This window comes from Zonotrichia leucophrys, chromosome 11, assembly GCF_028769735.1.
Source record: "Zonotrichia leucophrys gambelii isolate GWCS_2022_RI chromosome 11, RI_Zleu_2.0, whole genome shotgun sequence".
Lineage (NCBI taxonomy): Eukaryota > Metazoa > Chordata > Aves > Passeriformes > Passerellidae > Zonotrichia > Zonotrichia leucophrys.
Genome location: NC_088181.1, coordinates 9209147 through 9330060, shown reverse-complemented (window position 1 = coordinate 9330060; position 120914 = coordinate 9209147). Strand labels below are relative to the sequence as shown.

The following is a 120914-nucleotide window of genomic DNA, read 5'->3' as shown; positions in this document are numbered from 1 at the left end:
AACTTAATTTGGGAGATTTTGATGATGAAATGGTATCTGGTATGAGATATGTCTGACTAGAGAGAAACACACCTTCTTACCTTGATGTGATTGCCTCGCCCTTTTTAATTTTCTGTATAAAAAGGCAGACTGGCTGTATCTTGACTTAAATGTAGCATTTTGGGTTGCACGGATAAGTGAGTGACCCGTTAGGTCAATTAAATGCAAACACAAATGCAATTTCAAGTTCAATACTTTGTTTCCTCTGGCAACAGAAAGAGAACACTAGGCATGTAAACAGTTACATCATGTTGCCTAAAATGCTTTGCGCTAGGAGAGAAGCAGGCATCATACAGATTTCTGGCTTACTAGAACATGCAAAAAGACAAAATGAAAAAAAAAAAAATAACCCACAAAACCAAAACCACAAAAAAACCACCACAATCCCCCAAAAAACAGAGATGTCACAAAGTAAAAATGCTCATCTAAATCTAGGAGAAAAGTGTGTAAGGCTATTTATCAAAGCCTGATGCTCTGTGAAAATACATTAAAGCAAAGCATAAGTTACTTTCAAAAGGCAATGCACATTGTAAGCATCTCTTTTATTGTAGTATAAAGAAGCATACATCATTCAGTTCTTTAAAGTACAACTCAAATTGTACACTAACAAAAAAAGATCAATTCAGACATCCATGAACATGTCAACAACAGAATTCATTACATTTTGCTCTGCTGGTATTGCACTTGGAATGATTTAGAAGTAAGGCACAGTAAAAACAAAGTCATTTAGTGCTTCTACAGCAGATGTCTTTTTTTAAACACATGCTACATGACGTAAAAGTACTTCTAGCTTATGTATATACACATAAGGGAAAAAGAAAAAAGCATGCACTAGAGAATTCAGATTTCAACATATCTTGCTGTTTCATAATATACAAATAAAGTAGTTTAAAGATGTAAACAAATTGCATGCACATAAACTAGAGCAGAATCTTTAATACAGTATCTGAAAGCTATTATGCTTAAATAAAAAAATATAACTTATTAGTACTCAGGTTTATGTGCCATTTTTGGTCCTGTAGAGATTAAGAATATGGGGTTAGGGGCAGGGTGGGAAGAGTGGATTTTTCTGGTTTTGCTGTTGGTTTTATTTTTTTGCTTTACACATTGCAGCAGTACACTGGTAAGGTCAAATATGGCTTTTGCAAAACAATGTCTAATGAAAACATGAAAAAGCACAATTGGTTCAGGATCCAGCACCCTGATATTTTTCCAGTCAAGAACAAAACAAAACAAAAATCAATATGATCTACGCTTTGAACTGGGTAAGACATGCATTCCAAAAGACCTTTCTAAAGACATTTAAACTCTACAAGAACGAGACACTTTGTCAAGTGTAAACTCTTAAAAACTAAACACAGAAGGATCTGAATGACTCAAGCATAGTTTTCCACTTCAAATGCTACTGAGTAAGTTTCGCCCGTGGTCCCGGTAGCTGAAGTGACACTGGACTGTCTTCAGAATTAACTGCATGCCAGGAGCAGCTTTGCTTCTTTTTACACAGGTACATCAGAAATTAAGTAAATTAACTGCACAATTTTTGGCTTCACTTTAGCATGGGAGACGCCATTTTTCAAATTAAAAAGGGCATGCACCATGCTGCATTCCAGCAGGTTATGCTGAAAAGGCACATTTGTTGCTGCCTGGGTGGCAAGGGAAGACTTCTTATTTTGCAGAGGGCAGGGTGTTGAGTGCAGCATCCTTTCCTCATCCTCCAGAGTGTTCAGTTAGACCAGGTACAGTTGCACACAGTGGCTGCCCAGGAGCTGTCCATTTCTCTCAGCCACTGCTTGCTTAGCTAGATCCAGGCTTGGAAAAGTCACCAACGCCTCGCCACTGGGCTGCCCACTAAAGTTGTAAAGCATGAGGATGGAATCTGCTTGGAGCTGCAATGGTACAAGAAGAAAAAATAAAAATAAAAAAAAACTATTAAGACCAGCAACAACACCTGGAAATGTAGTTTTTAATGCTGGTGCATTTTTTAGTGCTTCTGGCTCACCCCGCTCCTGTGTCCATGGTGAAAACATTCTGGAAGTTAAGAATAGGAAGGAGAAGGAATCAAAGATCAAAAGAAATTTTAGCTTGGCAAGCAGCAGCAGCTCTGACTCTGCTGGAGTGCTGAATATAGTGATGTAGACATAATTCTGTGCAAAAATTTTTCTAGAGAAGCAATTGAGATTAAAGGAGAGAGTTAGATGTTAATAGGAGGTAAATGGAGCAAGAAATCCAGGCACTAATAATTTTTGTACTATGGGGACTACTGGCCAAGGGACAAAGGCTTTTAAGGTATGTCAATACTCACACACAAAGTTAAAAAAAGAAAAACAACACAGATGCCAAAAATAAAAGAGCTGTATGAGTTCTGTGTTGGGAGAATGAGCTGAACTCAACACAGGTGTACAGCACAAAGAAGATTTTCCAGAACAATGAAGTAAAATTTGGTGCAAAACTAAATTAAATAAATATTTATTGTAATTTTAACAAGGCTGTGGAAAAGCAGGTTAGCAGACAAGATTATTTAGTATTTGGAGTTGATTTACTTTTGAGGGCATTTGCTCTCATAAAGTCTCAAAAGGCAGTTCCAAATTGCTGAGTTCAAAGCAGACATTACAGTCAGCCCTATTGTACCCCACCCGTTTTCCATAAGATGCAGGAAATTCTTCCAAGCTAAGTTTGAGCTCCTGGTTGCTGGACAGAAATGAATCTCAGTGAAGTTTCACAATGAAAGACTGAAGGATCAAAAGCTCAGCATACAAAGTTAATTTTTTTGAAAAACAGCGTCAGACAAAGCAATGCTGGAAAACCAACCAGTTTTATGAATATTAATTCAAGTTATGTTCATGTGACATATGTTCTCTTAAGTTTATAAAAGATTTAAATATTTAAGTGTTTCATTTCTGTAGAACTTGTGTCTGTCTGGTACTACAAGAAACAGCAGACTTCTCAGTTATTACCAATAGCAATTCATTCATGTATCATACCATATATCAGCTTTACATTCAAACATATGAAAATAAATCAAGTGCATGCCAGAGCTTCACTTACCCAAACATTGAGCAGGCAGTAAAAATATTCTTAAAATATAAGCAACAGCACACTTTAAAAACCAAAACCATGCATAAGGCAGTTAGTACCAACTTTCTATCATTTCTTCTCAGAAAACTAAAGTTAGTCAAGAAATAACATGCGAAAGAAATAAAAAAAGATAAAATACGTAACCTCTAAAGCCCACTTCTAGTTTGGAATAAAACAATCTTGTTCTATTTCAGAGTAACCCTCTCTCAAAGAGAAAGCTGTACAGAACTTGGATTGAGCTGCAAACCTGACCTAAAAGATGCTCTGCTCTAAACCAGCTCTTTGCTGTTAATCCATATGGGATCAACTCATTTACCATCAGTCCAGAACAGAATTTTAATATTTCAGCCCAGAGTCAGCTGAAAACCATATGGAACACAGTTAGACCTCTGAGCACAGAGGAGAGCTCTAAGAACATAGTTTAAATGGCAATATTGGTGTAATACCAATGTAGGGATCTAGAAATTCATGTTATGAGAGCTGCACAAAAAGTTAGCAAAGAAGTCTACACATTCTGCAAGCAACTTAATTAAAAGAACAAAGTGAACCTCTTCCGTTTCATTTTAAGATATATTGGGTTTAAGTACTTATTTACAGATAATTCTAGAGAAATAGATTTTCTGTATGTACACATGTGTTTTAAAATTAGCTTCAGATTAATACAAATATTTTTCCTGGATTTTTTTTAAACTCTCTAACAGTGGTACCTATATAATACTACCTTGTACCACTCACAATTCAGACTGAGCTACTCCATGAATTAGCCAAAGACTGTTCCCATGACATACTTAGTAGAAACCAGCTGCTGATCTGGTTTTCCAGTTAATTACCAGACCATGCAGTCCATCTGCTCCTTACAGATCCAACACAAGAAAACAACTAATTTGAAAACAACTGAGTTGGTGGTTGTTAGTGAAAGTACATTTGTCTGTGAAAGTAATTCTCTCAAGGCACAATATGTGACTGCCATTTTTAAACTGAGAGGTTGTTCTGGTTTTTTCTTAAGGAAAAAGAAAATGTACTAACTAATCAGTAGACTTTTGAATGGAATACAGTAGTACTGTGGCATCGTGTAGTTCACATGGGCCATAATAAAGTTTCTCTGAGAACTATGTGTAATGCCAAAAATGCAGGAAAATCTACTGTTAGCAAACCTAGAGAGTTGCATTAGAAAGTCACTATAACCAAAAAGCCTCTTCTGGAAAAACTAATGCAATAGTTCATATTGCTTTAGGGAGAACAAGAAGGAGATATTAATCTCTAGCCAGTTATATGGCACAGAAATACACAGCCAGAGGTCTGGGGGTTTTAACACACATATTTCTGTGTTCTTCCTAGCAATATCAGGGAGAAAAAAATAAACTTCTATGACTTTATTAAGAGAAGAATATTGGACTGAAAGGTTCACATGAGATACATGCATCACCAAACCCTTCTGGAAGCTGAACACCATCTGAGCAGAACCAGGCAATCACTGCCTCCACCACTGCTGCCCCAGCAGCCGCAGATCACAGCCAGCCCATTTCCTTGGGTTAGTTGATTTTTGAAGCAGGAAGACTAAAACCAGGATCCCAATGCAAGCTACTAAGAGGGAGAGCCACAAGCAAAGGTCTCTGTAGCACCAAGCCCTTCTTTCCCTTCCCATTCACCTCTGGAGAGCCAGGCTCTGGCAGTCACAGCTTACCTTCTTCAGAAGTTACAAAGTTACAAACAGACCCACTCTTTCGGTGCTTGTAACACACTCCTGGCTTGATCGCTCAGCTGAATTAGGCCATTGTAGTCATCAGGCGCATACTACAGTACAAGTGTGACATGGGACAATCAGCAAGAGAAGGAACAGTCTGGCACAGCAAGCCACACAGACCATCATTTGCAACCACAATTAAGAGCATTGGCTATAACAACTGGCAGGAGACACTGAACTGGACAGAAACAACTTTTATGTAAGATAAAACATACATTAATTGCATTACTGGTTGTAGAAATAAAGTAAATGCTTGTGGGGAATGTTCTAAACTGTGTATTTGAACTGCTCCTCATCAAGGAAGGGAAATAGCTCAGACCATGAAGTGCTCCTTTCTTCCTTCTACTCATGAGATGGCAGCACCAGGTAACCAAACTCTTACATTTTCATAAGCACAATCACAAACCCAATAATGGCTGTCACTGGGACAGATGAGCATCTTCCAGCCTGCACACTGAGGTGGGGGATCAGAATAATTGAATGGATCTCACTCAGATCTTTTATGCACTCATGGAAATGAAGTGCAGCTTGTCTAGGGAAGAGTGAAAAACACTCCATAGGCTACACCAATGTAATGAAAGAAAATAATGCCCTAGCATGAATGCATTCACAAGGTAAAATAGCATTTATGCTAGTGTAGTGTATTTCTACATCAGAAAATGAAATAAACTACATAGTGTAACTGCATCATGACAGATTTGTAGAAGTAATATATTAAAATAAATATAATGACTGCACAGAACAGTCACACTATGAAATTAGAACAAAACCCTCATATATGAATCAGATCTAAGAATTCTTTGAGATGCTGAATATGAACAGTAATCATTCATACTACTGGTCTGGTACAAATATATATAGTCAGGAAATACATCAATATGAAATATTGTTCTTAGCACATAATATTTCCAAATCACATATCCTGGGAAGGGACTGAGCATTCTTACACATGCTGCAAAGATTACTTGAGTGGTTCCTGTAATCCAGAAGACAATAATGTTTAGCATAACCTGAGTTGTAGAATATCTTTTCAGTGGCAAGAAGAGTTTCCTGTCTCCCCCTAGACAGACTAATGCTTTAGATGATTGCCAAATGCACACAATGTAGATGCACTGTGCTGCCTTTCCTTTAATATTTCTATCATGCAAAAAGTCTCCTGCCAGCTTAGGGAGAAAAGGAGTATATTTGGGCATACAAAGGGAAGTTGGAAAGAAAAACACCAACCATCTTGTACACACCTTTCACAGAAAACAATAACCAAGAGCCCAGAGAATACAAAAGAAAAGAACACCCCAAAATTTTACTATTGAATTCTAGCCATATCTAAACCCATGCCATTAAGTAAAAGACAAATATAAGAAGTATTTTCTAGATAGTCTCTGCCAGGGCAACCAGACCGTGCAAATATTAGATATATGATTCCCAGACCTGCCCTTGAAACAAATCTACAAAATGTAAGTTTACTCTTTGGAAGGAATGTCTCAAGATAGTACATACTTTAGATTATCAGTAGATGTACAGTAGGCAAAGTTCTACAGTTTTACTCTTGTAAGGGACAGTATTTCATAAGTTACACTTGAAATGGAATAAACAATGTAGAAAATATGAAAGTTGTAAAGATATCCTGTACAGATATGTCAGAGCTTAGGCAAAAACCTAAAGAAAATGAGAAAGAAAGAAGAAAAATAAATTAATCAAAAGACCTAGAAATAGAAGTAGCATCTAATCACAAGGATAGGTGAGAGACTGCAGTCAATTAAAACAGAAGCTGTAGAACAGTAAATTCTTCAAATAAAATTAAAACTACCCTAACTTGCCTAAGCAAGCACATGTTTGTAAATCTTTCTGATTCTGTCTGCATTTCAAAACCCATAAGAGCAAAACAAGAACATCCAACCACACAGGACCAGACCAAGTGTAAACTGGTTAATAAAGATGCAATACACTAAACTTCCTCCTTGAATTTTCTTTTTCTTCAACCTATTTTATTTCTTTGTTCTTCTCTTGCTGAGAGAAATATGGGACTGTCTTCCCCTCACAGACTGTGCACAGATTTAACCAGGTCACTAACCAGTAAGTCATTGATTTCCATTTCATTTTTGCAGTTCCTACAGTGAATATTCAAACTCAGTCTAAAAACAGCACATACAAAGCAATCTAGAGAAAATAACCCACTGCTAAAAAAAAAAAAACAAACCAGAATTGAAACTGGAAAGTATATTTAGACACACTCCAACTGGGAAAAACAGGAGCAAATGATAGAAAAGGAAAACATCATAGACAGAATGGCCACTTCAGGAAGATAGCTGCAATTCTTGCCCAAACTGCCCATAAACTTTATCAGAGAACAGCTCCCAAAGAGAACTCTTGGACTCTGGAAAAAAGCGTAGCTAGACTCAGCCTGGAATACAGAATCAGGTTTGATGGCAGATAACTGCAACCTTGTGCACAAGAGTCAGGAGAAATACCCTACACTGGCTTTGCCCCTAGAAGCACATCAATTGTACCATTAGACTGCCAATACAAACACCCACAAATACCTGAACTCTGTGTGGGAGAGATACCACCTGAACCTTCTGTTTATCAGAGACTGAAACAGGTAATGCCTGTTCCAAAAATACAGAGGGTGCCACTTCAGTCTCTTGCTTCAAGCGTGGGAGGCAACAGACAGAAACTGTAACCTCTAATTTACTGGTCCCAGTCTCACAATGCTTTCTCCACATTTCCAGGCAGGAGATAAATTTAGGAATAAAGCAAAACAAGCAGTGTGCTCTATTGTGAGAGTGTGGGGGTGAGCATGGAATAGTGTCTGTGTTGCCAGATGAGTTCCAGCCTCAGTAAGTGGGAATTAATTCTTCCTCTACCACTTCCCCTTTCCCTTCCCTAGTCAGAGGGTGCCATGCCCAGGACTGGCACACAGATGATGGGGTATCCCCCTCTCAGACTGCAGAGAATCAGATTTCAAAAAGATCTTAAAGGAAATAGAGAATACTTTGTTTAAGCACAGATTTCAGAGAAAGAAACTCCTAATCCCTAAAAAGTCAGCAACAATGAAGTCTGTTGTCCTGACAGAGCAGAGCAATGTCATTAGTGCCCTTGGAATTTAGCCATCCATCCACTTCCCTTCACTTCCTTATTACTGTTTTAACCACAACTCATCCTCCTCCCCTCTACCAGCAAGCCTTAAATTCTGTGTCTCTGAAGCCTTGGAGGATTAATATACTGCAAAAGCTCTTTATAGCTGTAGACAAAAGACACTTAAGCCCAGTAGGGCTTTAAAGAACACTATTTATTTTATGCTTTTCTTATGTAGAAACATGTACACAAAGAAGTCCTTACTTTTCCATCCCAGACTTTTTCAGCAAATTCAGGGGGCTTTTAAAAAGTTCAGGTGGTGACCCTGGCCCCTAAATCTTAGTCATCTTCTAGTCTCTTTGTTGGGGTTTTTTTTAACAGCTATTCTTACACACAACTTACCTAAATAGCAAGTCTGCTTTCTAAGAACTAATCCACAGGGCCTTTTCCAGGCAGGCATGAGTTCACTTCACATTCATGCCAACCTCCAAGAAACTGAGCAAGTACTACCAAAAGGAGGCTGAATCCTGGCCAAGACAACAGCTGAGAACTGGTTTTTGGTCAGCTAAGACCACAGGCACAGCTAAGCTGTCTCTGCTTTTATATTAACCTAACAGTTCTTGTTATGATTCCAACCCTGCCACTATTTGCATTCCCAGAAAAAAAATTATTGAGAAACTGCACACCAACAAAAACCCACACAAACACACACAAAATCCAAACCAAACAAACAACAAAACCAAGCCAAACAACAATAAAAAAAGAAAACTGAATGAGAACCCCTACCCCAAAAGAGTCTCCAGTATTTGGAGACTAAAATATTTTGCATTAATTCCTTTAGTGGCTAAATAGTAAAACCTATTAAGTATTTAGACACTAAATAAAGAAAAATAAAAATTCTTCAGCAAAAAATTTTGTCCTACTATGTGTCAACTTCATATATATTCATCACAATTACTATCCCTGTTCAATAATTATTTACTGGAGTTCTCTCACTGCTTCTGCAGCTGTACAGATTGATGGCCTGAAGTAACACTGAGGAGTTTTTGTATGTTATTACTACATTTGCACCACCTCTTCCACAGACTTCACCCCATGATATGAAATACGAGTTACTTTTCTGAATTCCTGAAGAGTCTCCTCACAATCCCATCATGGGTCACTCACTTCAACATAAAGCCCAGAGACCAGGATATGCTGAGCAGCTGGGGAATGGCATGGTGAGGGTTTTGTTGTTGTTTTGGTTATTTTGGGGTTTGTTGTTTTCTCAATGTGGTTTTAGTTGGCTTGGATTATGTGGTTGCTTTTAGCTATCCTTTAGCTATGTATCCAGCACATAATTGGACTCAAATCAATGGCCCTATTGCTTTACACTACAACTAAAAACAATTTAATGTGAATTACTGAATCAGAGAGTACCAATATTAGCTCTTTTGAGGATTACAGTATACTACAATATTATACAGAAAGGTGATGGGGAAAATTGCCATCTCCCTGACTTGCTATTAAAATTCTTCCCAAGTTTTTCAATTGCTTAATCCAAGTTACAATAAATACATGCGAGCTGGAAGGAATTTTCACCAAAAAAAATCCAAGAAAACAGAGCTACAGGAAGAAATTGAGCTGCTGAAATACTAAACAAGAGGCTAATAATAATAAAATTAAAAGAAAATTAAAATGCTGATCTGCAGACTTTTAGATTATTTCTTTTTAGAAGCATGTACTGATGTTGAGACCAGCTTGTTGAAGCCCATGATATCTCTTAAGAGGCAGGTCTGGTATGAAAAGTGCCTTCACTTAAGTAGCAACATGTGCACACATGCAGTATACAGAGCCCATGAAGCCTGAAGGAAAAATTCAGAGGAGAATAAAGCAAGAACTAAAACTTAAACCCTGTTCCTTCCAGACAAGGACACACAAAGACAAAAATCACCCTTCCATTTCAGCATCTCCGATCTGTTCCCAGAATACCAACACAGAACACCATTGAATACCAACATCAATTAGCTGTACACAGATTAAAACCATGCCCAAACCACTGATGATTATTAAGGGCTCACTTTATGAACGAGCAGAAGCATCGTGCAATAAATCCTTGGGCAGCAGCAGAAAATGAAAAAACAATGTGAAGAAAGGGGAGGAAAAAAGAAAAAAAAGATTAGTTGTTGCTCCAGAGATGTAATATTGTCCCATTACAGTAAGTCACCATCTCTTTTTGCCCTGAAGGAATGAATGACTATAAAATTAGCATTACCACATGCGGGATTCCAAGAACAATTCAAAAGAATTCCTAGTTCCTTTATAAGATCTTGAGCCTGATCTCATTTGGACAACATCTTCTAAAGAAGTCAAAGAGGTGACCAATTTAATAACAGTAACTGATGATCACAGGAGGTTGCAGCAACAGAATATAGGTTTCATGTTGTGGCAAAATTTCTGTTCTTATAACCATTTAATTGTGCAATACAAACACCAGGAATTGCTCTCCAAATGCAGAAATGAGGAGAAGGGCAAACTGAGCATGAGACACAAAGTCCAGGTTCACTAAACTGAAGATTTAACAAAAGGCAGAGGTGCTAGAAGTGGCCACTGATCTGTTCCATGCATGGACAGGTTCAGGCCACATTTTTCAAAGGAACTGTTACACTTCTAGCTGAATTTCAATTTAGCAAATAAGTTTCCATACTTAAGGTTTTAATACATCCACCATCTATCCACCAAAACCCCCAGGCAGTAGAAAACAACTAAAAGGCAAAATATCGATGGCTAAACAATGGGATGAATGTTTATTACTTCTCTGGGTATCATGAAAGCCACAAATAACTGAACTCGGTTTGAACTCTGGAAATATCTGTGGAACAAAAAGCCCTAAAATACAATATGCAGTTTCTTTTTACTGTTTGTCAAAATTCACTACACTTTTTATGTGATAATCGTTTTCCACTGAAAAACTGAGTATGCAGAACTGCTTTCAAAGAGAAGACACAACAGGTAGAGCACTGCATCTTCCAAATACTCAAAACTTGGAACATACACATTTAAGCATCTGTTCTCAGTCTACAATTATTTGCATACCAGATAGGTGGCTCAACAAATTAAAGCTCATTGTCTTCTAAGAATCTAAAGGTTAAAAAAAAAAAGAAATAAAGAAAGAAAACATACCATGCCTGAGTGTTTCCTATTACCTCTTGCAATATCACTGTTATCCCAGAATGTTGAAGGACAAATATGCAAATATTATTGCCTTTTGCCACAAATCACTTGTTCACTTGCAGTGGTTTGAGAGCCATAAAGAGGATTTTAGGTCAGAGCTTCCAAGTAGTACCCAAAAGGGCAGAGTTGGAACTGTGTAAGTGCTGTTACCCACAGGGGTTAAATACTCACCAGAACATATTCAATTACCTTTCCTTTTAGCAAATATGTCATGACAAACCATCATATAAATACAGTATCCTCTGAGACAAAAGGCAGAAGACATCAAATCAGGGCTGCTGGAAAACAGTGTTTGTAGCTGGTGCCTTTTTTTTTAAAGACTTAACAAGAAGATAAATTTCTGTTTGTTCACCTGAGAGCATTCCATCAGTCCATACAGACTGACATTACCTGTAGTATATTTGCTATCAAAATGGACAGCATGTATAATACAGATTTTCTTTAGTTTGCAATGTAATATAGCTTTAATGAAAGATGCTCCTGCCTGTAACCAAAATTATTAGCGACTGAAACAATGTTTGACCAAGACATCTGTGTCTCCTTTTGCAAGTCACCACACCCAGCTCACAGCTCTCTGTATTACAAATCAGCAAACTTTCAGTGTTGATGGTCAAACACTGACCCTACCAAAAGGCTCCCACCACCAAGTGGCCAGGGCTGAAAACTTCTGGCAGCCCACACTTTCCTGTGGCAGCCCCAATCCCACTGGGGCTCTGAGCTCTTCAAACTCAAACCCCAAACCCAGACACCAAATCGCTGCTTCCAGATCAGGATTTGTTTATTTAATGAGAAGGAAGGCAAATTGTGTGTCACTCTTCAGTCTGCCAGTTAAATATACCACAAGCATCTTGCAGTTTCCAAAAGTTCTTGCTTGGTCAGTTTGGCCTCCACTGATCAATACTCAGAGGTCCAAAGGAGAAGGTCTCAAGGAGAAGGCTGCATACTAACCTGGTACCCCTGGAAGAAACTGAGTATCTCCTTCATTCCTGTGTTGTATGGCAAGCCCTGCATCCGGACCAAGGCTCCAGGCTGGGGCAGGATGGGAGTGTGGGTGGCAGTGGCAGCAGCTGCCACAGCTCCTGGGGGAGCTGCAATGTACCCCACCGTGGTAGGAGATACTGGAGGGCTGAAAGAGAAAGGGAGCAAAATTGTTACAAAACCCAGTCACTGGTTCTACTAAGAAACCAAAAACTTAGATTCGAAAAATAATCCAAATACTACAGAAAAACAGAGAGTCCCGATGTGGATTGTTTTGAGGACTTTCTTAATTTCTCTTCAGCGTCTCATGATCTATTTTTAGAGAAGGGAGGGAAGGGAAAATGGCTAACATTTGTAGTTAAAGACAAAAGGAGTGGCATTTGTTATTTCACAGGGGAGTAGGAAAAGTAGCTGCAGATGACTTGTTTTAAGATCGTTAATGAAAACACAAAGAAATCAAGGGGAGGGGTGTTGCCATAGTATGAAAAGGAGGAAAACACCCTAATCTGGCATTTCTGAGCCACAAAATAGTGAGTAATTAGCATCTCCATCACTGGTCAGGGCTCATTAGGAAATTCCTAGATACTCAAGCTAGCAAGTGTCATATAAGCCTAGGAGCTATCAGTGAACAAGCTATTTCCCCACAACCCCTATACCAGACTTCAGTGACTCATGCTGATACCATCTGTGGAAGGGAAAAGGTGGAGATTTGCTTTGCTTTCACATGTAAAAATGTTCTTTGGTCTCACGGATGTACAAAATCAAACCGAGTACACGGAGTCCACACCTATGATGAGTCTTTCAGCATGAAAACAGTTTTGTAAGTAAAAGAACAAACTAAGAGGTGAGGGTGGAGGTGTGAATTGACACAGTTTCTCTTCTGGCCAAGAAATAGAACTGCCTTGATGACATTGCCTCAGTACCAAAAAACCCTTTTTGGCCAACATTATCACGAGATTGAAGCAGAACCTGCAGAGATGAACCCCCTTAAAAGGTCACAGAGAAACAGTTAAAATGGTTTCTGCCTCTGTTGCTGAACATTAAGTTCCCAGGACTACCTACACTAGAAGTGCAAATTTAAGAGCTGTTCACAGGTGACCACAGAGTCACCTACCACACTGGGATGGAAGGTCAAGAGGAGCAGTGAAATCTCGGCGTTACCTGGGATAGTAAGCTGTGTAGTTCATGTAGAGCTGAGCAGCCTGTGCAGGGTAGTAGGTAACAGTTGGAGGAGCAGCTGCAGAGGCCTGGGGCGTCCTGGTGGATGGCAGGAGGGCTTGTGGCTGGTAAAGGGCTGCTGCCTCTGCTGGGATCACAGCTGCTGTTTGGAAAGCAGCATAAGCTGCTGGTGGAGAAAGACCTAAAACCAAAGCAGAACAAAGCACCAAAAAGCAATCAGAATGGAGAAGTCTCAGATGAGTAACTCCTACAGCAATGTGATTGAAACCATCTGGGCATGATTGATGAACCCATGAACCCTTGAGCAGAGACTGCTCTCTAGCCTCTCCCCTGGAGACCTTTGCTACATTGCCACGAAAAACAACTCGGGCATTGGGAATGAGTAATTCCTAAAAGTTCACAGCTTCTCGATGTGAGCAGCCTTGTCTAAATGTAAATGGAAAGTAGGGAACTTCAGAGTTAATAAAAGAAAGCATAAAGCCATGTGCATAGAGAAAGCAGGCGTGCACACCAACACACCCTGGTGTTTTCTAACAGAAGTTGTACTCTGTGGGACAAAAGCACCATAATAGTGCTTGGGCATCCACATGGGTGCACACATGGGCATCCATAACTACTGACCATGACACTTCATGTATAAGCTTCCTGAGACTTCAAAAAGTATTTTTAGGATACAGCAAATGGAAGGGAGAATTCCCCACTAGATCACCAGTCTGATGGTTTTTGATGAATAAATACCTAATTTGTCCAGGAACAATAAGCTTGGCTTGGTGTGCAGTCAAATTGGTTTTATATACTATATTTGGCAGCTTTTTACTATTTTGCAAATACATCAGTATCTGCTTTGTGATTTGGTAGTGAGACTAATTAGAACAATACAGTAAAATTCCATTATAGCTCCTCAGTAAGGTTCACTGTAATCTTAAAAATAAAAAAATTAAAATCCATCCAACTTCAGCACTCTATGGTTGGTTAGTATATCATCCCAGTAGGTGTTTTCCTTCAAAAATAAGCCCAAAGAGTACCTTCTGAATGCTCTGAGGCAAGATAGCAAGAGCACTCACTGGCAGCTGGAATACAGAACTTCTCCCCATTTTAAAAATCCCTCTCATTCCAAGTAGGTTTCACTACAGGCAAGTCTACTGCAGAGCTCAGAAGAACAGTACACCCATAAAAAGCAAAGTGTGCAACAATTTCACTGGCAAGGCCTTGCTGCCCTCTACTCACCACCGAAAATACAATAAAAATGCCTCTGATCAGTCCCATTATTGCCCAAAGGGAACAATTCCAATCTTAGCATGTACACAGATGGATGATTATTGATCATGGCAAAACCCGAGTCAAAAGGTGAAAGGCCACAAAGCTTCAGCACCTACCACATATCAGCCTTTAGCAGCAGAGAGCAGAAGAATTGGAGACTTACATGGTAACTTACATGGCGGTGGGGATAAGCCACTACGATTTAAAGTGCCACCCATTAAAACAAAGTTCATCTCCTCTCCAGAACACTGGAATACTTCCACATAACGGTCCTTCATCATTTTTTTGTGACATTTTTGAGCCACCATAAAGGCTTTGTCAGCAGATTTCATTTGGATAAAAGCATCACCTGACGGTCGTCCCTAGGGGAGGCGGGGAAGTAATTGTAGGTCAATCTGTTATGAAATCACCCAGATCACAAGAAATGCAGAAAGGACCAAGATCAAACATTTACTGAAAGCCTGTATCCAAAATTCCTTTTCTGGCACAAATGACTCACAACTCCACAGTTCTATTTAGGAGCAGAAAAACCAAGACTCATGCAACAAGTGCCCAGTGAACACAATGCTGCTTCAGTCCTCTGCAGAAAGAAACAGAATCTTGTAGCATGGAAAACAATTTGGAGGTCTCTCATCCAAAAGCTGTTCAAAGCAAGACTAACTTTCAATTTACGTCAGGCCACTCATGGCCTTCTCCACTTGAAATCTGAGCATCTCCAGGGGTGAAGGTTCCATATCACCTCTGGGAATCTGTTCAGGTGCTTAGCTAATTTCTCATTGTGGTTTTATTTTTTCCCTTTTCCATCAACTGGAATGGGGGTTTTTGGATGTAGTTTATTTTTTGCTGTGAAGCTCTAGGAAGAACCTGGCTTTGCCTTCCCTACAACTGCTTTGAAGGTAATAATACAACAGCATAAAGTTCCAGATCCTTTCGTAAAGTCCATAGCTGCATTGGAAGTTGATTTCCAGGCCTGATTTTTCTGCAATCTGACAGATATACCTGTCTGTATAAAATACAAAAACTTTCTTAACCAAAAAAATATACACACACAAAAGAAACTCCTAAACAAATATAGTAGATCACTCATGTGTTTTCTTTAATACCTCAGTATTTCTCTCAATAAGAGCTTACTTTTAACACAAGACAGCAGGGAAAATATATCTCTATGATCACATCATTAAAATACACCCAAACCAAAATTTTTAATTATCAACTCTCTTTAAAGCCTGAGCAACTGCTCATCAAGTTAGAAAAACCTCATTTTGACACAAAGAGCACTCAACACAGCAGGAACCCTGAAGCTGACAGAGCAGCTATGCCATCTAAAGGAGAGATTTCTGTAATGTATCTCCAGCCTCTAGCTGCAAACAGCCTTCAGGATCAAGCTATCATTCAAAGAACAAGCTTCATCTTTCCCAGGCTGATGCATATATACATACAGAGAGAGAAAAGCAAGGGTGTATGTAAAAGGGGAAGAGAAATGAGGCAAAGACAGATGAAGAGAACATTACATTTTCCCAAGGCTGGAGAAGACTAAAGCCAAGATCAGGTAAGCTGCCCTGACTCCTAACCTGTTCAGTCAATGCAAAGTTACTCCTCCCATGCAAAATGCCTTACCTGCTGATTAAGGACCATGTGAACTCCATGGGGCTTGATATCCCCCGTGGCATCTCCCATAAATTCCAGGATGTCATCAATGCCAGCAGTGTAGGGGAGGCCCCTGAGCCGCACGCAGTCGCGGACGCTGCCCGTGGCGATGGTGTACGGCGGGGGGATGACCGGGATGATGGGAGTTGGAAGGGTTGGAATAAGAGGTGTTGACATGTATCTATTGAGTACCTGTTGGCAGAAAACCCACAGCAATGCAGATTTACAATCATCTGTCTGAGCACAGGGCAGTTCTCACAATACTATTTCCAACACACCCTTCTTATACTAAGTCACTGCGGTTACTTTTCTGTTGGGCATTTGAAAGTTTTAAACTCAGAAAAGGAGAGAGGAAGGCTAATAAATTCAATTTGCCAGACCCCAATAACAGACTTTTCTCATGTCAATATAAAAAAAAGTCTATTACTGTTTATGGTATCTCAAAAAGGAATATCTGAAATCATATCTGTGCAAATAAACCAGTATTGCCACATACAGTTCTTAGTTAAATCAGGGTAAATTAAAACAAGTCATTTTAAAAGGACTGAGACCTGAAATAGCCAGTAACTGAAAGTATTAATTCTAATTTATTTTTAAAACTGATTGGTTAAGTGAGAGTGCTTATTTGTTTAACCCCAGTGCTCATCTCCAAGTACAGATTTTCTGAGGAAAAAATAAAAGTTAGAGATAAGAATATAGGAGACTTTGATCTCAACATTTTCTCTTGATTCATTTCCAAATGACAAAGGGAACATACGACACATGTAGGGGCTTACTGCCGAAAACCATTTTTACTGATGATTATCACAAATAAACACTTTCTTCCAAAAGAGGTATTAAAAATCAGATCACAAAGCTTTAGTTTTGTTAAAAGTGATTCAGCTTAGGTAGTTCGTTTCAAGAATGTCCTTGTAATGCATTTCAGGACAGTAATCTCTCTCAGTTGTGTGGAGAATATTGCAATTACTTTGTACTAACACTAAATAGATGAGAGCTGGCTTTGATTCTTGTAATTACTCAAAGAAGTAGCCCATAATTTCCTGAGAAATAATCTCTTGCCCAAGCAGCAAAAAAGTTTGGGTGTCAGCCTAGACAGCTGTCATAGAGGAAGAAGTTATGGAGGACAGGGAAATGCCACTTCCCAATCCTCACAGCACACAGATTCTTGGCTGTTGTAATATCCATATCACAGTAGTGGCAATGATCTACAAGTGTGGATATCCTTTCCCTTGCCCCATCCCTTCTACAGAAAGGTTTCACCTGTCACATAAATTGCACAGTAACTGTATTACACTTTTATAGCCAGTGGTTATGCAAACACCAGACCAAATCTAATACTGGTTCCCTCTGGAGCCACCAATCTAGAAGTATTCTGTGTCAGGAAGAAAAATACTATATGTGATATTTTTCATAGGGACAAGCTGCTGGTGACAAAATAAAATGGTTTTACCAGTTTAAGAAGGTAATGATAGGAACTGGTGAAGGACAGGGGAAAAAGGAAATATATCACCTCAGGGAAAAAAAATCACTTCCTTTCACCAATAAAAACCAGATATATCCTCTTAATTCTTAGTTTCCAAGAAAGCGGTTGCTCATTTCATGCATCCAGATTTAGATTTAATATTAGAAATTCTGTACATGGAGACTAGCATTTAAAGACCATACTGCAGATTTTCAAGAAGTATTACTACAATACTATCAATCAATTATATTTTTAGAATTACTTTTGTGATTTCAGTCAGCCTTTAAGGAGAAGAAAAACATGATTTTCACTTTATAGACTGAAGGTAAAAATAAAACCACCCAAGCAGTGGCAGCTTAAAAAAAACCCCAAAACAAACACCCCCTCCCCGATCAAAGCAAAACCAATGCTGCACAATTTTCCATACCCATTAGGAAATATGTATTGACCTTTCTTGACATTTTTCATATAATAAATGTTCATGATTCTCTACAACATATTTGTGTGTAAGCATAAGAAGAAATATTTCAACTGTTCTGTTTTGAGTCTCACAACCAATAGTTACAACCTGTTGGACCTCTGCCGCTGTGCTCCTGAAGAGTTCAATGTAACGTTTTCCAAGTATTTCTTTGTGCTTTTTAAGTGCATTCTGTGCATATTCTTCACAGGAAAACAACACAAATGCATCTCCTGTGGGCCTGCCATCTGGGTACTTGACAAAGAGAAGTCCCTCTTTCCCTCCTGTGACTGGGCACTCTGGCCCCAGGAAGCCCAAGACATCTTCCTGGGTAGCAGTGAATGGAAGGCCTCTCATCCTGATGATAACTTGATTTTCCTTGGATAAGAACTGGGCCACTTCATTGGAGGTGCCTGGCAGAGAGATAACAGCACGTGGTCAGCTAAGAACCTGTGGTCAGGGCTGGGCACCCAGTTCCAGGGGATGCAGCAGCAGCAGCAGGGGAGCACTAAGGAAGAATGCAGTAGGTAAGCAGCCACAACAAACCCAGACAAGACCCAAAACACTACTAACTCTCAGCAATCTGTTTTGAGGGGAAAACCTCTTCATCTGCAAGTGCTTCATATTTTAATAAAATTGAAGCAAAGATAAGATTCGTGTGAATTAATACAAGATACATGGATGCTTCCACTGCAAAGGCTGGTCTTCCTCCAAGAAGGAGGAAAGTCTGTGAACATCACAGCTCAAATGCTCACAGCTCAGTTTCACAACTTGACAGGGTCAAACATTCTTGGAAGACAAAACAGGAAAAGCTACTTCATTATCCATTTGCATCCTCAGTCAAGGAAAAAAAAAAGAACTTGAACAACATTCCTATGAACTGAAGTAATCACACTGAACTCCAGCATCACTTACCTCCTGCAATTTTTAAGAATTCTTCTCCAGTTGCTTTGTAAACCTTGAAAGAAAGAACAAAAAAAAACCACATTAAAATCACAATGTTCAGTTTTAAACGACATATATACTTTCAAGAGAATTGTGTTTTGGTACTTTGAGCAAAACAGAAGTGCAGTTTGGTTTTGAATGAGAACATAGCTTAAAATATTCAGGTTTCTCTCCAAAGATTTGTTTCAAGTCACAACTTTTTACCTCAATGTATCTGCTACCCATGTGATGCTTGTGCCTTTCCAGGGCAAGGTCTCTCTGCTCAGAATTGACAAACCGAACCAAAGCCTCCCCATTTCTTCTTCCTTGGGAATTCAGACAAAGAGCCACACCACCTCTGGAAGGTAAAGCCAACAAATAAAAGTTTAGTCTGAATCTTTAATACATTTAATAAATAACTGTGTAAGAATAGTAAAGGAATCAGACTTAAACATGAAGATTACATATTGTAAAAAGAAATTGCTACTATCCAAAATTTAATTTTTGTTGTAACAGAATTATACTTTAAAATCTGCTTAATTGAGATCATGGATCTCATGTTGTTCATCACTTTCTCAACTCCCATAAAGTTGAAAATTTGTCCCTCCTGTTATCTCAGATGTACATTTGAAATTCCTCATCATTCTAAATTTAAAAAATATATTTTTTCAGTGTTGGAGATCTGGAATATATATTAAGTGACAGGTATGCTAAATAACCTCAGTCTCCTCATATATATGTATACAAATAAATCTATACATAGGTATAGACATGAATAATATGAAAATTTATTCCAAACAGTACTTAGAAGTTTCTGAATGTGACCTGTTTAGGAGGTATAGAAGAATAATAAGTTGGCACAAAATTAAAGCTTTTTTCATGTCTTGGTCTCTGCTTTGATTAATGCAGTAGGAGTTTCTCCCTTTTGATACTAGCAATAAATGAATGTATATTGGTTTTCAATAGATAAGTCTCTTTTCTTCTTCACACATTTCTAAACGTTTTCTTGCACCCCTAAGGCTGGTAAACCTGTTCAGCTGTCATGGCCACAGCATGGGAAGGGTCAAGTGGGCAAAGACTGAAGGACTCCAGTGGGGAGAGTGGAGGATGTATGTAAAAGAAATATTAAAGGGACTTGCTATTAAAGGCAAAGTGATAAAGTGATAAAGCAAGGTAATTTTTCCTTATCTTACTTGGCAATGTTGAGTCCTTTGAAAAATCGAGCGATGTCCTGGTCTGAAGACTGCCATGGCAAACCTCTGGCACGTATTACTGTCTCACTGTCCACAGTTTCAGATTTACTACTGCACAGAAAGAAAAAAGAAGACAAAGTAAGCTTTCATCCAGGTTTTCCAATATTTTACCAAACTTCAGATTGCAACTAATTGAATTATTAATTGGGAGCATATTTTCTGTTGAGACCCTCCTATCTCCATTATTCTTTTCAATAAAGAAAGGGAAGATAACTTGGATAATTCCTTTATATCTACAACAGTGTAGATGCACAATGTTGTCACCACATTGCAGTTCCTTAAACAAAAAAAAATAGGACAACTGCCTCAATGTAAAGTAATGAGGAACTGAATTAATTTTATTTGAAAGATCTAGCAATCCTGGCAACACAAATTACTTATGCCTAAGAGATTTCAGTCTGGTCACTGAAATACATTTGTAAAGAATGAGCCATCCTGTCCCTCATCCCTGAACCCAACACCCAAATCAGCATGTAAAAGCACTTTGGGAAGCACCACACGGCTCAGCTCATGCAGGGTGCACTGGCCATCAGCCCTGTTGACTTAGGGAAAGTTCACAAATATTTCTTCACCCTGGGTAAGATAAAACAGCCTCGCTGCCATGCAAAACACAGGCAAGAGAACAAAGAGCATTTAACTTGCAGTGACTTTAAAGAGGTGGACTAAAGTACAGCATTTATCATGCCAGCCACAGTCTGGCTGCACTGCAGTGACTGCTGAGTGCACTGGGCTGTTCTCAGGAGCCAGCCTGCTTTCACATGACCATGGGGAAATATTCACAAGCTTTCCTTGCCGTACACAAGACTCATCTTTGTTTGTAAACAACTGTGACAAGGGCACTTACCAAGGACCTGTTTCATACTTGTGTTTCACAGTTTCAGGCTCAGCAAATATGTGATCTGTGACAAAACAAGAAGTTTAAATATAACCAGAGTCAGAGATTACTTAAGAATGACAGCATCACTGCCAATTCTTTCAGAAAAGAAGGATTTCAGCATTCAGGATAAATAGTTAACTTACTACAACCTTCTGAAAGCATGCTGAAAATGATAGCCACCATGGTCTTCACTTGCCACACGCCAAAGTCCTCCTCTGCTTCATCTGTCCCTAAGCCTAGATCTAAACAGGTGATTATAGAAAATAACAGACCTGCACAATCCTTTGTAAACAAGTCATAAGGCTTTCCTGAAATTAGCACAGAACTAATAATCAAATGTACTGGTCTTAGCAGGGACATGTGGCTATTAGACATGTTACTCTGCTCATAAACTGCCTTATATTCACTGCAACAGACAACAGTTTGAAAACTATTGAGAGCTTACATAATCTCAGTGTTAATAGTCCAGAAAAGGAAAAGCTGACTAAGTTCCTATCACTTTAAACATAACTGAACTTCAATCCCATTCAGATGGGCCCCAACAATCTCTCTAATTTGAACTGAGATATAGAGTATTGTTTGGGTCTTGTTTTTGCTTTATTTTAAACTCATTTTAGTCAGGATCATGCAAGATAACTATTATCTGCAAACAGTGGAAACCTGCAGGCCAGCAGGTGCTGAAAAAGCCCACTGACAGCTCAGCTTTTCCTTTAAGATCAAGTACCAATGCAAGTGATGCTTTTCTTTGGCAGATTTACTAAATATGGTTTAGAAATCAATTAGATTCAGTTTGGGGGGGGGCAATGCAAGCAGAGCCACTCCCCTGACACACACTTAAGTAGACACTCCTTCCACCTTCCCTGTGAGTTTATAAAACCCACATTTAGTTTTATTCTTCTAAACTTTGTAACAATCACAGAGATAAAACTCAAGGAACTGAACTGCTTGTGGGATATAAGCTGCAGCAAAAGGATACATTCTGCCATGGTCTTGATAGTCTGGTCTTTCACGGCGGCTGAACTAGGGTAGCAAGTGTGGAATTCTTTGCGCAGATCGTAAAAGGAATAGAAGCAGTCTGACAACAAGTAGTTCTACAAGAAAGGCAAAAATATTTGGTTTATACATGCTAATCCTTTAAATTTCAAGTAATACTTTAGAACTGAATGAGGCACTCTCAGAAATGATGTAGTTCCACATCACCAGCTTGTAGGTGATGGAGCAGTTTCGTTCCTTTGTAACACAGTTCAAATTCCATAACTCTACAGAACTGGATGTCTACATGAACAAAGTCAAATAGCCTCTGGGAGTCAGACCCATGCCAAACAGCTGGAGAGGATGGCTGGGAAAAAAATATTTTAAAATATCTATATTTTAGTGTTAATTCCTATTTTTGACACTATTTTATCTTTTGCAGCTACACTGAAAAGCAGATTTGTACCAAACCACAATGACAAATTTTACATAAATATTGTCACAGAATACAAAGTCTCTTTCAGCAACTTTCAGAAAAAGACCCAATAACTGGCCAGCTCCTTCTATGTCAGCCGATCTCATTCTTGTGGGGATCCTGCAGACCCGGCTAAGCCAGCAAACTCAAGAGTCACCACCTTGCACAAAGGCAAGATTCTCCTCCCTATGCATGACAGGGTGCTCTAAACCCTCCAGGAACTTGGAGCAGAAACTGCTGCTTCATGTGGGAGTAGCAAACAAGATGCAGCTCTGCTTCCCACTGAATAAATGCAGATGGGGAACCACTGCCAGGCCACACCACCACCTGTGTGCTTACCCTCCACAGGACACTGGTTTAACACAAGCCTAAGCAAAGCAATAGTTCTCCATCACTTCTGCTGAGGTTTGATCTGTACCTTTCTTTATACTCCACACACAGAATTCAAAGTACTTGTATTGCCTCTGTGTCTATCCTGTTTTTCCTAATTTTCCTCTTCCTTATGCTCATCTGGGAGTCCAAGCAGTGTGGCTGACTTTCAAGAGCAAGTGCCTAAAATAACTACTCATGGCTCAGGCAGGGAAGGGATCATCTTCAATAGTCTTGGGACACTCCAGCTCCCAGGTGGAACTGTATCACTCCCCTCCCAGTGCTGCCTCTCTGCACCAGTTCTGGTCTTGTACCTTCTTGGATGTTTCTGGGTGGAGAACTTGTCGGATGAGTAGCTGGCCATCACTGCAGAGTGTGTAAGAGCTCCTTCCAAGTACTTTCAAATCACTGGATACCAGTTGACTAAACTGGAAAATGAAGAGAAATTTTTATTGTAGTGACTGATAATTTCATGCACCTGCCATTACTTCAGCACTTTTTAAAAAGGAGATAAAGTAATTCAACATTTTGTAAAAGTTTTTGAAAAAACATGATGGAGAACAGAAATGGGCTCCTGATTAAAGAAGGCAAATAAACTGCATGCATTTGTGGAATAGCAAACAAGAACACCCAGAATATAGTAAAAAAAAAGACTAATTAGGAAGATACAGCAGAATTATGAGTTCATATGAAAAGTGATAATACTATACTGGTAATGTACAGAATCTGGACTAACTATAATTTAAGTTATTAAATACTTGAAAGAACTTTGAAGATAAATCACAACATTGATTTTGCAATACCCTTTCTTCACCTATAGCACCTCTGATTATATCCTTAATAATTTTTTTTTAGTTCAAAAGCAAAAAACCTACTCATTAGGTTTTAATTATGTTTCAAAAGTCATATATTAAGAAAAGCCAAACAAATAGTGATCTAATACCTTCAAAAGTAAAATGATAATCAAGTCACGTCCAAGCTAAAAAAGTTCTTGGTATAGATAAAATGTTATGAATACTAGATTTAAAAAAAATTATTCCCAGCTCTAGGGTGGCTAACCCCCAGCAGATTAATTCTCAAGAGGAAAGAGCTCCAGCTGTCTTATTCTACTTTATTTTCCATCCTTAGATAACAGTTTCCAGCCTTTTATTACTCTAGACCAGTGTTAAATTCCTAGCTCCTAATAAGTCAGCTAGCATATTATAGTACCTACATGTATCAGTAAGGAGTAGCTTGTTAACTAATTTTCAAGGGGACAAATGTAATTATTCTAAGCTTCCCTCTTGATGCTACTCCCTCCCAGGAAAGCATCACCTCACAAACAAGCAATAATTACAATCACAATGCAATAGCCACCCACTGCTCTCAGCAACAGGCTATAACTCCAAAACAACCACCCCCAAAAGCAAATTAAAAGTTGACTTGAGACTTAGACAATATCTTTGTGCTGTCTTTTAGCCTGTGTATGGGGAGAAAAGAGAGTTGGTTTGTTTTATCACAACACATGTGGCACTACATCATTTCAGTCTCTGCTCGGGAAAGGTGATGTCCTAATGACCTGATCCCACCACTACACAGAGCCCACAGTGTGAACAAGAGTGGCAGCACCTGCAGCCCAAAGGTAAGGCTCCACAAGGGAAAACACGTGTATTGAACATGATTTAGAAGGAGCAGAGACATGATCATCCAAGCTTTATTTCAAAATAACTGCTCAAACCAATCCAGGGGCTGGGGCAGCTGACCAGAGTTCCACTACCATTCTGAGTTCAGAGTTCTGTAGTAGTGGGTATTACACATCAAAAAATGGAACTGAGGGGCAGAGCTGGGTAAGGGGGGCATCCAGCTCCCCACCTTTTGTTAAGTTGCTTCATTTGCAGATATATTTACAGATATAGATATGAAAATATCTATGAAGTGAAGTTACTTAATAGTAGAGAACATATTTGAAACTATAAGAAGGATTAATATCACCACAAAACAAAAACTTTTATAATGCAATTGTCTGCACACTACCAAAACACACAAAAAGAACAAATACACTATAAACAGATGGTGTATAACTAACTAAAATAACTAACTAAAAATCAACCATCCCAAACTTGCAGATTCCCAAAGCCTGTTTCCTCCCAATTGCTAGTACAGGTTGTGGTCCTGCCACAAGCTGAAGTCTTGAAGAACCTGAGGCTTTAAAACCAGTTATTGTTCAAAGATGATTTAAAGTCAGAAAATTGAGATCTGAGAGTGCTCAAAATACCTCAGATGATGTGTAAACATCAGAAAGAGAAGAAAATTCCAGTGGACTCCAGAGGAACCACTTCAGAAAAGTAGTTCTGTGGACAGCCACAGTCACAGACCAACAACAAATATTCTCACCACAATAACACACATGAGAACTGCTTTCTTACTAAATGCAGCAAATTATTAGGTTTTTTTTGTTTAACTAATGCACACAGTAAAGAGCAAATATTTGTAAAAAGGGGTTGGAAATGGTGATAGGAATCAGCCTCCAGAGGGGGTGCACAGGGATTCTTGCTGAAAGGAAGCAGAGTCTTACTGATGAACAGCAATAAAACACTCCCCAAACCTTCAACTTTGTACCCTGTGTTACTGGAGATGCTCAAGAGCCAATACAGGCAGTGCAGTTAGGGAGCTATTTTGATCAGGTACAAGAAGAAATCTAACCCACACCATCTGAAGAAAGCAACAAATGCAAGCAGCCTCCCGCTGTACACATAAAATGTAAGAACTGTAGATCAAAAAGACGTCATCAAGTTAGAAAACAAAAGGAGAAAAATGTTTGCACAAGGGAGGAAATGCTCAGGTCAAATGGTGTAAGTCAAGTTAGTAAAAATCAAGACTGTTGCACTGAAATATTCACATTTTTTCCACATGGTATTTCCCACACAACCTACAGCTGAAAAGAAAACACAGATATTTTCAGAAGCCCGTACTGAGAAGATGCCAGAGTAGTAAAATATTGCATAAGGACACTGATAAGCCCAGAATTCCAACTGCACTAAGGTTTAAAGAACTCCCAAGAATCAGGATTTGTTTTTATTTGTACCAAGCGTTAGTATTTGCACTGCATATTTATTAAATGTCAGTGATAACATTCAACATTGCAAACTCCTTTCCAGTGGAACAATCAACATGTCAAAACAATACTCTACTTTTCTTACCAAATGCCTGCAGCTTAAAGTGCCTTAGATAAACTGCCATAAGGTTGGCAGGACTTGCTGGAAGCTTATTTAGAAACTCCTATTTTAAAACCAGCCTGTTTCAAACTTTGGGGTGTAATGCTCTGGAAGAGGGCAAGAAGACTGTGGGAAGAATAGTCAGGAGACATAAGCAACCTTTGTTACCCAAACCAGCTCAGCCATGGCATGGGTTAACTGAGGAGAGGAGGGGGTAGCAGAGTGAATGGGAAGATTCACTCAGGATCAGAGCATGGGGCAAAATAGCCCCAGAGGAATGATAGATATTTGAGATTAGCCTGAAGTAGCTTTTTCACTCACAGGAGATGTCTCCTAATTCTGCAGAGGTTGAGTATGAGAGGCATAGCTGTGGACCAGCTCTTGCTGCTATAGATGACACTGGACCCTCAAGACTTTCAGGCAATAGACCCATGCAACACATGTGTCAAACTTGTTAAAGCAGCTAGGGCAGATGTGTTTGTAAAGCCACATTGTTCAGCACAACAAGCCACACCAGTTAAGCAATTCAGCACTGCCCAGGAAAAGCCATCTTCAGCCTCCTTTCTTGCACCACAGATTTCGGGTAGCATTTCAAAAGCCAGCCTTGAACCAGCATCCACCCAAATGGAGCAAGCACAGGACAAGTTAAGACCAGCACCAGATTTACATTACGTTTTTCTGTCTCACATGTTGAACAACCTGTCCACAACTCTGTCATTTCATAAATTCCATCCCCATCTCCTTCACTCCACTAATAAAATCCATCTCAGCTATTTACCTGCTGTCATTCACCTTCGTGCTGCCGTCCAAGCACGCCCCCAGTGCGGCAGGCAAAGCTGCCCCACCTCAGCACTGCCCCCACCAAGCTCACACGCCCTGTCTGCCCTGCTCCTCTGCTCCTTCCACAGCTCTCACACACTGCTAATTACCTCTTGCATCTTGCAACCAGCCCTCATTCTGACTGCAAGAACCAGTCTATTAGCATCATCCTCCACCTCTCTTGCTTATTCCACCAGATCAGTCTCTCCAGCAAAGCTCTGATGAGTCATTCCTTATTTAAAGGAATTTGTTCAATAATTCCACACCAAGATTAAAAACTGAACAGAGGGAAGAGGAAGAATCAAACAAGCTGCTCTGTATACTTGCCTCCTCGAAACCTAAAACAGTTCTTAGAGAAAAGGTGGTGAGAGGGAAGGACAGACTTTGAACAGCAGTTTGAAAAACTGGCTAAACAGGATTTTGGTCATGTAGCTGAGAGTACAAAGAGATTGAAGAGACATGTTTTGCCAGCAGCAAAGCTGGATGAAAGCCAGCACAAGCTGCTGTGTTTTTTACTGATGAATCCCAAGGGACTAAAATAACAGCCCACTTCGTGTTGCCTTAAATATAGCAGAGCTAAGATGTAGATCTTGGAGAAACAAGAAGATTCTCTAAGCTTTTTCTATAGTTATGATGCACAAAACCCTAAAATAAACATCTGTCTATTTGGATAGTCTCATTTTCCTTACTAAAAATAGCTGTCATCCTTGAGAAAGGCCACTGCATCTGTGCTGTATCTGTGCCTGGCATGGTAATTAAACACTGAGATAATTCAGGCACAGAATGCATCCATGCTGTCAAATAGAACCATTTCTAAAACACCATGGCACTCTGGGGGATTCTTTCTTCAAATCACCTCTGAGAAGTAACAGAAAATTCAGCTGCCCCTTACGCATCAGATTTCCAGCAGCTCCTAGTGAGTCTTTAAAGCAGCATCCTTTCCTTTAGTCGTGCACAGAATTTCTCTGTTTTGCTTCTTTTGGCCCTACTGACCCATCACAGCTAACACTGTGATCATCCACAGAGCTTCAGAATTAAAGGCATCCTTGCAGTTTAAGCAGGTCTGGAATTCCATGCAAGTATAACATAAAAATCAAAAAACCAGCTTAGATTGTAGCTTACACTGAAGCCAGACTTGAATCTATTTTCAAGTAGGAAGATGAGTTATATTTATCAACATTCTTTGCACAAAGAATGGTCCTCACAGTGTAGGGATCTGGTTTCAAATCAGTAGTATCAACAGGATGTTACTAAACTGCCCCGAGTTTACAATTTGGTGATTGCAGATGAATACATGGCCCACTTCCTGCCAGATCAGCATATCAAAAAGTGCTCATTTTTTCATCCATGCCATCTTTAAACTTGGGAGGGTGAACAGATCATATCTGGTCCAGTCAAAATTGGAGACATGAGACAGAGAGATGATAATTGATTTGGCTTAAAGCCTGTCGAAAGACTTTGAACAGGTTTAGCATTCTAGATTAGTGTTTTGCAAAAAAAACCCAAGCAAACAAAACAAAAACCACCAAAACAAACAAAAACCCTGAAAATAAAACTTTTTCAGGAATGACAGTTTCTTGTCATTATTAAGAAGAAAACTTTCAGGAATAACTTAGAAGAAAAGTTATTTTGGTTCACTTCGGACTTACATTCTGATATATTCCCTTGAGCTTAAAAACCCCTCATATTACTAAAATGAAACTGTTCTAGAGAAAGTGAAAATAAGATTCCACAGATCTGTAAAGTACCCTGAGAAGAAAAAGGTTTTATCTGAGGCACATAAATGTGCACTGCTTACACCTCCTTTGTGCAAACCTATGACTAAAGCCATACCGTTTATAACCATGGATGTTTTCCAGTCTAACTTGTATTTAAAAAAAATCATCATCACTTATTAGATATTACTGCAATTCACAACATTAGAGCTTTAGACTCTTTCAGGCTTTTGGTGTGAGTCATTCTTTGCTTGTAGCATTGAGCATATAACAATGATCAGTCTTCTTGGAAAACAAAGGATAATCTTCAAAAAGGTTTCACTGAAGATTTTCTATTCCCAGTTCTGTTTCAACAGGCAAAAGGTACTGCAGTTGTTGCCTCAAAGCCTGATTTTATGCTAAGTCCTCTACAATTTATTCCAGAGAACACCCAAACCCAATTATACATTTGCAGGTGTGGCTCCTGAAAGAAGATCTCCAGCAGATGAACAGTGAAAGAGGCTGCTGAGAGAAGTTGCAGATTCTTCATCATTGAAGATACTAAAGATCCAAGAGGTCATTGTCTTTGGCAGCCTGCTCAAGTGTCCCTGCTTTCAGTGCTTGGGCTGGACAACATCTACAGGTGCCTTCCAGCCTCAGCTGTTGTGTGACTCCCCCCACTCTGGGCTCTCTTTGCCCACTCTGCAGCTTCACCAAAGATCAGGGCACCAATGGCACCACGGTGTGTACCTGAGGGGCTGGGGGTTTTTGGGAAGGGACATGTTTTCCAGGATGGGGGGAAGTGAAGGAGATCAAGAGTTGAGATGCAGCCAAATCTCATTAACAGAACCTGTCTGCCACTGAAACATAAGCAAGATTGGAGCACCACTGAATTCCGAAGTTTGTCTAAAGACTTAAAGGGTCTAATACAGCATGAGAAAAGTCAGGAGTAACAAGCCATGGCTAAGGCTTGCTTGCACGCAACATACCATGACATGACAGCCTAGGGAAATATTTTCACTTGGTCATTGTGCCTCAGTTCCTACACCCATGAGGGTTTGACATTTATTTACAAAACTCTCCATGAGCAGTCTTCTGCTCCTTCAGTCTTCCACTCCTGGTGATAATGCCAGCCTTATCCATGCAATGGAGGAATTTAAAGCATGTCAATACTACTGGGAGGTGCACAGACTGCATTTCAGCACTATTTACAAGTATGATAACCCTTTATTGTGCTGGGTAACTTTTTAAACAGAGAATCCTATAGTAAGCCCTTGCCTTTGTTCATCTGTTAACTGATATTCCACATGGCTGATAATGGATACATGGTGACCTTGTACTGAAATTGCTGTATGGAAAGAAAAGAAAAAAGCATAACCCCCAGTGTAGCCATAAGCTACAAATCACTTCTTTTCCCTTCTAGCTAAATAGGGGTAAAAATACAATATTTAGATACCATTCAGACATAAACATGAAAAAGAAATTGCCCCTTAGTTTGAATTCATTGCTGGGCAAACATGCAGGAGATGACAGAGGCAGCCCAGGTTCATTCACTAGAAATGTTCAAAAATAATATTGCCAGTTGATTTCTCCTATTAGGAGGAAGGCAATTATTTGCTCTACTGAACACTAATGCCTGAGATTATTTAGTGACTGCAGACTAGCTTGGACAAAAGCATGGGGCTCATTTCCAGCTTGCCAGAGAATCTAATTTTGCCCAGTTACATATCACCTTATACCTCTGGATGGCCTAGAAACTACATTAAATAACAGAAGGACCAATCAGTCACAAAGGCCATCATAAATGTACTCAAGAGAGAGATTACATATCCAAAAACAGTTAGAGTTTTTTTTTATTTTTCCATCTTGGAATTTGCAAGTGTAAGAGCAAATTTACACTTTGGATGAGGAGAGGCAGGATGTGGCACTGAGCTTCAAGCACTGGAGACTGCCTTCTCCTCGAGCACATTTTGCTGCTTCTTACACCTGATAATCTGCTGTCACTTTGTCTTCTTTCCTGAACAGAGGTCCAGACCAGGTGCTGCACACCCTGCTGCTTCTCTAGCTGTTCCAAAGCAGTTTCCTCCACAGCAGCTGCTTATTTAGACAAACTCCTGTTGTTGCCTCTCACAGAAAGAAATGAATTATTTTCCACTCATGCTGTGAGCAAAAGGTGACAAGAGGGTCTCAGCTATCCTAGGCTTGGGGCTCTGCCATGAAATTCCAATCACAAATCTTAAAAAGAAGCAGTAGTTGAAAAACACAGAATTATGCTTTTAAGTGTATTTATGATAGTCACTTTTATTTTTTACTTTGTTGGGAGGCTGAAGTTACAGGAAATAATACCACCTTATTCTCCTTGTTGTCATGTCACAGGTCTCTCAAGAAAAAAAGGTCTACAGACACCTCTTATAATTACTGCAAGACTTCAAGGGGGAAAATGGAAAGTATTCTTCAAATTTCTTGCATCCTTTCACTCCATAAAACAGAGAAAATTCATTATACTCCTTCAGAATTAATAGAGGGACTGGCAACTTTAAACTTAGCTGGTGAGAGTAGCCTACACCTAATTTCCTGCATAAAAATAAGTTTGTTCAACGTTGTTCAGCAACAGGTGGAACATGAAATACAGAAACAGAGCAACAATTGTCATGGTTTGTCTGCCAGTGATACTCTGTGGAGCATAGAAAACAGCCCATCGTTACTCAGGGCTGTGGTAAACTGTTTTAAAGATGAAACTTCCACACTATTTCTTTCTGTGGTTCATTTTAATTGGACCTGGGTCTTTGTGCAGCAAAGTAAACAATAGCTAACTAAATGCTTTAATTCTTCCTAGGAAAGAATGCAAACATCTAACCTTCTGCCATGACAAAGATCTGTCCAAGCCATGCCACTTGAGCACTTTATGACCATTTTTGATTAATTATTTCTTAGATGGAAGTTTGAAACACCAGACTATTTGCATGCTTTCCAGCTATGGTATCTACAGCATCTAGTTCGGGTAATGCATTAAGCATAAAAGGCAAGACCATGGCTCAGGCCATCTGAATGTCACAGCAATCAGGTCACAGGCTTTTATCTTCAAAAGCACAATCTGTTTTAATAAGAGAGTGTTGAAATATGCAGAGTACTCCACAAATAAGCTACTTGAAGTTAGCCTTGTGTAAGATAAAGCACCCCAGTCCAGCAACATAAGAATTTCAGAGTTGGTGGACTTACTTTACTACTACATTATGTGTCAGGAAACTGCTAAATAAAGAAACACTTACTGAGATAAACTATGTTTTCACTTCAAATGAATCTGTGTGAAAGAGGCCTTAGCTATCAAAACCAACAAAATAACACAACAATATAAATATCTTGCAAAATATGAATAATCTGTGCTAACAAATGATTACCTAAGTCTGATTTTAAGCAAAAAGAAAATTTTGAATACTACTTATACAAAAAAATCCCTACGCTGTCAACCTTTTACCTACATTTCAAGCAGGTTTACAATGGTGCCTCACAGTCCTCACAGGCTGCTTGCTATCAGCTCAACTCACAGAGCAAGTCATTACAGCCTGAAAGACAAGGTTGAACATACTTTCCAAACTCTAGGTTTTAATTAATGCCATGACTGCAACATTTCCCAAAGTCTTGATGTAAGCACAAGCTCTCTCTCAGTGTTCTATACCTCCCCCACTCCCACTCACCTCTGTTTCAAGGACAAACTTTCATTAGCAATGTGATCTTTAGCACTGGCTCTATTGACTGTAATGCTTGGTACTGCTCTATTTACTCAACACTACCTCATTGTTTGTAGTGCAAGCTTAACCAGTTGTAGGAGAATAGCCAATGCCTGCAAAATTAAAACATTTTTTTCTAGTAGGTTGTTTCTCAAGTTTTTTTTGGGTTTTTTTTTTTTTTTTTGTAGTAGTAGTACTCAGGGAAAGTAAAAAGATGAGGCAACAGCAAAAGAATGAAGAGACACTTATCATCCACAACCCAGTTTCCTGCATGATTTTCTCATACTCCTGCCTCTCCATTAAACTTGTACTGTAAAAATATCATAAGCATGGACTTTTCTCAATAACAGTCTTGAAATTTATGAAGTATCTTTGCTTATGTAAGAATCCAAGTGATTCTTGATCAAACCCTTAGAAATATCAGAAAAAGAAAGTCAAACTTTCTTGAATTGACTCTGCTTTGCTTTGTAAATGGGGGAGTGTTCCCTTTCTTGTACAAACATGCTTTCACAAATACATAAAGGACTAGTGGAATTAGATCCCTAAATCAGTTTGCCTTCAATCTCTCAAACTTTCAAATCACAGATTAGAGCAAGCATCAAAAATTGGTAATGACTCATAAGGAAAAATGAGAGTGAGAAACTATTAGATATGATTTTAGCAGTTCACAACTGAGTAATATCAAAATTTACACTTGGCCTTCCACAGGATTCAAACCTGGCCAACACAGAAGGACATTAATGGTTACACTATTTGGACGTTGCTTCCTCTTACAGAACTACATCCTCCCTTTCAGGTAACTATCTGCTTCCAAAGCAAGTTCCTTATGACTGGAAAGGCTTGACATGAGTTTCTCTGGATGTCAAGCAAGTCACAGCTTCTTGTGATCAAATCTTAGCATCTGAGACTTATAGAGAAAGGGTGTTGATTTCTATTTTCTTTTGTTTCTTTAAGCATAACCACAAGAACTGCAGTTTTCTTCTGCACTTCATATTTACAAGGTGCTATCTCACATGCTTTACAATAATCTGAAGTCCTGTATAACTTGAATTCTGTTGTAAAAAATAACACTGAGACACTCAGGTTGCCAATCAAACAAACTGCAAAACTCTGTCACAGTCCTATTCTTGTGACAATTATGTATTTCCAACTCTGTATCTCTCATGATCTCACTCCCATCCAATGGTATTTGATAAGAGGGTTGGTGTGTTATACAATGTTAATAAAATATCCATTTCTCAATCTTTTTTTGCCACACTCTGCCCACTGCAGCTCTACAAAGAAAGGCAGCAGGAGGAAAGAGAAACCAAAATATTTTGAAATAGAAGTTTGGGGGAAGTGAGAGAGTTGGTTTTAATTGTTTTGTTTTGTCTCTCATCAAAAAGGGTGATCATGTGAATTTCAATTCCCAATATCTTTTGCTTAATATTTATCCCATAACTCACATCTACCTTCACAGCATGTGGATTTAATGAATGGGGGGCAAATAAGCAAAGCAGCTGTTTGTGAACAAAGCAAAACCAGAGGCTATTATATAGAAGAACACTGGAGCAAGTTGTGAACAGTTCAAAGAACATCACCACAGATTATCACTGAAACATGGTTTGTAGAACAAACATGACTTCTGACTCAAGACACTCCTAGAACACATGTCAAGGTGTCTTTCAGAGCATCAGCATTTCCTCCTTTTTTTTGGAATAAGGTTGTAGCTAACAGAAAACAGCATGAGATCTCTACAGGAAAGAAAAAACACTTTTCCAGAGCAGAGGAGATGGCAAAGACATGAACATGAGGGAGAATTACTGGTTTTGTTTCTAATTAAGAGATATAAAATTTCCTCTTTTAATGACAGAAATTAAAAAATGAGAGAGGGTTGACATTATGTTGCTAAAAAATTAATCTTTAATCAGCATTTTTAGTTCTGGCCATAGCACTGCTTTGCTAGCAGTATCAATTCCAGTAACTGTGCATCAGTCTGAAACCCAACTGCTCTGCAAAGAAGTGCTGCAAGAGATTGACAGAGACATTGCCCTCATTTGGCAGCACTCAGCTACCCAAGAACTTCATATATAACTGAAGAGTATTGTTTTATTAAAAGGGGGGGAAAAATCAAGTAACCAACATACAGATTGAGGAAGAGTGCAACCTTTTCCAAAAACTACCAGAGGAAGAGAGAAAGAGCACAGACTTGCAGACAAATCCACACAGAGTTTTCTAAGCTGCTTCCATGTTAACAGCAAGAACAGATAGAAGCACTGCACACATAATTACTGCCAAAATAATAGAATGCAAATCATAGAATCATTTAGGTTGGACAAGATCTTCAAGAGCACTGAGTCTTACCATTAACCTGACAGCACCAAGTTGAACACTAAACCATGTCGCTAAATGCCCCATCAACATGTTAAAATCCTTTATGCTTCATTTATTCCTCAGCCCCTTTTGAAACCCCTGACAATAATTCATTAACACATTTCCAGTGACTTTTTCAGTAGCTATTTAGAGCAAGTTAGAGGAAAGAAGTTCAAAGTCCCTGAGGACCATGCAATCCAGCAATCTTTGTATTAAAATGGTTCTACCCTCTATTTTGCTGTCTTTCAATGATGTAAAAAAAATCCCATAAGAACAATTTCAAGAGAAATTCAAGTGTTCAGACATATTATAGGTGTGGAAACATCCAAATGTATTAGTAACACAGTTTACAAACATGGCACAACATCACTCCCTGTGAAGACAGGCACCTCAAGCTGTTCTGCAAGCTCATAGTAAAGTTTATTTGTCCATATATGCTAATCTCAGACTTGATAATTAATTGTTACTGTTCCACTTCACCAGAAAATGTAGCAACATCTGCTATCACAAAAAAGTCTACTCATATCTTCAAATCACTGGGCCAAATTATTCACTTCTCATTAATATTGTCACTTCTAGTTTTAAGAGAAGATAGCCCAGCTTGCCAAGGCTCCCACACTTTTATGCCTATAAGGAAAAGAATTTGCAGCTTTAGACAAATTCTTTTACTAATTCTTTGCTCATTCAGAAGTGAAACACCTAAATGCAGGAACAAAGCAAGGGAGCCTTCCTACTTCCTACAGGGAATACTTGAGGAATTCAGATAAAAGTAATGCAGTATTTGGAGAAGCTAATGTCACTGATTTTCCACACAACATAACAGAACATAAGTGCTACCAATAACAAATAGATTCCCATGATCTACATATGCATATTTCTGTATACACATATATATATATATTTAATATACATAACAGAAGAACTGTTTATGCTATCAAGTCTTTTCTGGGCTTTTTGAGGGACCAGATTTGAGTGTTTCAAGAACAATGTAATGGGCTACAGAGCTGGGTAGCACTGAGAATTCGTAAAGACAAAAATAGTTTATCTAGGCCATTATCAATAGAATTGCAACTAAGGTTCTGAAAAAAAAAGTTAGCCATAGCTAAAACAACAATAAAAATCCACACTGCAACATCCTACAGCTACAGGAAGCATTAGCACATAAGACATATGCAACATAATTTAACCAATCCTCATCTACATTTATCCATAAAAATAGGGAGCTATTGGATGTTAATAAATGTGAAAACTCTACATAAGGCTACCTGCATACAGGACACTCAGCCCTCCTGTAAGAGCAGGAATCTATCACTTACCTACCCTGGGAACCTGAAGGCCCTTGTGTCTGTCAGGAAATCCTCATCACTCACTGCTGATGCCAAACCAAGGCCACAGTTTCACATTAATTGCTCAGTGCCCTACCTGTATTAAAATGTTACCCTCCTTTCACCCACACCTTAGTGCTATGGCTGCCCTTGAGAAAACTTCCTAATCTGCCACACGAGCATCAGACAGAACCACTCCAATCCAGAGCTGCCTTCAGCTCAGAACAGTGCCCTGCTCCAGCTCCATCTGCAGCCCCAAAGGCTTTTGCACAGGCAGAATGCAGGAGGGAGGGCCGTGTAGCAGCACCTGCCTAAGCGAAAGGTGCCACCGAAGTGCTCAGGAGCAGAAACAGCTTAAGCTGGTATCGCCATCAAACGTGTTGGATCATGAAAACACAACCAAAGGGTGTAGTTTCACAGGATGTGAGCTTGGATAGCAAAGCAGTTTTAAGTTCCCACCCCATCTGCTCATTTCAGTGATCCTGTTTACAGCACGGCTTCACAAAGGGTTTTACTGACACAACAAAAAGATGGCAAAGTCTGGTGCAGGGCCAGGGGAGAAGCTGGCTTCACTGCTGAAGCCAAATCTTGTGAAATGACACCCTAACTGTTTGTTGTGGAAAGAACAGCCTGTCTGGTAACACTTGCCAAAGATTCACCAAACACCTGCTCCAAACCATCAGAACCCAGACTCAGCAAATACTCCAAACTCTGTTAGAAGTTTTATTGAGGTGATGCAGTCAACAAATAATCTGAAGTTGGAACATCAACTGTAAGACTCAAAAGAAAAAAAAAAGTCACCCTGCATTTTCAGATTTTTCTGCAGTTTGAAGACTGAGAGGTGTATTAAAAATAAATTTTAAAAAATTATTTAACCAAAATGAAGATGTGGCAGCTGGCAAGGGAGCCAAGAAAACTTTCTGCTAGCACTTTGTGAAGAAGAAGCTGCAGAACAAGTTTCTCTTACAAAAAGGGTTGTAACCGGTTTATCTGGTTAGAGGAATTCATGAGTTCTTTTACCTCTCCCCCCATCCCATTTGTTTCCAAAAACTCATTTAACCAGCTTGTTTCTTGCTGAATTTGCTGAAAACAAATTGCACCTGCAGCTCAGCTGGGTGATCAATAGGCATCCAAACATGCTTGAGGGAACTGGCCATTTGCTATCACCTGATAAAGTGGCAACCACTCAGTATTTTCAATTTGAGCATTATTTAGGGGAGTAGTGGGGGGCAAAGGCCCAGCTTTGTCTCTCTCTATATAAGAATATGAATCAAAATATTCACTGGTGTATTTGATTCAGTATATTCAATCACCAAGACAAGGAGAGTCTTTTAAACAAATTTTTAATATTTTAATATCAATCCATAGATTAAAAATGAATGTTTTTAGTAGGTCCAAAAGCAAAGCCAGGTCTCACATGAGAATGTCTCCCTTTTTATGTATATTGTTCAAAGAAAGATGGTAATTACAGCTAAATACTGCAGACAGTTCTCCAGCATTATTAGCTCTTCTTAGACATCTTTTTTCAGGAAGACATGCAAATATTGCCTTGCAAAAGGAAAGTAAGATGTCTTGAGGCAAGCCATGCTGATTCAGCCAGGTTTTCTATATGGGAGGGATTAAGAAATCCACAACACTTTCAACTTCATATGGGATCTTTAACTTAGAGCCCCCGTGGCTACAATCAGAGAAGCACATGAGGATGGCAGCTTTTTGATGACAGAGTAATGGGGCTGAGAGAAAGGCAAAGTTCATTTTGGTTTTGCTCTTTAAAAGCAAGGTTCCATTCCTACAAGGTTTCAGAGAGCAGCCTGAGAATAACTGCTCTCCCTTAAAAGTTTGCAAAGTGGGGAACTATAAAGTTACAGCAATTAACTAGAAAAATATAAATAACATGCTAAATAAGCCAGTCCTGTGATTTGAGGATCTGAACAGTGAAACTGGCAAGTGTGTCCCAGTCATGCAGGAAGAGAACTATTCCCTTTGCTAAGTAGTGTAGTTGATACATGTTTAGAGGCTTAGATCACAGGCTCAAGAGAGTTTCAAATACACACTTGAACAAGAGATCTCCCACTTTGTTAAATAAAAATCCTCAGTTTTCTACTCAGTAGCATTTTACAACATCTCAGCAGCTGTGATTTCACCATTACTGGTCTCACATCAGAGGTAAGTTATTAATGCCATTTTGAACTAAATACATCAAGCAAGGGGCTCCCAAAGGGCACGCATTTTATAATTTCAGGTAACTATTTCCCTGACATTTGTACATTCTCCGCCCCCACAAAGGAAAGCTATCACAACCCTGCACATCACCTATGAGAAAATACAGATGGATGCCACAGCTGCAGTAGTACCACTGGAATCAAATGCTTGTTACCCTGGACAAGTACAGTATTAAACACCTTGCAACAAAACATACAGAGCATATGCTGCAGCAAGCAGCTTGGTTATTTGGGGGCAGTGTGCTTCAGGACTTTACCTTGTACAATTACAACAGCCAAAATTTATTGAGAAGGAACCCTATTTCAGAATATTTCAAGACAAACTCAAGTAGTAAGTATGCAAGAATATGAAGTAAAATTAAGAAGATGCATTATTTGATGAAGTGCCTGGCTAAAAGCAAGACTTGACCACAGACTACAGGCCTTTGGTAGACCCCATCATTGCTGGAAAGTGAAGTATACAGCAATAGAAGGAGACTTTCTGTGGTCAGGGGAATAACTCCAGACCCACAGAAGCTGATCTGCTGTTTACCAGCTACAAATCACTGATTCAGAACCACAGAATGTTTGAAGTTGAAAGAGGCCTCTGAAGCGTGGATAAAAGTTACAATGGATTTGTGCTCAGTGGTTCTCACTTCCCTCTATGTGTGGAGATTGGAAACCCAAGGCAAAAAACCAGAAGCAGACACAAAACTTTCATTTACATGATTGAGATATGTGCTAAGGTACACAATTTTCAGCTGCATCATCAATTTTCTACCACAGTCCAGGCAGGGTGTGGAAAGCTAATTTCACGTACTCTATAACATTATCTCAAATCAAGGTACAAGTCTACTTCCTTTTCCTCCTCCATTTGAAATAACCACTTCAACTACCTGCTGCTTTTGCTAGTCCAAATGCTTAACTGAGAAAGAAAAAAAACAACTATATGTGTTGTCACCTGATTCATCTTTAAAATACATGATGCAATTAAAATATCCTGTGGACTTGTCTTCAAAAATGCAGAAAAGGATTTACTAATAAAGAATATGGGGTTTTGCTTTTTGCCACCACTGTAAGTGGGAAGTTGAATTAATTCTCTCCTAATTCCCACAGGAGTCAGGACACAGAGGGCAAGGGAGAAGAGTTTAGGTAAGGTGTGTTCCAGAAGACTTATGATGGAACTGGCCACATCACAACTGGCATCCAACAATTAACAGCAAAATCATTATTTAGTTGCATAGATATGCAAACAAAAAGGAAAAAAATTGTTGTTTTTCAAGAGTCTCTACCCACCTACACACAAAGGTAGTATTTCCTTTTATTTGCTAAAGCAGACCCACCTACAGTGCAATTTACAGCAATAAGATACAATCTCTCATAAAGTATTGGGTATAATTAAAGTGTGTCTGTTATAAAGGTAAACAGAGTGTACTAGGCTAAGCTGTTCCAGATGTCTTTAGTGCAAGATCTGGGACAAGATCAAACCTGCAGCTGCACATTTTCTCAGGGGTTATTATGGAGCTTTAAAAAAAACCCAACCAAAAAAAAAAAAAGAAAAAAAAAGAAAAAAGAAAGAAAGTCACCTCTTGGTCCTGGACTCTAACAAAGCAAATACAAGCAGAACAAATGCCACTGCAGCCAATGCTGACAGATGTTAAGCCACATAGAAGTTACGTGTTCAGAGACACTCCAGAGTTTAGCGTTAACCATGCAGTATCAAAGAGGGTTAGGACCAAGTCTGCCAAGTTATCTGTGTCACCAGAAATTACAGCAACATGAACCTGTTCTACTGCCTAAGCAAGTTTCTGCTGAAACACACCTACGAATGATTCAGACAAGGTGTGGAAAGGCAGGTTTATATGTTACACAAAAATGCACTATTGTATTTTTCCATTCAAGCACATTTCATGCATAGAAAAGACAGTCAAAGTAAGCAAACTTTTGGGAACTGCATTATGTGTACACTATTTGCACTAAATTTTTTCAAGTAGCTTAAGTCCTCTTGAGCTGTAAGTATCATACAAATTTTAGATTTACTGCCTCAATGTGATATTAAATGAGACAAAGAGCAAAACTACAGACATCAGAAAATAATCAAACCAAATCACTTTATAATCCACTCATTAATTTCATCTGGAAAAGAATGATACACAACAAGCATATCTGATGCTACATTAAGGATTTTGAAGATTTCAGCTGATTTTAAGAATAACAAATGAGAAAAAGGTTTTCAATACACATTAGAGCAGTGAACCTGTAGATCAGAATGTACCATGTGAAGTTTGAAATTTTGATTAGCACTGCTTTATTAGGCAGTACTCTTACTGGCCTACTCTTTCAAAGCTTAAAAGAAACTTGGAATAAAAGTAGACCCATCAAAAAAAACAGAAGTCAGATCTTCCAAGGACTCATAACATCAACTCAAATACCCTGGTATCATACACAACTGTTTCAGAATTATAGAGTTCCCATTTCAAATGGTTCAGGTCTCTTTTGGGTTAGCTTAAAAACAAGCATGAAAACTTCCTAGTGATTTCAAAGTGAAAGACAAAATTAAAACGTGTTTCCTTTTTCAAATCCTTTAAATCTCATTCACAGCCTTCACTCTGAAGAGCCCCTGCTCCCAAAAGCAGCACCTCACCTGCTGAAGAACCCGGTCCAGTGGTTCAGCTTTGCCCAGTCCCTCTGGTGTTAAGCCGCTGACTTCGCGACACTGGTCACTTAAGTCCAAGTTGTCTGCTTTCACCAGGGATTTGTGTAGTGTCCCTACCTAAAAACATTCAAGAAATTATGGACAAAAGTGAGGAACAATCGAAATAGTTCTTTCTAGCATTGTGTTGAGACTGCAGAAAAATCAGAAAGGTGCAGTATCACCTCCCGATAAACGCCAGGAGAAAACGCATTTGTCTATTTCACAAATCGAAACCTTTGGCCGCGGTTTCTCTCCCTCCCACCCCGGAGAGCCACGCTCTCTGCTTCGCAGTATCCAAGCCCATTTCATGGGAGGCCTTTTGCAGTTAGCACCGACTTTTGCGGGAGTTGTAAAATACAAAGGGAAGATCACTTAATATTAAGGCAGTTTCGTGAATCCACTAATGAAACTGGTAGTCTTGTTTGTTTTATCAAAGCCCTTCATCTCTAGGGGGTTATTTATGATAGGGCTTTTGAGGAGGAAAAAATACTAGAGATGACTTTTAGGTTGGCCTAAGAATTAAAAGAAGTCAATATTCTCTTAAATGTTATCCAAACATTGGTTAAACAAACAAAAAGCAGGCCCAAAGGGTCCAACGGTGACCGTGAGCCGGCTCCCAGGGAAGCGAGCACGCTCGGAGCCACCCGGGGGAACTTTTTGTTTTAAAGCTTCAAAAGTCCGTAGACATCCTCGAAGCTGCACATGATTTAAGGCGGACAGGGCAGTGGGGTGTGGAAGCGGCCAAACTTTCTTGAAAAGTTACTCCTTCCCTGAAGACGGAACAAAAAGGAGCTTCCCGAGCGAGCGGCCCGGGCAGGGAATGAGCCCCGGGCTCGGGCCCCGCGCCCTCCCTCCCCTCGGTGCATTTGTGAAATGAACAAACGGCTCCGGGCGGGCGGCGATGCCCGGCACAGCCCGCTCGCCCCGCGCCGGGGAACGCGCCCTCGCCCCGGATATCGAAGCCATACCTTCTTGTTCTGTAGATCCACAACTTGCCACACCAAGAGAATTAGTTCCCTCTCATCCGAACCCAGTTTAGCCCCATATGCACCAGCTGTTGCCCCAAACAACACCACCAAAGAGTCACTGTGCGAAGCCGTCATGACCACAGGGGGAAACAACTACAATCAAAAGCAGAGGTCAAAAAAAAAAAAAAAAAGAGAGGGAAAAAAAAAAAAGCAAAAGAAAGACACACTAACAAACAAGGGAAAAAAAATTAAACCAAAAATTTCCCACAAGGCTCACCCCCTACCTCCAAGTAATCAAAGGGAAAAAGAGCGAACGAGAAGTCGCGATATAAAGAGGAGAGAAAGAGCTATTTAGGATGTTGGGTGTTTGAGGAAAAAAAAACATGGAGAAAGAAAGCTTCCATCTCTACCTGTTCCCGGTGATCTCCTTCCCGGGGCCGATTAGGAGATGAAATTAGCAAGCTGTGGGTTTCTCTACCTCTGACATCATGGCAGCTCAGTCTGGGCTTGGGCTTTTTTTTTTTTCTCTGTCTTTTTTTTTTTTTCCTTCCCTCTTCCCCTTCCCCTCTCCTGAGTTACCTGCCCTTGGTGCAGCTCATGTGACTCTAGTCAATCTCCCAAAGGGACAAGGCCATTGGGCCTCTGGAAAAGGTGTAGGAGGGACGGAGGGAGAATCAACGCCTGGCTGATCCGGCCTGATTGGTTTTTGAAGGAGATCAGAGGCAAACTCCCTTTCTCTGTTGAATTCTGCCTGCAGGAAGTGCCTCTACCTGCTTTCAGCGCGGCGGTGCCGCCCGGCGCTGGGTGCGGGCTGTGCGCGCCCGGCGTGCGGGGCACTCGGGGCTCGGTGCGCTCCGACCCGCGCCCCGCTCGGGGCAAATCTGAACAATTTACGTGGCTAAAACACAATTTATGACTTAGCACTGAATTCCACGAAAGAAAAGTCTTTACCTGCTTCTAAGTAATTGCCCTTTGTGCACGTTGCTGTGTGTGTATCCAGCTACAGACACCAACGCTAATGTGTAATGAAAATGTAACATTCCACAGGGATTTTTAAGAGATATTCCAGGCAGAGAGTACTTTGCAACTTGGGCCCTGTCTTTAATATAATTTGTAAAGATGGGTCTGAGTAGAACAATTCTTTTTGTTTTGAGAAAGGATGTATCTAGGAAGTTTTGCAAAAACACAGTGTAAAACCTGCATTTTCTCCCCTACAAATGCTCTATAAGGAGCTGTCTCCCGGGCATTAACTGCAGTCCAAGGTGGGCAGCTTTTCTCCACTCGTCTCTCCTCTCTCACTGGTGAGACTACAACGGGATATACCACCTAGTTCAGCTGCTATGAAAACACTCCTGCTCAACAGCAGCGGCAATATTTGTAACACTGGGGACTGAGAAAAATTTCAGAGATATTTTCAATTTGAAATTTTAAAGCAGAAAAAAAAAGATCAAAAGGCTTCTAAACTCTTTTGAAAGTTATTTTTTTCTACTGCTACCGCTGATGAGTTACTAATGATTTTTAAAGGCCAAATGCTGCAAGTTAGACTAATCATAATTTTTCTTTTGTTTCATTAAGTCTTCAGTTTATATTTCAATATTAGTGTTGTGTTGAAACAGAGTTTTTACTGAACAAAAATTGGTTCTGCTATTTAGCTACTGATGTATATCCTGGGAAAATGAAGATCTGGGCATTTAACTATGAATATCTGATGGCTTAAATTATTAAATCACATTTTCTCATCTTCTTTCAACATTCCAATTTTATAATTGATTAATTATAGCAGTTATTATGTACCTCCTTCTAGCAAGCACTGATTCCCCATGCTAACACCACCAGCAAGACTAATTCCCTTTATTTTAATGAAAACAAATTACAGTTCAATGATGCTGTCCAATGTGATGTATCTTAGAATTCATGTTTTACAAGTATTTACCTGACAGAGGCCATGCAGGAAACCTTGCACAGGTGCATCTCACTGGACATCACAGAACAGTTAAACACCTCTCAGCTGTTGTCTCTGCAGCTCACACAGCTGTCTGAGGAGCAATCCTGGAAATACTTTGTTACAGAAAGGGCAAATTCTTGAACAAAGTTGAAAACTTTGGGCTGTATATTTATTCAAAATATTCAAAAATTTTGAATATTTATATATTCAAAATATTTTCAGTATTGTATTTTCTAGCATTGCTGAATTCATGCCACAGCTATATTTTCCTCTATCAATGCATTTCCACAAGTCCTTGGTAGGATAAAACCCCGTTCATTTTCCTTCTGTTATATCCTCTGGATACAGTGGTAATGAAACAGTGTAACAGACTGTTATGTTATGTGGGATGATGTATCCCTGAAGTCTGTAATAAGGACCATAAAAATGACTGCAAGTGTGAGAACCTATCCTCTTTTCTCAACCTGTTCCCTGCCTCCCAAACTCACACATATATATTGGAGTGTTTGCAGAGAGGCAGTGTTTGCACAAATAAGTGTAAACACGGATTAAGTGTAAAAACAGATTTTAACTGTAGCTATGTTCACAGAAAAAAAAAATTCCAGGCTGTGGCAATTTAGCTGTCTTCATGAGGATGTCATTTTGTAGCCCTAATATGTGAGTGCTTCACACATAATGGGATTTTAATTAGCAGATTTCTATAGAAGATCATACACATGATAAACTCTTGGCCAGGTTGACACATATGCTCACAGACTCCAGTGAACCGGCTCAGAGAATGCCAATACATATGTAGTTGTCTTTAGGATCTAATGTGAAAGAAAAATGGTTGTAATTCACTCAGAGCAACATCTCAGATTAAAGAAATCCTCCTCAAATCAATGCCAAACACCCTTGAAAATTGATTTGAAATCTACACATGGTATTGAAAGCTGGTGAGCCCAAAAGCTTCAATGCTTTTTACAATTATATTGGCTCCTCTCATAAAATGTAGCCTCTCTTCATAGAAAGCCTATCTGGTTTTAGATGTTTTTTAGACTCTTGACTCATATAATTCTACTGTTACTAATTTATCTGAACTATTCTAGCTAAATGAACTTAAAACATATTCTAAAGTGTTTAAAAACAACCCTTAACTGCTGGCCTTCCTGCAATATTACATATTTGAAAGGATCAGATGATGCAACTGGCTTTTCATTCATCTTCTATCCACAACCCTCCCATTCTCAGCTCTGAACTACACTAGCAATTTATTGAACTAAATAAAGGAATGACATCGTACGTCTCAACAGAACAGCAACAGGATCCAGTTCCTGAAAAACATATGGGACAAGCCCCTGTACACTGAGCATAGAAAAGTTAATTTGTAACCAAGATCTTGCTGAAATAAAGAGTTATTGCTCACCTTTAGCTTTAATCCTGGCAGGCATATTTAGAGAGGTCCTTGTTTGTAGGCTCCATATGAGGATTATGTCTCATAACTGAAACTGGGTGGAGAAGAAAAGTTTTAAAGCTGGACACTCATTGTTATGCAAGCTCAGTACTGTGATTATTTTCTTATTAATCAAGCAATTAAAACTGTAAAATAGATCAGTTTTACAGTTAGATCACATGAGAGCATTGAAGAGACTCATTAAAAGCATTGTGCTTGAATGGATAAATTTGTAGTGGCATTTTCATTCAGGGAAGGGAAGGGAAGGGAAGGGAAGGGAAGGGAAGGGAAGGGAAGGGAAGGGAAGGGAAGGGAAGGGAAGGGAAGGGAAGGGAAGGGAAGGGAAGGGAGGGAAGGGAAGGGAAGGGAAGGGAAGGGAAGGGAAGGGAAGGGAAGGGAAGGGAAGGGAAGGGAAGGGATCTCTTTTCCTACATTATTAAAAATTCCTGTGAACTGAATGTCCTGATGACTGAAGTCCTTTTGTTAAAGCCTAATAAAAGGAATATGAAATTTTGAGACATGAGATCTGGAGTAGTATCCTGGCTGCATTTAGATCTACAGAAATACCTCAATAACCTTTCAGGGAATATGGAAGTTGATAATTTGTTCCAAACTATATGATATTGAGAAGTTATTTGTCCTCGTGAATATTTTACTCATCAGTTAAGAGGAGGAAAATAATAATGATATTTATCCCTGTAAAATCGTTTGAAATACCCTGAAAAAAGTGAATTAACTTTGAAGTTGGGTCTAATTTCAAAATTGGCTATGGTGGCAGGGCAAGGATTTGCACCAAAAGATATCCAGAGGTCTCTTCTAGCTGATTTTTTTCCTATGATTTTGAGAAACAGAGATATTAAATTGAATAAGTATGGAGCCATAGAGATAGTAGTAAATTCTCTGCATGCCTCAGCTTCTCCAAACTGAACTGGCACTGGAAGTAAAATATCTGTAAGTGATGTGTAAGCAAATGTGAGAAGACATTTAGATTTCATATCCATTCAATCCTTGGCTCCTGGATTGGATTATAATATACTGCAGCAATATTTGCTGAAGGAGGAGCTTACTGTAACTCCTGAAACATAAACCCATAGGTAAAGAATTTTCTAGCATTCTTTCTTTAACAGAAAATGAGTGGGAAAAGGCATGGGAACAAGTGCTTAGTAGTGTTCTTTGATTGCTGTCCAGATGTTTGGAGAGATCTGATATTTTGGTCTGTCAGGTAGTTGTGCCATGATTACAATGCACTGTAGAAGCCTCGAAATAATTTCCATTGAGATAGCCACAAATGCTCAGCAATGTGCAGAAGAGCTTCAGAACTGTGGTTCTGATGGATTGTTACCCTGCAGATACCAGCACCACCAGGCCACACTGGAAGCATTCACTTAGAATCCTGTGTCAATTGGAATTTATTTCTATTGACTTAAAGGTAAGTTAAAACATAAAATTGGTGACTAGACAAGACAAATAAAAACTAAATTACTTCCCCTATTATTTTACATGGCTTCTTCATGGGATGACAATCAATGCAGTGGTTTAATCCTACAAAGATTTTATGTGTGCTCAGTTCCCATTGGAGTATGTTGTGAGTTGTTTAGCCAAGTTTCTCCAAATTACACTTACCAGGCTTTTGAAAATCTAAGCATTTACTTTTCCACCAAACTTGTGGACATATCAAACATGCATGCATAGTAGTGTCCTTCATAAATATTATCATAGATTTAGATTAAAGTTAACAGTTTGTAACAAATAAAACTGAATTTCCTTTCTTTTTAAAATTGGAAATAATGCTGTCTGTCAAATAATTTACTGAACAGCTCTCTGGATTTAGAATCACTAAAATGATTGCTGACCCTCTGCAAGCCCCCTTGTCCAACACTGGCTTACTGCCAGCACTGCCAGCACATTGAACCAGCCAGAATTTTGTCCAGCTGTGACTTGGAAACCTCCAGGGATGACCCATTCCAGTGCGTTGCTGCACTGCTTTCCTGATGAGAAACTTTCTCCTGGTTGCCAATCTGATATCATTGCTAAGTTTTTAAATAACTCACTGCAACTAGTTGAGACAGGATCTTTAAGCTATGGTAAATTCTACAAGCCATGTGCTACAATTCCTGTTACCTAATGAGATGAATATGCAAGTACTTCCTGACCCTCTCAATCTGCCTTACCTGGGATTCAAAATTGACTTTGTGTGAAGCTTTATTGCCTTTACAACCTGCCTAAATACATTTCATTGCAATTGCTTCTTTTTTTACTAGTCTCAGGTATAGTATAATATGAGAAAGAAAATTCAAAGGAAAATATCCTTTTTGTGGCAGGGTTTTTGTTTATAGATCAGAACACTTCTATATACTAACCCATTCTCTCTTTGCCCACTGAAAGGATATAGCATTTTACAAGGCTGTCAGTGTAAATATCCAACAGTAAAGAATTTGCTTTTTAATGATGAAGTTAATCTAGTGAGGTATTTGTTACATAAGCTATAAAGGAAAGAAATTCCATTACCAATATTCTTGCTACCATCACTATTGCCCTAGTGAAAGGAGTAAAACATAAATTGATAACACTATCCACTGCAATTGCTAAAAGCCAAAATGCTCTCTGTTATTTCCTAGTATTTACATGCAATTAAACAGAATAATCTTCTGAATTTATAAATAATAAAATTTAAAATTACACATTTATGGTTCAACAGGATAGAGTTATATCCTCTTGGGAAAAGATCAAGAGTTTAACTCCTCATAATAGTAAATGAGAATGACCTAACATCTACATAAAGCATTTAATTTGGGCCATTTTGTACTTTATATTTTAACAGACCAACTCAGAGACTTCCAGTCACAGGAGTAGCAAGACAGGAAATTCACTAGTGCTTTACTCTTACAGAAACCTTCTGTAACACTCCTTCAATGAATGAATGATATTCAGCCTGTCATATTCCCACACAGTGTACATTCACACAGTACTGCCAGAAAGCTCTCAGAAGTTCACTGAACCACAAAATCACTGATGTTTCAGGGTGAGAAGTGGCCACAGGCATCTGGAACATTGGATTCCAGTCACCCATTTCCAGTCACCTCTGCATGCAAACACAAAAACCAAATAGAAAACATAAGACCTGTAAAGGCTGTTATCTACATGCAAAGATCTGCATGCTCCACACTGCTCTCACTTACTGAGAGCTGATAATCAGGGCTGCAATGCTGCAGTGGTGAAAGAACTGATCATCAAATACAAAGGACTGTACACTGGAACTCCAAGCTGTTCAATGAAAAACAATTGTAAGGTTTACACAATTAATGATGAATTTATGCAGGTTACATCTCCTCAAGCTTTACTGAAAACTGGCTGATACTGGTCTCTCTCATGAGATTATCTTGGCAGAAATTACTAATCTCTGTTCATTCAGATTGTACCACAAGCTCTCAGCTGACATAAAAACCTTGATAAAAAAGGAAGGTGTGTTCCAATAATGTTTAACTGCTCTGATATTTAACCTGTTTCTTCATTAGAATTTAATTAAACTTACTCCACATACAGATATGCTAATGCACTTCTTTTTCTCACCACAGTATAAACAGAAGTAAAATATAAATGCAAAACATAAGCAAAACACAACCACCTGTTGAAGTACTTGGGCTTTGAGAATACTTCATTGAAGCATTTTATAAAATAAATTGATGAATGCAATTATGTGCAACCAAAATAGACATGATAGGACCTATCATTCAAAGATTTCCTGATCTTTCACCTTGATTATGTTTATTTTGCTTCACTTCACTTCTACCAGCAATTGTTACATACCTAAGATCTGACAAGGGGATTTCAAACACACCCTGTGTCCTATTCTATCCAATCCAAGGGTGGCATAATTTCCCCAAACAAGCAAATCTCTTGATTTTTTTTTGTACTTTTGTTTTCATCACCCTGTCTTGAAAGTACAAGGTCTTTAAAAAGTCTTGTCTGACTCATGACTACCAGGCTCTAGCAGAACTAATGCCAATTTCTAGGAAGATTAGATGAGTTTATTTTCTACTCTACCATTTGCAGCTTGATAAGACAACTACAGCTTTTGCAAAATAATCTGATTTTTTTTCTATAGCACCTCTAAATGCATGGAAGACTCTACTTCTCATTGAACTGTATTATATAGTTACAGTCATATCAGTAGAGTCATCAGATCCTCACTCAAATAAATTTCCTTGTTCTATTCAACAAATGCTCTTTCACTTTAACCTCTGAGCATGATTAAACAAGTACCTCTTGCTTTGGCCTGATGCTGGATCCTACACACTGTGGAAGGGAGACAGAAGTAGTGTCCTCACAGATATATCTGGCGGATGCACGAGAGTGATGTGGTTTCCTGAGAAGAAATATTCTCAGAGAAACATATTGCACAGTCAGTAAATCTACTCAGACAGAGAGAAAACAGGTATACCTAGATTATTCCTTTTGGCACACTGTAGAAATTTTAAATTGAAGACGCCATATGATGCAATTCAGTGCATTTTATCACTTAACAGCTATAGAATTGCTTTATAAGCACAGATAATAACTAAGCACATGCAAGCAGGTGCAATTCCCTTCCCAGCAAGTTGGAGTTGTGATAATATACCCTGACAGGGCTGTTTCATAAGTGCCAGTACTAACTCACCTCCTTTTCACAACCGTCTGCTAACGCGGCACACCCTTGTTTGACAGGAAATGTCACCTTGTGTTCAGTCATTCCTTGTTTTCCTCAAATAATTATTTCAGCCATGGTGTCACACGGTTAACATACATTAAGATTTTGCCTTTTCTACACTGAAATTCCTGGTGGTGAGGAAAAAGAGAGCCCTGGGGCACAGGAGAGGAGGTTACCTGGCACATTCTGGGAGTGGCTCTGCACTGACTTGGGTGAATGCAGCCATGAAAACGATGATAACGCTCTGGCTCTGGGTGAGGGAGATGTCTAGGACATAACTAACTTTTAACTACTCTTTTCCAGACTCAAGTGCTCTGCTTTGTGTGAGGAGGGAGTTTGAGGAGTCCATCCTCTATTCTCTAAAGTGGAGTCATTCCCTCATTCAGTTCAGTTATCCTGGAAAAAACAGGACTGGTGGGAATGGGCACCCAAGGGGGCACTTCTGCCTGCTGGGTCACAAATCCATGGCTTTAGGGCACATCCAGCTTTCCTCGGGCCAGGTACTGCTGAACACCTGCAGCCTCACTGAGGGCAGTCAGGCCAGCTGTCACTGTCACACTGAGTCACCATGGGCAGCATTTTACACCTACTTTATATAGACATAAGATGTAAGATTGTGAAATCAGGTCTTGCTGTCTCTTCAAAACTCTGGATTACATTTTATCTATGCAGGAATCTCTATCAGAGGATGTATAAAACATCAAATTTTTGATAAATTAATGTGCAAAATTCTCCTTTTCTCACAGCACATCTAGCAAAACTGACTGTAAAACACATTTTATATTTTTCACATTTGTCAAAAGACCAGGATCTATCTATCCAAACCTTGTGAATCTGTTTGGTTTAGGGGAACAAGGTGGAGCCCATCACGTTCAATCAAGGATTGGCTGCTTTAATCAAAGAGATGTGAATAGCTTGCATTCTCAACTTTTGATTTCCACAAAGCCTGTTTGTTTTACTTAAGGCTAGCAGTCTCTGTTGCCAAGGAATTGCTAGGGAGCTAAGCCACACCTTTATGAATATACTTAGCACTTCCTGCTCTCTGCAGCCTTAAAAGCAGTCTCCTCTACTCCACAGAGATAATTGGAGGTTAAAAAAACATAAACATCTACATCTTAAGATCTTGCCTGGCTGGCAAAGCCACCTGTCTTTGTGCTCTTGTTAAATAGTTCACACAAGGTCTTGGGGAAGTGTTTACTATAACATGTATTTTTCAGAAGAATTCCATGTTTGGGATGGCAATAATATGTTTCTTTCCCTTTCATCTGTTTGAATTCAGAGCTTCCATTGGTGGCTGCTTTGTGACAGAAGGAAATGAATTGGTGTGTTCCTCTGAAATCCCTCTGGGCTGGTGCAGATGCTGTAGGCTGACTGGTAGCTCCAGCACACAGGGTAAGGGTTCATTATTTGTAATACATGTAAACAACCCTCTCAGTGCTCTGAGGCAGCTCCACGGTGTAATTGCTAGATCACTTGCATCCTCCTTTTTCTGCTTCATCTGTAATTTAAATTATTATATAGAAGGATTTGTCAGTCCTGTTGATGCTCAGTAATTACATCAATCTCAGGAAGCTGTTTGCTGTTTGTTTGGGGTTTTTAACATAGTTTACTTAAAGAAACAACTTCTAAACACACATATATTTAGTGCTATAAAACAAATCTAAGCATAGAGCTCATTGCTGAAACTTATGCTATCTAAAAATGCCTAAAGCAGGCAGAACATTCATATCAGGAGCATTCTTACTGAAGAATCAGTCCCACAGTTTCATAGATTTCTCTCTTTGTCCTTTCCTCTGATGCAAAGTATAAAACTATCTTTTGTTTTATTGTCACTAGTTACTGCAAATGGCAACTGTGGGAGCCTTCAGGCTCCCACTAAAGATTTCTTACAGTTTTCATGACAGGTTATAAATGATAGCAGCTTCTAAGGCTTGGGTGGGTAGTGGGGATGATTAATAAGATATGGTTACTGGCACAGCAGTGAGGTGGAGTAGGTGTGAGTAATTGTGTTCTGTGGGAACTTAATCAGAATCCTCTCGTTCATGGGCATGAAAGCATTTTGTATTCCCAGCACTTCTAAGGAAGGACAGAAAACCAACAGCATCTTAGTGCAAGTTTCCTTATGATTTCTATACAGAGGAAGATACAGGCAACAATAGAAAACAAACAAAAAATTGGAATCAGTTACTTTATTGCTACTTTTTTTTTTTTTTCGATTATGAAATCTGCAGTGCACATTAGAATGATGTAGACTCAAAAGCAGTGGGAAAGGATTCTAACTTGAGGACCTAGAACTTGTTGTACAGGCCTAAAAGCACTACAGGGAACAGACAATGCATTTGAGGATGGAGCTTCATTGCTTCAAAGGGATAGCAGTCTCCACAATAGCCACAACATATTGTTGGGGGGCAGAGAAGGAGGTTGTGTGCATACACATAATGAAACTAAACTAGTGGGTGTAAAGTAACAGCCAGTTCCATTTATTTGCACAGTTTATCTATAGTAGCAACCAAAGCCCCACTAGGCAAACAGCCTGGACAGCTGCTGTGGAAGAATGGATTCCACAGCTCTGCAAGGATTTCATGTGAAGCAACACCCTCTTACTGGGATTTGCTGCCTTACTCAAGGCCAGCCTCAAAGGGATTTACAAATGCACTATATACCCTTATTCAGAGTCATAGTAATGTCTTCATTGTTTGTGGACAATATGCTGCATCAGAGACATTTGTTTTCTTCTCCTAATGTAGAAGAGAAAACACCCCTTCCTTAGAAAAATCATAAGGGATTGGTAATATGGGGATTAAGCAGGCAGGATTATACAGTCTCAGCTGAAAAAAATAGTGTATGACAACTGTTAAATAGTGTATAAAAACTGCTAAGTGCCTTTCAGGAAAAGGGATTATTAAGCCAACAGTTATGCAAGTTAGACCCACAGTTCCTGGCTCTTGGGCAACAAGTATTCATTATCAAATGCTGCTATTTAATATAAAATGTGCTCTCTTCGGTCTTCATGTGCCCTTCCACAACACAATCAAGGACAGAGGACAAAAACACATTTGTCACATTTCAACAGGGAACTTGGTTTGGCATTGGGCATGATGGGTTGTACAGTGGGTTAGGAATACTGAGGGAAAGGATGGGCACTGCAATGCTCTTAAATTCATAAAGCCACAGTTCCTACCTTTATTTTTAATATGAAACAAGCAAATGTATGCATCAAGATGTTGTAATGTATAAAGAAAAATTAGTATGGGCAGGAAACACTGAGGAGTTTATTTGATCTACTCTCCTTGACTGAGACAAAAGACAGTAATTTCAAGAGCATTGTTTATACATGAAGGAAAATCAGAGTTCAGGGATCTATTTGTTTCTTTAGCCCTTTAGAAAATACAGATATAGACTGCTTGAACTGCTTCAATATCAAATTTCAAAGAATCAAAATATTAAAGTTCAGTTTCCTAATCTATTTCCTGAATGAAAATACATCTTTCAAACAAGGCAACATTAACATTTGGATAACAAGCTCCTCAAAACACATGATCCCACATTACAGACGAATATGTATCTGTATGAACATATACATAGTTCCTTTGTTACATATTCATTTTCATTCCTCGCCTTTCCGTTCCCTCAGAGTTCTCAAGTTTGGGCCAAAGGCATATACTTGATCTGTTCTCATTTAGCATTTCTGACTTCTTTAATCTTCTTTTAATTGATATTTTTCTATCCTTTCTCTCAAGTATCTGAAAATACACAACATTAGATGAGTACATAGCAATGCAGAATAATCAAATGTCTGTAGAGATCACAGCTTTCCCACAATAGCATTACAAGTATAAATTGAATACATATTTGACACATCATTCACAAATTGCTGCCTCCCCCTGCTCCCCAGTGAAAGGAAGCAACACTTCAAAGAAAAACTGCCTTAGTAGTGTGACATTTACACCTGCTATAAGACCATTTATGCTTAATTTCACATTTGATTTTAAGTGTGACTCTATCATTTTCCTACCAGCAGTAGATATGACCTTTTCAAGGAATGACTGCATAGGAGAAACATGCTCCTTTCATATAAGTGATTCTCTATGATACCTTTCCTCCACCCCTCCCAGCAGTGCCTTCATGTTTAAGCAGCTTCACTCTGAAGTTACTATAGCTATGTAACTCTTGCTCATTGTAGCCCTTAATAATTGCTTTCAATCTGGATAATGCTGTTGCCATATACTCTGTGTAAGGCTACACCTTAAACAGCTAATAAAATGAAGTTCATGTCAGAACAGCAAGGATTACTTCTGAACTGCTTGACTCAACACAATTTTCTCATGGGTGGTTATGAATAACAAGTGCTCACAGGAGGGTGGTAGAAGCCCTTCTCTTTTTCTCCTCATTACTCTTCCTCTGTGTAACACACACCGACACATGGCCACAGCTGCAGTCCATGTGCTTCGCTGATATCCTTGACATAGCAAAAGGCATGACTGGCAGAAGACTCTCTGAGATTTCGGGACTCAGGATATCTGCTCCCACTTGACAATAGCATGAGATTATATTTTAGCCATAATTCTGAAGACATCCTCTCAGCAAGGGTTTTGGAAAGGGATGAGGATATACTACCATTGATAAAGAACACACAAAGCAGTTCTGGGCATATCAAACCAACTCCAGCATCAGGCTTTAGTCCAAAGTTGGATCATGACTGAATTTTTGCAAAAAATCCAAATGGATGTAAACTGCATTTCTGCAAAAGATTTGGTATTTCTTAGCATTTGCACAGTTCCTCAAGAAGTTTCACTGGGACATGACAGGTACCAGCAGTGAAGGCAGAATTCAGCACACAGCTAACTTTTTGCATTCAAGTTCAACAATGCTTCCTGTTAACCAGAGTCAATAGAAATCAGCAAATAAAGACTCCCCTGGGCCTTGTAAAAAATTCATTTACTAGTCATGAGTAGATCATGGGTGAATTCCTGTTGAAAGTTAAAGCAAAATCTTTATTGTCATTACTTTTTATATAAATTAGCCATATTATACTTCCTGGACTCTGGATCCATTCTGAATAAAGAATGCATTGCTAGAGTCATGTTCAATGTAACCTATTCCTTTGCAACATTTAGATGTATTTTATTTCACCACAGAAAGCTATGCAGTGATTGCAGGTTTTAAGGACATCTGTTATATTTGTCTTCATTTTCATTTTGAACTTTCCAAAACTGTGTCCTTTGCCCACTGCTAAAGGGTGGAATTATATTAATGGAACATGACTATCATTTAGTCTCTGCAAGGCCACACACTACTTAGGTATGCAGTCAAATATGGTCTAGAGAGCTGCATTTCTGTTCAGCTGTGTAACTATGTACCTCTTCCATGAGATGCTCTAGGAGAGGGGAGTGAGAGTGAGCAGTGCTCTGCAGTTACTGCCTTACCTTCAAATCTAATGGTGTTAGCAACTGAATCAACATCTCATACTGAATGTTCTCCTCTGAACTCCTTCAAAAAATAATCCTAATTTGTATGTTGTTCAAGAAATAGTAGAAGTAGCATTAAGCTGTACTTTGACTACTTTGATGATTGGACCACTGAGCTGATCTAACATTATTCAGACTTGCAAATCTTATATGATGAATTTTGTGTGAAGAGATTCTAGCTTTTGTTTGTTTTACAAAGTATTATAAAAGAAATCTCTGCTCAGAGTTGTGCAACATCTGCCTCCTCTTTCTCTTTGCTTCTTTCAACTTAATTCTCATAATTCTGCTTAATGTCCTGGGAAGACTTGACAGTCAAATTTTACCCAATGATTAGACTTTTCCCTTTCCTTCCAGATTTGTGTGTTCTCTGGTCCAATTTGAATTTTTTACCCTGGAGAGGAATATCAAAACAAGTAGATGTACCTGAAACTCACAGTAGGCATGTTCAAACAGTAATAAGTCTCACACTTTTGCACTACAAAGAAAACCACAGGATAATAAACTCATCCAATTTTAAGTATAAAATATGTATGTTTATATACATATAATAATGACATGTGGGAATCTGATACAAGACTTTCATAATATAGAGGTGATAGACAAAAGCCTCAAAGAGCCCTTGGATATTCTTCCCCTTTCCCTTTCCCTTTTTAAATGGGCATTTTTCTTTATAGCCCACCCAGAACTAGGTCACCTTTGAAAATGTTCTTGGGCAGTGACTGCACAATAAACCCAAGGCAAGAAGACAAACATACTCCTGCACCACTGTACAGTTTGTCTCAGTGAGGCAGGTGGAACAAAAGAATATTTTGATTTGCTAGAAAAGAAAAAAAAAAAATTGAGTATTTTACAGGAACTACAGCTCAAAAAAGACAAAAATAGAGGAATATTTACAGTCCATAAGAACATTCAGCAGTAGCAGTATCTACGTCCTGTATGTTGAATGGTAAATGTCCATTTATTTGTTCAGTGTAGCTTACATCTTTACTTTTAACCCTCAAAGCTGAGTAGTAGATCATCCTCTGTTGAAGATGAACATTAGAGCTTGAACATTTTCTATTATGCAGATCATGTAGTCAAGCTATGATCCAGAAGGAAAACACAATTCAGCTCTCATGTGGCCTAGAGCTAACAATTTTTCATATTTTGTGTCACTTGTAGCTTGCTAACACAGAATCATGTTTGAATAGCTGGCCTGGCAAAGCCCTATTCAGCCTCAGAGTACAGTAAACATTTCCAGACTGGTGTAGAACAACAGCCATGTGCGACAACAGCCATGTGTGACAACAGCCATGTGTGACAGTATTCAATACTGTCACATTGCTGAGAGAATGCTGGACTAACACTTATGAAACTGCCAAATTCATGGTGGACTGATGCACTGCTCTATCACTTTTCCTCGGAGTGGGCAGGATTACTGCAAAACTGGTTGAGGGTGTTTAAGTCTCTTTGTGCTTTGTTTCATTGCATCATAGAACAAAGGGAAATTTCTAAAACTTTCATATTGAGATAATACCTAAGTCTAAAACTTTATTGGTTTGAATAGCTAACAGACAGCAGGCTCACATGACCACCTGCAAATTTGAGTTGAATTCTGAACTTAAACTCTGTTCAGAAAAATCTGAAATTTGACACGTCTTTTCAAGTAAAGCTCCTGAGCACAACTTTTGAAGTTAAATACTGCAGCTAAGCTGGTTTAACAGCTTGGCATTACCAGAAGTGGGAAGCCTTTGCTGTTTCCCCACACTTCTTTTTCCCAGCCTCATGTATCCCATCTCTTTGTACCTGCTGTAGTTGTGGTCAGACTCTGGCTGAGCCAAAACCACTTGTTAATTCACCAGTAAAACCTCTTTTGATCACCAACCAGACTGACTGAGTTCTGCTACTGCCAGAGCACACGTAAACAGAGGGGCCACAGTCAGGAGGCAGAAAAGAGTCTCTTTTTAGCAAACCATAAGACTGGCCAAAGCCTCCCTTTCATTACTAACACAATGTAAAAAGCTGATTTTGTGTTTTTAACCAGGGGTTTAGGACTTGTTTTGGCAAGTAAATTTTTGGAGGAATTTTTCAAAGCCTTGACTCTCTAACTACTCTTTAGCTGAACTAAGTCACAGTTTCACAACTTTTTTTTTTGACAGTTGGCTGGGGCCAAAAATGCCATTTTCACTCTAAGCTGCTTTCACAAGTACTGCTGTGAAGAGGAATCACCATGATATCATGCCCTTACAGGGTCCTTCAAACAAATACTTTAGTGTGACAATAATGTAATCACAGACTTCCTTAAGGAAATTCCTTGGCTGAAGTGCTGTGGCATTCAGTTTAGTCAGTTTAGTACAGACCATATTGATCTAAAGACAAAAAAATAATGTACTTCAGATGTAGGTATATAAGGAGACAAAGCAATAAAGTGACAGTAAGCACCAGATTCTTCATCAGTTAATGGGTCATAGTTACTCATAGCTACTTAGCATATTTTGAAATACTCACAGCAACTACTTCAGCCTCTGGGTTGTTGGAATTTTACATTTTCAAATACTTTGAGAGTGACAGCTAGAGCACAGAAGAAGGAAAATGCTGAGGAAAAAAAGCTGTACAGCACTGTACTTAAACATTTTATACTATCAGTGTCTGAGACAGAAATTGATCTTGAATAAAAATGTCAGTGTTTGTTTCCCAGAACATCACAAAAACCTGATGGTGTGAAGGGCAGATCTTTTCAATGTATTAGCTGCACAACCATATGGATTTTGAGTATTCCTTTCAGATAGTTCTGCACATGCATCTACAGCAGTATGTACTCTTTAAACAGTTCCTTTTAAAAGTACAACTTTAGTCAGCTACGAAGTGGTTCAGGTTTTCAAGAAAAGACTCCAACCTGATGGCTGGAATAGTAATTTTATAAACACCCTGTCCCCATTTGTTAACCAGCTTTGCTCATGAATAAATACCATGCTGCATTTTTCCTCCCCATCCCCACCTTTTAAGAACAAAAGCAGCCTCAGGCCATCGACTCTTCCCCATCACCCTTTTAATCTCTGAGAAACAGCTTCTTTCTCAATTGTTCTTGCTTAACGAATGCAACATTTAACACCCCAGATGAATCAGCACTGAGCTACAAGTAACCTTCTGATCCTTCAGCTCCACAGCACTCAATTTACTGATGAGAGCGCCTGGACTGTGAGCTCCATTTTGGGAGGTCATTTTAGAGCCCACATTTGCCTGTGATACTTTCTCACCTCTCGTTCTTTTGAATCTGTCTCTAGAATTCCAGTACATGCGATTCATTTCTGTGATGGTGATTTCTGATTGTCAGAACTTATGTCATCTGTGTAATTTTTGTTCTTATCTGGGCAGATCGTAGATGATGTTTAAAGTTTAGGGGTTCAGAGTTTAGTACCATACTTCCAGAAATTCCCTGCATGACCTCACCAAAGATCACAAGGAAGCATTTGAAAAGACAGCAGTTCCAGTCAGCAGAAAGCTTCTTGTTCTCATAGGAACTAAACAAGAAACTCAAACAGATGATGGAAACAAGAGAACAGGTTTGTTACAAAATCTTTCCTCAACATCATGAATATGTATTTATTGGTACATATATACATATTTAAAATGTAAATTATGGAAATGTATACACACACACACACACACACCCCTTTTTTCCCCAGCAATTATTGCTTAGAGTGGACAAGGATGAAATCCTTTCATATTTTTGCTGGAGTTCTAACTTATTCCTGTGTGCAGATTTTCTTTTTTTCCACTCCTAAGTTTCATCCAACAGAATGGTCTCTGTGTAATAGATTAGCGTCTGTCAGCAAGATTGTGTCTTCAAGCACTAACAATTTCTACCAGCAAATAAAATGACCCAGAAATCAGAAAAAGAAAAAAATTTATATATTTTTTAATTTCTATTCTTGTGTCTCCCCACTATCCCATCCAGGAAGAACATGCTGTCTTTAGGTAAGTGCTCTGTGAATGTTTTCCTTCAGTCGAACACATGATCCCATCCACCCTCAAGAGGCGAAGGTGGGGCTGTGTTTGTTGTTTATTGAGCAGCCTCTAGTGGTTCCCCAAGGAGCCACCCAAGGCTGTAACTGCTGCAGAGGCAGCAGGTACCTGCTCACACCTTGCACTCGGAGAAATGCTCTGAAATTTTCATCTTGCCTAGAACGCTGAGAGAACTGTTGGGCCTTTCTTTAGCCACCTCCATTTAACAGAGAAATTCTCCCAGCAACGAAAAATCTTTGTTAGGCACCAATAATTTGAATAAAACTTCCTATTACTGAGAGATTCCTGCTTAGGCTGATAAAATCTTCATTCCTAAAACAGGTGGTCCTTGGGCAGCAGCTGTGTGAGCCGTTAATATAATAAAAAATATCCAGCATATGAAAGACTGAATATATCTTAATAATGAAAAAAATAATTATAAAATTAATTATAAAGGATTTAAAAATGTTTCCATTGTTTATAAAATTAATTGTCCATTAATCATAAAATTAATTATAATGGCTTTCTAACTGTTGCCACTGTTTATGTTTAAACACATAAACTTGGTGCTCTAATATTCTATTACCTTGAAACTGTAAAGAATTTCAAGCTTAGAAATTTTGGGCTAGGAAATTTACAAACCTATATCTAACTATTTTGTGATGATAGATTGATATTAATAAATTTTTTTCAACTTTTAGTACCAGATCTTTTCCACTAAATATCAAGAAGATTTAGCAGCATATGTGTTAGTTCACGTGTAAAAACTAGTGATCATCACAGCAAAGAACAAAAGCTATATTTGAACTATCTACTAAATAATTCCTCTGACTACCTAAAACTAAACTCCAAAGTGCTCCAACCATTTTTTTCAGCCTGGTTAGGATTCTGAGAAAAGATTTTTCAGCTGATTCTCTACATTTGCATCCTAAAACTACTGTTGAAGCTCTTCCCACCAGTAATTAATTACTCAGTGCACCAGGCATGTTTTCACTACAGCCGAGATCCAGCAGCCCTGCCCCGAGGGGAGCACAGCTGCCCCACCTGTCAGCATGCAAATATGTTTGGTATGCCCAGTCACATTCACAGCAAAGCCTGCAGCCCACTAACAGAAAGATTAAGGTTTCCTATTACTGTGAGGCACGTTCCCAGCAGATCAAAACAATGGACTAAAGGGATACTCTGAAACTAGGAAGCCGAATTTGCAAGATTTTACACTTCTACTAAAGATACCTTGAACCCCTAAAAGAAAAAAAAAATCTTTTTTTTTGAGTTTCTGAAACCCAGTACAGCCTGGGGTTTGATTTTTTTCTTTTTTATTCTAAAAATTTTTTTCCTAAAATGCTTTTCCAATTGCTTTTAGGTGAAAAAAGCTTCACGATTTTAGATCATTGAATAATGTTCTGAAATAATATCTCATAAATCCAGGACCATTAAATAATTTCAGAAATCTTATTTGTACTAGGTTAAAGAATATTTCTGTAGTCATTGCTTTGTACTTACTTCTTTGTATCCCAGGCTGGTAGTCCAGGAGAGCCTCACAAGGTGGGAAGTGCTAGGAAAGTTTGTCATCAAAGTTTCTCTGAGATCTGAGAAACAAAATTATTAAATATCTGGACTCTAATCTTTCATTTTTGCCCCCATCTCATCCTTACATTTACAGGCCTCAATGAGGTTGGTCCTCCACAGTCATTTTCACCTGCTATCCAATACTCCCAGCTCGATGCCAGTTTTTGGTGTCTGCTTATTTATGCCCAAACCTGTCTTTCACACTATCCCTTAAATCTAGAAAACCTTGCTCAAATTAATTAGTATTCAACTTACCAACCTCAAGACATGTTTATACTCTGATGTTTACAGTAAACTGCCAGTTGCAGTGGAGAGGAAGGTTGCATGCAGGGAATTTTGATACCATAAACACTGTTACTTCCAGCTTCAGGAAGTCTACTAAGTATGCAAATAACTGGACTCATTTTGCTTTATGGTTTATTATTTCTTCCACTAAATTAGCTGCTGCAGCTATTGCAATATGGCTGAAATAAATCTCAATGGATTGCTTGAAGATATTGGGACAGAAAGCTGACTATGGCTGTGCCTCTTCTGTTTGATACTGTACTTGTATTAAGTAATTTCCATGTGTCAGGAGCAACGCTGCCTAATCAACATTTATACTCAGGTAGCACTGTGCTTAATTAACCTTTAAAAATTTTTTTAGACACAAACTGATTTTAACTGTTTTTAGAAGCAAAGATGTTTTTTCCTTAAAGCTATTCATAGGATATAGTAAAATTTACATTTATCTGCCTTACTTTGGCAAATGACTTGAAGGACTAAACTTGCTCTTTTACTTCAATTCTCACTCCATATCCCAAGGGGAAAATTCAGTCATCTGTAAAAAAGAGAAAGGGAAATGTAATAGACTGAGCTTCATCAGATCAAATCAGCTTCACCACAATAAACTGGTCTGATTCTATATTATATTATGCAAGAAAGAAAATAATGAATCCCTGAAGTCTATATGCAGAAACTCAGTTTATCCCTGATTTGTAATGTATTTTTTGTGCATAGACACACACACACAGAGGAAAAGGGCTGTTCCTAGTAGCAGTGAGTCTTTGACATTCCTGCTCGACCCAGCAAGGGCTAAGAGATTGTGTACAAATAACAAATTTCATTATTGGAATAGTAGCCCTCACAATGTTAAAGGACCATTCACAGATAATCACAAAATGAATTAATCATGTGTTTAGAAAGACTATTCGATTTGTGCATGATGTCATGCCTCTATGAAGATAAGTTGAGAAAATAGACATATAAAATACTGAACGGAATAATCAGGCCTCTCATGGTGTGGCCTCTGTTGTCAAAGGCCAGTGAGGCTGTTCTCATTTACAAGTTCAAGTCATGACAGAAGGAAAATTCATGGGATGATTTTGCAAGACTCAGGATTAGCAGGACTTGTGTTAAGGCCTCACTGCCGTAGTACCTCAAACCCATTTTTCTTTCAATGCACCACTTTTACTTATGCACCAATATGACAAAAGTGCTGTAAAACCTCTCAAAGAAAGGACTTGAATGACTGAAAGATGTGGCTAAGGAAACAAGGGAAAAGGGAAATAAGAGGGTGAATGTAGGAGAAAAAATGTCAAACTCAATATGAATGTTAATGTAATATAAATGCCACAACTGTCAGGAGAGAGTTACAAAGAGAAAAAGAACAAGTACACCAAAAACATCTGAGAAAGACAATCTAATTTGGAAAGGACTGCCATGAAATCAGAAAGTATTGACTCTTTTTCCAAATTGCCTCCTATGTTTCCAAAAAATTGAACACAGTTTACTTAACCTACTACATTTTCTGTCTGTAAAATCAGAAGGAATGCTTATCTGATAGGCATTTTGGGTACAGAAAAATCTGTAAGTAATCTTCAGGCCTATCAAATTTCATGCACTAAAATGAGATTCCACAACTGCTTCCAAAGTCACATTCCCATAGAGCCAGCCCTCCATAGCTCTGCTGGGCAGTGCCACAGCTCCCCTTTTCTTCCACCCACCAGGCACAGCCCCAGCTCCCTCCAGCCTCTGCTCCCAGCACTTTTCCCACACATCTGTTCCAAGGCACCTGTGTGGACACTGCTTGTTTCAGGGGGTCTCCTCTTTGTGCAGCTACAGATCTAAGATGCTGCAGAACTGGAGAGAGTCAAGTCCTTGGGGTGGCAGAAGCATCTTCTGAAACAAATATTTGGCTAGATCTATAACACCAGGAAAATCAAATCTCTGATTCAGCTTATGTGACAGGGGTTAAAAAAATGAGTGAACAAGTTTGATGTGATAAAAAGTGTTGTCTCTTACTTTTCCTGAGGCTTTTTTCCTATTTGTTAGTGAAGTCTTGCTCCTTTGCAACCACCTGTGGTTGATTTTGTTGTGTTTTGTTTTCTGGGAAAAAAAACCCCCTGAAATAGAAAAATATATGTAATTGGAAAAATACCACAAATAAAAAGTTACACAGAAGGCAAGCAATTGTAAAGAGAACAGTGTTGTCCAACAGCAAACAGCATTCACAGAAGAAAATTCAGGCAGACACAGCCAAAGCAACTACAGAAGAATGCAAACACGATTCTGTAGCTAGAGGAATACTAATAATGAAAACAGAAGATATACTGTTAATACAAATGATGGAATGAGAAGAATTGTAAACAAAGTCATTCACTGAAAAAACCATCAAATTGAACATTCAGTGAATAAGTTAAAAAAAAAATTTAAAGGTCCCACACCTGGAAATGTAAACAAAAGGAATATTGAGAGAGAGATGCCACACAGAAAAGATTAACAATTAAAAAAAGTCATTGAAAGACACAGAATATTTTCCAGCTTGCTGTGAAGGTTGGATTTACAGTAAGGAAGATGAAGGCAGGATATTTATACCATGATAAGTTAAGCCTCTAGTTTAAGCAAACAAATTGTGAAAGTACTCTCCTTATTTTTAAGTATAGTTGATAGTCAAATAAGAGCTTCCCTAAATTGCTTCATGACCTACTTACTTCTCTCTACAGGTTAAATGGGGAGTCCAGAGAGTGAGAAGTGGCTCAGCCAAATCAACAGTTCCTGGAGGGAGGGCACTGAGTCCTGTCCCCACCTTTCCAGCTCCTATTTCTTTTCTCCCACATCTTTCTTGTGCTGCCTCTGAAGTTTATCAGATTAATTCCAAGGTCAGACAACAAAATTCACTAACTTGGCAAAAAATGTACACTTTGGAAGGTGGGCAAAGGTAACTCCTGTTGTTTTATCAGGCTGGACAGCCTGCAGCCAGATGAGCTGGAGGTCAGCAGGGAATCCCAGAGCCAAGAGCAGAGTGGGGTACAGGAGAAGGGCAGAGGGCAGAGGGAAGTGATTTCTGACAACAATCAGCTTTTAGCTGAAGTCAGCCAGTTCTGTAACTTAAGCACCTTAGTTAAATACATGAAGTTATGTGGAGGGAACTGTTCCACTGCCATCCCTTATGTGCACAGAGGAGGTGCCATTACTGCTCTTGCACTTGTACCTTCCCATCCCTGTGGTTCTTATTCATGTTAACCAAATCATCTCCCCAGCAGTTTACTAAAGCTGAATTAGGAATATTTTCCACTGCCAACCTCTCCTGTGCTATTCTGCTCCACAGCACTGCTTTTTTATTATAGCATTGAAAGTATGACACAAGAGGAAGGCAGTGTTAGATTTACACACTTCTAGGTTTTATTGCAAATCTCATTATGCTTGTTGGGTTTTATTTTTAGACTCAAACCCTTATATTGTGCAAATAGATGACAATCCACATTTTCACATTTTCATTTCTCAGTGGTGTTCTCTGTTTTCTTGTTTATAGAGCCATTTGTTATATATTTAAAAAACCCCTGATTCTTTAACATACCTTATATATATTTCAATATGCCTTCCTTAGTCAGGAAGGTTTTGTATAGTATTCAGATTAAATTTAGCCAATTTACAACTTTTTTTTTCTATTTCTAATAGCCAGGCTGCTTGCCCCTATTCATCCAAGTTTAAGCAAAAGGTGTAACAAGGATTCTACTGCCTGTAGGAACAGATGAACAAACAAGCTGCTCCAGGGCATGCCAGGGTGTGAACACAGCGCATCACATGCTCTGCAGAAGCTCTGCAACCTGTTCCTTCTCCAGCTTGTTATGACCTCTTACTGCACAAATCTGCACTTTATGGTACCTTGTTAGCCAGCAGGAATTTGTGTACAATATATATTTATTCAGGCTACGTGACCGTGCTGGGCCCTTTGTTCTTAATATACAACATTATTTTATTCTGGGAGTTACAACTTTCCAATATTTTTAGATAGCAGATGGATCTCATATTTCAACCACACATGCACATTACCTACAAGTAAAAAGAAACTTGTAGACATCAGGAATCTCATCATGAAGAGTAAATACACTTTAGGAAACCCTTCCAAAAGAAAAAAAATCCTTGAAACCAGCTCTGTTTTTGGGCAAATTTTTATACTTTGGTTCATTTGAAAATCTAAGCATTCAGCACGTACTTAATTTTAAGCTTGGGAGTGGTCATATCAAAGTCAATGGGGGGAAATAATGCATGAAACAGTTTTGCAGAAACAAACTCCTTGCACCATTAGGGATTTCCCTTGCTTTTATAAAAAATTTATTTGATTGACTATAGTAAATCAATCTATTTATACTGTGAAAACATGACACCCTCTGTACACCAATCTCTCCCTATGTCTCCCAGAGTCTGCCCCTGCACACAGATGTGTGCACACAAACACAAACTGTTCCTGTGTGCTGACTGGCTCCTCATGTTGCTTGAGCAAAAGGTAAAATGATGATTTTTGTTAGCTCATCAAATCTTTTCTGAACAGGTATCATTTTTCTCTGTGTTCTGGTGGATATGTGAATATTGTAGATTCTAAAAGAAAAAAATGCCAGAGGCACCGAGGTAGGTGTGTTACACAAAACTAAAGCTCAGAGAAAAGCTGGGTGGCATCTGCAGCACCTGCCCAGCCCAGCTGGCTGAGGTGAGAGGGTGAGAAATGGAGAGCTGAGGGCACAATAACACATCAGCACTGCCAGGGGATTGAGCTTTCTAAATACACTGGTGCATAATGGGCAGCCCAAGTTGGAGACATGTTTAAATTCCTGAAGGAAGCTGTCCATGATAAATAACTGAAACTAAGACAGTACCTGGGATAAATATGTTTTAGACTGAGAAGGAAATCCGTTTTGAATTAATGTATAGATGTAGCCTTCACTTTGGCTTCTCTGAAGTATAATTTGCCCAAAACGAAACTAATCTGCAAAAATTCTCTCTTGTGCTACTGTGCTCATTACATCTACATGGAAAATACATAATCATTTCAAAACATAATTTTAGAGGTCTGATGTTAAAATCACTAATCATGACACAGCATACCAGAAAATACATCAGGGGTCTTAAATATATTAATAATTCTAAAAATAAATTTTCATGCTTCTAAGATATCTTACAGTAGCTTCTGAGCTCATTTCTAAAAGAAGTGATGAACACAAACCAACTATTTGTGTAGGATCTTCCATATAAGTGTAAGATATAACCTGAGATTTCAGTCTGACCTCTGAGACATGTTGAAATCAAATGCCTAAAATGCAGGGGTTCACTCTGGAAACTTATTTTTTAGTTTCTGCAAAATGATTTTTCCAGATTAAAATTACTGTTTCAGATTGCTTTGTGGCTACACATTCCTTGCTTTTGTTTAAAACATCTTTAGAGGCTTTTGTAACCAAAATATAAAACTTTTACTTTAATTAAGTTGCAGAGAACTTAGTCTATAAAGGCAATTATTTATACCTTTAATATATACTTCAGTCATTCCAACTGTACCCCGAGGAAATGTTAATTTTTAAACTTTAATGTATTATTTTAATGTAAATTTCTCTGTTACTATTTCTGCCTTATTCTTAATTCAGGAAGCTACTTGGAAAACCCTGCTAAGATAAATTCCATACTAGTTTAGAATTCTACCTTCATTAAGAGCTCTATTGAAGTACCTACTTAAGTAGTGTAAATTCCTTTAGAATTTATATAAATTTGATTAAAAAAGCTAAGTGTTCTGATAAAAAAATTTTTTAAGTGTTTAGCCCACCTGTGCCATGTGATAATAATTTTGTTAGACTTATATTTAATTATGGTAATATATTATTACACTTATCTCACCCTTACAATGGCATTTACTGTGTAGCCTTGGGTATCTCCCTTCACCTTCTGTTTTCCTGACTGTAAAGCAGGAACAATAACAGCAGGAGTCACACACAGCCTCTCTGAGCTGTGCAAGGGGGGCTTTGATGGCAGTCAGGTCATCAAGGCATCCCCTCCAACCAATTCTTCCCTCTGGCTTTCCTTTCCAGGCATAATGAAATTTCTACAGGAATGTTTTATATTGAACACAAAACTGCACTCCTTGCCCAGTATCAACAACCATCTGAAGTCGCTATGAATGTGAATTCTACTCAGAAAAAAACACAAACAAAACTCCTCTTTAGAGATGCAGGTAATGTTGGGGCACTAAAGGGAGTGCCCTCCTGACCCCTGCTCATGTCCTGAGGCAGCAGATTGGGTTACTTGGTATCATTGCCTTGGCTTGGATAACTGCTCATAAAGTTACAGAGTTTTAAAATTCCTGCAACACCACTTATTTCCACAAACACCTGCAGCTCTGGTTTCCATAGGCCAGTTTTAAATTCAGTAGAGAAATATTTCTTGTCTTTTACTGCCTTTCTTACTAAGGATTCCCCTAATTTCTTGTGGACTGAATGGAGTCCTACCAATTTTGTTAATCACTGCAAAAAAGCAATTTTTCATTTCCTGAACTTCCTTTTGTACTGATTAAAATCCTTCTCCCTTATATAATAAAATAAAAAGAAATTAATGCTGTATTACTTATTTGCTGTCATTTTATCATTAATTACACACCCAGAGTTAGAGTTTAAACAACAGATTTCAAAGATAATTAACTGTTTCAAATTAGTTCATGATGTTATAGAAAAGGAGAAAAATCCTTCATTTTTTTCTAGCATTGGATATTTTAGTTATTACTGTTTATTTAATACTGCTCTTTGAAGAATTAAATGCACTATAATACTGAACAAAATATAGGAAGTTGCTAGCTCTAGAGGCTTATCTTTATCTTCTGATCAGAGAAATGAAATTGGATTTCCTGTGGTTCTTTTTTGCTTGTCTGTTCACTTTACAGCAAAGTACTGATCTAAGGCACATTTCTAAGGCACATTTCTAAGGCACATTTCACATTTCATCACAGTTCCAGCCTTTACCAGTGAACAGACATACATCATCCTTCTCCTTAAACAGGAATGGTGGTGAGCTACTTTTTGTGGAAAGGGGAACCAGCAGAAAGAAAAGGAAGTGGTTTTGCCTCAAGCAGCCAAGGTGAAATGCATGTTTTCACTTACCCTGAGAGCAGGAAACTTCACTTCCCAGGCTTAGCAATGCCACACTGTGTGTTTATTTTTGCCTATACACGTGAGAAACGAGAAGGGATTTCCCAGGCACGCAGACAGCAGTGGCAAGGTGGGATTTGGAGGGGTCTCTGTTCACTCCCTGTGCTACTCTGGCAGCTGAGGAGAGCTCAGTGAGCTCCCCTGCCATGGGACTGCCCCGGGCTGGCCTGGCTGCAGCCACCAGGGCCAGCAGCTCCTAAAGCACGGACCCAGCTCCTACAGAAATGATGTTTCCAGGCTGCCACATGCATTGGGGAACCCAGCAACTCTAGGAGCAGCTGAAGCACAAAAAGGGGTGTTATGTCCCCTGCTGTAAGGAGGAATGTGAGTGTGAGGAAAGTGTAGGACAGACCACACTGCCATAGGTCAGCCTAGAGCAGAGACCTGCTCACCTCCCACAGCTCCCTCACCCACAGGGGAAAAACACAGCAAAATATTCCCTGGGTTCTTAAACAGCTTCATTGCTTTTGGTACACTTTAGCACTTGTGGATAAACACCAGTAATTTAAAAGGTTAAATTACACCACTACCTCTCTGTGAAATTATCAGTGTGCCCAAAACTATTTACTAGAGTTAAATTATAGAGCAACAAGGAAACAAGTGTTCTATAACCAATGCAATATGAATTTGGTGCTTGGGAAATGCATAGCTATGTTTTCAAACACAAGCCAAGAATTTTTCTTTTCGTGCTCTTGTGCTCAGGATGCTAAATATTTAACTTTATTCAACCAATGGTATTATGAAATGAAATGAAAGATCCTATCACATGGCCAACCCAACAGTTACACCAGTTACACTGGGCTATTTAATTGTCTGGTTAACTCCAGCCAAAGTTCAGTGACCCATAGCAAGTGAAATTCTCAGTGCAGAGTGTGATAACATCTTTGTGATCAGAACAGCGTATGATTTCCTTGCTCTTGTGCTCAGAGAATTTCTATGTATTTCCAGTGGTTAAAAGATGTAATTTTCTGTATCTTGGAGAGAGCAAAGTATTTTTCTGTATATCAAACACAGAAAAACTCTGATGAGAATTGAAGAATCAAAGGAAGAAAAAGGGTGAGACGTAGGAAAACTATTCTGAAGTTTTTATATTATAATTCTTCATTTGTAATATTAAAGGAATGTGAATATAAGTGAAAAAATAACAACCTTGAAATGTTAAAGTGTAAAAACAACATCATTTTTTCTAGGAAGCTTCCCTGCTTTTTACAAAGTTTCCTAACTTAAGCCATTACATAAAACAGCAATTGTGGCTTATGGCCATTATTCCTTGAATAATTTGTATTTTCCTGTTCTTGTTCTTTGTATTTCCATTGCTACTGGAAATGCATCAGCTCCCTGGGTGCACTAACTCGTCTTGATGACCCTCCACTCTACAGACCCTGCCTCTAGGCCTGGAAATCCATACAAATTCAGGCCTGGAACTTCACCCCTACTTGACCTGCCTTGTTGGAGTGCCTGTTTGAGCTCTGCCCTGGCCATGCCTGTGCTTGGCCATGTATCTTGTTGATACAGGTCCTGACCTATGGTCTGACTTCCTGACATGACCCTGACTGACCACTGTGGTCCTGCTTGCTCATCACTGGCTGGTTCTGATTTTCATTTTACTTTAGCTGTCAAAGAACAAAATAAGGTGTGTAATGTAAAATAGCTGGGTTATATTGTAGCATACAATGCAAATCTTGGGGTAGAATGGATATTTAGGGAAATGGTTATTGGGTAGAAATCTTTCATTCAGGATGTCTTCTTCCTAGAAGTGCTAGGAGAAGTTCTTCAGCAAAATAAGTTTCTTCTGATCATTTTAAAAGTAGGATTAATCAATTAGTGTAATGCTATTCAACATTACAAATGTAAGAGGATTAAGCTAAACCTTGTTGAAAGACACCAAAACCACTACATACAGAAGCTGAACATAGCAATAGAGAAAAAAGGTATTTGAAACCAAATCTATTGATTCTGTTTTCTGCTTTACTCCCAACACTTCTCTTATTTTCTTAAAGGCAAAGCTTTTGCAACATTCTTATAATGGATATCTTCAAGATATTTGTCATCTGCAAGAACCATTTCTAATTTAGCCATAAGGAAGTCAAGTCTTTCTGAAACTTTTTGAGAGCATCTCAAAACTACCAAAATCCTAGAAATCAATAATATCACCTGGCAGGAGATGGGAGCTACTCAAATTCAAGTCAAGGTCCAGCTCTACATGCTTATTGATGGCTTGGCAGGGAGAAGTTGTTTCCAGCACAGACTTTTCACAGACTGGCCATGAGGCAACTGTCAGGCATTCTGTCAGGCATTCTCAGATTGCCTAATTTGTGCAATATTTGAAACAATGTGGGCTTAGGCTCCTGAAGAGCAAAAAAGAGATGAACTAGATCACTCTGAAATGAATGCTTAATATATTATTGTGGATTTTTGTGAACATTTCTGTCTCAATGACTTGAACCTTCAATAGGTTCACAACTGAAACAATGAACAAAGTATTTCACTGCTTGTTTCAGTGACTTCCAGAGTATTAAACTTAAGCTTAACTTTTTAAAATGGAAAAGCCACATGGTGGCAGGAGAGAACAAGGCATGTAAAAACCTGTGATGCTAAATGCTTCCCTCAGATTTAACTACCTAATGTTCCTTTCTACAGCACAGCTGAAGCTCTGTGGCTGTATTTTTAAATCTAACAGGCACTCATAGCTGCAATGTTTAAAAAGTGTCCATGACTTCTAAGTTTCTGATACTAATCACCAAGTTCACCAGTAAATATTAATATTATAGTGACTTTTGAAATTATGTAGTAGAGTTAAGGTATTGAACCTGCAACTTGTTTTCAGATTGTTTACACTGTAATACATTCCCACATCATCAGAGATGCAATGACTAGAAGTGATCTTCACACAGCTATTTTCCTATTGTGGCTCTTATGGTGACACCACCAATGACAGAACATAAACACTGCTTCAAATTCACAGTTCTATGAAAATGAAATATTTAGCCATTAATTTTTTGTGTAATGTGCTATACCATGAACAGGTCTGCTGTGCAAAAATGAGAAGTCTGATTTTTCAGTTTAAGATCCAGTAAGAGCAGGCTAAACTTCTAATCCTCCAATTTACTACCATCTGGACATACCCTTTGCTTTAATCACAATACATTGTTTGTAGGTGTCTCAGTGCAGTTCACACTGTTTCCTAGTTAATAGCCCATGGAAATAGTGATGCACTTACCTGCACACACTGTTGGTACCTATACAGGTGCAGCCAAAACTGAAGACTGACCATTAATTTTGCAATCAAGATTTAGTTCTGATAGCTGACTTCTAGTAGATAAATAATAAGTGGATTTTGCTGTTTAGCAGATATATAATTGATTCCTAATTCAAGAGCTGTGACTCTTTAACCTGTATTTGAAGACTTCATGGCATCTTTTTCAATAATGCCATCATTTAAATCACTGACTTGACACATTCCATAAAATAATTTTCTTCTAATCTGAATATTTCTTCAACTTCAATCTGTTTTAAAATGTTGAATCTTACTAAGAACCATCCACATGATTTTTAGCATATTTGATTTAATGGGAAAGAAGACACAAAGAAATTCAATAGTATACAACTCTATTATCTCTTATGGAGATAAGAGCACAAACTTTTACAGTCCTCAGAGCACGAACTTTCTGAGGACTGTAAACAGTGTTGTAAAGTTTCTGAAATCCTGGTGTCCCTCATCATAGCCCTGGTCACAGACAGCTCTTAATGCTAACAGGAGTAGCTTAGGCTACTCACCCTCTCAGAGGACAGGCTTATGTCTCTCTAAACTCTGGTTTATTGAATTTTTTTCTTAAATCTACTGAGCACCAGTGTGGATCACACTGAGAAGTTTTCTAATAAGGAACTGTTTCAGTGATTACCTGCTCTGACAAGAAATAATTCACAAAAATCTGAAAATGTCTTGCAACTGAATAGTTTTCACTTCCCGGTCTGGTCTCTTTCTATACTCAGTTCTCATGGCCGAACTTCTCAGTTCCAGTTTAAGTCTATATAATTCTTAATAATCTTGACTAACTTATTTCTCATGCTTTTCTACTCAAAAAAGCAATAGCTTTTCCTTTGCCTTCCCTTTTCCCAATATATGCAGAAAAGAGAATAATACAAGAGCTGTAGAGAAAACCTTCACGCTGTTAATATTTGCTACTTCTGCATCTTCTGAAATATTTATTCTTTATCAGACTCTTGCTTGAATGTGAAGAAATTGAATTCCTGTGTTGTTTCTGTGCCATCTGTTATCTTCTTTTATTCCTTTCACCCAGGCATTGCAGGCAAATCTTTCATTTAGTCCTGCTAATTGTAACCCTAAAAGTTCCATAACTGCAGCCTTAACTGTCTTTAAAATGTGTCTTTTGCTCTACTTCTTCCTAGAAAACGTTCTAGAGGTTTAAAAATTTTTTTTCTAATATAATGCAGTTGCCCTGTTTCTTCTTGTAAATAAGGATCTCTGATTTCCCTTGTGCTACTCCTTAAATTGTTAGTTGCCTGTAAATATTCACAAAGCTTCATTGTTTTAATCCAGGTATAACTCTTTTGCCTTGATGCTTACAGAAACATTTTGATGTCAACAGGCAACAAATAGTGTAAGGCTGATGCTTTATGTCCTTTTCTATCCTTCTTGTATATTGGCTGCATGAGCTAAAAATTCCTCAGGCTTTCCTTCAATCCATTTAATATTACAGGAATTCACTTTAGGCAGCATAATCCTACTATAGTAAATGTGAAAAAATCCTGATGTAAACCCATGGAATGTTGACAGCAAGTTTCAGGCTGGGAAATATTGAAATGTTAAGAGATAATTGTTAGAAGATGATTAATTTTTACAAATGTGAGAAATTCAAAGTATCTGATCACCTCCTAGTACTCAGTGTTCTAAGGAGAGTTGCACTGACTCCACATGATGTTCCCTGCACTTCAGTGTAGTCTGAGGTGATTTCACTCAGGTGACTGAAGTGGCTCTCTCTTGGCTCAGCCTTCTGCCTTGCTGTGTCATGAGAAATAACTGGACACTGAAAACACACAGCAGACCTCATAAACAAGGGTAGAAGGGTTAGGAAGAAAGAAAGAAAGAAAAAAAAAAGAAGAACTCAAATGACATGAAGCCTCTATTTTCCTGGGAGAATCTGAGTGTGTCTCAAGTTAATAGGAGGCCACTATTTTGATCTAGCTTGAGCAACAGATAGAGGTGAGAGCATGTTAGCCCTGATGAAGTGCAAAATCTGGCTGCATTCCTAGGCCTGATGTGTACCTGCTCAAGGAAGCAGCAGACAACCAAGTCATCTGCTTGTACTTTTAGGTGGACTCTTATTGTCCCATTTACATGACTGTTGTGCTGACAAAAGTATTAAATCAGTGAGGATTTTAACTGTGCATACCAACTGCAAGAATTAACCCTATTTACTCTACAAAAAAATGAAATAAGTTAATGTTGCCATTTTAGTATGTTCTAGTACTTCTCAAACAGCCTTCAAAAGAAACACAGTCCTTAGAGATGACTGTCTGACTATCTACTGGACATAGAACCAAGGCCATTAATGAGAAATTAAGAGGGACAGTTCTAGCTCCTTGATGGACCTCCTGATAGACAGCAACTTCAGTACTGTGAGTAAAAAGCAACGGAGAAAATGTGAAAAATTAATATTAAGGCAGAAAATTCAGGCATGGACTGATAGAAAAGAAAATATTGGTCAGGCAGCTTGTACTAAAGTTTGCCTGCGTGTTTTCTCACACTCTGAGTTGGGAAATACTTGACTCTTTGTGGCCTAGAAGTTCAGTTGCTGTGCTCATGTGCTTATCAGATAGCAAATCTCCTGGTCTGCTCTGTGTTGTTGAATAGTGAGTGATTCCTATCTCAAGAACATATTGGGAAATACAGCTTCACTTTTTTATGAGTAGATAACTGAAACTGCTGCTTTTTTTGTGAGATAATGTCACATTGCTATATTGAATGCCCTATAGCAATTAAAAGCTATTAGAGGGGTGAAGAACAGTGGTAGGTGAAGGCTGGGGTCCAGTCTAAAGTGTTTCATTTGTTGCTTACTTTTTGTTGCAAACAAGATCTTGCTAAAGTTTTCTTTAATTTCAGTGAAGGAGTCCTGTTGAAGGAAAACCCTCTGTGCTGTGGACTTCTATTCAGGAGAAAAAAATACTTTTTGATAAGAAGCAGGAATAACAAATACATATGCAAAGTTTAGAGAAATATTCTTCCATTAGTAGCTAAGGATTTAACCTCTCTGTGTTTATTTCAGTTTACAAGCTAAACTAATACAACTCAAATATCCTGCACTTCAAAATTCAAAATTATTCAAAATTTCAAAAAATAATGGCTGGTTAGTATTTGTAATTTCTTTGTAAAGATGAGTAATATAGCTATTTAGCAACTGTCCAGAACAAGGAAAATGAAATTACAACATGCTTCATAATCAGTAGTTATCTTGATCTTATTACAAATGTTTGACTTAAAAATTTACAAAGCAAGTGTAAAAAATGTTAAGCATAACTGAAATAAATAAAACTTCAAAAGCAAACACTTGATGCCATGCAATTTTTCACAGTGAGTTTACACACATTCACAAAACTAAAGCCCTTGCAAATACTAATTTTATTGGTTTCCTATGGCAAAGTCCACTATTCTGTGAGAATAGAAAAATATAACTCTTTTATTTGCAAGGTGAAGTTCTTCTGATAAGAGACACTTTGTACTACTACCATAATTTTCTTACACATAAAATTAGTAGGAAGGATGTCTCCTTCCTCCTCACCTGAGCCTGACCCAATTCTTCCACAATTTAATAGACATCTTGGAAGCTTAACTTCTTTGAATCAAAATTTTTGAGGATACTCAAAGTACATATATTTAATACATCAAATTGCCACTGACGTATGCAATGTGTTTGCCATCAGATCCAGCATGCAGTCTGCAGTGGTGTTTGCCATACAACACAGTCCTCATACTCCATGTTTGACTTGTTCAAACCCATTACCCCAAGATAATGCAGTAAATGATCTTGACTGTATAAACAACCCTTATTACTTTCAAACCTAAATATAGTAATGAATTAAAAATAGCTTTGAATTTTCCATCAACCCAGAAGACTTTTGTGTCATTAGTACAATAATTTAAAACCATTATGAGCCATATAAAGAATTTAACTTCTTAAAACTTTAGATTGTATAAGGATTTTTGAACATGTAACAACTTTTTTTTTTTCTGACAAAACCTTAGTTTCATTAGTTTCAAGCTTTCAAGGTCTCTCTTTTTCACATGCAGTTCTTTTCTGTTTTCTGCACACAGACTTTCTAGAAATCAGAAAAAATTTTAATGGAAAGTAACAATGCTGTATTCCTCACAATTTCAGCTTTTAGCCACCTTGTTGATGTTCTCAGCAACAGTGAAATAGTGCTCATTTCATGATGTGAATAATAATTTATGAACTGAACAATGTTGTTCATGCCAATTCTTATAAAACACACAAGAAAAAAACCCAAAAAGCTTTTCTTTCTCTACAGCTTTCCCTGGACTGCTCAGTAAATGAAAAAGAGAGATTGAGGAGAAAGGACTGCTGAAGAAATGACACAGATTATTCACTGAGTTCCTTGTTAGAGATTTTCTGTGCCTACCAAAGTATCTTCATGTTTGGCTACAACCAGATTTCTTTTCTTGTCTTCCTCTGTTACAGTCTGACTGATCTGTTCAAACAGCTTTGACATCTTGGCAAACCTCAGGTGGTTCTGAAACCTTCGTGCAGCAAAAGCATAAAGCAGAGGGTTAATACAGCTACTGATGAATACAAGTGCTCCAGAGATGTAGACTCCTTTGTCTACAATTTCTTCCAGTGCCAAAGACATCTCCTCATTCGAGAGCTCTATTTCAACAGAAATGACATCCAGGATGTTGAAGATGTGGTGAGGGAACCAGCACAGAATGAAAGCCACCACGACAGTGGCAATGAGACGTTCCGATCGCTGCTTGGATTGGTAAGTCATTCTGCTTATTCTTCTTGCAACACACACATAACTAGTGCAAATAATTAAGAAAGGGATTACAAAACCTGCAAGGGTCTCCAGCAGAAGATAGGACACTTTCTGTCTATTGGAAGAGTAGTTGCGACACGTGCACAGAAGCCGACCGTTCATTTCTTCTGTCTCTTGAAATGGAATGACAGAAATGCCAAAGGCAACAGACAGGAACCAAATGAGGAACACAATTAAAGAAATTTTTTCTTTTCTTCTGTAGGTTTGAATTGTGAAAGGGTAAAACACAGCCAGTAGCCGCTCCAAGCTGAGTGCTGTAATCAGAAATATACTGGCATACATGCTGCAGTAAATAATGAAAACCAGCACTTTGCAGAAGATGGTTCCAAAAACCCATGAGTCAACAAAAGAGTAAATCCAGATTGGTAAAGTGATCAGTACAAGGACATCAGCAATGGCCAGGTTCAAGATCAGCAGGACTGAAAGAGATATTTTCTTCATTTTTGTACAAACAGTCCAGATGACAATGCAGTTCCCAGGAGTGCCAATTATAAATGACAAGGCCAGTATTATGCAGACTACTGACCTCACAATATTCCATGTTGAGTTCCCGCTGCTTTCCTCAGCTTGACTCATTCTGGAAATTCTTCTGTTCTTGGTTGCTCTGTGCTCTGCTTTTATTCTGTAGGTGTTGGTGAACTAGTTGAAAGTTCTCCTCTAACTGATGTTCTGAAGGCTAATGCAGACTATGAGCTCACATCCTCATGTTTACTCTTACTGACATCTGACCACATATGGCAGATGGCCACATATGGCAGTTCCTGTTGTTTAGGAGGATGGGTATTTTTGCATACAAAGCAAAAGTAAAAATACAATGCAGGACCTGACTTTGCTGTTAGTTATACATCCATTGTGCTTCAGCAAATTTTACAGCATGTTGGTGGTCTTTCTAAAGTGTCCCTATTTAAAGAAATGTGCAACTGTTTTGATGTTACTGATCTAATCAATGGCTGTGAGGAGAAAGAAACCCTTTTTATGCTATTCTATTCTTGCTCCTATGAACAACTTGGCACTTTATTTTATAAAAACAAAAACCAGAGGAGTGGCAGGTAAACTACAAATGGGCATTATACGTTTGGCAAGAATTTTAAAGTACAAAAATTGTGCTTACTACCTTCATGTCATCTTTTTTAATTCAGCAGAAAACAGTCAATCATACTTATAAATACCCTGGCATAAAGGAAATCAACTGTTTGTACTGTACTGGTACAACAAAATGAGTAGGAGTTGTATTTCTAATTCTCTGGCAAATTGCAGTTCTTTACCAAACAATAACCATCAGAGTATTCTGTCTGGATGTAGACTTATAGGAGGAAGTGCTCCATGCCAGAGAGAAAAGATATGACTACATTATTGTCCTGCTGTGCCAGCAATGGGCTATGATGTTTATGATTTTTCCTAGGAAACTTGGTAGTCAATGTAGTACTCAAATCCTAAATGAATCATAAGTTCTTCAGAGCCTGGCCAAAGAGTATGAAACTATTTCGTTATCCTGATTTCAAAACATTTTCTGAAGTTCATTTCTAAAATGTTAAAGGAGGAACTAGAACAGCAGAGCCAACAGAAATATTCAAGAAGTGGAACTGGATGGGTATTTACCACTAAAAAAAGTTCACTGAAACAAAGGAGTTATTTATAAATTTCTTAAATTTAAGAATGTGATGCAGATTATTTCCCTAATTTTACAAACCTGGCAAATGTAGTGCACAGTATTAAGTTTAAAAGTATTTTTCACCATGGAAAAAGGATTGTAACATCAGCACCCCCAAAGCAGCTTAGCTGGTTTTGCTCTTGTAAGAGTATAATGAGATCAAAAGCAAATCCAGAATAACCCCACTGAAGTCAAGTATTATATCTTCAAAATACTATTTGTGTAATACAGATTTTAATTGGGATTTAATCTGATACATGATTCCAGTTCCTTTCGTTTTTAACCACATTTAATGAATACCAGGTAGGGGAAAAAACGAAACAATCTGTTTCTATTCTGAAGGGAATTTCTGAAAACCACATGTGAAAATTAACTAATGGGAAGAAGTGCTGGGCAGGATCTCTTCTTCCAATGAAATCACCTTTACACCACATTATTTCTCCAGAAATATCTTCACAGACTGTTTTAGTTTATTGCCAGTGGCATATCTAGATTGAAGTAAGTTGCAGATTTTTATTGGAAAAAGACAATCGAGCAGAGATGTCCAGTACCTCTTGTCACCCAGTGCTGCAGGGACTAGCAGGTTCTTTAAGTAAAGTCAATCTAGATTATGATTGTTGTGTCATACACTGATTATCAAGACTTTGACCTGAATTGCAGAGGGCTCAGGTGACTAAAAGCCTGCATAACCAAAGACTTTAGATAGTAAAGAAAGCTACACTGATCACTAGAAACTGCTTAACTGAAAGGTGGGATAAATGCTAAAAATCCTGTGTAGCAGTAAGATACACAAACTGCTAGAAATTGTAGATAACAATAAGGTATGCTCTTAAGTAAATTTTTATGTCGTAATAAGTGCTCTAAGTGTAGCTACAATCTTGTGGCCAGCCCTCAATCTACCAAGGATCCCTAAAAGGACTTGCATGTTCTGTACCATTGTGTGACACCTCTGTAGGATTTTTTTGGTACAACTTTATTTTTGGTGGAAAAGAGCAGTTGTCTGAACAACCACTGGTATAAGTATAGGTCTAATCCAGTAGTGTATGGATGTGGTTGAACTTCTGAAGCATCTGGCCTTACATTTTCCTGAAACACCTTTCTCCACTTGAGTTGAAGTTTGCTTGCCAAATGGCCTCTACCTCTGGCTGTGTCTTTCATTTAAGCTAGAAAACAAATGAGTCTCTCAATTGCAGCCACAGTCTGGAATTTCTGTTTCAGAAAAATCCCAAAGAAGTGTTGGACTGCTAAGATTTCCTTGAGTAAGACTCTGAAGCTAGGCTGTTAGACTAAATATCTCAGACATTAGAGTTAACATTAGCTCAGGAGCATGTTCCTGAACAGCTCTATGTGACTCCTGGATCACTAAGAAAACTTCACACTGTAAACTGCCTTTAATATTCTCTAAAAGTGTCTGTTATTTATCAAATTTAAATTAGTAGAACACAAACTTTATAGACAATTTAGCAAATATTTCCATTAACAAGTATGGGGAAGAGTAATAACTTACAGATGACAATAGTGTAGTCAATAACTGCTAAAAACAACAGTGGCTAAACAATTCAGTATCTTACTCACTCCAGTGGCCACATGTGGGTGGGCTTTAATGTATGAATGCATTTGGACTTCGAATCACAGAAGCTCTGGTACACTTCATCACAGCAGTGAAATTAAATTGCATCTGTATGTTTAAAAAACACAATTTAAGTTTTTTGTGTACATGCATATTATAAGTAGTGCAATAAGTTCAGTCATTAATCCAGGAAACTCTCTATAAGTCTGTTACTTTTAGATGGGCAAATAACTTCTGAAACCTTTCCAAGCTCAAAAAGTCCATGCTACTGCTATGAAACAATTAAAATAGAATTTGCTTTGCCTTAAATATCAGGTGTGTGTTTCATCCTTCAAATTATTTATTTCACTCTGAATGAATGCATGAGCTTCCCTCTGGTGGATGTTCTGGAATTTACACTACCGGGGAGCATTTTCAAACAGCCGTGTTTGCATCTCTGCATGTACATTGTAATTGATATTTCTACCTCTTGCAAATTTATTCTGAGAAACAGAGTTTCTCTTCAAAATGCTGAGAGACTTTGGGCTAAAAGTCTCTGCTCAAAGTGTATCCATCCTTCCATGCCGTAAGAGACTCCCCTGTAAGGACTTACAGAGTAGCTAATACACGGCAAATAGCAAATCCACAATGTGAAAATTATATTCAGAACTCTACTAAGAAGACTTTTAAAATCAGAAGGATCCCCTGGATGTTTGTCTAGTAAGTGTTTGCAGAATGATTATCAAGTATCATGGATCTACTGAGATGCTGCAAATTCATGTTATAAACTCATTTATTTTTAATGTGAAAAGAAGTAATTAGCCTGAACCTCTCAGTTCTTCAGCCACTGCATCAAGGTGTATTTGCAGGATTTGTACAAATGTCTTATAACAAACTCAAGTCCATGTGCAACTGAGGGCAGTGTGAAAGTGCCACCCTTTGCCTTGATCAGAGAACTATGGGCTACTTCACAGCTGATCTAATTATTGCTTTCTTGATTACAGAAGGGGCTCCTATGTAAGAGGGATTTCAGGAGAATGTGCTCTGCTCTGCAATTACTGCAAAGGAAAGTGCAGTGTAGGAAAAGACAAACACCAGATATTTCTATGGTCTTGCAGTGTTTGTGGCAGCAGCCCATGGGGCAGCAAGTACAAATAAGGACACTCCCAGGGCTGCTTCATCAGAGAGTAAATAACTTAAGGAAGAACTTGGGAACAGTTCCAGAATGTAATAAAAGATGTGTACTTTGCCCTATAAAGTTTGAAATATTCTGTGCTGCGTGTATTGTTGTTAATCAGTATACTAACATTATTAAAAATTTGTATAAGAAAATGTTTCCTGTTTGTTCTGTTCAGTTTTTTGGCTGGCTAGAGATATGGCTGGCTAGAGAAAAGATTTCCTGCTTGTTATGTTCAGGGAAAACTGCTTTAGGATTTGAGACAGGGAAGAGCTTCCAAGGCACCTGTTGTGTGTGCATCAGACATGCTTACATATTGGCACCTCTCTTGCCCTAACAGACTGATCACTGACAATCAGAACATGTTTCCATGGTGAAAACCACAGAGAAATATTTTCCTTGTATAGACATACCAGGTGCATTAGATTAGAGGTGTTAATTAAGATAGTGGAGAACTGTATTCATAATTCTGACTACAAGCAGGAATATGAATAACAATTAAGCAGAGATTATGGAAAAACTTATAGACACCTTTTCTTGACATTATGAATGTATACAGTTTCAGTGCCCTCTTACAGTACAAGCTTTTGAACAGTAAATGTATAAATTTGTTACAATTAAAGGCAAGGCTGGCTCATTCTGAATCAGCTGCTACTAAGTAGCTACTTGTACACAAACTGTTGCTATCCAAAATCCTTAAGGGTATAAGCCTATCAGGCACCGTGGTTGCTACTGAGAAAATCAAATGCGCAGTTTATATGCTCTTCCTTTTGAGTAATAACTTACAGATGGCAAATACTGCTTGGATGATTTGCTGCCAAACAGGATTTGATTCTTTTTTAATTGTTTAGCCAAACCTACTGGCATTTCTACCTTGTTTACTGGGATTGCATGTAAATATTATTTTGCTATATGATCGATGTCTCTTTTTGTTATTCAGCAGTGATAAAAGAAAGTGTTCAGCAGAGCATGTGTTAGTGAAGGACCTGTGATTAAAAACCCTGCAGGGCCTGAGCAGCAGCCCCAGCCGTTCCGCCCACACTGAACGGGCTGTCCGTGCACTTCTGTGTTTGCAACACAGGGCGGCGCTGGGGAGCCGTCCCTCGGTGTTGGGCCGAGCCTGTCTCTGCGCTGCGTGCGCGGCGCTCAAGGCCATGGCCCTCCACAGCACTGATTCTTTTGTAACTAAAACCTCAATAAACTCACGGGGGAACATCACATTGTCTTTTTTTGTCTTGTACATCACATTATTTTCTAAATATTAATCTTTCTAGCTCTCTCAGTTCTGTTTTGATATATGCCCATTTCTGTTTTAACTGATCTGGTAAGACAACTCCCTCTGCGACAAGAAAAAAAACATTATTTTAATAAATAAATTTTATTTTCTATGTCTCTGAAGGAACAAAGTTTGGAAAGTTTGGTAATTATATTAACATTTGGTCCTTCAGTGTAGCTTCCATTTGTGTGTTCTCTTCGTAAAGCAGATCAAATTGTGTGATCTCTTGGGTTGTGAAACAACCCTGTCCAGCAGATTTGAGCACCTTTGAAGACTTATTTAATTCCTTTATTACACATGACTTAACCTTGCTCCCAGTGTGACATGAAGTTTTGATTTTGTGGCCTTGTGTCAGGAGGGTGGTTAATTGTGCTGCAATTAGCAGACTGCGCTGATTTTATGGGGAATACAAAGCTTTTTCTTCTGCTCTGTAGCAGCCACCACGTGTGTGTAAGGAATGCCTGTGTGCTCAGTCACCCAGTAATTAGCATACCTGACATTCTGTTCTGCATAGCAGAGAAACCAGCACCCTGTGCCAAGCTGCCCTTCAGAATGGTCTTGTCCAAGCATTCTTGATCTGAAACAAAAAGTAGTCAGGATTCATTCTGAGATGCTACACAGAGCCACACTAACAACTATTTAGTAAACACACACATAATATACTGTATGGGAAAAGTGCAAGATATGCAAGCTTCAGGCACAGATAATGTTTTATCATTCTGAGCTGTTGTTTCTGTAGAATTTCTGTATAATATTAGAAATGACTGTGAGTAATGATAACTTCTCCATCAAATGAAGTGTTTTCACTGGCAGAAAGTGGCAGCACCATTTTCTTAATTAAAACGTATATCTATTTATGAAATGTAATAGAATGTACAGCTAATAGACTCTAAAATAATCTGATGTCTTACTTTTCCTATATTTGACTCTCGAGCCTAATAATATGATCTGGTTTTAGGCAGACTTATTTTCTATGTTCCTGTGTTGAGTCAGATCAAAAAGTACTTTTAGCCTGGTATCTTGTCTCTGGTAGCAGCCACAAGCAGGTGTTTAGAGAAGAATGTAAGAACAAGCCATGTGTGTCTGTACTTGTCCTACACATCCTCTGGCATTCAGTCAATCACAGCTGAGGAGTTTCTTGGATCAGAGATGGTTTCTGTGTGTTTAATAAAGCTTTGTGGACATTTATTCTGTAGACTTCCTATCCTTGAACTCCAGTGAACTTGTAGCACTGCAGCTTTGATCCATGCTGTGTGATGAGCCATCTCCTTTTGTTTCTTTGCTGCTCTTCTGTTGGCTCCAGCTGGCTCCCCACAGTTCATCTGTTGGAAAAGCAGTGAACAGCACACCTGTGTTCATGCTTTCCACAGTCCTTCCTTGATTAAAGCCTGCATCTGTCAGCCAGTGCTTGGCTGCAGACTGAAGAATTCTTACATACATGAATATACCTACAGACCTTCTTATACCCAGTAAAGAATTTTTCCCATGCTTTTTATCATCCCTTCATTCTTCTCACTGTCTCTTCATTCAGGTCTTTTATGTTTTGTTCAGACAGAGGAACAGACTAGCTCTGAAATTCAACAGTTCACTTAAACCACAGTGTGCTGATGAGGGAAAATGAAAGAAATCAAGACATACAGAGGTCAAAGTTCCCTCATCTCCAGTCTGTTTGTCTTACCCTGCTGCAGTGTAACAGGGCTGGCCATACTGCACCCAAACATGTCCTTTTTTTTTTTTGTCTAATTGGGGATTAGTTTAGTTTACATTCAAAGCATAAAAATAATAATTAGCTTTTGTCTTTCTCAATGCCAGTCTGTGCTCTAAGATTTAGAAGACTTTGTTCCAAAGGTCACTGTGTCATTCTTCCTTCATTTACTCCAGATGCTTCACAATCATAGAAATCCTCATGTGATACAAAGACCTTGTAATCCTTAAACCACAGGTTATCCCCTGACTGGTAGAGCTTTGTAGCTCTGCTGTGTGTCCTATTCTGTGTTTAAACCACTAGAAGTCAAGTATAATCTAAAATTGCCATTATTTGGTGCTGTATGAAAGGCAGCTTTAATTGCACCTGTTACCTTTTCCTAGGTAGCTTTGTGTCTTGTTATGTCTGGCTGTGTGGGAAGCATTTAATCCTCTGTGATATTGAATGGTATCTCTTTAACACCTCCTCTTTTCTGACACAGCAAATGTGTGACTTCTCTTTCTCTCATGATTGTGGTTTTCCTGTCTTTTGAGTTTTGACTGGGATCTGTTAGTGAGTGAAAAACAGACAACATAATACAGAAAATATGGCTAAGGCTCTTGGTAGACACTGCTGATGAGTATCCATTGATCAAATTACTAGGGATCCCCCTTGGCATGACAAGTCACAGACCCAGTCACAAACTTCATCCATGTTCTAGTCCTCTGATTGAGGTTTTGAACACTGTCAGGTTCCGTTTATAATTTATAAATTATATATCTCTTATTTTATAAGAGATTTGCTAGGTTGTTGTCATCATGTAATAATAACTTCTATAAAAGTTTATACAGATATCAAGAAGACAGCTGTAATGGATATAAAACCAGATTTTACCCACACATTTATAAAGAGCTCATATTTTAAACACTATTAGTCTTTCTGTGTTATCTGAGAACAAGCATCTTGTGTAAACACTAGAGAAAAACATCAGTACTGTCTAGCAGATTCCCAAAATGAGGAAATATCCAATAAAACAGAGTAAGAGAGCAGCTGTGAGAGAACTGCTCTCTGCAGCTAATCAATGCATCTTTGCAGCACACAAACACAGCAGAACTGTTTTCACATGTCAGAATGAGGTCCAAGTAGAAGAACTGAAATTGCCTCATAATGGGATAACATTTTACAGGAGCACTCATGTATTTCTTGTTTCAGCAGAAAATTTGTTTTCATGTCACATGATAGCAGTACCCATTTTTTACTGCTTCTTTGGCTTGTAATCTGAGCAGCTTCACATCCAGCTGCCAAGCACTGATAGCCAAATTAATTTCACCATACCATGAAGAAACTTTTATGAGTTAGTCTATTGTCAGTGTAGCATGGCAACAATATTTACAACATCTCAAGCTGTCTTTAGCATACTAATAAAAAAAAAATTTCCAATAAATCCATCTTCTCAAACTGCAATGCCCAGATCCAGATAGCCTTTGGCAAGCTTCCTCTTTCTAATATGTCCACAAGTGTCTCTAAACTGTCATTATGCAGGTTAAAACATGACAGGTCAGTTCACTGCTACCTGTTTAAAATGTCCTTTATTCAGTGTTATTACCAGGAATGTGTTAAAAGAAATGGTGGAATTTTATTAGAATTTGCACTTTATATTCACTTATCTGCCCAACAGAATGATCAAAATAATTGTCCTGATCCAAATTTGATCATAGATATGATTTGAACATGAGGATTAAAATAATGACCTTCAATAGTCCCTTCCAACCTTAATTTCCCTGTAACGGTATTGTTGCACTGACATGTTTGACAGAGCCTCACACGATGCTTCTCATGATGCTGCTGATTCAGGCATTTCCCCATGATTAACTGTTCCCAGCAGCCTGTGGCCCTCAGTCCAGAAGGGAACTCTGTCCTTACAGGAATCATCAAGCAATACTTTTTAACTTAATCTGCCCAAAGGATGGGACAGAAAATGCCTGTGCAATTGTAGCCTATCTATGCCTTACTTTAGAACATGGTACCAGCCAAACAGCAGATCAGGCATTTCTTTTTGCAGTCAGTGGCAGTTAAAACTCAGATCTCAACAACTAGTTTTGTTAATTTTGTTTGTTTTTAATGTTAATCAAGAAACTTTGGTAAAATGTGGGTCTGTCCTATTCAGTTTTTAAGTGTAGTCAGTTTTTAATGTGGTACTCTGGATTTAAAGGATAGAAAATAAATATTTTGTCTACAGAGACATTACATCTTCAGATCTAAGATGACATTTGCTTTACAGATGCATCAGTTAGTGAGATTGTATAAGCATTTCAGAGCCAGAGACATAACTGAAGAAAAAATCTTTACATATCCTTTAAACTCAGGTGAACTCTCATTTTTAATGCACCAGTGAAAGAGGAACTCTCAGATTTGTTTCTTACAGGCTGAAGGGAAGTCTCTCAACATATGTGATCAGGGTCAGATGGTTTTCCATCCCTCAGTGTTGGGAAAATTCAGCACTGAAAATGAGTGAGTGAAACCTTGTGGAGACTAGACAATGACAAACATCCCCTTTGATAGAAGACTAAATTACTGACAGCAGTTTCAGTTCTTCTGGACACACTTGTGTTTCCAGAGATGGACTCACTTTTGTCACTAATCTGTTGGATTCAGTAGCAGCAGTGTTGTGTCTCTTCAGAAGTACTCTGAGCTAGCACATTTCCTAAGGCCTGTATTTCCCTGTGACTCCCCTGACACTGTGTCCAGCTGTTTGGGATACAACACTGAAATGCTTATTAAGCAGTGGCCTCTTGCCTTTTCATTACGTGTGGACTAGAATCCTGAAATGCTGCTGCTTGACTTGTGGCACTGTGCCCTCTCTAACCACACTCAGTCTTGAAAGACTTGTTAAGCCTTACAGTAACAGCACACCAAATTCTGCTTTTCCTCCAAATTTCTTCCTCACAGAAAAAAGTACCTTGTCTGCAGATTAAACCACCTTGTCAGCTTTCTACCTCAGAGGGCCCAAGTGTCTCTGCAGAGCAAAAGGTGTCAGGTTCTACCACTCCTGCAATGTGCTGGGAAGTTGTTGTACTTTGTGGGAACTTGTGCAAGACATAAACTGTGCCTGAGGGTTCAACCTACTCAGTTTTCATCACAACATGAATTATATTTTCAACACTTTTCCCCATATATTCATCCTACACAAAATTGTATCTCCCCATTTCATCTTCCCATGCCGCCTCTTATTTTTAAATTATTTTTTCAATTCCATATATTGCCTAGCTCCAGTTTCAAAATTCTTCAGTGGTCCAACCCAGAACACCAACTCAATAAATCTTGAGTAAAAGTCCCACTAGTTAAGTTTGAGCATTCTTGCTCAAAATTTCTCACTCCCAGTTTCTAACAAAATTCTCTCTGAGCAGGAATTCTGAAATTCCGAGTGTTAGTAATTAAATCCTCATGATTTACTATGAAGCTTTATTACAGGGATGGTTTACAAGGACAAATTGATTTGCTTTAGCTAAACATGAGCCAAAGGAGTAACATGATCTCTATTATATGGATTAAAGGTTTGAAGATAGGAGATATGACAGTGACTGTTACTCTGTTAATTGTGGTTACCCCACGTTGGCTCTGAGTTTGTGGGTTGATGGTTATGTAAGCCTGCATTTTCAGTACTCCCACTATTCAAGTGCTGTCTTCCGTTTTTTCCAGTCTCTGTTTGACACTGTAACCAAATTTAGCCTGAAATACAATGAGGAACACAGGTTTTGTTTACTGTCCTAATGCTACTGAGCAGCAGCATGGGGAACAATATGGAAGTGGATGTGAAGCACTGAGGAGAAGTGAAAGGAAGAATTGTCTTTGCAGCCCTGGTTCAAATGCAAGTCAGGTTGTGTCCTGGGACTGTGCTACTGCACTGGGCTGCAAGGACAGAGTAAATTTGTCACAACACTTTTGGTTGTCTTCACATCTCTCTTTGAAAGTAGCTGTCTTCTGCTTGTGTGTGTAAGTCAGCACAATTGTGTTTGAGGGTATTTGAGCCAATGCAAACACCACTTCAATGGCAAGGATCACAGGCAAACAGAGAATTCTGTTCAATCAAATAAAAGACATTTAAGCAAACAGTAGATTTCTGAAAAGGATTGTTTCTCTTAAACAACCAGTGTGCAAACTCAAATTCAATTCATGGTCTCTGTCAAGAGTGCAAGCCCTCAAAGTGTCTTAAACAAAGATAATGCTACTGACACTGTAGTTTCTGACATTTAATATGGTTTATTTCTGTGGTGTGGGTTTTTTGGAAGAAGTAAAGAATATTTTCTTAGAAGATGGATTATGCACATGAAAAAAAATCTACAGTGGTAGCAAACTGGCCTCTGAAGTATGAATAATGATTTTTTTTTCACTTCAAACATAAATGAAAAGGATGCAGTCCTCCTTTTATCAGTAGTTTAACTGTAACAACTTCATTTTCCATTTCTAGCCAACTTTGGATATCAAACATGTGAAGGAAGCAGTATATAAAATGTATTTCATAAAATAATGAGTTGGCTGGCATTTGACTGGCAGTTCAGATGTGTAGCTGGTTCTGTTATTCTTTGAATCTGCCTTGGATGATGACTGATAGATTTCTGTGTGGCTACACATGGTCATGTTCCCAAACTGCTGTTAATCTACAAATCCCTGTTGCTAAGTCATTCTCTGTGGAGAAAGAGCTGGATTGCTCTTCTAACAAAGCAGCCCTTGGAAATAGTTACACTGACTCAATTAATAGCAGGGTATCATCATCTGGAAAGCAATGCTGTGTGTCCAGGTTCCTGGGTTTGTTGGTGTGAGTGACAATAGGACCAGGCACTCAGTGTGAAAACAGAAATTTGCTGTGCATATTTAAACCTTACAAAAGCAAAGGGTTTAATGCACTTTGTGTTTAAATGCAAATGCTCTGATCTCACAAAAGGAGACAATAAAAGAAATAACTAACAAATGCTACTTGATTTATCAGCTGAAAGACTGCTATTTAAAGAGCCTGGGCTCGCAGGAATAGTTACTATGGTTTTAGAAGCCTTTTCCTGGGATAGAATTAGATGGAGAGTATTTCAGTGAAATGTGAGGAGGTTCCCAGCTGTCAAAAGAGCACAGGGATTTGTAAAGGAAATATTAAGACTGGTTTGAAGACATCTTGAGTAGAATCAATGAGGAAATGGTTACAGAAGTGATACATACATGATAATCACTAGGAGCACTTGTAAATGCTGACAAATGCAAAGTGTACCTGGAGCCCAAAAGGCCTGTGCCCTTAGAGGCCCACAGCCAGGCACAGAAAATCTGCCCCAAGATGATGCTCTGAGGCCACCCAAGGGAACCACACGATGTGGAGGGCTTGACAGGTGTCATTCCTTGAACCTTGTGTCATAGCACAAGTGATCCCAGCCAGGCTATTGGGACATGTGCATTTTGGGTCTTTTGAGTATGAGAGAAAACTGAATTCAGACACAGTCATTCTTTTAAATAGTGTTTTAGCCTCCCATAAGGTGTTTTGCTGTATTTTGTAACTTCTAATTCGTACACGAGGTTCCCTGTTGCAATCACTTTTAGTCAGTCACACTTGCACACCCTGCAGTTTGCCTTAGTAGGAGGTAATTTCATGTCAACACTTGCATGGTGACTAAGCACCTGTCTTTGGGTTTGTTGGATGTAAACATACAAGGTGTGGCTCCTGCCTAGAAAAAGGCAAGTCTAGATTTATATTTAGCCTTACCTTCCTGGAATATTTGTTTTTAAAATTTCTTATTTAAGGAGGAAGATGTATCCTTCTGCTTCCATGTTAATGCCAAGACAATGCAGTTTTTTAAAACTCCTCTCAGTAGGCTGTGTATCTGATTTACCAGATTCTGCCTTCACACACAAATATCTGACATGTCTCTCTCCAGGAATTACAGAAGTTGCTGAATACTGAATTTAGTGAGGCCAGAAATTCTACTTCTACTTGTCTTTCCCTCACACCTTCACTTGTGATATTGTTCATGCTTATGTATTAACCATTCAAGGTAGGAATATTTCTGAAAATTAGTAGACCCACTGGGGGATGTAGGAAGCTGTGAAGTAGACAGCGCAGTGCTCCTGTTGCAAAATAACCTTGTCAGAAATAGCTCTATCCTGAGCATGAATTGCTAACATCTGGCTCAGAAAGTGTGTTTCCACAGCAGGAGCAGATATATGACTGAGTCAAGGAAATCTTGTCTGGTCCATCAGCACAATCATTACTGACCATGAGCTGTGATTGCACTGGTTCCATTTTTTCTCTATTTAATTTCTGCTTCTATGGATACCCTTCCTTGTTCCTCTCCACAGGCAGACACCCATCAAACGACCTGCACACCAAACAGAGCACGTAGCCCCTACTAACTGGTATTGCTGAAGCACTAAGGCTTATAACACTTCTGGTTCCAAATTACTGTAATTACAGGACTGCCTGTTCTTGTTACATGTATAAAGGTCTAATGATTTTTTTCCCTCTCAGCATTGCCAAACGCCTGATCCCAGGGATCCTCTGTACCAATTAGCTCCCGGGTGAGTTGGGTGTTGCCTGAAGTGCAGATATGCCCGTGAGCTCTTCTATCATATGCCCAGTCCTTTGACCGTGTGACACTAATTCCCAGCTCTTCCAAGCACTTCGGCTTTCAACCATTCTGACCACGCCCCTTTTGCGCTACTTATTTTTAGACATGTTTTGCAGCAAACGCCCATTAACTTAGCTGTTAGGTTTTTCACGACCAAACAACTGTAGACGTAATAATGAGACATCTCTGCTCCCTTAGCACATCTCCCTCCTCAGAGTGTTCTGCCGGCCCCAACAGAGCGGGGGGCGGCTGTCCCTATCTGTCCGGAGCAGCAGTCTGTGCCTGCGGCCGGGGCCGCCACACTGACAGGGCTTTCTGAGGGGGCATGGAGCTCCCACAGCCCGGGGCCGCCACACTGACACGGTTTTCTGAGGGGGAATGGAGCTCCCACAGCCGGGGCCGCCACACTGACAGGGCTTTCCGCAGGAGGACTGAGCTCCCACACCCGGGGCCGAGCGGCGGCGGCCCGGGCCCTCCGCGCTCGGCGGTGACGCGGGCGGGGGCGGGCCCGGCGGGGCGGGCGGGCCCTTTTCTGGCCGTGCCGGGCGGCGGGGCCGCACTCCGGCCGGGCCGCAGCAGCCCCGGCGCAGCGGTGGCGGCTCCCGGCCCCGGGGTTATGCGCAGGGGCGATGTTCCTGCCGGCTGGCGCCAGGCTCCTCCCGCGCTCCGGACGGAGCTCCTTCCTCAGCCTCTTCCTGCTGCTGCTGTTGTGTCCCGGTGGCGGGAGCGCGCCGCGCCGCCGGCCCGCGGGGCCGCCCGTGGTGCTGGGTAAGAGACGGGGGGCGGCGGGGCGGGCGCTGCGGGGCCGGGCTGAGCTGAGCTGAGCCCGCCGGCCCCGGTACCCACCCCCGGCGGGGGGGCGCGGGGCGCTGCGGGCTCGGCACGGCCGCGGGCAGCGCGCGCCGCCCGCCGCTGGCACTGCCCGGGCTCCGTGGGCACGGCGGGTGCAGAGCCCGCAACGAGCGGCGGCTCCGCAGCTGCCCCCGCGCTGGCAGCTCGGCCCGGCCCGGCCAGGCGGAGGGAGCTCCGGGCTGCGGCTGCCTTGGCCTGGCAGCCGGAGGGGGACAGACAAGGCTCATTTTAATACGCATCGAGCTCATTAAGTAACACCAGAGCATCCCTGCTTAAGTCTTTCCTCTCTAGGAACCTTTCGTGAAGGATGTTGGAATGAGATGTGGAAGGAGGAGTGATTGGGTGTTCCAGCAATTGAATTACAAAATAAAAAAAAAAAACCAGGCGTTTCATCATATGACATGAAAAACGAGTATTTGTTACTGGCCTGTCGTTTCACCTGTTAACACAAAATAATTTGTAATGAATATGCAGATAATATTCGTATGCGAGTTAATAAGTAGTACTTGTTAGTTTCTTTTTGTATCAATTGGTAATAAGATGTAAATAAATTTTAAATGTTTCAATAACTTGTCTACTGAAACTGTAGTTCTTAAGCATTCCAAGAAGCAAGTGCATTTAGTGACAGTAATGTCAGTAGCCAGTCCTGTGAATATATTCAGCATGTTGCATGTTCTTATTATTGATTAACCTTGATCGTCACAGGGGAAGAAAAACTAAGAAGATGGGAAAAGTGGCATGTTGTTCAATTCAGTTTCCATTTCTTGATAGTTATTTAGGCTCTGATGGTGACTTTGTTACTACTGTTACAAACTTCTGACTTATAAGGGCAAACTCTACCAGATCATATTAAAAAATGTTATCTCAGGGTACAGTGTGTACAAATCCACAGTTCTTAGAAGGTCTCTGTGCTGCCTGACAGGCTGTGGTTTGGAAGTAGAAACTGCAGAAGGGTGCCTAAGAGGCAGGAGTTGAAGCAGGAAGAATTCTTTGAATTCTGTCTGAGGAGGCTAGAATCAATCTTTTATGCCATCTTTCCACTCTGGTGCTGGATGTAGCAATAGGCCTTGGCACTTGCTCCAGTGCAAGCTTCCTGATGACAGAGATGTTTTAGTTGCTGATTTTATTGAACTCTATCTGGAAAGGAATCAAAGATTTAAAAGCAATTGGCAGAAAGGGTTACTGACTGTAGAAGTGTGGATTTACTACTGATGGATCTTCTGTAAGTATATATGCTCCCTAAGGATGGTTTTAAGAACTGTGGCTGACCTACATTTCCTGAAGAGACATTCTGGTAAATACTGTGTGGCTGAGCACATGTTCATCCACAGTGCTTTACAACAGACTCTCTTGCTGTTACAGTGAATTTTCATCAAATGCTGCAGAACTTGTATCTCTGTCTTCTAGTCAGTATCTGCATTTTAAAATTCCCTGGATTTTTTCTTGCCCAGTTCTCCTCCTTCTTGCACTTGTGGCATGTTAAAATAAGCTTTTTAGGAATTGCTTTGATGAGGATGATGGGAGGGCTTATGAGAATCATTTATGGAAGCATTCTAAGTGCTGGCTTAACACAGGTGTTTGGGGGAAGGGAGAAAAACCCACATCACCTGGATAAGCAAATGAAAAAGATTTAGAGCTGTAAGTCTGCATTATAGAAGCCTGTACAAGCTTGAGATGAATGTGGAGCCCATACAAGGTAGGAATCCAGAGTTGATCCTCCTGATTTATCGGACTGGCATCCAGACTCCTAACTTCTCATGTAAGTTCATTTTTAAAATAAAATTTTATCTAATAGTAAACAGGTTCTCATGATCAAAGCACTCCTTCTTGATCTGTTTGGAGGTTAACACGCCTCAGTAGAAAGGGGAATTAAGTTTGGTCACACTCTGTATGTGACAAGTTGGCCACCTGATCTTAAGGAATAAAGAGAGAAATGCTGTTTAAAGGAATATTGTCAACATAGTGATCACTTCAGAAATGTTTTGGACCAGGGATGGTCACAAGACCCAGTGTAGCTTGCTCTCAAACCTTTTGAGTAATGACCCCACTTTGCAGTTGCAATCTCCTCTTACCCAAGTAACAGAGGGGAACTAGAGCAGAATCTTGCAAAATATGGAGTGTTGCTCACGTGTGGGTAACTTCTGTTCTGCTGCCCAGGTACTGACAAACTGCTGCTCTGAGGAATCTCACACCTGCAAACAGCTGAGCTGCACGAAGACAGCCTTGTAACTCTTGGCCACAGCTGTGATGGCAGCAGCTCAGATTTGAGGAGCCCCCGCGGGCTGAGGTGCAAGGTGGCTCTGTGGAGCAGCTGTGCCAGTCTTGCAGCTCATTAGTGCTCACCCAGCTTTCCTTGTACCTGTTTGCTGGCCACTTCGTGCAGTCCTTTGTCTTGCTAAAGCATGAGGAAATAACCTGATGAGGAAGGAATGATTAATTTTGTAGTTGAATTACTTTAATGGAGGAGCTGGCACAAGGAATGTGGAGAGTGGCACCACATGGCTTGGGTTAGGTTGTTTTTAAGCTGGTCTGTGCATACTCGAGGTTCCTCAGGAGCAGGAGCTGCTCTGCCTGGAGCTGGTGTTCATTCATACCAAGGGAGCAACACCAGGGACCAAGTGCCATAGGTAGTAACTGACAGCAAAATACTGCAATGCAATTGCTTGGTTTTCTCTGAGATGTAAATAAAAAAGTACTGAAGTATATTTACATAATAGTGACATTAGAGAAGAAGAAGCAGGTGAAAGTCAAAACCTTATTACAGAGCCTGCTTGAAGGCCTAATATGAGACCCAATTCTCATTAAAATCTAAGGTGATTGTCTCAGATTCCTTTCCCAAGTGTTTTGGGGGAAAAGGGGACTAATTATGGTACTGACATGCTTTTATGCCTTTTTTTTAAAGTGTTTTCTATTTAGCCAGGATGATGTAATCATACAGAAAAATCTTCTTTAAGAACCAAAATAACTCACTGAATGCTTCTGTTCTACTAAAATATCTACTAAAAATGTATGTTACATATATTCTGTGCAATCACTTCTGCATATCTGCTTTAGATGAACTGTAATTTTTTACCCTTCTCTTATCAGTTTGGTGATGTTCAACAGGCTTGTCTTTAATGCTAGTTTCAAGTAGATTTTGTGGCTGTTCTTCATTCTCTGATACAGTCCATCAATAATCACTGCATACTATCACGTGTCTTAGACATTTTTGGAGCTGGTAACCCATCCTTATAAGATCAGTGTCAGATGCACTGAACTCTTTACCTTTTACAGCTGACTCAACACAATAACTATATCAATGTTCTGATACCTTCTGCAAACAATTTGTTAGGTACTTGGCTAAAGTTTTCTAGAAAGACACCTAAATGAAGTTTGTTAATAATTGATTTACATGCAAAGGAGCTGTGCCTGTGAATTCCTGCTGACTGCTAATTGAGCTGTGTATGTTTGTATGGTCAGCTGGATAGATGTCAGGAGTGATTTAAATGTTTATGCCTCATGTGATCCAAGGTATCTGGAAGTATCATGTGAGAGGTTGTTTGCTTTCTTGTTCCTAATTTTAAACAAGGCCTTTTCTGTGGCAGTCTATGGAGTCTAGAGCTGCTTCAAGACATTCTCAGAGACCTGTAGTCAGAGTTTAAAATTAATTTTCCTGGGAAGTTGCTTCATTTTGCAGGAAGACTAATTTATAGAACCAAAGAGACAACAGTTATTTGAGGAAATAATACTGGTTAAAAAGTTACAATAGTTGATAAATACCCAAAGGCATTTGCATTTAAGATAAAAGCAATAAAAAAGTACCAACTGCTGGCCCTCTTTTTTTCTTTTTCCCCTGCATGAAAAAATATCCTGGCTCCCCAGCCTGTTATTAGATAGATACTTTTTTTTTTTTTCTAAGGATCCTCATATTTGGCCATTTGTTGGATGATCTTTTTTCTTTGTTATCTGAGCAGTCTTAAGGCAAGTCACTTTTAGGGTGCAATTTGCTTCTTGTCTCTTGGTGGGAGCTGTGAATCTGTCATTAAGACTTAAGGATAGTGATAGGCAGGAGTAGGAATGTGTCCTAAAGCTAATTACTGCAATTCACAGTCTATTACCTCTCTTAAACTCTAATGATATTTCTAAATGTGCTTTTCTTTACAGTTTAATCATATAAAAACACATCCCAGAGGGAGATCTACTAGTTTTGTCAGGCCATATGAGACCAAAAAATTAGCCAAGGATACTATGAATATTGGAAGTAAATTTGGCTTACTGATGATTAGAGTGAGTTTTGTTGGGATTAGCATGTTTGTGAAAAAGGAGGATGTTCTAGAACTGATAGAACACAAAATCTTATGGAAGCACATTTTTCTGATGAATAAGAAATCTAATTTTTCCAAATGTTGCAGTTCTGAAATCAACAGAGGAATTACACAGCTGCAGATTAGGGAAGCAAGGCACTGCTGAAGATCTTGTCTTGGACATCCGGTCTTAACTAGTGTTGATGTGTTTTGCAGAACTTCACAAACAAGTTATTTTGGGGTCAGTTTGCAGACTTTCAAAAGAACTTTTAGAACTTTAAAGAACTCTCTTTAATATTTCCAGCAAAAAGGTTTAGGAACTGCAGATATTGGTAGATGAGAGGAGTAGAAAAATTGCATACACATTACTCTGCCTGCAGGTCCATCCTCTGTATGGCCTGAAAGCAAAGGAAACATGTTTTTCTACTGCTTTCAAATTCCACCATAGAAAATTTAGAAAGCTACCTCCTTAACCTACAGAATTAATCTTCAGTGTGATATTTTTTAACCTGTTACTTATAAAAAACCTCTAAGTAGTTCTCCAGCCAAAATGTAAATCATTAACACTGTTAAACTGGTTGGGTTGAAGGCTGAAGATCTTGCATGTTTTTTTCCATAATCTCAAAATCAAAATTTTCTATTTTGTTTCCTATAGGTTCATCACAAAGCATCTTCAGTTTGCAAAGTATACTTTAGAAAATAAAAGAGCCCTGAGGTGTGAGCAATAGTGATTAGCAGCTTCACTGTTAATATGGAAATGTAAACGTGACAAAAACATTTTTGTTAATCCCTGCTTTACAAACAAAGAGGCATCATACCTGTACATCAGAATTTTTTAGCTACAGTATTTGTCTTTGCACAGGTAGAACTTGTCCTTTATCTTCTGTTTAGAATTGAAAAAATTGCCATTTTTCATCTTGTTTCTTATCATCCCTTGAGTAACATCAGTATGTCATGTTTCTCATCTTGTGTCTGTCCTGAATTGGACACAGGAGCAGAGCTTCTCTCCTCCAGAAGCTTGAAGATAAAATTTCTTAACTAAATGAAAGTTGCAGATAATCTGAGATCATTCCATTAAGTCCAAGTGAGATTTTGTACAGTTTCCTGCTTTCAGTGCTTTGTTGATAGATGTATCTTGATTATAATCTGAAACTTCAGCTGTGAGTTTTCCCTGCTCTGAGCAGGAGTGCTTGTGATTGATTGAGTGCAGTTTGGAAACCTCAGCAAGTTCTCCAAACTCTAATACCCCAGGTGTTTGTCTAAGTCTTTGAAGGGTGTCTTTGCTGGAAGAACTTTATTTTTACCCAAGGAAGTGAGATTCTAGAATGAGGCTAGAACAAAATGTCACCCTTCTTTGTTTTGCATTGAAACCGAAGACAAAATCAACCTGTTCTGTCCTTGGCAGGTCTGCTGTTGAAACTGGCCAGTCACGAAAGATTGATATAAATAGAATTACGTTCTGTTCCCTTTCCAATTAAAAGCACTGATAGGGCAGAGGCACGAGACTGGAACAAGTTGTTGCCGTAGTTTTCTAAGCAATTCCTAAGTAGGATTCTGTGAGGTTACAAGACTGAACTTCAGTAAACTCTTTCTAAGGTGTGATGCAATGCTGAAATCTCCCTTACTATGCTTTCCAGTATATCAGAGTCCTTGAAATATGACCTAAAATAAACTGTGGTCAGCTACTGGGCCTTTTAACGTTTCACTTAAGGTGACAAAAATAAAGCTCCTAAAAACCTAATGAGAAAGTAGAAGTAGTTAATAAAGAAATCCTGAGGTACATCTCATGGTGGAGCAAAACCTGCTGTGGTTGGAGGTTGTAAGAATGTGGTTATCTGAAGTTTTGGCCTTTTTCAGTTCTGCAATAACTTTTTTCTAAAAGCACATCTAGTTTTCTGGTTAAATTAGGCATTCTGCTAAATGGTATTCTCTCTTTCCTTAAACCATTGCTAAGTATCAGTGTATTAGAGAACTCAAACTGATTTGCTTGCACAGTTTACTGGAGGATAGGGGGAACAAATGTGTGGGTAGACCTGCATTAAAAAACTTCAAAACTAAACATTGATATGCACACCCTAAAAAGGGGGCTTTGTGGACCTGAAAGGAGTGGAGGGAACCTTTAAGAAGTGCCTAACTTCTAATTTTTTCTAATACAGAGAAATTTTTCAGTTACTGAAATGCTTTTCTCTTTCTCGTTCTTGAGGAAAAAATGCTAAGCATAACAATGTAAGAAGTTTCTCTGAAAACTTTGTGCTGAAAATTGTTAACGTTTGGTTAAGACTAATTCCAATTTGGGAAAGCATTCATGTTTCCATCTAGGGTTTAAAAAATAATGAAGAATAAACCTTAGTCGAAGGAATACTGATGTTTAGTATATGCCTTAAGAAGGTGCAAATAGTCAAGACCCTTTCCACCAAGTCTTACTCATGTAAGGTATCCAAAGGAAAAGAGATAACTGTTGTTGCCAAAACCTGAATGTAAAAGAGATAAAGCTGCATTTTTACATTGTTAGCCAACCATGTCTTGTGTTGTAAAAGTCTGGTCTTATGTGAAGAAGGGAAGATAAGTAATATAAATCAATCTTTTACTTTTTACATTTCTAATGTCAAATTGATAGTTTGCAGGCAGCCACTTAAAGAGAAGAAAATTGTGTAGTTGTGGTGCTCTGGAAAAAAGGTTCTTACAGAAAGATTCAGTTTGTAGCTGAAAACACAGATCAGTTTGATGTCCTAGACAATCTTTTTTTTTTTTCATACCTATGGCCTTACATGCTCCTTTGTAGTCTGCTCTTTGAAGTTAGGAGCTGTTCATCCAGAATCATTCTACATGTTGGTTTCTCAGGTAATGAGCTTTGAAGGTATATAAATATTTTCAGTGGAAAATGTATATGTAGTACCTTCTTATGTAGTATTTGTTCTCCAATTACAAAACCTGATGGTGTCTCTGGGTGCAGTGATCATGCACATAAGGGCTACAGTATTTACCTGTGTATACTGCAATAGAAAATGTTATATGCTTTAATTGTCTCCTTTTTACATCTCTCTCTCTTTATATTTTTCAGTTCCAGGGGACTTAGGTAATCAGTTGGAAGCAAAGTTGGATAAGCCATCAGTGGTGCACTATCTCTGCTCTAAGAAGACAGACAGTTATTTTACACTCTGGCTGAATCTAGAATTGCTTCTGCCTGTCATCATTGACTGCTGGATTGATAATATCAGGTAAGAGCAGAAATGTTGCTCTTTGCAGTTCCATCCTTTCCATAGGCTGACATGCAGAATGGCTGCCTTTAAATTCCTTTTCTGATTCAAGACCAGTGGAAGGAATGACTTGGAATTCTGCTGGGTAGGCTAACAGGATGGGTCTGAGGATGCAGCTCTGTTTCATCTCAAGTGGCTGTAATTGCTGATGAGGAGCAGAGGCTCTCTTAATTTCTTCCCCTTTCTCTTCTACCGGTGACTCAGTGTAGGTTTGAGCACTTGTTAGACTCCTCTATGGCCCTTATCTCAAGGAGGAGGTTTTCTTCCCTTTTTTTTTTTTTTTTTTTTTTTGCCAAGCAATAGGACAAGAGGAAATGGGCAGAAACTGATGCACAGGAAGTTCCAGCTGAAATATTTTGGTTTTAAGAATTGCCTAATTTTAAGTTTTTATGTTATTTCCAATCTGTTTTTATTAGTGTTCCCGTAAAATAATATATGTATGAAAACAAGAAATAATTAGCTGGTGCAATTAAAAACTATTGTGTTGGCATTTTGCTCTTTTATGAATGTACTGAGCTGTTGTAAAGCAATCTGCTTTGTCTTGCCCTGTGCCTTATGGATTAGAGATTTTTGTTAAGAGATTTGTGCACCAGTTTAGATTCTTAGACTCCATCTAGGGGCAAAAACTTGCATTCAGAAATGGCAATTGTATTGATATGGTACTAAAAACAAACCAACCCCCAACTGTAATAACAGGGATGATTAAGGAAATAAACTCCTGACTCAATGCTCCAGATTCCTCACATCCTAAGTTGATTTGAAAAGTATTTACACAACACTCAATACCTCAATGTGTTTACTGAGGTGCTAGTTGTCATTAGTCAGGAAATAAAGTATTCCCTTATGCTGGTATGGGTGTTTCTAGTTAAATAGGAATTAATTATTTTTAGATTGGTTAATATTTTTGATGTCTGATTTAATAGGTATTTTCTGTCCTATTTCCACCTTCCTATGCTCTTCATAAGTTTTTCCATTTTGTGGCTTGATGCAAAGTCAAATGGTGTAGAACTATATAAAGAAGCTGATATTTTAAAGATGAAGTTCAGTTGCACTTCCATATGCTCAGTTTTACACAGACAAAAAGTTTTAGATTCTGCACCATGAAGTGTTGAAGTAATTAAAGTAATTGTTTGCACTGTATAATCTCTTAGCCATGAGAGTACTCTGATCATGTCTGCTTGGGTTGGGTTTTTTCCTCCTTCTGAGTAACAGCACTTAAAGTTCTTGTACTGCACTCAGAATGTAAGACCCAGTGTAATTGAGGGTTGTCATGTGGCAGTAAAACATGTTTCATGGTTTTTTTCATTGCTTTCCTTCCCCTCCTCCCCAGGCTGGTGTATAATCGAACAAGTAAGATCACAAAACCACCAGATGGGGTGGATATCAGAGTGCCAGGCTTTGGGCAGACGTTTTCCTTGGAATTTCTTGACCCAAGTAAAAGGAGTGTTGGTATGTACAAGCTGTGTCTGGAGTGCTTTATCACTTGCAGGGTTTTTCTCGTCTGTCTTTATGCAACAAGCTCCTGAAATGTGATTTCAAATTACGGTTCTGTGAGCTCACTTGGCTTTTAAGAGTTCTCATTGCATTGTATTGTTTCATTTGTTGCGTGGCCTGACAGATTGGGACAAGAAGATTCCATGGTATTTAGTCAAATCTAAGTTTGGTGGATGAAATCTGAGTAGGCATATTGAGGACAGATGCTTTCTGAAAATGAGATGGGTTGAGTAGAAAATTCTGTGACAGAAGCTTGACAAGCAAATCTGAAATAAAAGCACAAGTTCTGAGTAAGATGTTCTTTGGGTTAATTGGATTGGGAGATATGGTACCACAATGTGTAGCTCCTTGTATTTTGCTGGTGTCAGAATAATTATATAATTGCATTTGTGCTGCAAAAGATTTCTGCATTCATGTGTTGGCAGGTTTTGTTTGATGCTTTTGTAGAAGTCATGTTTCAGGAAACTCTGAGTTTGATATGCTTTTGTGAGTTGTTCACTGTGGCTGAAGACTGGAGGAGTTGAATAGTCAGTAATGGACTGAGCTTCACGAGCTGCATAGCATGGATCTGTTCTTTGAGGGCAGTGATGTGCTTAATGATCTGCACTAGGTCACTCTTACACCATGATTCAATTCTCCACTTGAGGGACAGTATGATAAACTTTCAAGACTAACAAATGAGGTTCTGCTCAAAATTTAAACATGGCTCTCATGTTCAGTAGACTGTTCTGATGCATTTAGTTGTGGTAATACTTAAATCCCACGTCAAACCTTGTATTAAGTAACATCTTTCAATATTCAGTCTGCAGCTATTTCCCTTTTTGCTATTACAGCTTTATCTTCAATTACTTCAGTCTTAGTCCACTACCCCAGAGATAAAAAAAGTTTTGGGGTAGTTTCTGCAGTTCTGCCCTAGGGTACATGATAAGCATTTGTTTCCAAGAATAAATGTTGAAGTCCAGGCCAACTGTTACTCCCTACCTGTTGTCAATTTGTAATCAACAAAAGCTATGACTCTGAAAACCCCTCAGAAATTATCTTGCAGTTCAAGGGTAAACTTTCCTCTGCTGAGTAAAATTTATCCACTTTGTGTATGCTACATTTGGCTGCCAAAAGGTTTGAGAGGTCAGCCATCTAGTAAGAAGTTTTAGTGGTGATATTCTCTCGATTTTGGGGGATAGTGAGCATAACTCATTTTGTTTAATATGCATGCAGCTTTCTAGATTGTTAAAGGCAAACTACAGGTTTAGTGTGTACATATGGTGTCACAGATACTGCCTCTGGAACATGTTTTGCAGTAGTGGCTGACAGCTGCTTCTCACACTAACCTTGTTACTCTTCTGTTTCTCTTATCTGATATTTACAGGAAGTTACTTTTATATGTTGGTGCAGAGTTTAGTAGATTGGGGCTACAAACGTGATGAAGATGTAAGAGGAGCACCTTATGACTGGAGAAAGGCACCAAGTAAATAATATACTGTTACTTTAATAAAATGTTGACTCTCCTAGCCAGCAAATAATGTATTGAATCACTTCTCCCATCCTTCACAATCTAAAAACTTAATTTTGTTTAGTACTCAGGACCAGGGTACTCCTGGATACAAATTCAAGCTCAGTGTTGTGGTTTCGTTTTTTTTTTTTCTTCTTTAAACAACTTGCTCCTTAAAATTTGCTTAAAACCAGAACAAAACAACAGAAAAAACCCATTTCAGCAAAGTATGAACAACCCCCACCCTTCCCATTCAATACTGAAATTTCTAAGGTCTGCATTATTAATTCTGCAGACAGTTCAACACCATTATTTAAAAGCTTATTTGTTTTTAAAGCTCAGCATTCCCAATTAAGAACTCTCACTGTGTGATGTGTATCTTTTAGATGAGAATGAAGACTATTTTGTGGCACTTCGCAAGATGATCGAGTTGCTGTACGAGCAGTATGGGAGCCCTGTTGTGCTGATTGCCCACAGCATGGGGAACATGTACACCCTCTACTTCCTGAACCGCCAGCCCCAGGATTGGAAGGACAAGTACATCAAGGATTATGTGTCATTAGGTGCTCCGTGGGGGGGAGTGGCCAAAACTCTGCGTGTGCTGGCCTCAGGTGGGTGATTTGAGGCTTTGCCCTGTGCTGTGTGTAGTGCACAGTGCTTACGAGGCTGTGACTGTAGGACTGCAGGATGAGAGTTTAAGGTACCATGAAGGGAAAAATACTTTTTTGTAAGCAATAACAACTGGGTGTTTCAAGCCATGCAACCCAACTGTTATCTTTCATGTTTGTGGGGGCGGACTGAGATTTCTCACATCCTGTAAGCAGGAGCTTTCCCCCTTCTTGACCTCTCCTGACCTTTTTTCAGCAGATTGTTGTGTTGTCTGCTGTTTGGCCTGATGCCTTCCCTTTCTGTCCCTTCTGCCACCAGCCTGATTGCTCTCTGTTCAGTATTGCAAAGCTACCAAGGACTCCAGAACATTCAGCAGTTTCCTTTGATTAAAGATCACACAGCTGCTTGAGGTTAGCATTAAAGGAAAGTTGTAGAGATGGTGGGGAACTGGTGCCCACAATGTAAATGTCAGGTGAAAATTGTAACTCTGCAGATTAGGAAAGTGAATCTTTGAGGCCTTGTGTTTAGCACACTGGATATGCCAGAGACTAAAACCAAAAAAAAATTGAATAAAGCAGCATAGTGTATTTCACTAAGTAACTGAGAATGACTGACGGAAAATGTTCACTTACCTATCATGTGATACCATAATTGCATCATGTGCTTTGACATTTAGTTCTCAGTGTTTCTGTCTTGGTTTTGTAGCTTGTTTCTGACTTGTTAGCTTTGGATATCCACTATCTTCTTCCTAATCAAAGCTGACATCAAAAATTGGACTTCATCAAAATGCAAAACACACAGCAAGAGTCAGCCATGCATGAACAGAGCAAAGAATACTTTGCTTAGCAAAGGCATTTGATACTGAACAGTAGTGCACTACTCCATTACTAATTAGAAAACTTGACTCAATACAAACATCCAGTTTACACATTGTTAAAGCTGTTGAAATGTCACTGTAAAAATTTAATTCCCTTTTCCCACAGACTGTCTGACATGCTTGATACAGAAATGGCAAGAAGTGAACAATGTTATCACCCTCATAAAATTACACTATTATATTCCATAGTCCCTTATCTCTATTGGATTAAACTTTTCTGCTTCATACCTTGTCTACACTTTATAATGCATCTCAGGCAAAGGGGCTAATTCTACTAATGCATAATGAATAGCTAAATTTCTACTAAAATATAGTCAGTCATATTTTAATCTGTGTATCTGTCATACTAAACTTCTATGTTTTGGAGCAGAAATTTAAGAACCATGTGGGAAAATTACATGGGCAAACATAATATCAGAATGTACAGGTTTAAGCTTTTTCTGTCTCAAATATCTGTAGTAAAGCACCACCATCAGCCCTTGGACTGCATTAGTCCATTTAAGAGTTTCTAAAATTATTAGGGTTAGTATGCTGAAGAATTGTATCTTTAAAGGAAAATACTGCATTTCAGCAGGAAAGACAAGGCACTCTATGAATGCATTCTTTCTGTTCTCATTCCTGTTTATGTAATGCCAGGAGCTTCATGTCAAATCCACAGCTGTGTTATCAAAGTGGTAAACAGTACACAGGTGGAATTATTTTCTGGGAATTTCTGTGATACTTTCAGCTACTTGTACATGAGCTTTGCTGTATCCCACTATAGTGGGCAAAGACACAAAGCTCACAGTGGTTTGTTTCTATTTTTAATGTGTTGAAAAGTTGAAATATTAGTCTTCCTTACACCTAAGGTTTTGATGTGTCTGCTGACTTAAATGTGATGTTGGCCATCGTGTACTTCTTCACTTATGAGAAAAGTAAAGGATTTGAGAAGCACTTTGTGAGAGTTCTGTAAGAGAAGGCTGAGATAGTCAGGTTCTGTGTTTGATTATTCTGCTGGAAATAAATCTTGTGCACATTCTTTTCATTGTTCAGTTCAGAACTTGGGCTTTCTTTGCTGAAAGCTGCCAAGTAGTGTTCAGTAACTTAGCAGTGACAGTGCACAGTGAAGTTGTTACACCACACAGTATCATGAGACCCATTTTTCAGGACCTTTGTGATTCTTGCTGTGCATTTGAGTTTCCTTTATCTCTTTCAGACTAGCAATGTCTCCATATAGTCCTCCTAAAGATGGCATTACTGTGCTTTGTTTCTCCTTGCCGAAGCAATAGTGCCACCCCATGGAATTGAAATACCACCCAAGTATATTTTTCTTTGAAGAGTGGTTTCAGTTGCAGCATTTCAATTTTTATGGCATAGTTGACCTGGACCACTACATGCTGTAACCACCTGGATCTAATAATGGAAAATAAAATTCAAAGTTCAGCTGACAAAAGAATTGAGATGTGACAGCCACTGTGATAATGAAAAAAAAAAGGAATATAAATTTGTATTTGTCTCAGTTTTTTTTTTAAGTAATCACTGTAATTAGTAAGCAGCTTTTGATTTTGTGAAGATGGAAGAACAATTGCTAAAATATGCAGAAAGGTGCATATAAATTATCCTTTAATAATGTGTTAGTTTAAGCCATTTGTTTCAGTCATTCATCAACTCATATTTAAATCTTGGAAGTTATTAAAAGTCAGTTTGCAGAAGTTAATTTACGAGACAATCATAAATGAGGAAAAACTTTTCAAATTGTCACTGTAAGCCAGGGGAACAAACTTGTTCATGTTATCACTGTGAGTGCTAGTAATTGTTACTGATTAAGATTGATGTCTTGCTTTCTGGATAATGAAATTCCACTTTTTTTCCCTAAGGTGACAACAACAGAATCCCTGTTATCAGTTCCCTCAAGATCAGAGACCAGCAGAGATCAGCAGTCTCCACGAGTTGGATGCTGCCCTACAACTACACGTGGCCTCCAGACAAGGTGTTTGTGAGCACCCCCACAGCCAACTACACACTGAGGGATTACTGGAAGTTCTACAGGGACATTAACTTCGAGGATGGCTGGCTGATGAGGCAGGACACGGAGCCCCTGGTGTACGCCATGACGCCGCCCGGCGTGCGCATCCACTGCCTCTACGGCACGGGCGTGGAAACCCCCGACTCCTTCCACTACGAGAGCTTCCCTGACAGGGAGCCCAAGATCTTCTACAGCGATGGGGATGGTACAGTGAACTTACAGAGTGCCTTGCAGTGTAGAAAGTGGGTGCACAGGCAAGAACAGGAAGTGGTGATGCTTGAGCTTGCAGGAAACGAGCACATTCAAATGCTGTCCAATGAAACCACGATCTCCTATGTGAAAAAGCTGCTCTTTGATTTGTGATAACCTTGTGTTGATAGTTATTTTCCTCACCTGTGATGCCTTCCCTTAAATATGGGGAAATGCCTTTTAATCCCTTGATATTTAGATATTTGAATTATTTATTTTGCTTTTTTAAAAGGTTGTTTTCAAGTTGCTTGATATTCTAAATGATTGTTTGTCTCTGATTTGTGTTCATGATGTTTCATAGTATTTTCACATTCTGAAAATTTTGTTTAATATGCATTTTGGTGCCTCTGGTGTTGTGTCCAATGGTCATACAGACTTTCATTTGGAGACTGTGCAGCCCCTTGCAGTACCACATGGAGTCATAAATCCCAGAGTTCCTTTGTGTGGTCTTTGCAGGTTTGGAGTGGAAGGCTAGGAAGGATGGCAATTTTGGATGCCCAAGGGAATGGTATTAACAATTTGGCAAACACAGTAAGCATTTTAAAAGGTCTTGCATATTCTGATCCACAGTTCCCAGTGGATTAGTTTGTAAATGTGTGTGTCTACTAGGGAAAATAGGGAAGAGGTCTGCCTGGAACTGTGCTACCATTGTAATCCAGGCTTTTATTTATTACAGCCTGTGGGGGGGAAAGATAGATGTGTGAATTACTTGAAGCTTCTTTATTAGGTGCCCTACTGGGTTATTTTAGAAAGAGGAAATGGTTTGCTCATCAACTTCTAGAATCCTTGATCACATACAGTCTGGAGTCTGAGGAGTTCTCAACCTGTGCTTTATTTCTCAGTGAGGGAATGAAGCTAAACTGTGATTGGTGCTTGTGATAACTTGGACCAGTGTGGAGTCGCACACCAATCAAAGCTAATTGAATACTGGCAGTCTGTAAGGTATAGAATTGCATTTCTGGGTGGAAAACAATCTCCTGTGGTGGAAATGATAATGGATGGTAGGCAGTATTTAAAGAAAAGTGAACTTCTGAAATAGAGTGGGGAATGAAAACCAGTATGGAGTATAAACCTTGTTCTCAGTCAAACACTTAGGCTCTGATCCAGTTATCTGACTAAGCAGTGACTGGATCAACATTGCATTCCACTGAAAAGAAATTTTTTGCTTTAGGACTAAAAGTAATTTCCCATAGATTACAAGTTTCATTTTTGATATTTGAAGAAGTTGGGACATGTGGTTCCTTAAGTGTTTCTATAAACTGCTGAACACGCAGTTCTGTAATTTCCTACAGTGTTGTTCTACTCAATGTTAAAATAGTTATTTCAGCTCTGACCTCCACAGAAGTTCAGGTCTAAAGGCCATCATATCTACCACTTTGATTACAGAAGTCCTGTTGGAGAAATAGTTATACTCAAAAATTTTCTCTTGCTTGCTTTAAAACAAATCACCCAGTTAGACAGTTTTCTAAAAACACAGCTTTGAATGCTTTCAAAATGCTAGGTTCTCCAAGAAAAATATCTTAAGAGTTGCAGAAACTCATCAAACTATTAAGGATTTGTTACTTAAGAAACTGAATTTGTCTAAATGCTAAAGGTTTAACTATTTTGGTAGCATGCCTAAATGTTTTCTGCCACTGGATATATCAATAAGATCTGTTGAACTGACGGGCTTGAACTCCTACTATTGTAGAATGGAATCAGGAAGTAGTTTTAAGACTTTAGTTTTAATTCAGAAATCTTTTGTTTATTCAGAACAATTAGAACTAGAGTCATCACCAAGCTAATTATCTTACTAGGTTTTAACTTCCTTATGTAGCTTTGTTTCTCCCTCTGCATTTTTTCCTAGTGCTTGTGTTGAGGGAGTGTAGACGTTTTCCTGATTTTTAAAATGGATCAATTATCTTGTCCTCACTTGTCCAGGACCCTATAGTCCAGCAACAATATTGCCTCGACTTTTCCAGAGTAAGTACTGACTTGTCCACAGCCTTTGCAATGTGTAACTGCTGAGATTAAAAAACAAAAACCAAAAAAAAAAAAACCAACAAAAAGCCCCACAACCAGTCAACCTAAACAATCAATCCCCACAAAAGAAGCAGCCCTACAACAACAAGGAGGGATTAAAAAGCCAACTCAACCCTTCCTTCAAAAAATCCCCATAGACATTGCCCTTTAGCCAAGTGATCTATTTTATGCAGGGCTTGTCAGCTGGATAAGCTTCAGGCTTGTGTTCCAAGACTGTTCGAAGATGATAAAGCTCTTCCTTGGTCTGACTCAATTTTTGAATAAATGGCTATCTGAATAAATTACAGAAAACATGTAATCACAATCTGTGTTTCTTGCTGAAGGAGGTTGCCTGTTAATAAGCACTGGATTGAGTGGAGCTGGAGGCTGTATTGCAGGATACCAACATAGACATCAAGGGCTGAAAAATGAGAAAACAATGTAGGTAAACAATTCTTAACCTGATCTGGAGAAGGTTTGTAAGATTCATTTGGATCCTTACCCATTAATCAATAGCATTTTCAGTCTCCTAGCAAGAATTTAGCTGCAGGGTTTTTTGTGATTTGAAGTTCCAAAATACATTATTCAAAAAATGCTTGGGCTCTTTTCTTTAGTACTTTTAAAATACACTTTTTGTGACCCAAAAGAAGAAAAAAGCACAACTTTTTTATTTTCTAATTTTGGCAACCTAGTACAGTTTCTGAGATTAGTTGGCTGTATCTTTTAAACTGAAGATTTCTATACCAGTTTTCTGTTACTAGACAAGCCTTGTGGTAGTTAATGTGGTAAAATGAAGCTGAAGGTTTTTTGAGGCTTTTATTTGTTTGTCACTATAAAGCCTTGTTGTACTGTTGTAAAGAAATGTGTGTACCTGAGTCCTAAGTATTGTGTAAGAGCAAGCACAGCACCTCTGGTGTTCTTTGATTGCTTGTGGTGCATCTGCAGGCTGGAGTTTTATGTCCAGAAAGTGTGGGGTCGTTTTTCCCCCTTCCAAATGATCATCAGCCCTTTCATTTGCAGTTTCTTGTATGTTAGGATGCAGTTCTCACTGAGAAGTGAATGCATTATTCCAGTTGCTGAAGTGGAAGCCCTGCAGCACTGAGTGCTGCTGTCAGACCTGCTGCAGCCACGGGCTCTGAGCTGTCTCCATTCCTGTGGGGAGGGAGGTCTGAAAAATAGCTTTTGTGAGAATGTGGCACTTTGATAAGAGGATTAACTCAGGTGCTTTGCTGCACTGCACAGCTGAAGTGTCTGAATTCACTAATGTACCTTTGTTATACCTAAAGCATTAATTATGTGTCTCTTTCCATAATTTTTACTTAGTTTTATTCTTCCAGGATATTTTCAGAAACCAAAACTAGTCTTGAGGACCAAATGTGTTTTTTATTTTTGGCAACTTGTATAGACAATGCTGAAGAAGCTTTCAGCTGTCATTGTAGTACTTCTGAAGAGGTTCAGAGTCACTATGTGATTTGTACAAAAGCAGAAAGCTTCACTAACTAGCAATAATTGCAAAGGACTTGCAGACCAAAGGAAGGAATGTTTGGTATTAAGGTAATTCTTGGAGCACAGTGTGTTCAAGGCCCTCTTAAATTCAGGGAATGTTTGGCAGTGACTTTGCTGCTCTACACTAACCAGTATTTTGTACAGAACATATTCTGAGGCCTGGCATTTTATATGTTCTTGTGTATGAATGTGTTCAATAGATTTTGAGTATTTTATTGTCAAATTTGATAATATAATAAAGTTGATCTAATACTGATTGTCTCCTGTTGTGAATAATGTGCTGTCTCAGTTCTCAGAGGAAATGAAAACTTGGTGCTGTTTTTCTTCCCTAAAGATGATTGGTGGCTCTCACAGTAATTCTTCCTTAATCTCCCAAATGGACCTACTGTCTTGTGGTACATTTGGAGTTCATTGTTAATTGTTCTTGAATTTATGGAGGTGTGGGATTGAGACTACTCAATTTCTTTTTGCTTGCATCTTGCTTGTCTTGTGTTAAAAAAGTTCTCAGGTTGCCTTATAATTCTGCTCAGGTAATTATTTTGAAATTAGTTCCTCAGTTGTGAAGTGTTTTAAATGTCTGCATTTAAATGTCTGCATCCTTTATGGTGTTTGTTTCCAAACTGACCCACAAACCCATGCATGATGACCATACAGTTTTATAGTTGTATGAAACAATCTTTTTCCAATTAGAAATAGTGCATTGTGGCTCTTAAGAAACTGTAATACCAGGCAGTGGTTCTGTGAGCATCTGGGGTTTTTCTAAGGTGATAATGACTGTAACACCAGTAGAGTTTTAGTGACTGCTGCTCCTCTCTGTGCCCTAGAGGCACTATTGGGACATCTTGTCCCAGAACAGATCTCATTGATGCCTGCCTCAAGGTTTGACCCCATGTGATTGTAGGAAAAAGAGGAATGTGGCCTTCTTCCAGCTCCCTGTTAATATGGGGAAGTCCTGCACTGAAGCCATGTGCCAGCTCTTGCAAGAAGCTGGGGAGGAAGAGGAAGACAGGGTGATAACAGGCCTGGTAGAGTGATGCAAAGCCATGAGAGACACGTGTAAAGATGTAACACTGGAGTTAGCAGGGCTTGTGCAACCTCCAAATAACAAAGTTACAGCTGCAGATTGTCTGATGCTATTTTGCTGCACCGTCTTAAACGATTTCATTAATTATAGGATTGCAGCTTTGAGAAATGATTTTGACTTTCTCTTGCTTGAGTTGTGGCTTTCCTCTAAAGGTCTAAGTTAATAGTTTGCTTTGGTTTAAGATTGATGTCCTTTGTGGTCATTCAGATCCACAGATGAGTTAAGTGGAATATTTAGCTTCAAATCAGCATCCTTTAGGCAAAACCAGAATGTAGTATGAGCCCAGGAAATGCAAGAAATTCAAATGCAATGTTTTACTAAAAATAGTGATGTTAAGTTTGTTCCCATGGTTTGTATATATATGTATGTGCAGTAGAGGGCAGCAGTATATAAATTACAGAGGGTTTTTAGGTAATGTTGAATGGCATTTGTGTTAATTTCACCTGAGAGCTACAGCATTGCAGGGAAATGAAGACCCTAGTTTGATATCCACAAAATGTTTCCTGCCCTGAACCAATTGTACATATGCAGGAACCTTTTTCCTATCTGATGTAAACAGCAAGAAACTTCAGCTTGATTCAAAATCTAATAGAATGATCTAAGTGTGAATTAGATATTCGTCCCTATTTTCATGCTCAGATTAAAGCACAAATTGGACACTACACCTACATGCAGTGGATTGGTGTATAGTATATAGTGTATGATGTACAAAAGAAATCATGTATTTTAAAAAAAGTGCTGCAAATGCTGTCAGCTCTGTTTTCTTATTGCACTGCTGAATAATGGATAAATCTTGTACCTCAAAGTTTTCACTTTGCTTGTAACCACTGACTCACACCTAGTAACCTTTTTGGGAAGGCAGATTTATTGACCAAGCTGCAATTCCATGTATAACTAAAAATGTCACCTTATGTGTGTAAAATCATCAAGACAGATGGTAAATTTGACTGCATGAAAATACTGTGCCTACAGATCAAGTGTTTTCATCACTGTTAGTATTTTTGAGATTATGTTACGTCTGAAGTAGTCAAAGAAGGATTCTAGTCCAGGTCTAAGCAAGGTTAAGAATAGCCAGGACCACTGCTTTTATCATAGCTGTGCTAGCAGAGCCTTTGTACCAGTATTGAAAACAAAAGGCAAGATTACAATATAAGAAATCTCACTAAATGCCCTTGTGACCAGTGCAGATGAAAGATGACAGTGGAATCCATAAAGAAATCTGGGAGACAACTCTTGCAAGGGACATAGCTCAGGTCTGGAAGGACTTTGGAAGGAGAAATTGTGTAGTGAATTCTTAAAGAGGTTTCAGTGGGAGAAAAATCATATAGCAAAGAATGGTATAATCTCTGATATGTGTGAAATCCTCACTCTGCTTGTAACTGCTTCAGCCTTGAGCTCTTGTGGTTTTTCTAGATGCAGGAAGCACTATTGTCCCTGTTTGACTCAGACATAGGTAACTTGTTTGAATTTTTAGGTGGAATCTAATAATGTACCTTAAACTCCAAAGTCCTCTTGTCATTAAACCATCTTCAGTCTGCAGATCATTTGCAAGTGAGAAAGGGCAAAGCAGCCATGCCCCTCTTGGATGGAGGAGAGAATGCTTGAGGAAAATGTAATGTGTGAATAAATGCATTGTCTGCATAACACATTCCTTGTTATTAATTTCATCTTGCTGAACTAACTCAGGGTTCCAAAGCCATTTATCCCCTAGGAAGGTGCATCCTTGTTTTTTCAACTGCTGGTGAGTGTATGTTGCTTCACACTTTCCATCTTTCTATTATGTCCATTAGTACTTTTATGCCAGGCCATGATGTGATAAAGAAATACAGAGCTAAAATAGGACATGACAGGGGGGAATGCCTTCAAACTGGCAGTAGGTTTATGTTGAATATTAGAAAGAAATTCTTTCCTGAGAGAGTGGTGAGGCACTGGGCCAGGTTTCCAGGGAAGCTGTGGATACCCCATCCCTGGAGGCGTTCAAGGCCAGGTGGGATGGGGCTTTGAGCAGCCTGGTTTAGTGTAAAGGGTCTCTGCTCATTGTAGGAGAGCTTGCCCATGATCTTTAAGACTGCTTTGAACCCAAACCTTTATATGAACATGAAAGATTAAAAAAATCTACCAAATATTCAATTAAAAAGTTCCTCAGTCTAGTTTTGGCTCCTAATCCAGTGACATAAGCCCTTTCCTCCTTGCTTTCAATTCAAACCTTTCCAACCAGGCTTTTGTCATTGAGCCCAAGGTTTTTTCCTTGTTTAAATGATGCTTAAATCTCAGCACCTCATGCAAAAATAAACCTTCCAAAGCCAAACACAGCATGAAAATCTTCCACACAGACAGAAGCAAATTGTTGACAATCAAGTCTTATGTAGAGTCTCTTTTTGGAGAGAGACCAAATGCTTCAATGATGGCAAATTCCCTTAAAGAAACCCCAGTTTTCTTAGCAGGGATGCCTATACAAAGACAGCATTTAGCTCAGAGCTTAAGGGTGTCAGGAAATCAGAAAAGAGAACTGAAATGTCAGGCAGCATGAACAAGTGAGAGGCTGGGCTGGTAGAATGGTGTCTGTGGGGCTATGATGTATTTGTGTTTGTTTTTAAAATCTACTTCTTCAAAGCAAAAGGAAAATTCTGACTCCATGAGAGAGAAGGAAAAAACATGGAGCAAGCAGGTCTGCAGTTACTGGCATCCCATATCAAAGTCTACTTACCAAGAGCTAACTTGAGGCTCCCTGGCCAGAAGAGGGTGATGTTGGTTTGCTAAAGACTGCAGCTGTGGGAATCCTGAAGTTATCAAATATTTGCAAGGGATCTATGTATGTATAGATGATTTGTCTTAAGAGAATGCTTCCTGTGAGAAGCAGCAAAGGATCTGGATTTACATGAAGATAGAAAACTTTGTCTCCTTTTCTCTAACTCCACTTAGCTAGAAGTCAGTCAGCACTGCAGGTCTCAGAGACCTCTGCTATTCATGGTGAGTGAGGTGCCCAGCTCTGGTCTCTTGGCTTCATCTGAAGATGTCTCAGTTCCCAGCTAAGGAGTTGAGACTCACCTAAGGCCCACAAGTTTCACTGTATTTTGCCATTTTCCATGCCTTCCACTTTAAGAATACAGACCATAGTTTACTTCATCTCCCTGTTCAGACCAGCCTGTGCAATAAATTCAAGGTCATCATGTTATTGCTTTTCCAGCTGTTTTTGTTATTAACTTTCTGAGGAGGAGCACTTATTTACTACCACTTAGACAAGGACATAAACACACAAGACAGTACTATACGTCTCTAAAACAGGAGTATCACCTAATTTACACAAGACTCTGTTTCTGTTGGAGCTTAACAGTAGAACAAGGCAAGTTTTATTACCTAATTCATTTGTTTATGATCAGTCTAGAAGGGTTCCATTTGTAAAGTAAAATTTATACCTTTTGTGATGATAATATCTCATAGGATTTAGGTAAGGAAATAGTTTGGTTCATAGCAAAAGTTAGAGAGAGCTTTACCAAATTTATTTTTAAAAATTGCCAGATTTTGTTAATCCATAAATTAAATCCATTTTGTTAATGTAATAATGACCTGTTGGATGTATGCCCAAGTGTGACCAACTACTAGCAAATGGTTTTTTCAGAAGCATTAAACAGTGAGGTGCAAGAAGAAGAAATACTGCTCCTATGATTCTCTGCTTGCAGCCTCTGTTAAATATTTACATTTTCAAAGTTTTATTTAGTTTTTCAGCTGAATAGATTTTCTGTAATACTAAAGGCTGAACATGACCCTATTTCTGTACAACAAAGCAGCCAGGATTTGGGATCAAATTTACAAGAAAAAGTCATCTTATACTTAATGTAAGGCTGTTTTTGGGAATAAATATTTAGCATCAAGCTCTTAAGAAGTAATACATATTAATGGAATAAAATAAGATACTGTGCATTTACTCCTTTCAGAAAGGCTTTTGTAAATGCTAAGTGTATGCTCAGTCAGTGTTTTTTCCTGAGTGTTTCAGGTCAATGGAGTAAACAATTTAATTTGTTATTGTTTGTTGTTTGTTTCTAGTTCCTGTACTCCAATTAGTTGAATTGAGAAATTAAACTGATTTGTCTGGTTTCACTAATGAATAGAAAGCAAATACAAAGGTCAGGTTCAGACTGAGTTTTCAGAAATGTACAAACACATTATCCATAAAAATACTTTCATTTATAAAGAGGCATGTTGAAAACAGGAAATGCCTTATTTTTCTCTGCTGAAATGAATCAAGTTGTGATAAATAATAGGAGCAGTAGGGTTTAGAGCTGACCTTACATTCCATCTGTTTTACCGCAACAGATCTGAGTTCCAGCTGCAACCAACACTAAAACAGACTGGGAAGCTCTGTCTGTCTTCAGCAAATGGGAGCAAGCTCTGGTGCCTTCTATGAGACACAAAACTGACTGAAGCAGCCCAGAGCACATCTTGAAGGCTCCTGAGACTTGTCACAAACTTTCATTGATAAGCTGTTAATTATTCCTTTCCTGTTGTCATGTCTTCCTTACTACAATTCAGTTTTGAATTGGTTGCAGGGAAAGAACTCATTTTCTCCCAAGCTCTGTGTGTGTGTCATCAAGGCAAGCAGTGAGTCAACATCAGAGCAAATTTGATTTCAGTGGTTTTGTGGTTTAACCCTCTGTAAGGTCCTTGTTTCAAGGTGCTGCATCTGCAGCTTTCCAGTCCTCAGCACAGGATCACTGTTCTCTGCATTACCAACTGCCCAGAGTTGGGGCACTGACTTGTCTCAGTAGCAAAGTAAAAAATTATGAAATGCCTATTAATTCAAAATGGATGTAATGGGTAATTTTCAACCCACTGCACTAGTAGTTTGGGACATAGCTATAAGACTCATTTACTTTTCTAAATAAGGCACCCTATTTCAAAAGGTGTGTGGGAAGCTATGCACAAATCAGTCAGTAGGAATTTGTATGCTAAACTCCCACATTACAGTGAAACGTCCTGCACCACAGGAGGTGGCATGTAGGAGTGGGTGGGCAAACTTCAGAACAGAAGAAGGTAGTGAATCACTTGAAAATTTCTCCTTACTCTTTATTTATGTATTCAATTACTTGTCCCAGTTTTTACCTCCTAAGCACTCTTATTTTACATGGTTATTTCAAGGCTGAATAGAAGCGCTACATTCTTGATGCAAACCTGTCTTTACTCCCACTTCCTCTTCTCTTTAAATTTGAGATGCAAAATTTTACTGAAACATGACAAACCAACTCCCAATGCAAGTTCCAAACCTAGCTTGCAGTTGTCAGTTATTATCCAGGACTCGCAAAGACGTTTACCATGATTCTGCTACACTTGAATTTAAAGAGATTTATATTTTGTAGACAAACAAGTCCTGTTACTGTTTTACTGTTTTGTAGTAACTGTGTTACTGTTTACATAAAACAGGAGAGATACATGGCCCTTATTGTAATACAAAATTTCATTGGATGCATCAAGAAATGCAACTTTTCTTTTTGGTTCATCCAGGTGTTAGAACTGCCCCACAACTGGCAAACAGAATGTTCATCGATTAAGAAGCTCTCCTAGTAAAATAGCAGTGTTTGAATTCTAACACTGCATGGCCAGAAAAGGGACAATAGGTGGGTGTCTGCATGATTCTAGAGCAGCAAAAGCATCAGGGCCAGCTGCTTGGACAGATAATAGTTATACCTTTGATCAAAGACTGCATTTTTAAGTGGTCACAACTGATTCTAAATTTGTGTGTTTATTCATTTCTCTATTCACAGAGAATTCAAACCTGTGTTTATTGCATTTAAAATTCTCCTCAGCTTTACCATTGATCGCTAAGTTAGACTTGCACTGGAAAGTCAACTGTGGAAGAAAGCACATCTTCTAATTTGTTACTGAATTCTCTATTTCTGGTAATTTGCAAAGCTTCTGCCTGAAAAAACTACATTTAGTCCAGAGACTTATTATATCGTGCTTTAAAATCAGCTTGTGGCTTTTAAATCCAGTTCTAGACTGGCAGGGTTTCATTAGAGATGTTTCCAAAACTAGTAATTACCCTTTTAATGAGCCCTTGAAGATATTGTTTATATTTATAATTAGATTTACAGAGGACACTCAATCAGTTCAAGCACAGCTGGGTGCCTGATGCTGGCTGAGACAGTCAATCCACTGCAAAGTCCAGTCAGACACAATTGCCTTTTGACAAAGAGAACTGAGCACTGGGACCTTGCAATCTGCAAAGCTAATGAAAATACTGCTGCTTTGCATATTCCACTATAAAAAAAATGGTGATTCTCTGCTAGAGAAAATATTTTTTACTTTTATTTTTTAATCAAGCTGATTCTCAGTTGTGGTCCTGAGCTCTACAGTATTTGTGGATATTTGGGGTTTGGTGGGGGCAGGGGGAAAGTGCTGTCTCATTCACTGAGATCCTTAGCCCAAGGACAAGGTGGAATGGTTTCTGACTGAAAGACAGTAGGTTTAAATCAGATTTTAAGATTAATTTTATTTACTTCTTTAAGTCAGAATTGTTAGAACAAGATGTACAAGTCCAGGATCTTATGGAAACTTTCTTAACCTGCACCTGACAGCCAGTCCAGAAATAACGGGGCACAGCACAGCACCAACTAACCACAAATCTACAAACCAGACATTACACAATTCCCAGTGTTTAATTTCTATGCTGCTAATCACAAGCAATGTCTTTGACTCTTTAAGAGAGTTAAGGGGAAATGTTAAGAAAAGTATTTATGTTCCTATCAGGGTGATCTGGTATATTGTAGAAGTACTTACCTATGTAGTGCCTAATGTTGATTATTCTTTACTGTGTAATTTCTTTCTTCTTCAATATCTTTTTACATTGCCTTTCTGTGCTCCATTTATTTCAGTGCTTTTTCTACCCACAGTAAAGTTCTAACCTACAAACACATCCATGAAAACTGGAAGAGCTCCATGGAAACTAAGGTATTCCTTTTCAAACTGATTAATTCCCCTTACATAACTGCCAGAGGATGATCTGGCAGAGCTAATGCATTGATGAAGATACCTAGAATATGCAGGCAATAATGTATTTACACAAACTGATGTTTGCTTTAAAAATTATTTTCTATACTTAACTGCTACTTTTGTCTTCTGCAGCAGGAAACTAAACCAGGAAAGCTGTGTGTTCCATTTTCTCTGTTGGAATGAACATGCTCCTCAAGCACATCAGCTGCAGAACAGAAAGCAAGGTTAGAAAGTTGTTAGTACCATTCTAATATACTCTAGAATTTTACACAGGGTTCCTAAGACTGACTGATAAAATTTCCTCCTTAATTTTAAAATAAAAATTAATTTAAAAATTAGGCTTCATTTTTGTCACCCAGCTGCAGCAGCAAGTTCACACTCAATAATCTCCATTGCCATAGCAACACATGCTTGTCAGATCAGGGCTGAATTGATGCAGGAACCTCTGTGTAGAAATCTGCTAACCCTTAGATGTGCAACTCTGGAATTCACTGGGATTTCTTTTTACTTTTAGAAATGTAACATTGTTATACAATACAAGATAAACATCTCAACCCTTCTGATCTGCGTGACTTGCTTTCTAATAGACCAGAGTTTTGAAAGGTTTAATACAGCTAGAAACAGAAGTAGATTATTCACATGGCAGGTTTTCATGCAGGAAATTGCAAATGAAAATAGATTATGCTGAGTTGGAAGGGACCCACAAGGATCATTGAGTCCAACTCCTGGCCCTGCACAGGACACCCCAAAAATCCCACCCTGTGCCTGAGAGCATCTTCCAGATACTCCTCGAGTTCTGCCAGGTTTGGAGCTGTGATCACTGCCCTGGGGAGCTCTAGTGCTCAAGCACGCTCTGAGTGAAGAACCTTTTCCTAATATCCAACCTAATTCCCCCGGGGCACAACTGCAGCCGTTCCCTCGGGTCCTGTCACAGCAAGAAGAGATCGGCGCTGCCCCTGCACTGTCCCTCCAGAGGAAGCTGCAGCCCACCATGAGCTCTGCTCTCAGTCTCCTCTCCAGGCGGAACAAGCCAAGGGCCCTCAACTGCTCCTCATTAAGTTTTCCCTCTATTTAACATTTAAATAATAGCACACAAACACTGGATATCATCCTTTTCCCTTTGGAGTCAGCAGAGCGTCCTTCCCCCTTTCGTTCCTTGTAGAAAAATGTTTGTTCACTTTTCCCCTACAGTCAGTCATAAGATACTCAAGTGCCATTGTCGTCATGCACAGCAGGATTAAGCAAGGTAGGGGTGCAGAGAAAACTGATTTGTGCAAGTTTGCATATAAAGCTGGCATGGGAAACACTGTTTTGCAGCTCTGGACGAGTTATTACTGCTTTTATCATTATTACATATGCTACCATTTATATTTTCATCATTGCCTGATTCAAAGAAAAAAAGCAATAATAAAATCTCTCAGCCAAAATTGCATATTTCACCTGGCTCTGGGAATTCACCACATAGATTGCTAGTTTTCACTCCAGTATGCTGTGGTTTACAGAATTGGTAGATTTTTAATCAATCAAGCTCCAAGTGGGTTATAATAACATTCCTAATTCAAGATGTAACATAAATACACAATTTAAATGTTAATCTTTTGAACAGACAGAAATTCAGGCTTGCAGTTAATAATCTACTTCCACAGAATATTTATTCTTTTCAAAAATATGCTTTGAGGCCTTAAAAAATATAGAGATAACTATGAATTTCATCTATATTTTCAGGTTTTCTAACCTGAGGGTCTGTGGAATAATTGAAATCATTAAGTTCTACTATACATTTATATCTGAGTGAGAAAAGATCCCAACCAACTGTCCTGGGCTCCCAAACATACAGTGTGCCATCTGAGTACCCCCACAATGTGTGTGTGTGTTTATTCTGGCAAGAAAAACCATGTGTACCCATAAAATTTCAAGTTTGATTTGCTATACTTACCTAGACTACCATGCAATAGCAATGTTGCTATGGGAACAGGTTTTCAAAAAAGTAGATCACACATGACAGGCAACATATTTTTGGATGGTTTTGGATGTTTTTTGGACTTTTGGATGTTTTTGGTATGTATTATGCCAGGGTGGATAGCAAGCATAACAAAGTAAAGGCTAACTTAATTCTTATATATACAATGAGATTCCATTGATTATTTTGCATTATATTTTTTTAAAGATTCCACAAAGCATTACTTGTTTCCAGGTGCATAGGAATTCTTTTCCCTCATCTTTATACAATTTAATTTGTAATTTCTTATCTTCCCATCAGGTCCTCCCCTTTTATTTTGCTTTTCCCTAATTATATTCATAATGCTCAGTTACTCATTCATTCTTCCCACCCGTTATATACCTCTTTCTTTCTTTTCTCACTCTTTCTCTCTGTGTACATTTTTCTCAGGATTTTGAACCCTTTTTTGTGTATTTTGCAGTCTCCCTTCTCCCTTAACTCACAGTGTTAACACCAGACAAAACACTCAGCACTTGCTCTGACACAAAGGGCAGCAGCCACCCAGAGCCACTGTAACAATACTTAGAGGCATTTTTTCATTAGACAAAATGGAAATGTGTATTCCTTTCTTCCACCTCCTCAAAAGATAAGAGGAAGAGTCAGTTCTGCTTTTTGTTTTATGCATTAAAAGAACTATGGCAAAATTACAAACTTTAATTTGTTCTTTCAAAATCTCTCAATAAATCCATTTTTCAGAGTTTATTTCCTACTGTGCAGAGCAGCAGGTATGATGTTTTCTGTAAACTGATGATATAACCTTTACATCCTAGTAGAGACTTTCAAAAGCTTACATCCCCAAAGCTTTAAAAATGAAAGGTAACACAGGCAGCCAGCTGAAGAACAGGTAAAACCCATGCAAGTGTAGCAGTATTCCAGAAATCTGTTGCATCAATTGCTTCTTTTTAAATGCTCATGAAAATGTTATTAAAGACTTTTGTAGGTCTTGACATAAAAAATGGTATTTCATGTCTTAATTTGACATAATATGCATTGAAGAACTCTCTAGACTAATAACTTGCCTGACAAGCATCCTGTCCTGGGGTATAGGAGCCATATTGTGCTTCATGTGACATTTTGAGCTGTTAGTCAGACACCAGCAGTGTCAGGAAAACGTCATCCCAAGTGGAAGGTAATATATTCAGATCAGTTCTACTTCTCCAGCTTTCTGATTTCTTCCTGTTCCATGATTATTCTTCTGCATCAACATTTGCAGGAATTTGTAATTCAAATATAGAATTTTTCAACCACCAGCAGCCCAAGTTCCATCTGGGATTTGAACAGTCAAGCTGAGCTCCTTCTGCTACACACAATACTTACACCACCACTGCCAATAAATATTGTGAAATTAGAATTCTGTAGGCAGACTTTCTAATGAACAGAACAATTTGCTCTTTCGCACTCTTACTATGATTCTAATTATGATTCCCATAAAAACTAATTTTGTGAGGTAACATTTTTATATCCCAGTCAATCAAAATGTTAGTCACATAACCCTAAATTCATGTGCATACTTAATAAAGTTTTAAAATCTGTTGTGAGAATGAGTGGCATGTCTATATGAACATGCACTAAAAGATGTACAGCACCAATTTCCTTGAGTGAATTCCTGTGGGAATTGAATCACTTTTTTTTTGCTTCTTTCTTTTACAGAAACAGAAGACTCAACATAAGCTTTTACAAAACTTAACATGCAACAAGAGTA

The 120914-nt window shown here is 38.8% G+C and overlaps 3 protein-coding genes across 7 annotated transcripts; 1 reads left to right on the top strand and 2 right to left on the bottom strand.

Moving 5' to 3' along the window:
- Nucleotides 1–575: 575 nt before the first annotated feature.
- ESRP2 (epithelial splicing regulatory protein 2) lies at nucleotides 576–42714 on the bottom strand. 5 transcript variants are annotated; one of them, XM_064723063.1, is made up of 17 exons: nucleotides 42386–42714; nucleotides 41976–42128; nucleotides 40957–41085; nucleotides 23314–23427; nucleotides 22160–22274; nucleotides 21327–21425; nucleotides 21151–21205; nucleotides 20247–20357; nucleotides 19279–19411; nucleotides 19045–19087; nucleotides 18241–18542; nucleotides 16181–16402; nucleotides 14739–14925; nucleotides 13286–13484; nucleotides 12095–12272; nucleotides 4799–4908; nucleotides 1794–1925 (listed from the first exon to the last, which is right to left on the bottom strand). In XM_064723063.1, the coding sequence occupies exons 2-16, from the start codon at nucleotides 42108–42110 to the stop codon at nucleotides 4819–4821; spliced, it is 2112 nt and encodes a 703-aa protein (XP_064579133.1). In that variant the 5' UTR covers nucleotides 42111–42128; nucleotides 42386–42714; the 3' UTR covers nucleotides 1794–1925; nucleotides 4799–4818. The 5 variants fall into 5 exon arrangements, with proteins under 5 accessions (XP_064579131.1, XP_064579129.1, XP_064579130.1 ...); XM_064723062.1 differs by having other exon boundaries at nucleotides 14727–14925; nucleotides 42386–42707; XM_064723061.1 differs by lacking the exon at nucleotides 4799–4908 and having other exon boundaries at nucleotides 576–1925; nucleotides 42386–42713.
- Nucleotides 42715–75268: 32554 nt separating this feature from the next.
- Nucleotides 75269–77193, bottom strand: LOC135452836 (leukotriene B4 receptor 1-like). Its single transcript, XM_064723284.1, has one exon. The coding sequence runs from the start codon at nucleotides 77152–77154 to the stop codon at nucleotides 76144–76146; it is 1011 nt and encodes a 336-aa protein (XP_064579354.1). The 5' UTR covers nucleotides 77155–77193; the 3' UTR covers nucleotides 75269–76143.
- A 13864-nt stretch (nucleotides 77194–91057) lies between these two features.
- PLA2G15 (phospholipase A2 group XV) lies at nucleotides 91058–107673 on the top strand. The gene is made up of 6 exons (XM_064723184.1): nucleotides 91058–91288; nucleotides 98717–98873; nucleotides 100243–100361; nucleotides 101773–101871; nucleotides 102282–102506; nucleotides 105238–107673. Exons 1-6 carry the CDS (start codon nucleotides 91150–91152, stop codon nucleotides 105747–105749), a joined length of 1251 nt encoding a protein of 416 aa, XP_064579254.1. The 5' UTR covers nucleotides 91058–91149; the 3' UTR covers nucleotides 105750–107673.
- Nucleotides 107674–120914: the final 13241 nt, after the last annotated feature.

What these genes read in the sequence shown, in the direction of transcription:
- ESRP2 (XM_064723059.1), bottom strand. Translation starts at nt 42,110, where the DNA reads ATGACGGCTTCGCACAGTGACTCTTTGGTGGTGTTGTTTGGGGCAACA. An exon ending in AAAGGACTCAACATTGCCAA is followed by an intron (nt 19,412 to 20,246) that starts GTAAGATAAGGA and finishes TTTACCTTCCAG; the next exon opens with AGGTGGTGTGGCTCTTTGTC. An exon ending in GTTTCTTCCAGGGGTACCAG is followed by an intron (nt 1,926 to 12,094) that starts GTTAGTATGCAG and finishes GTACCATTGCAG; the next exon opens with CTCCAAGCAGATTCCATCCT.
- LOC135452836 (XM_064723284.1), bottom strand. Translation starts at nt 77,154, where the DNA reads ATGAGTCAAGCTGAGGAAAGCAGCGGGAACTCAACATGGAATATTGTG.
- PLA2G15 (XM_064723184.1), top strand. Translation starts at nt 91,150, where the DNA reads ATGTTCCTGCCGGCTGGCGCCAGGCTCCTCCCGCGCTCCGGACGGAGC. An exon ending in GGGGCCGCCCGTGGTGCTGG is followed by an intron (nt 91,289 to 98,716) that starts GTAAGAGACGGG and finishes TATATTTTTCAG; the next exon opens with TTCCAGGGGACTTAGGTAAT. An exon ending in CCCAAGTAAAAGGAGTGTTG is followed by an intron (nt 100,362 to 101,772) that starts GTATGTACAAGC and finishes TGATATTTACAG; the next exon opens with GAAGTTACTTTTATATGTTG.